General features: G+C 43.5%; 1 protein-coding gene across 2 annotated transcripts; it reads left to right on the forward strand.

The window, feature by feature from the left end:
* Positions 1-9,948: 9,948 nt before the first annotated feature.
* On the forward strand, positions 9,949-103,018 carry KCNS3 (potassium voltage-gated channel modifier subfamily S member 3). 2 transcript variants are annotated; one of them, XM_055400449.2, is made up of 4 exons: positions 9,949-10,110; positions 36,458-36,558; positions 46,768-46,957; positions 60,988-63,495. In XM_055400449.2, exon 4 carries the CDS (start codon positions 61,047-61,049, stop codon positions 62,520-62,522), a length of 1,476 nt encoding a protein of 491 aa, XP_055256424.2. In that variant the 5' UTR covers positions 9,949-10,110; positions 36,458-36,558; positions 46,768-46,957; positions 60,988-61,046; the 3' UTR covers positions 62,523-63,495. The 2 variants fall into 2 exon arrangements, 1 of the variants encoding a protein (XP_055256424.2); XR_008682501.2 differs by lacking the exon at positions 60,988-63,495 and adding an exon at positions 101,884-103,018 and having other exon boundaries at positions 9,952-10,110.
* Positions 103,019-144,179: the final 41,161 nt, after the last annotated feature.

The raw sequence follows: 144,179 nt of genomic DNA on the forward strand, positions 1-144,179 counted from the left end.
AGAATGTTACCTGTGTGTGGCTGTTGAGTGTGTGTGATGCATGTAAGCAATTTCCTGAGAATATGCGTGTGCCCATGCAGGCATGTACCTGTGAGCATATAGGCATGTGGATGACAGTGCCTGTGGCCCCAAGTCCTGAACAGCAGATTTATGGTCCCAGAAATCTACTCCTAATTCAGTAGACAGAATTTTCCAGATTTTTCAGTCTTAAAATGACCTGAACCCAAACCTTGATCTGGCTCTCCTGGTTGTGAAAATACTTGCAATACAATGCTATGCCACTATGAAACTTAACATTTCAGGAGCTAAAATAAATTCTTGAATCTTTGAAGAGTCTCATGTTTTAAAAAAAATCTCATAAGTTCTTTAGGAACTGAATAAAATAGTAACTATGTATAATATTTATTAATACTAAATATTTGTCTCAATTGAGATTAGAATTGGTTGCATTAATACAGACACACACATAGACATACAAATAAATTATTTATTTTTCTCTCAGGTAAAAGAAGTGCAGCCATTGATATTGATATAATAGCTCTGTGAAGTGATGAGGGCCCCAGGTTTTATTTAGGTAAAGGGGTTTTTGTTTGTTTTGGTTGCTGTATGGAAGAATAATGGCTGGGGACCGTTAAATTAACTATATGTATATCCAGGGGTGACATTCAAAATACTTATCAATTGCTAGAGAGACTGTAAGTTCTCACTGGCCCAGGCATTAACTCTTTAGTTGGCAGATGGTGGAAATTTCTAAAGGCTCCTGGAGTAACAAGAAAGATATTCAGGGATCCTGGGGGCAGAGCTACTTATCAACTGGCATAGAGGTATTTCAGTATTTCTGTATCTGTCCTCTCTGTACTCTACAACCAGAAACCCTGGTAATATATTACCATGCTTAATTTTTCCCAGGTCCATAAGGTTGACATGAGAGATGTTGTTCATCCCAGTGATGTTTATGGTGATGGGGAATTTCTGCTATTCTGGGTGCCCATCGTTGGAGAGTGGATAATGTACACAGTAATGAAATGGAGATACACACAGACCGATGGGGATGGAGGTAAAAACCACAGCACCATATGGAACGAAACACATGAAAAGATTGAGATAAAGGCCAAATGACTATTTGCATAAATTTTAAATGTATGCATTCAAAACAGCCATACATATTTTGCAAGGATACATGGAAACGAAGGCGATCGATAAGCTCATTAGAATGGCAGCCTACGGAGAGCAGGTGGCAGTGTCAGTGTGGAAGCGGGGATAAAGGCAAAATAAACAATTAGAACTGGAGAGAGGCCTTGCGTGCTAATGATGATAATATGATGTAACTGAGGAGTATGAGTAATTTAGCTTTCTGTAACCAAGGGAAGAAAAGAAAGAGGAAAGAAAGATGACTAGTCAGTCAACACTCATAGGTGACTGCTGCTGCTGCTGCTGAGTCACTTCAGTCGTGTCCGACTCTGTGTGACCCCACAGACAGAAGCCCCCCAGGCTCCCCCGTCCTTGGGATTCTCCAGGCAAGAACACTGGAGTGGGTTGCCATTTCCTTCTCCAATAGGTGACTGCAGTTGAATTTAAAGAGGAAGCATGGGTATATTTGAAAGATCCAGAAAGATCTTTTGGTTCCTTTCTACCACTATATCTTGTTATGGTAGGACTGCCTTATTATTATGATAAAAGCTGTGATTTTTTTTTTCAAAATAAATTTTAATAGAAAACTTCTCCTGGCCCAGTGGCTGAATGTGGCTTCCCAAATGGCTCAGTGGGTAAAGAATCTGCCTGCAATGCAGGAGACACAAGAGACATGGGTTTGATCCCTGGGCCAGGAAGATCCGATGGAGAAGGAAATGACAATCCACTCCAGTATTCCTGCCTGGGAAATTTCATCGACAGAAGAGCTTGGTGGGACCTAGTCCACGGGGTTGCAAAGAGTCAGACACGACTGAGCAACTAAGCACAGCGACTGAACGGATCACTTCCGCTGACATCCCGCTGGAAAGACCTCGGTTGTATGCTCTCCCTTAGTGGCACGAGAGGCTTGGACACGTAGACTTTATCCCTGGCCAGCAGTGTAACTTGTAGGATGATCAGCTGTCCTGGTTTGTTTGGACCGGGGAGGTTCTGGGACACTGGGCTTTCAGTTTTAAAACTGGGACAATCCCAGGAAAACCAGGAAGAGTTGGTTACCTTATGACCCAGGTAACCATTGGGGATATTACTACTGAGGAAGCAGAAGAGAAAAGATCACGGGGTTGTTCCTAGCAATCTCCAACACAGAGAAAATCTTCCTTCTTCTGGTTGGAAATGAAGGCTAGACCCCTAAGTTCTATTGTACAAATGAAGGATTATTAAAACAGGTGCAGGATTCCCCCAGAGGAAAACCCACCAGGTTCACCCATCAGAGGTGGTCTTTGTTGCCTCTGAATTTGCTTTCCTGAACCCTCCCTGAAGCCTGAAAGTCTGTATTCCATCCTTGTATCCATCATCCATCCAACCATCTCATTCTTTTATTCTTAAAGCAGTCACAGAGCATCTGTAATGGTCCAGGCTTTGTGGTATTGAGCTGAATAATACCACATAATGTCAGCCTTCAAGGAGCTCGCAGTTTAACAGAGGAGACTCAATCCAAGGAGGCAATGGTAGTACAGGAGTATGACTGTACAAAGTAAAATGGGACCCAGTGGAAGGAACAACTAAATTTGATTTGTGGGTTAAAGGAAAGCTTCAGAGAATGGGTGATAATGATACTGGAGGTTGAATTGGCATTTGCCAGATAAAGAAGGGAGCATTATCAAAATAAAGAAGGTAGAGCAAAGGCTCAGAGAACACACGAAGAGCCCAGGGAAAGGATGGAGCTCACGTGTTAGGCTAAATTGCAAGAGTGAGAAGTATGTTGGAGTGGGGGAAGATGTATAGGAATGGGTAAGGCAGAGAAAGGAGTGTGACACCGACATTGGCTGAAAAGGTAGGCCTTGGCAAGATTATGAGAAATCTAGAAGTCCATCCCTTGCAGTATTCTTATGACCTGAACTTCTCAGACAGAGCCTTTACTGTACTAAACTGTACTGTGTGTATTGACAAGTGGGATGCAGTATGCCTTTGCCCAAAGCCTTTGACCAAGGCACAGATGTTCCATGGAACTCACCTTGGGGCTTCTCAGAGGAAATCTCCAAGTACCTAGGACAGCATTCCTTTGTGCCTAAAGATTTAAGTCACATTCTGTCACAGGGTTTTTTTCCTTTAATAAAGTATAAACCATGTCCCTTTATCTGTAGAAGTGTAAGCTTTTAGAACTCACAAGGACTTTGGACATCATCTAATCCAAGTCCAAAGAGAACTGAAAAGAAGATATCACTGTCTTGTTCAGGGGCAGAAGTGGATTAGAATTCAAGTCTGTGAACTTTAAGGCTATAAATATTTAAGGCATTTTCAAAGTGAATATAACAGAGGGCATTTAAAGTAAGCATACAAATGATTTTGTGAAAGAAGAGTGATTATTGTAGTAATAATCTGGAATAAAAGCATCCTAGCTAATTAACAAGATTTAGTCTTGAGCTTCCTGGCATCCAAGCAAAGACATCAATGTGAAAGTTTATCTGTTTCTTTTAACCTGATAAAAGGTAACAGAGAAAAAAAAGAATGTCAGTTCCCACTAGGAGCAGATTGAGTTGAGCAATCCTATGACAGAGCCACTGTAATTCATTTCACAAATATGCATACCCTAGAGAAGATTGTGGAAATTCAGTCTTCAAGGCCTTCATTGTCTGGTTGTGCATAAACAATTAAAACTTATCTTTGACAAAGGAGACAAGAATATACAATGCAGAAAAGACAATAACAAGTGGTGCTGGGAAAACTGGTCAACCACTTGTAAAAGAATGAAACTTGAACACATTCTAACACCATACACAAAAATAAACTCAAAATGGATTAAAGATCTAAATGTAAGACCAGAAACTATAAAACTCCTAGAGGAAAACATAGGCAAAACATCTTCTGATATAAATCATATAGCAGGATCCTCTATGACCCACCTCCAAGAGTAATAGAAATAAAAGCAAAAATAAACAAATGGGACCTAATTACACTTAAAACCTTTTGCACAATGAAGGAAACTATAAGCAAGGTGAAAAGACAGCCTTCAGAATGGGAGAAAATAATAGCAAACGAAGCAACTGACAAAGAATTAATCTCAAAAATATACAAGCAAGTCCTGCAGTTCAATCCCAGAAAAATAAACAACCCAATCAAAAAATGGGCCAAAGAACTAAACAGACATTTCTCCAAAGAAGACATACAGATGGCTAACAAACACATGAAAAGATGCTCAACATCACTCATTATCAGAGAAATGCAAATCAAAACCACAATGAGATACCATCTCACGCCAGTCAGAATGGCTGCTATCCAAAAGTCTACATGCAATAAATGCTGGAGAGGGTGTGGAGAGAAGGGAACCCTCTTACAGTGTTGGTGGGAATGCAAACTAGTACAGCCACTATGGAGAACAGTGTGGAGACTCCTCAAAAAACTGGAAATAGAACTGCCATACAACCTAGCAATCCCACTGCTGGGCATACACACCGAGGAAACCAGAATTGAAAGAGACACATGTACTCCAATGTTCATCACAGCACTGTTTATAATAGCCAGGACATGGAAGCAACCTAGATGTCCATCTGCAGACGAATGGATAAGAAAGCTTTGGTACATATACACAATGGAGTATTACTCAGCTATTAAAAATAATGCATTTGAATCAGTTCTAATGAGGTGGATGAAACTGGAGCCGATTATACAGAGTGAAGTAAGTCAGAAAAAAAAACACCAATACAGTATATTAACGCATATATATGGCATTTAGAAAGATGGTAATGATGACCCTATATGCGAGACAGCAAAAGAGACACAGATAAAAAAACAGTCTTTTGGACGCTGTGGGAGAAGGCGAGGGTGGGATGATTTGAGAGAATAGCATCAAAGCATATATATTATCATATGTGAAACAGATCGCCAGTCCAGATGATGCATGAGACAGGGCGCTCAGGGCTGGTGCACTGGGATGACCCTGAGGGATGGGACGGGGAGGGAGTTGGGAAGGGGGTCCAGATGGGGAACACATGTACACCCATGACTGATTCGTGTCAATGTATGGCAAAAACGACTACAATATTGTAAAGTAATTAGCCTCCAATTAAAATTAATTAATTAAAAAATAATACAATAAATATAAAGTATGCTCACACACACAAACCTCAATATGGAGGAACTTCCCTTGTCTAGTGGCTAAGACTTGGCCTTCCAATGCAGGGGGTGTGGGTTCAGTTCCTGGTGGGGGAGCAAAGGTTCCATATTTCTTGTGGTCAAAAAACTGAAACATATTTGAGAGAATAGCATTGAAACATATACATTATCATATGTAAAATAGATAGCCAGTGGGAGTTTGATGTATGATGCAAGGAACCCAAAGTCAGTGGTGCTCTATGACAACCTGGGGTGGGGTGGGGAGGGAGGTGGGGGGGATTCAGGAGGGAGGGAACATACCTATGCCTATGGCCAATTCATGTTGTTGCATGGCAAAAACAATAAACAAACAAACAAGTTGCCAACATCCACCGGATCATAGAAAAAGCAAGGGAATTCCAGAAAAACATCTACTTCTGCTTTACTGACTATGCCAAAGCCTTTGACTGTGGATCTCAACAAACTGTGGAAAATTCTTAAAGAGATGGGAATACCAAACCACCTGACCTACCTCCTGAGAAATCTGTACACAGGTCAAGAAGCAACAGTTAGAATCGGACATGGAACAATGGACTGGTTCCAAATTGGAAAAGGAATATATCAAGGGTGTATACTGTCACCCTGCTTATTTAACTTCTATGCAGAGTACATCATGTGAAATGCTGGACTGGATGAAGCACAAGCTGGAATTAAGATTGCTGAGAGAAATATCAATAACCTCAGATATGCAGATGATATCACCCTTATGGCAGAAAGTGAAGAGGAACTAAAGAGCCTCTTGATGAAAGTGAAAGAGGAGAGTGAAAAAGTTGAGTTAAAACTCAACATTCAGAAAACTAAGATCATGGCATCTGGTCCTATCACTTCATGGCAAATACATGGGGAAACAATGGAAACAGTGACAGACTATTTTCTTGGGCTCCAAAATCACTGCAGATGGTGACTGCAGCCATCAGTCACCAGACTTCAATTCAGTCGCTCAATTGTGTCTGACTCTTTGCCACCCCATGGACTGCAGCACGCCAGGCTTGTCTGTCCATCACCAACTCCTAGAGCTTGTTCAAACTCATGTCCATCGACTTGGTGATGCCATCCAACCATCTCATCCTCTGTTGTCCCCTCCTCCTCCTGCCTTCCATTTCTCCCAGGATCAGGATCTTTGCCAATGTTGCATCAGGTGGCCAAAGTATTGGAGCTTCAGCTTCAACATCAGTCCTTCAAAGGAGTATTCAGGACTGATTTCCTTTAGGATTGACTGGTTTGATCTCCTTGCAGTCTGAGGGACTCTCCAGAGTCTTCTCCAACACCACAATTCAAATGCACCAGTTCTTCGGCACTCAACTTTCTTTATGGTTCAACTCTCACACCCACACATGACTATTGGAAAAACCATAGCTTGGACTAGATGGACCTTTGTTGGCAAAGCAATGTCTCTGCTTTTTAATATGCTATCTAGGTTGGTCATAGCTTTCCTTCCAAGGAACAAGCGTCTTTTAATTTCATGGCTGCAGTCACCATCTGCAGTGATTTTGGAGCCCAAGAAAACAAAGTCTGTCACTGTTTCCAAAGGGAGAGGAGATGTAGCATTTAGGACAGGAAAGGGGTGGTTTTCCTGAGGGTAGTGATTATCAGTTGAATGGTGTGCTAACAGAAGGGGAGTTTGTGGAGCAAAGAAGGATTTGGTTGAGGGTTTAAGGAGAGGAAGCACCACTGTGAAGGTGGGACAACATGAAAAAGGCTGGTGAGTTTAAGTAATTGTAAGTGTTTAATGTGCTCAGATTGGCTGGACTGACATTCAAACTGCTGGATAAAGACTAGCAAATAAGAGCCACCAAATGAGTCAATGTTGCCCGTCATTACTAATACCCTCTCACTCTCCACCTTGCTGCCAGAGATGAGAGCCTCTTCCTTCTCACCTGTAGACCTGTCCCCATTTAAAAATAAATGGGTACTGCTCTTGCCTCCAGGGATGCCGCCCAGCTGTTTTCTGTCCTTTGTACTTTCCTGAGAATGGAAGGTCAAGGACAGCTTTGGGCGGGGAAAGGGAACAGATCACATAGACGTGGGTAAGTGGGTGAGAGAAGGAGACCCTGAAAATGGGAGCTATCAAGAGTAAGGAGGATATGGAGCGCTGAAGACAGGCTGCATGAGGCCCACTTGTGTGAGACATCTCCACTAACTCTGGGAATCTTCTTTGAAACCATGGAGGGGTGAATACTAGTGTCAGCTGGTGATTAACCCCTTCCAGGCTGATGCATGGCTTGTCCAGGTGCTTCCCTGTGGGCAGGGTTAGTGAAAAGAAAATGGGGTGTCATATCATGGGGAAAAAAGACATTTTGGTGGCGTGGGAGGTGGGCGTGTGGGACGAAAGAAGGGGTCAGACAGATCAGAGCATGGACTTTAGTGATGAAGACTGTGGTCAGAGGAAGGGGCTCTAGATCTGGGGGGAGGGCGAGAGTGTGGCTGTGTGTGTGTGTGGCTGAGTGTGTGTGTGCATTCACCACTTGGCCCGGCTCAACCTTGGAGTAGGAAATAGACATGCTTTTTATGGTCCATGCAAAGCTTTCCTGTTATTTCATTGGCTTCACATGATTACCCTTTGAAGGAGAAACTTTTCTTATAGATGAATAAACCAGGGCTGAAAAGCCAAGTGACTTGCTCTCAGGGCTCCCCATAGGGTACAGCAGGATGAGAACTCAGCCTGGCTCTCAAATCTGTGCCTAACCTTTTAACCTAACCCCCCCACCCCCCTAAATAAGCCCAGAGTGGAGGCCTGTCCTTTCTGTCCCCAGGTCTCACAGATGCCAAGTGGGGGCTCGTTCTGAGCCCCATGTGTGTGCCTTCCCTCCAGTTCACATGTGCCAGCCAGACCCCACAGGAAGGCCCTCACTCAGACTCTTCTGCACTGCAAATGCCTTCTGCAGTGCTTAGAGATATGGAACATACTTTATTCTCAAGTAAACAATGCTGGACTTTTGGGATAAACTTGGGGATTTAAAAGTGATTAAACTGCTAACTGCTGGGAGACACCTGGCAGCATTCTTCTCAGGTGCTGATACAAAGTAAATATATTTTTAGAATATATTTGATGATAAGATGATGGATGATGCATGAAAATTTACCTTTCTAGCCCAGTTGCTAAGGCAGTGTAGATAAATACTTTGAATCCTCTTCCACAAGAGATGGGGCAGCCTAGAGGGTTCAGAGTGATGGGATCAGGGTCAGAGAGCTCGCCAAAAAACACCTGTTCTCCAGTCATCTGCATGCCCACCTCACCTTCTATGAATCTGGCATCCTTTTTTTGCCAAATGAAAATGCTGGAGGCTGAAGGCAGACGACTTTTCTCTTCTCCTCCGCCATTCCTGCTGGCCACCATCCTCTCCTCTAGCCAAACCGCCCTATAAGGTTCAGGTTTGACCTCCTTCACGGCAGGCCACTCCAGTACTCTTGCCTGGAGAATCCCAGGGACGGGGGAGCCTGGTGGGCTGCCGTCTATGGGGTCGCACAGAGTCGGACACGACTGAAGTGACTTAGCAGCAGCAGCAGAAGCCTACCAGACTATGTAAGTACTGCTCCCTTATCTGACTCCCACTGTGGGCTTTGATCAACCAGAAATGACGAGAAAAACCCCAAAGACACCATAGGGGTACTTCGGTGAGGTCAGATAAAGTGTCTTTCACTTTTTTTTCACACCCCTTTGCCCCCATTCCGTCCCGAGGGCCTGGCGCAGGGACTGGAACTTAACTATGTGTGTGTGGTCTTGCTAGGTGCTGGACTGGTACAAGTGATGGGAGAGAGGGTGCTGGGTTGGGGGCGGTTGGCAGACTGCGAGATATGGGGCGGGAATCCGAGGAACACTGGGCGCCTACAGCTCGGAGCAGCTGGCTCCGAGGAATTATTGCAAGTCTGCACAACTTAAAAATCTGCAGTTTGGGGGCGGGAGGGGGAGCGCGGGGGTGGGTCCCCTAGCGTCCCATTTCGCCTCCGGGCGGTTCGCTGAGCGTCCTAGCTCAGTGCGGAGGGGCGGGCGAGGCCTTCTGGGTTTGTTCCGAGGCATCTCCCTCCAAACCCCTCGTCCATCCTTCTGGAAGGGGACCGACTCGTCCTCCTTCCGCTCAGTGCACACGTCCGCCAGCTCTTCTGACTTGGTAAGTGGAGAAACGGAGCGTGTAAAACAATCTTGAGAACACTGCACGAGTCTTCAGGCAGCGGCGCTGGTGTAAACAGGCAGGACCTGGGGCTGCTTCCTTCGCACTTTGTTTTAAAACAAGTTGGGGGCCGCAGTCCTCGGGAAGAAAATTCCGGCAAATTCGCTGAGCTTTACTTGGGGGCGAAGAGGTGTTGCGGGAGCCGCGGGGCCCGTAGAGGAGGTCACCGGTCTCCCGCAGGGTCAAGGTGCACGCATCCTCGCAGGGCGCGCAGGTGGCAAGCGCGGGGCGCGCTCCTGCTGCTCCCGCCCGGACCGGGCGCGCCGCCCCGGGGGTGACTCTGCACTTGGGTCCGGGCGGGGGCGCGCGCCCCGCGGGGCCGCCTCTCGGTCCATCCAACAGTCCGGCGATCTCCCGCTGCACCGCGCTGTGCCCTCGGCCCTGAGCGCCGACTGCGAGCCTGAAGCCAGGCGGCAGGCGGAGCTGCGACCAATGGGGCGGCGGCCGAGCGGGGGGCCCCGCCCCGCCCCGCCCCGCCGGCGGCTCCGGGGCGCCGCGCTCCTTTCGGACTGGACGGACAGACCGACCGACGCGGGCCAGCAGGCTCTCCTCGCCGCTGGCGCGGCGGGCGCGGGGCCGCGCGGGGACGCCTGATCTCTGCAGCGCGGGCGGGCGGCCGCGCGGAGCAGAACCAGCAGAGGCGCCGGAACGCCTGCAGGTACATGCTCGTGTCCCCTCCTCCCCGTGCGCTCCGGAGACTTCTCCGTGCGACCCCGCAACTTTCGCCATCATCTGCTGCCCAGCCCTGCTGTGGTCCAGGTCACGAGTGCACGACCCCCGCAGACCTACACCTGCAGGGGACTTGGAGTCCTGCCGGGCGCGCCTGTCTCCGGCGCGCTCCATCCTCCGGTCCCCAGAGCCCGTCGTCGCAGGAGCCCTAAGGATCTGCCTGTTGCGCGAGCCGCCGGCAGTCGAGACAGTGTCTGGGTCCCTCGGAAAGCCGCAGGGAGGGTGTCTAGAATCCATTCTTGGGCGCCGGGCTGGGGACGGATGGAGGCGGGAGAATCGAGGAGCCGCGGAAAGGCGGCACTTCGCGGAGGGGCAGCCCTGGGGCGTTTCCTTAGCCGGGAAGCCGTTCCTTCTCTTCCTAGAGAAGAGGAGGAGGCGCTTTCCGGACAGCTGTAAGTGCTTCCCTGGCCGCCTGCTCCGCCTTCTTCCCTGTCATTCTTCCCTCCCCTTTGCCCCGCAGCGGTGCAGGGCGCCCCGCGACAGTTGCTGGGATGAGCGCACCCCGGGCGCAGGGCGCTGGCTCCGGTGCAGCGCTGCGCCCGGGGACTGCCGGCGCGCTTCGGCTGGGAGCCGCTTGGGGCTGGCAGGGCCCGTGTCAGGTCGCCTGCCGACCGTGCGTCTGGATCAGTGGTAGTGATGGGAGTGGGTACTTCGGGGTTGCAAACTTCCATTTCCCGCGCCCGGCTGGTTGGCTGCCCGACTTCTCGAGGTGAATTGGCTGGCGAGCGAGCCAGACCTGCTGGCAGGGGCCGCGGCGAGCCGGGCCGGGCGCCTTTCGCATTGCAGGGATCATTTTGAATCACCCCCCCTCCTCCCCCACGACATACGCACCCCCCCGCCCCCCACCGCGCGCTTCTCCTGCTCTGCCTCTTGTGGTCTCTTTTGGGAAAGGAGCACCCTTTGCACCATTGGTGTCTGAGCGTCTCGGCTAGGGACCCTGAGACGGTAGCCTAGCTCAGGCAACCCAGGACAGGGGTGGAGGGCAACAGAGAAGCACCTCTGCCCTCCAGAATGACCCTGGAAGCCCTGGTTTGAGGCTGGGGCTTGAAGGGGGTGTTTCTCATCGTCCTCTGACTTGATTTTTGTCTTTCATCTCACACGCCCCCAGAGTAGGGCAGATGAGAAAAACCAGGTCAGAAACCTTCCCATCCCTTTTCCTGTATTTGCTTAAGGAATTTGCATAAGCATTCGCTTGGAACTGGGTGAGTTACCCCTTTTTGCTCCCCTTTCTGGCTACTTGCAAATACCTGCCCAGGTAAACAGAATGCAAGCATTTTCCTGAGCACCTGCCCTCTAGTCCTTCTCTCTGCGCGTGTCTCAGGCTGAGAGAGGGTGGCACTGATTCTGTGTTTGAACTTGCTGTACTGGGTAGGTCTCACTCTTTCCCGGGGTAGTAAACTGCTTAAGGACATTGATTCACTCAGTATGTGTTTAGGACCAGGCCACGGGGGTTGGGCCAGGCCTTGGTCATATGCAGTAAGGTGAAGTTTCTGCTCCCAGTTTTTTTTTTTTTTCATTTCTCACCAGATTCCTTTCTTCTCCTGTTCTAATATTAAATTAGTCATTTCAGAACTAGGAATGATCAGTATTGGGGTAGGGAGAAGATGATCATGAAGTACTCAGAAACTTGGGATCCAGAGCATGCTGTGAATATTTTAAGGAGACTTGCAGAATCTGTTTTGCCTCTGTCTTGTGTCTGAGCCATCATTACCTGGAAAATCAGCCTGAACAAGAAAAGCCCTTAATGAATGCAGCAAAGCTAAGGTTTTGCTGGTCAAGTATGTGAGAGCAAATGGGGAGGTTGGAAGCAATCTTCGTTCTGTTCAGAAATATTAAAATATTAAAAAGCCAATGCTCTGACACTTGAGCTTGCCAGCAAAGCACTGGCTAAGTTTTTTATTCTTCCTTATTATTTTAAAGAAAGGGAGGGAAGAGTGGGCACTTCAGCCACCTCTTCTGTGTTCAGTGAATTTTGCCCGTCACTGTCATCCTTCAGAGACTGCCTCCCTGTTCTACCAGAGTTCTCCATCTGCCCTGTGTCTGGAATCTGGGGCTGGGATGTGTGTCAGCTCTAAGAGAGCAGGCATCAGAGGGTTTTCCTCCTCCTCTTTTTTTTTTTTTGGCCATGCCTCGAGGCATGCGGGATCTTCATTCTCCAGTTCCCCAGACAAGGGATGGAACCCAGGCCTGCTGCGGTGGAAGTGTGGAGTCTTAACCACTGGACTGCCAGAGAAGTCCTCTTCTTTATCCGCCTACAACGTGGGAGACCTGGGTTTGATCCCTGGGTTGGGAAGATCCCCTGGAAAAGGGAAAGGCTACCCACTCCAGTATTCTGGCCTGGAGAATTCCCTGGACTGTATAGTCCATGGGGTCGCAAAGAATTGGACACCATTGAGAGACTTTCACTTTTCATCACAATATCCATCTATCTAAACAATTGCATTTATTGGCTGGATACCATATGCCAGCCACTCTGCTTGGCACTTTTCCAGGCATTATCTCATTTAATCCTCAAAACACTCCCATTGGGAAGTGAGGCTTCCTTTCTTGGCCACAGTGTTTCTGTGGGAGCCAGCAATAGATGGAGCCCCAGCAGGGTACTCTGAGCCGATAGGAGACTGCAGGATGGGGCTGGACCCAAGGTCTCACTAGCAGGCAAGGACAGCAGGGGGGTTGGAGGTAGAGGGAAGGGTGGCCGTGCTTACTGTCCCTGCTGATCAGGTGTCAAGAAGGTAGATCTGCCCAAGTAGTACTTGTGTAAAAAACCTACTAAGACTGGGGACCTGGGTTCCAGCCTGATTACTACCTGCTCATGGCTCCTAGACTTACTTTGCTTCTCATTTAGCTGTGAGGATCTTGATGCTGGACGTTGTTTTATCCTGAATGAGGCACAATGTTGAAAGCTCTTGATGCATTAACTCATTTCATCCTGATGACAACCTTAGGGGATGGGCTGTTTTAATACCCCATTTATTATTTTATTGGCTTAAAACAACAGAAAAAAATATTCTCTACAGTTCTGGAGGCTAGCAGACCCAAATCAAGTTTGCCCACAGGCAACGGGAATCTGTTCTTGGCCTAGTCCAGTTTTGGGTGGCTCCAGGCATCCCTTGGCTTGTTGCTACATAACTCTAATCTCTGCCCCCATGAATCACCCTATTGTAGATGAGAAAAAAAGAGACAACTGAGTATCATGTGCAAAGTCACATAATGAGGATGATGGGAAGCTAGAATTCTGTCCCTGGCAATCTGGCTGTGGAGCCGGAGCCACTGCTTGATTCCTTTTTGTGTATCCCTGTAGCCCTGACCCTGTGCCCTGTGCTTAGTAGGACTCAGGCTGGGCTTGTTGGATGGTCACCTTGAGAGGTGGCTTGCTGTTACGAAGCAACTTTTTGGTTGCTTCTCCCCTTGAAACTTCCATCTCCCCATCCTCATTCTCCCCATCTCTCCTTGAAAAGAAACTTAAAAACTATGCTAGAAAAATTTTCTTTTTTCTTTGGCCAGTGTTATCCTCTCTCCAATGGAACTCTGCCCAGCTGGTTGGGAAAAAGGGAAACAGACCATAAGGTCATGGGGTAGGTAAACATTATGGCTATTTCCAGAAAGGATGTTTATTATCAGTGAGAAATGCAGGAAAATCACAGGACATTGCACTTTCTGTCAAATCCATTAAAAAAGCCAGCCAGTAACCAATTCACAAAAAATTATTGTGTGATTACCTGATGCTGGAAAAGCCTGAAGGCAAAAGGAGAAGCCAGCAGCAGAGGATGAGATGGTGAGATGGCATCACCGACTCAATGGATGTGAATTGATCAAACTATCTCTGTGAGATAGTGGAGGACGGAGGAGCATGGCGAGCTACAGTCCATTGGTTCACGAAGAATCACTAAGTACATGACTTGGTGATAAACAACAACAGCCACCACCATCTTGTGCCCTGTACTGCAGGCGCTAAGGCCAGGTAGAATCTAAGATATATTCTGCAAGCTTGAATTTACAGCGGACTTGGAGACTCAAGATTAGCACACATAAGACAGAGCCACACAAGATGCTAAATATGAGTCCTGATAAGAATCACACTGACTTTGTCATCTTTGTCTAGCCTATTGCAGTTTGCAGAAACCTCACAAGTTTATCTCAAGTTCTCGCAGTAATCGAGTGCAATAAGTGACAGGCTGAGGGAAGGTTAGGAAGTCCAAGTTGCAGACGAAAAAAATAAGGCAAAGTGAGTGAGACTTGGATTTGGCCATTTCTAGGAAATGGCATCCCAGTCCAGTATTCTTGCCCAGGAAATCTCATGGACAGAGGAGCCTGGCAGGCTACAGCTCATGGGGCTGCAAGGAATTGGACATGCCTGAGCTAGCAACACACACAGGAGTCTTCTGACTCCAGGTGCATAGTTTTTGTCTCTCAGAAGGAGGGCAGTGGATGGGGAGGGTCCTTGAAGGTGGTGGAGTTTGAATTTCATCCTGAAGCTGGATTTTGGCTGTTACTCTTGGCCAGCTAGAATGCTTAGTTGGGGCAGGGGAGAAGAAGAAAGCACCTTTTACTGTTGTTTTATTTTTGCATTCAGTGACCTGGTAGGTGAAACTTGAAGAGAAATCACAATTGTGATGAACACAACAGTATTTGGAGTGTGCTGTCAGCTGTCGGAAGCTGATTTAGAAAAAGTCTATCTTTGTCTTCCTTTATCATTTCTTAAGATCAGCCTTTGCAACTTTGTAACATATCTATCGGAGAAGGCAATGGCAAGCCACTCCAGTACTCTTGCCTAGAAAATCCCATGGATGGAGGAGCCTGGTAGGCTGCAGTCCGTGGGCTCGCTAAGGATCGGACAGGACCGAGCGACTTCACTTTCACTTTTCACTTACACACATTGGAGAAGGAAATGGCAACCCACTCCAGTGTTCTTGCCTGGAGAATCCCAGGGACGGGGGAGTCTGGTGGGCTTCCGTCTATGGGGTCACACAGAGTTGGACACGACTGAAGTGACTTAGCAGCTTAGCAGCAACATATCTATGGGCTATAAAAGTTAACTCCTCTTGCTAAGCTCTAAGTAGTTCCTAGATTAGTTTCTAGTATTTTTTTGTTTGCAGACAGGGGGTCTTGCTCTCTTTGGGATCCTGCAGGGCTTTGCATGATGTTTGTTTTTTTTTTTCAAAAGTTTTTCCAGCACATTTCTGCTTACATCCTATTGGCCAGAATTGTGTAAGAGGCAGAGAAAGAAAGCAGCCTTTTATTAAAAAGTTAAATATAATTATTAAGCTTTTTAATTGTTGTATAGTTGATTAACAATGTTGTGTTTCAGGTGTACAGCAAAGTGATTCAGTTATACATATATATGTATCTATTTTTTTAAAAATTCTTTTCCCATTTAGGTTGTTACATAATATTGAGCAAAATTCCTTCCTGCACCATGGTTTGTTTGGAGTAGATACCTTATAAAATTGTCTTTAATTGCGCAGGTGTTGGATGATAATGACCCAAGACCTCCTTTTAGCTAGTAACACTGTAGATAAGCAAGTCACTTCAGTATTCTTGCCTGGAGAATCTCATGGATAGAGCAGCCTGGCGGGCTACAGTCCGTGGGATCCCAAAGAGTTGGAAATGACTGAAGTGACTTAGCATTATAGATAAGCAGTTAGTGCTGATAGCAACTGGCTTCGGTCTGCTTGCTGAAGTCCCCAACAAATGAAGCATCCTGCTGATGTCCTGAGCAGATCACCTGAGCCAACTGAGCACCTAGCAGATGCTCACTCACGTTGACTTAATGATTAGCTTCTGTGGTTGTGTATATATCCTCTTTACATATACAAATTTGCACAAGCATTTATTCAACAGGTATTTGAGTATCTACCCTGTGTTATGTACTGGGCTGGGGCTGTTTGTTAAACAAATGAATGCAAACACTTAAGTAGTGTCAAGAGTTCTAAAGAACTGCATCTGGGAGAGTAGCAGGGATGCAGGTGCAGGCGTTAGTTTAGGTGGGAGAGCTAGGAAGACCTGGCTGAGGAAGAGACTTTTCTTTCTGAGAGGTGAAGAGGCGTTTATCATATTGAAAAGGCAGAGAGAGAGAGATTTCCAGGCTGCGGAGGGTGTGAAGATTCTAAGACAGGAATGCACCTGGACAGTTGGAGGAACTCTAGGAGAATTGGCCAAGGTGCTGGGAGGAGTTCAGAGAGGAAGGCAGGGGCCAGATCACGCTGTGCAGTTAGGGCCAAGTTCAGGATCTTAAGAGTTTATCACCAGGGCTCTGGGGAGGATTTCATGGATTTGTGGCAGGGGAGTGTCAGGAGCCAGTTTATGTTTCTAGAAGATCACCCGTGAAGGCTGTGAAAATGGCAGTAGAGACGAAGAGATTGGAGAGGTTCTGGCCTGGCCATTGGGAGGCTAGTTAGATGCATGTTGGAGAGCTGAGACCTCAAGCCAGCTGGGACTGAGAAAGAATAGGGCGTGAGGAAGTGGAGATCCTACTGGTGTAGGCCAGTTACGAAAGGGAGCTAACACAAGGTGAGGGCAGGGGAGGCTTGGCGTCTATGTCTGTCCGTGTGGAAGGCGACTGTGGCTGAGGTTAGGGAGCTGAAGCCAGCTCCTCAGTAATCCAACACGCACCCATCTCTATAGGGCGTTACACAATACTAGCACTTCTAGGAGATTAGACATTCCTCTGGCTTTGTCTCCAGTCGCTGAGCGAGTTTGAGTGTGTTACTTGTCCTTCCCTGCTTTTCTCCCCACAACCTGGAAATTTTATGATTAAAAAAAATAGATGATCTTTCTACAAATATTCTTCTTCCATAGAGTCATTTAGATGTGTTAATTTGGATCATTTTTATAAGTTGAATTAGGAGAACTATGAGTGGGTATGTGGGAACATTTGTGGTGAGATTCTAAGCATTTGGTCTTTGATGATCACCAGCAAGCTGCTTTCAAGCTGACTTAAATGGAAAGATATCCGTGATCAGCGTGCTGCCGGGAGATGCGGAGCATCTCCCAAGATGTATGGGGACGAGGCCTGATGGGGAGCGTCAGGCATGGCTAGAAGCCAACTTTCTGCATCTCAGTGGAATCCTTCTTTACCAGGTCTTCCTCATCACATGGGACTCTTCCTCTGTACCCACGGGAATCCCGTAAAAAGATGCAAGAGAGTGACATATGGTCTATCATCTGGGAACCCACGTGTAGCAGAATATGCTGGCCTGAAGATCAACAAGGAACATCACAGGGAGCCTGATGGAGTCTTGAAGAAATGATGAACTACCCAGTATCAATCACTGAAGGGAATGATCCATCAGTCATTCAATGAGTAATCAATCGTTGAAGGGAAATGACAGCATAAACAGGACCATGGAATTGAAAATTACTCCAAAGATCAGTGAAGAGGCATCTGCCTCTTGAAGGCTGCTTTCAGTAGTGATGATTTATATCCTGACAAATCATTAGTGTGTTCAGATTAAAGAATGCCAGCAGACTAACATTTTGGGCTTAAACATATTAGCATTTTTTTTTTGCTTTCATTCTTCTGTCATCTGGTTTGGCTTTCCTAAGTCCTGATCGGCCTGCCAAGGTGAACCTAAAATCATGTACTTGGGCTTCCCTAGGTAAAGTCATGCTCAAAATTCTCCAAGCCAGGCTTCAGCAGTATGTGAACCGTGAACTTCCAGATGTTCAAGCAGCTTTTAGAAAAGGCAGAGGCACCAGAGATCAAATTGCCAGCATTCACTGGATCATGGAGAAAGCAAGAGAGTTCAGAAAAACATCTATTTCTGCTTCATTGACTACGCCAAAGCCTTTGACCATGTGGATCACAATAAACTGTGGAACATTCTGAAAGAGATGGGAATCCCAGACCACCTGACCTGCCTCTTGAGAAACCTGTATGCAGGTCAGGAAGCAACAGTTAGAACTGGACATGGAACAACAGACTGGTTCCAAATAGGAAAAGGAGTTCGTCAAGGCTGTATATTGTCACCCTGCTTATTTAACTTATATGCAGAGTACATCATGAGGAACGCTGGGCTGGAAGAAGCACAAGCTGGAATCAAGATTGCCGGGAGAAATATCAATAACCTGATATGCAGATGACACCACCCTTATGGCAGAAAGTGAAGAGGAACTCAAAAGCCTCTTGATGAAAGTGAAAGAGGAGAGTGAAAAGGTTGGCTTGAAGCTCAACATTCAGAAAACGAAGATCATGGCATCTGGTCCCATCACTTCATGGGAAATAGACGGGGAAACAGTGGAAACAGTGTCAGACTTTATTTTTGGGGGCTCCCAAATCACTGCAGATGCTGATTGGAGCCAGGAAATTAAAAGACGTTTACTCCTTCTACTCCTTGGAAGAAAAGTTATGACCAACCTAGATAGCATATTAAAAAGCAGAGACATTACTTTTCCAGCAAAGGTCTGTCTAGTCAAGGCTGTGATTTTTCCTGTGGTCATGTATGGATGTGAGAGTTGGACTGTGAAGAAAGCTGATCGCCGAAGAATTGATGCTTTTGAACTGTGGTGCTGGAGAAGACTCTTGAGAGTCCCTTGGACTGCAAGGAGATCCAACCAGTCCATTCTAAAGGAGATCAATCTTGGGTGTTCATTGGAAGGACTGATGCTAAAGCTGAAACTCCAATACTTTGGCCACCTCATGCGATGAGTTGACTCACTGGAAAAGAGTCTGATGCTAGGAAGGATTGGGGGTGGGAGGAGACGGGGACGACAGAGAATGAGATGGCTGGATGGCATCACCGACTCGATGGACATGAGTTTGAGTGAACTCCGGGAGTTGGTGATAGACAGGGAGGCCTGGTGTGCTGTGATTCATGGGGTCGCAAAGAGTCGGACACGACTGAGCGACTGAACTGAACTGAACTGAGTGGCTCAGTTGGTAAAGAATCTGCCTGCAATGCAGGAGACCCCAGTTTGATTCCTGGGTTGGGAAGATCCTCTGGAGAAGGGAGGGGCTACCCACTCCAGTTTTCTCCCATGGACAGAGGAACCTGGTGGACTACAGTCCATGGGGTCGCAAAGAGTTGGACACAACTGAGTGACTAACAGTTAACACTTACGGTTTACTTAAGGTAACAAATTTATTGGCTAAAGAGATGGGAGAACTCCAGGGTTAAAGACTATAGTTTGCATATTTGGATTGAGAAGAGATGCCTGGATTCTGGCAAGGGTACTTCAGCGTTTTGGTCTTTGAAGTCAATAAATCATACCTTCTGGATAGTGTTTTTCTTGTGGGTTCTTAAGATCCCAGTTTTCTAAGTGTGGTACCTTCATGAGGGAGTGTCATGAGAATCCACCTGCCAATGCAGGAGATGTGGGGTCGATCCCTGGGTCAGGAAGATTCCATGGAGAAGGAAATGGCACCCCATTCCAGTATTCTTGCCTGGAGAATTCCATGGACACAGGAGCCTGGTGGGCAACAGAGAGTAGGACACAACTGAGCGACTAAACAACAGCACCACCTCATGAGGACCCTGCCCACCTGCCTCCTCTTGGTGATTAGCTCTTGCCTGGCTAAGATTTAGCCCCTTGGCTGTTTCAGGGTTGAATCTTCTTGGTGAAGCTTGTCTCCTTATCCCTAAATGTGTAAATAAAAAGTGTCATCATATAACAGTGTTTATCTATCTTTCTATCTTTGAGGAAGTATAAAAAGGTATCAATGTCCTCATCCCTTCTCATCACCTCCTTAAATCACACATCCTATGGTGTAGGAGATCCGGATATGCAAAAATAGGAATCTCATGAAAGTTCATATGGTGCCTGAGAGCTTTACCTTTAAGCTGTTTCCCCATGCTTCTGGATCTAATTAGAAATCAAATGTCAGCGTGGGGCCTCTTTTTGGTGATGAGCCCTGAATTCCCTTCCTCCGGCTCCTCCAGACTTAAAATGTGGAAGCTTCAGCACACTTTGCCTTCTCATCTCATGTCTTTTATTGGGGGCTTTGAAGTAGAGAGTATCCAGTAGGAGGTACAGTTATGTAACGTGACCCTCACAGCTCCTGAGTTAGCTTTTAGTTGCTTTTTTACCAGTTGCTTCTCTCACCCACATCAGCAGATAAGAGCACACCAGCAAACCCTTCATTTGTAAGTTAGTATCAGCAGTTTGGAAATAATCCCCACTTAAATGCTATTTCTGTTGCAGGGCGGGGCTGTGTTCCCTCCTTGTTATTTGACCTGAGGTCAAACTATGGTGGAGGTAACGACGATAATGGCCATCTCCTTCAAAATGTCCCAGGCATGCACTGCTACTCTCAGTACCCCCCGACCCTGCACCAGGCCACCGCTGACCCACTCCTCTGCCTGAGACTCCTGGACACTCACGGGCAAGTCTGGGTCAGTCTCTTGTGGGGTCACTGCTCCTTTCTCCTGGGTCCTGATGCCCCCAAGTTTCTATTTGTGCCCTCCAAGAGTCTGTTTCCCCAGTCCTGTGTAAGTTCTGGTGGCTGTATGATGGGTTAATGGCGACCTCCTCCAAGAGGGCTTATGCCATACCCAGGTCTACTGCACCCAAAGCCCCTGACCCTGCAGCAGTCCACTGCTGACCTGTACCTCCTCAGGAGACACCCAAACAAACGAACAAAAAAACCAGTTCTGTCTCAGTCTCTGTGGGAGCTGGAATCAAGATTGCCAGGAGAAATATCAATAACCTCGCAGATAACACTACCCTTATGGCGGAAAGTGGAGAAGAACTAAAGAGCCTCTTGTGCTCAGTCCCTTCAGTCATGTCTGACTCTTGTGATCCCATGGACTCTAGCCCACTAGGCTCCTCTGTCCATGGGATTCTCCAGGCAGGAATACTGGGATGGGTTACCATGCCCAGCTCCAGGGAATCTTCCCGACTCAGGGATCGAACCCAGATCTCTTAAGGCTCCTGCATCACAGGCAGATTTTTTACTGCTGAGCCACCCGGGAAGCCCGTAGAGCCTCTTGATGAAAGTGAAAGAGGATGAGAGTGAAAAAGTTGGCTTAAAACTCAACATTCAAAGAACTAAGGTCATGGCATCTGGTCCCATCACTTCATGGCACATAGATGGGGAAACAATGAAAACAGTGACAGACATTTTTTTTTTTTTTGGTCTCCAAAATCACTGCAGATGGTGGCTGCAGCCATGAAATTAAAAGATGCTTGCTCCTTGGAAGAAAAGACAGCTTATTAAAAAGCAGAGACATTACTTTGTCAACAAAGGTCCGTCTAGTCAAAGCTATGATTTTTCCAGTAGTCATGTATGTATGTGAGATTTGGACTATAAAGAAAGCTGAGCACCGAAGAATTGATGCTTTTGAACTGTGGTGTTGGAGAAGACTCTTGAGAGTCCCTTGGACTGCAAGGAGATCCAACCAGTCCTTTCTAAAGGAGGTCAGTCCTGGGTGTTCATTGGAAGGACTGATGCTAAAGCTGAAACTCCTAAATACTTTGGCCACCTGATGTGAAGAACTGACTCGTTTGAAAAGACCCTGATCCTGGGAAAGATTGAAGGTGGGAGGAGAAGGGGACGACAGAGGATGAGATTGTTGGATGGCATCACCAACTCAATGGACACGAGTTTGAGTAAACTCCAGGAGTTGGTGATGGACAGGGAGGCCTGGAGTGCTGTAGTCCATGGGGTCCCAAAGAGTCGGACACGACTGATGACTGAACTGAACTGAACTGAACTGAAATGCTATTAGATGTTGGAGTACAGTTTCAGAATGCCCCATGAAGGCAGAATTAAATCATAAGGAGTGGAACTGAAGGTGGTTTTGAGCAGTGGACATCTGGGACTGTGTGGTGTAGATAGGAGGGTATGGAGCTGTCTCTCCTGGGTATAGAGTCCTGCCTCACACACGCATCTACACAGACACACACCCTACACACCGTAGAGGAGGAAGGGTCCCATTAGTGTGGGCTGATTAGCTATTTGGACAAAGTATACAGATCGGGTAGAGAGTTCCAGTTTTAAGCATGAAAAGAGTTCTAGAGTTTCAATGGTGTTTGTGTGTTATTATGAATGCTTTTAATACCATTGAGCTCTATACTTTAGAATGGTTGAAAGGGTAAATTTTAGGTCATGTATTCAGTTCAGTTCAGTCGCTCAGTCGTGTCCGACTCTTTGTGACCCCATGAATCACAGCACACCAGGCCTCCCTGTCCATCACCAGCTCCTGGAGTTCACTCAAACTCATGGCCATTGAGTCGGTGATGCCATCCAGCCATCTCATTCTCTGTCGTCCCCTTCTCCTCCTGCCCCCAATCCCTCCTAGCATCAGGGTCTTTTCCAGTGAGTCAACTCGTTGTATGAGGTGGCCAAAGTATTGGAGTTTCAGTTTTAGCATCAGTCCTTCCAATGAACACCCAGGAGTGATCTCCTTTAGAATGGACTGGTTGGATCTCCTTGCAGTACAAGGGACTCTCAAGAGTCTTCTCCAGCACCACAGTTAGAAAGCATCAATTCTTCGGCGATCAGCTTTCTTCACAGTCCAACTCTCACATCCATACATGACCACTGGAAAAACCATAGCCTTGACTAGACGGACCTTTGTTGGCAAAGTAATGTCTCTGCTTTTTAATATACTATCTAGGTTGGTCATAACTTTCCTTCCAAGGAGTAAGTGTCTTTTAATTTCCTGGCTGCAATCAGCATCCGCAGTGATTTTGGAGCCCAAAAAATAAAGTCTGACACTGTTTCCACTGTTTCCCCATCTATTCCCCATGAAGTGATGGGACCAGATGCCATGATCTTTGTTTTCTGAATGTCGAGCTTCAAGCCAACCTTTTCACTCTCCTCTTTCACTTTGATCAAGAGGCTTTTGAGTTCCTCTTCACTTTCTGCCATAAGAGTGGTGTCATCTGCATATCTGAGGTTACTGATATTTCTCCCGGAAATCTTGATTCCAGCTTGTGCTTCTTCCAGCCCAGAGTTCCTCATGATGTACTCTGCATATAAGTTAAATAAGCAGGGTGACAATATACAGCCTTGACGTACTCCTTTTCCTATTTGGAACCAGTCTGTTGTTCCATGTCCAGTTCTGACTATTGCTTCCTGACCTGCATACAGGTTTCTCAAGAGGCAGGTCAGGTGGTCTGGTATTCCCATCTTTTTCAGAATGTTCCACAGTTTATTGTGATCCACACAGTCAAAGGCTTTGGCATATTCAATGAAGCAGAAATAGATGTTTTTCTGGAACTCTCTTGCTTTCTCCATGATCCAGCAGATGTTGGCAATTTGATCTCTGGTTCTTCTGCCTTTTCTAAAACCTGCTTTAACATCTGGAAGTTCATGGTTCACATATTGCTGAAGCCTGGCTTGGAGAATTTTGAGCATGACTTTACTCGCATGTGAGCTGAGTGCAATTGTGCGGTAGTTTGAGCATTCTTTGGCATTGCCTTTCTTTGGGATTGGAATGAAGACTGACCTTTTCCAGTCCTGTGGCCACTGCTGAGTTTTTCAAATTTGCTGGCATATTGAGTGCAGCACTTTCACAGCATCATCTTTCAGGATTTGAAGTAGTTCAACTGGAATTCCATCACCTTCACCAGCTTTGTTTGTAGTGATGCTTTCTAAGGCCCACTTGACTTCACATTCCAAGATGTCTGGCTCTAGGTCAGTGATCACACCATCGTGATTATCTTGGTCGTGAAGATCTTTTTTGTACAGTTTTTCTGTGTATTCTTGCCATCTCTTCTTAATGTCTTCTGCTTCTACAACCTAGATGTCCAACTGCAGATGAATGGATAAGAAAGCTTTGGTACATATACACAATGGAATATTACTCAGCCATTAAAAAGAATGCATTAGAATCAGCTCTAATGAGGTGGATGAAACTAGAGCCTATTATACAGAGTGAAGTAAGCCAGAAAGAAAAACACCAATACAATATACTAACACGTACATATGGAATTTAGAAAGATGCAAATGATAACCCTGTATACGAGACAGCAAAAGAGACACAGATGTATAAAACAGTCTTTGGGACTCTGTGGGAGAGGGTGAGGTTAGGATGGTTTGGGAGAATGGCATTGAAACATGTGTATTATCATATGTGAAATGAATCGCCAGTTCAGGGTCTATGTACGTTACAGGATGCTCGGAGCTGGTATGCGGGGATGACCCAGAGGGAGGATAAGGGGAGGAGGGAGGTGGGAGGGGGGTTCGGGAGGGAGAACTCATGTACACCCGGGGCGGATTCATGTCAATGTATGGCAAAACCAACCAATATAATATTGTAAAATAATTATCCTCCAGTAAAAATAAAAATTAAAAAAAAAAATCTTCTGCTTCTGTTAGTTCCATGCCATTTCTGTCCTTTATCAAGCCCATCTTTGCATGAAATGTTACCTTGGTATCTCTAATTTTCTTGAAGAGATCTCTTGTTTTTCCTATTCTGTTGTTTTCATCTATTTCTTTGCATTGATCGCAGAGGAAGGCTTTCTTATCTCTCCTTGCTATTCTTTGAAACTCTGCATTCAGATGCTTATATCTTTCCTTTTTTCCTTTGCTTTTCGCTTCTCTTCTTTTCATAGCTATTTGTAAGGCCTCTTCAGAGAGCCATTTTGCTTTTTTGCATTTCTTTTCCATGGGGATGGTCTTGGTCCCTGTCTCCTGTACAATGTCACGAACCTCCATCCATAGTTCATCAGGCACTCTATCTATCAAATCTAGTCCCTTAAATCTATTTCTCACTTCCACTGTATAATCATAGGGGATTTTATTTAGGTCATATCTGAATGGTCTAGTGTATATTTTACTGCAATAAAAAAATCAGAAAAAAAAGAAATTGAGATTGCATTGCTGTGAAATTGCATTTTCAAATGTTTTGGTCTCAGGACCTGTATATGCTTAAAAGTTTTTTTTTAAAGCTTTTGTTAATGTGAAAGTCACTCAGTCATGTCGAACTCTTTGCAACCCCATGGACTATAGTCCATGGAATTCTTCAGGCTAGAATACTGGGGTGGGTAACTGTTCCCTTCTCCAGGGCAGCTTTCCAACCCAGGGATCCAACCCAGGTCTCCCTCATTGCAGGCGGATTCTTTCCAAGCTGAGCCACCAGGGAAGCCCAAGAATACTGGAGTGGGTAGCTTATCCCTTTTCCAGGGGATTTTCCCAACCCGGGAGTTGAACCCGGGTCTCCTGCATTGCAGGTGGATTCTTTACCAACTGAGTTACCAGGTTATGTTTATACTGGAAATGAAAATAGATACATTTCAAATTAATCATTAATTCATTTAAACTAATGATAATAATCTCATACCGTGTTAACAAAAATGGCATATTTTTTTAGCTATCTTTTTTAAACAAAAAAAGTATAAGTGACATTGTTTTCAGTTCAGTTCAGTTCAGTTCAATCGCTCAGTCATGTCCGACTCTTTGCGACCCCACGAATCACAGCACGCCAGGCCTCCCGACATTGTTTTACACTTTTACAAATTTATTTGTCTCGGTTAATAGAACACAATGGCATGCTTTGATTTGCTTCTCTACTAAGTCTGTTGTGTTCTCAAACATCCTGTATCCTCTGGAAAACTCCATAGGACACTTGTGAGAGAATGAGAAGGAAACAGGAAGATAACATCTTAGTTTACTGTAAAAATTGTTTTGACCTCATGAACCCTTTAAAGAATCTTAGGAACCCCAGAGGTCCCTGACGACACTTTGAGAACTACTTGGCTGGCTTGCATGCATGCTCAGTCATGTCCGACTCTTTGCAACCCCATGGACTGTATAGCCCACCAGGCTCCTCTGTCCATGGGATTTCCCAGGCAAGAAGAATGGAGTGTGTTGCCATTTCCTCCTCCAAGGATCTTCCTGACCTAGGGATTGAACTCATATCTCCTGCGTTGGCAGGTGGATTCTTTACCACTGAGCCATTGGGGAATTACTTGAGAACTACTGCTATAGAATAAATCCACAGCCAAATTAACTTTTGGTTATGTTATATGTTTTTGTTTCTTTTCATGTCATACTGTCTGATTTTGGACCTTCACAATTCTCTATATTGTTTATCTATGATTTCAAGTGAAAAAACTAGGCGGCTCCTGAAAAAGAGAAGTATCATATCATTCATTGTTTTCAAGTGTGGATTCCTATTTACTGTGGAGTGAGGACTTCTGCTCAGAAGATCAGGAAGAAAGTCTGCACTGGTCCAGAGATGGTGCCAAAAGCCATCTCTGGGGCTCTGTCCATGTCACTGCTGTGCTTGCCAGAGGGCTTGGGGTCTCTCCTTTTTTTCATTCCTGTTCTACCCCACCTTGTTCTTCCTTGTATGGAGAACTTTGAAACTCAGAGAGAAGTGAGCACCCTTAGGCTATAGACTGGAGAAAGAAGAGGTGTGTAAATTAATTTTAATAAGTCAAATTGAAAACTCTTTTTTAACTCACTTTTTAATGAAACATTAACAGTAACAATTGATGAAAGCAACCATAGGATTGGAGACAATATTTGTTCTACCCATATCTGACAAAAGAAATTCTAGGGCATTTTAGGAATTTTTAATTTCTATGCTAGTCTACAGTGTGAGTTTGTGACAGGTATATATGATCATAGGGCTTCCCTGGTGACTCAGACAGTAAAGAATCTGCTTGAAATGTAGGAGACCCAGTTTCAATCCCTGGGTTGGGAAGATCCCTTGGAGAAGGGAATGGCAACCCACTCCAGGATTCTTGCCTGTAGAATTCCAAACTGGGGCTTCCCAGGTGGCGCTAGTGATAAAGAACCCACGTGCCAATGCAGATGTAAGAGACACAGATTTGATCAGTGCGTCGGGACAATCCCCTGGAGTAGGAATGGCAACTATAGTATTCTTGCCTGGCAAATCCCATGGACAGATGAGTCTGGCAGGCTATAGTCCATAGGGTCACACAGAGTTGGACATGACTGAAGTGACTTAGCATACACACATACGATCAAAGGGAAGAGATTATAATCAAATATGGGGATCTCTATGTTATTGGCATTTTTGTTATTTGAGTGCTAAGTATTTACTCAAGGGTTGGCAAATTTTTTCTATGAAGGGCAAGATAGTAGTATTTTAGAATTTGAGGACTGTGCCTTTTTGGTTATATCTACAAGTGGTCCTGACATGATATTTTGACTTACTGTTTTTCAACTTTATAATGGTGTGAAAGCAATACACACTCAATAGAAACTATACTTTGAATTTTGTCTTTTTTCTGGGCTTGGGATATGCCATTAGATTCTTTCTCATGATGTTGGGCAGTGGCAGCCAGCTGCAGCTCCCACTCAGTCACGTGATTCTCACTTGCATCCCCTGGGGATCTCATTATTTTATAATTTTTTTATATTGATAAAGTTTGGAGTGAGTCATAGTGGATAGTTCTGGGTAAAGCGTTAAAAAAAAAAGTCCTCCCAGCTTGGTTTCCAGGAGCTGGATGTGGATATTTGTGAAGCATAAAAACATTTTTTCTCCCTTCCAAATAATGGATTAGATGTTACATAAACCATCATATTTAAAATGTTAAGTGAAACTTCTTTTTTCACTCCATGAAATAAATAGTCTCTGTGACAACTTACTACAGCAACAGACATTTGGCTGTCTCAGAGTTTTGTTGTAAATATGTTGAGGATTTATGATTTAGCAAAATCTGTGACTCCTAGCAGCAATAGATGCTTTTCTACAATCCTTTGGAAAGATCTTGATGTATCAGGGGCACAGACTAGGTAGAAATGATAGCTTGGTCAGACATTCTCATCCCATATCCTGGAGCCTCCAGGGAAGACTGTATGGTGTGAAGGAACCCTCCGAGCAGGCTTCTCCACTCTTGAGCAGAAAAATCCTTGTTTTTTTTTTTTTAACTGTTAGGTGGAACGTTCATTTACTCAGGATCCCACCAGACATCTCCCACTTGCCTGCTGTGTATCGGGTGCTGATATCACTGTCTGTCGGTGATATTGCTTAGAAGTGCAGATCTGTAAGCACCGAGTATCGTGCCTCCGTAGCTAGAGATGTGTGCACGGATGTGTGTGCATGTGAACATGTGGGCAGTGCCTCAAAAGAGAGTGTCCTGGAAGAGATGACACTGGAGCTCGATTCTTGAAGACCAAATGGGAATTAACTGAAAAAGGAGGGAACCAAGGGGGCAGCTTCAGTGAGATTTGGGAAAGAGAGTGTACCCTATGGCTGGGGATGGGAAGGAATATGTCGCAGCCCAGGAAGAGGGGTTGGAAGTAGATGGGCGGAGACCGTGGTCAGAGATACAGGTGGAGATGTTCTGGCTTTGACATCTGTGGAAAGAAGTTTGAACTCTGTCCCAAACACGCTGGGGAGCTACTGTAAATTTATGGAAAGCGTAGACGCATTCTGACATGTGGTTTAGAAAAGTCTCTGGCTGCTTGTGGAGAGGGAAGGGGTGTTCGTGAGAAGTAGGGGTGAGATGATGTCGCTGACTTGACTACGAGTGGGATTTGGGGCATTAGGGACCTCAGTCACCCACAGAGGTAATTTGACCTGTCCCTTGAGACCTGAAATTCCTTAGACTTCTACAGTATTCATGTTGTTTAGACGCTCAGTCCTGTCCCACGCTTTGTGACCGCATGGACTGTGGCCCACCAGGCTCCTCTGTCCATGGGATTTCCCAGGCAAGAATACTGGAGTGGGTTGTCATTTCCTCCTCCAGGGGATCTTCCTGCCTCAGGGATTGAACCTGAGTCTCCTGCATTGGCAGGTGGCTTCTTTAACACTGAGACACCAGGAAAGCCTGTTCGTTATTCATACTCATATTTATATTTATAGTTCTAAAGTCGAGAATAGAGAACTCCGTGGGAAAGTTAAATGGAATTTTCAGCCACACGTCAGTTTCCTCTTCCTGCAGCCCTCTAATTTCCTTTGGGTGATTATTCCTCTTCCTCCCTGTTTGGTTGTTGTCTTGGTGGGATGATGGTTGTTAAGGATGCCCCTGAGAGTCCTTCTGCCCCAGTGCAGCCATGGGTTGGACACACAGTTCGCCCAGCCTATCAGGCGTCTGTCAGTGGAGGGACGGAAGGATGGAGGAGTCCGCTGGTGTATTCCTTGCTCTCCCTGACCAGACCTCTTCTTCTGTCAGTTGTTTCTGTCTCCATGTCCTTCAGAAGTGCCCCGGCTCCTATCTGTGGCAACGTGTGGATCTTCAGGCTTCTCTTTGGCCCACAGAGCTTCAGAGAGCCTCCTGACTGTGACACAGATTGGATTTGTTAGTGAGCCACCCCAGTTGTTGTTATTTGGATCCAAAGAGCCCTTGATGTTGTGAGAAGTGTCCAGAGGCCTCACTTCATACCCGAGCACGAAGATGAACCTCACAGCATTTCCTACTGGTTTTGAAAGGGGAACAGGGCAAATGCAAGAAGGGTGTTTACTGGAAGCAAGTGAGGGGTGTACTGAAAGAGACAGGAGACCAAAGCTCTGCTGGCCTCTCATTGTTGCTGTGGGTGAACTTGATGCAGGTGTGTCTGCCTGGGGGCCTGGGGTGGGGGTCAAAGTAGCATCAAAGAGAGAGGTCAATCTCTGTGTACTTAGAATTCCAGGTCTTACTCAGATGACACTCAGGGCTCTGGCAATGCTTAATGATGACATAGAATAATAAGTATTTATATAGTGCTGTTCTTAGGTGGTGCAATGGTAAAGAATACACCTGTCAATGCAGGAGATGTGGGTTGGATCCCTGGGTGGGGAAGATCCCCTGGAGGAGGAATGGCAACCCACTCCAGTATTCTGGCCTGAAAAATCCCATGGATGGAGGTGCCTGGTGGGCTGCAGCCCATAGGGTCACGAAAGAGTTGGACATGACTGAGCACACGTGGCCTTGGTCTTAGATTAAGTTTTGGGCAGATTCAGACTCAAGCAGTGTGGATCCAGAGTTTATCCTGAAGGCCAAGGGAGCCATCAAAGCATGTTAAGGTTGTGCATTTTATTTATCTATTTTTTTCCTTTTTTTTTTTTTTTATAAAAAACAAAACTTAATTGGAGGATAATTGCTTCACGATGTTGTGCTGGTTTCTGCTATTTGACAATGTGAATCAGCCGTAAGTGAACATATGTCCTGTCCCTCTTGATCCCACTCCCTCCCATATCCCACCCCCTCTAGGTTGTCACAGAGCACCAGTTTGAGTTCCCTGTGTTATACAAGGCTGTGCCTTTCAGAAGGTAGCTTTAGCTTGGATGGAAGAATGAATTTGAGAGTAGAGAATGTGGACAGGCCTGGGGTGGGGAGGACAGTCTTCTGTCTGTTGAGTAAACTGTGGAAAACATTGTGTGTCTGAATTGAAGCGGAGGCAGGAGAGAGAGGGGAAGGAAAGGGACTCGAGAGATGTTTGGGAACAGAGGATGAAGGGAAAGTGTGCACGTGTTTTATTTCAAGGTCCCATTAGGACATTCGAATGGATACATCCAGTAGGCAGTTCCGTGTAGGAGGGGGCTCTGGGCTGGAGATTCACACCTGGGCTCTTGAGTCGAGTGAAATTTTCAGGGAGAAGAACAGCAAGATGAGAAACCCATGGGATGGGGGAAATGACACAATTTGAGGTCCATAAGCTGTATCCAGGCTACAGATCTGTTGATTTGGCTTACAGTATTAAAACATTAACCACAAAATTGATGACATTGAAAAAGTTGGGAAAGTTCCCGTAAAAATAAGATGAATGGATGCCCTTGACAGTGTGGGGTCATCTGGCCACCTGATGCTCACAGATGAGGGGCAGTGATCCTTTTCTGGCAGGACTGGTGCTCTCCAGGTGTCACAGTGGCCAGGTGACCTCCTTTCTCATCTTACCTAGTCCCTGCAGGTTTTTTATTTTGTGAACTCGGATTTAAGGTTCGGGAAGAGGAAGCAGAGTCTCATAGGAAACCAAGAATAAGCAGCTGGAGAAGTGGCATCAGTGAACTGCAAGTGCTGGGAGGTGGGAGTGACAAATGCCTTAAACAAGCAAGTCACGCAGAGATGGGACGTGAACTTTGGCTTTGGTCGTTTGGAGGTGCCTTTAGCAAAACACTTCAGTTCAGTTCAGTTCAGTTCATTTCAGTCGCTCATTTGTGACCGACTCTTTGCGACACCATGCACACCAGGCCTCCCTGTCCATCACCAACTCCCGGAGTTCACTCAAACTCATGTCCATCGAGTCGGTGATGCCATCCAGCCATCTCATTCTCTGTCGTCCCAGTCTCCTCCCACCCCAAGTCCTTCCCAGCATCAGACTCTTTTCCAGTAAGTCAACTTGTCGCATGAGGTGGCCAAAGTATTGGAGTTTCAGCTTTAGCATCAGTCCTTCCAATGAACACCCAGGAGTGATCTCCTTTAGAATGGACTGGTTGGATCTCCTTGCAGTACAAGGGACTCTCAAGAGTCTTCTCCAGCACCACAGTTCAAAAGCATTAATTCTTCGGCGATCAGCTTTCTTCACAGTCCAACTCTCACATCCATACATGACCACTGGAAAAACCATAGCCTTGACTCGACGGACCTTTGTTGGCAAAGTAATGTCTCTGCTTTTTAATATGCTATCTAGGTTGGTCATAACTTTCCTTCCAAGGAGTAAACGTCTTTTAATTTCATGGCTGCAATCAGCATCTGCAGTGATTTTGGAGCCCAAAAAAACAAAGTCTGACACTGTTTCCACTGTTTCCCCGTCTATTCCTCATGAAGTGATGGGACCAGATGCCACGATCTTTGTTTTCTGAATGTTGAGCTTCAAGTCAACCTTTTCACTCTCCTCTTTCACTTTGATCAAGAGGCTTTTGAGTTCCTCTTCACTTTCTGCCATAAGGGTGGTGTCATCTGCATATCTGAGGTTATTGATATTTCTCCCAGCAATCTTGATTTCAGCTTGTGCTTCCTCCAGCCCAGCGTTCCTCATGATGTACTCTGCATATAAGTTAAATAAACAGGGTGACAATATACAACCTTGACGTACTCCTTTTCTTATTTGGAACCAGTCTGTTGTTCCATGTCCAGTTCTAACTGTTGCTTCCTGACCTGCATACAGGTTTCTCAAGAGGCAGGTCAGGTGGTCTGGTATTCCCATCTCTTTCAGAATTTTCCACGGTTTATTGTGATCCACACAGTCAAAGGCTTTGGCACAGTCAGTGAAGCAGAAATAGATGTTTTTCTGGAACTCTCTTGCTTTCTCCATGATCCAGCAAAACACTTAGTACAGCATTAGGGCAAGTATTGTAGGAGAAGAAGGAAGGATGAGTGTGAAAACTGTTTTCAGAAAGCTGTGTTGCAAGGAGGAATTTGGAAGATGTTTTGTATTTTATTTATTTATTTATTTGACTGCTCCGGGTCTTAGTTATGACACGGGGGATCTAGTTCCTTGACCAGGGATTGAACCTGGGCCCCCTGCTTTGGGAGTGTAGAGTCTTACCCACTGGACCACCAGGGAAGTCCCTATTTTGTGTTATTTTTTAATATGTGAGTGACTTGAGCATGTCTGTATAAGGATGTATGTGATATAAAATGGTACTTCCTTTATTTGTGCTTGGCTTACCTTTTATAACCACAAGAAGTCCAGTCTTACGTTGCCTGGTTGGCAGATTACCCTACAAGAAGAAGGTTGTTCTTATTAAAACCACACGCTGCTGGGGTGCAGCATGGAGTGAGGGGTTTTACATGTCTATGAAGATGGCGCTGTGAGCTTCAGATTTTATCAACACTAAAGGCAGCTTTACTATTTTAATAGGTGAGCAGCAAAGCCTTCAAACGGGTAATTCTGCATTTTAAAAGCAGCAGGTTAAGTCAAGCAGTACCCATGTAGTGATTTCTTACGTGTATTTACTCATGCCTTTGTAAGCTGTCCATTTCCTTTTTTAAATTATTTGCCAGGTGAAATCTTTGTGATGATCATATCAACCAGCATCACTTCTACTACAGTCTGAGTGTGCTTTTATTGGTTGTATGCCATATGCCAATTTTTCTACTTACTTTTTTGTATTTGTTATGCTATGACTTGATCCATAACTTGTGTGTGTTAGAACTTATCTATTTTTGTCTTTGATGTAAAACTCTTTTTATTAAAGAAAAAAGTGTATCTCCCATCTGCAGTGGCTGATAAGCTCCTTTTTATCTGTGTGACCACAGTTTCAAAAGCATATTTTGTGTGATTTTTCTTTCCTCCCAGTGGGCAACAGAGACTTTCAAATTCGACATGGTGTGGAAGCAGCCAGTAGCCAAGATATGTGATAAATGTCAACCAACTAATTGATTCATCAATCAATTCAGTATGCAATTTTTGAGAACCTTGTATGTGTCATGTGAGGTTCAAGGTGCTGGGGATACAGTGAAGCATAAGATAAAAATTTCTGCCTTTATGGGGCTCATATCCAAATGGGGAAACAAACTATAAATAAAGAAACAAAGCATATGTCTCTATGTATTTTACGGATTAACAAATGCTAAGGAGAAAAAATACAGTAAGGAAGGGGGTTAGGAGTTTCATCGAGGGATATTTTAGATAGGGTAAACAAGGAAAGGCAATGGCAAGCCACTCCAGTACTCTTACCTAGAAAATCCCATGGATAGAGGAGCCTGGTAGGCTGCAGTCTGTGGGGTCGCTAAGGGTCGGACACGGCTGAGCGACTTCACTTTCACTTTCACACATTGGAGAAGGAAATGGCAACCCACTCCAGTGTTCTTGCCTGGAGAATCCCAGGGACGGGGGAGCCTGGTGGGCTTCTGTCTATGGGGTCACACGGAGTCGGACACGACTGAAGTGACTTAGCAGCAGCAGCAGCAAACAAGGAAAGCGTCATTGAGAAGCTGTCATTTGAATAAAGACCTGAAGGATGTGAGGAAGAAGGATATGGGATTCAATCACCTGGATGCAGAGCATTCGAGGCACAAAGATCAACCCGTGCAAAGGTCCTGAGGCAGAAATGTGCCTCACTTGGCAGGATTAAGGACTGTTACAGAGACCAGTCCCTGCATTGGGAAGATCCCTTGGAGAAGGAAATGTCAACCCACTTCAGTATCCTTGCCTGGAAAATTCCACTGACAGAGGAGCCTGGCGGGCTACAGTCCATGGGTCGCAGAGTTGGACACAGCTGAGCAACTGAGCACACAGACAGACCAGTATGCCAGACGGCAGTGAAAGAGAGCGAGAGGAGTAGGAGATGAGATCAGGTAAGGCAGGTCAGGGAAGGGAGATCTTACTCTGAGTAAGACGGAAGTTACTACCGGAGTAACATGAAGTGATTCACAATTTTACATTCTTAACTTTTTTTGTGCCATGGAATCCTTTGGCAGTCCTGGGACGTCTATGGACCACTTTTTAAAATAGCATTTTTAAATGCAAAAAAAAAAAAAAAAAGAAAGCCACAGAATATAAAAGAATCCAACTGCATGGAAATACAGTTACCAGAATATTAAAGCCAATTTATAACTTAGTAATATATGTTCCTCTCTATTAATTCATTAAAGACGATCTAGCCATTTTGGATCACTGCAGTTCACTGTTCTACCCAGTGGTAGCTTCTAATTTTTCAGATATTCTAGAACAGTGATAATGCCAAAGGGTTTTTTGTTTTAATTTCTCTGACCACAGTTTTGACTAGATGGACCTTTGTTGGCAAAGTAATGTCTCTGCTTTTTAATAAGCTGTCTAGGTTGGTCTTAACTTTATTTCCAAGGAGCAAGCATCTTTTAATTTCATGGCTGCAGTCACCATCTGCAGTGATTTTAGAGCCCCCCCAAAAATAAAGTCTGTCATTGTTTCCACTGTTCTCCCATCTATGTGCCTGAAGTGATGGGACCAGATGCCATGATCTTAGATTTCTGAATGCTGAGTTTTAAGCCAGCTTTTTCACTCTCCTCTTTCTCTTTCATCAAGAGGCTCTTTAGTTCTTCACTTTCTGCCATAAGGGTGGTTTCATCTGCATATCTGAGGTTATTGATATTTCTCCCAGCAATCTTGATCCAGCTTGTGCTTCATCCAGCCCAGCATTTCACGTGATGTACTCTGCATATAAGTTAAATAAGCAGGGTGACAATATACAGCCTTGATGTACTCCTTTCCTGATTTGGAACCAGTGTGTTTTTCCATGTCTGGTTCTAACTGTTGCTTCTTGACCTGCACACAGATTTCCTAGGTGGCAGGTAAGGTGGTCTGGTGTTCCCATCTCTTTAACAATTTTCCACAGCTTGTTGTGATCCACACAAAGGCTTTGGTGTAGTCAAAGCTATGGTTTTCCGGTAGTCACGTATGGATGTGAGAGTTGGACTATAAAGAAAGCTGAGCACTGAAGAATTGATGCTTTTGAACTGTGGTGTTGGAGAAGACTCTTGAGAGTCCCTTGGACTGCAAGGAGATCAAACCCGTCCATACTAAAGGACATCAGTCCTGAATATTCATTGAAAGGACTGAAGTTGAAGCTGAAACTCCAATACTTTGGCCACCTGATTCGAAGAATTGACTCGTTTGAAAAGACTCTGATGCTGGGAAAGATTGAAGGCGGGAGCAGAAGGGGACAACAGAGGATGGGATGGTTGGATGGCATTATTGACTCAATGAACTTGAGTTTGAGCAAGCTCCAGGAGTTGGTGATGGACAGGGAAGCCTGGCGTGCTGCAGTCCATGGGGTCACAAAGAGTCGGACATGACTAAGCGATTGAATTGAAAGCTGAATTTCTTTGACTATTATTCCTTGTGACTGAATAGTTCAGGACACCTGGGATGTGGTCTCATGTTTCAGCAGATTCTCTGTATGGTCACATGCAATCCATTTTGCTTCCATAGAGACATCTCTCACCTGGGTAACTCCCAGCTCACCAAGGTGTGGACAGTACAAGTTCTTCATATTCTGAGAAGAAAGAATCTTTTTAAATATGTCCAGGGACTTCCCTGGCAGTCCAGTGGTTAGGACTCTGAGCTTCCACTATTAGGGACTCCCTTGTTGGGGAACTAAGATCCCACAAGTCACAAGGCACAGCCAAAAAAAAGTAAAATCAATAAGTCTAGGTCATATGGCCACATCTTGGGCAAGTCCAGCCATTTTCTGCTCTCTACCTACTATAGGCGTTTTAGTCCCCACATATTACACGAGTTCTCTCCTCTACTTCTCCTTTACTTGTTCGTATTTGACCCAACTCTCTGGGCTCAGCTCTGATACACCTGGTCAGGTAGTGTCCCTGCTTCCCCATCCCAGGGGACCCTTTACCTCCTCTGAACTGCAGCACCTTCTCAGTATCTCCTTTTGTGTTGATATTCTGCCTTGGGTTGCAATTGTTTATTTACCTATTTGTGCTCCTCCAACATTTTCTAAGCTCCTTAAGCACAGAGGGCAAGAGCCATGTTGTGTTTTGTCTTCCGTTATTTCCAGGACAGGCCTGCCTTAAAGCAGACGGAATGAAAAGCAGAAGCTTATAATCCGACACATGACGCCAGAGCACGTCGGCGGAGGGCTCTGTCTCACCTGGACCTGTAAGTTGACTTAATGTCTACTCTTCTGTCTCTCCTCCCTTCCCAAATACTGACCAAGGCTGCTTATGACCTTTTATTTTCCCAAGTAGAAATAACTGTTTTCTTCGGTGTTTTTGTAATACTTTAAAGAAATTCACAGAATGCTGAGAAGTACAGAATAGAAGGCAAAAATCACCCCAAATTCCATCATTCAGAGAGAACGTGTTTTAACATTTTGGGTCATATTTGTATAGTATTTTTTTTTCAATTTCATAAAGGCAGACATAGTTTATAAAGATCAGATCATGACACTGTTGTATTATAATTATTTTCTTCTCTTACTTACCATTTTGTGACTTACTTTTCATGAACCTCTGGGCAGTGGAGTCCAGTGGATGAACAGGGCTTTAGAGCATTATTGTTTGAATTTACCCATCAAACCATCACTTCGGAGCTACTGACTCTGGAGAGTTAGTTAACTTCTCTGTTTGCCAGTTGCTCCCTCTGTAAAATGAACCCAGTGGAAATACTACTAGTCCAAGTGTTGTGAGGATTAAATGGGTTCAGGTATGAACACTTAGAGAGGAACCTGACTTGGTGTGCAGAGCTGTTGCAATCACGTCAGTGTTTTTAATGGCCATAGCGTATTCTTTGGCATGGCCCACTCCTAATCTTATTTCACCATTCCCCTATCGATGGACTTTTAGGTTGCCTTTTTACTCTTATGAATAATTAATGATGCAGTGACATCCTTGTATCTACATCCTTGGACATGTGTCTGATCCTCAGGATACATTCCAAAAGGTGAAATTGTAGGATTTTGTGATATACATTACTAGAGTCCTCCAGAAGATTTCCTTTAATCAGTTGACACCGCTACTATCATTGCATGATAGATTCCCCCCCACCCCGGTACCCACAGAACTGTTTGCTTTTAGTTGATCATTTTATCACTGTGTTAGTGTAGATGTTGGATGCATCAGTCATGTCATTGCAAACTTGGGGACAGGTAAGACTGAACTCAAAGTCTAAAGTCCCCAGGTGGGATGATTTTCCCGTTTCCTGGCTGCAGGCTGAAACCCTGCAGGAAGCTGCAAAGTGGAGGGAGCCAGGGCATTCCTCCCTGGGGCGAGTGGAATGGTGGAAGTCGTGGAGGAGGACCACACTAGGGTCAGTGGCAGTGTGGTTTTGCTTTTCCTTATGAGGTGCACAGCCTTCCACAGGACCCTCCTTACCTTCCTGTTTGTGGGTTGTGTTTGACGATGACTCAGCAGCGGCCTGCTGCCTTTTACTGCTCCCCAGGGGAGGTCGTCTAGGAACAGAACCCTGGGGGAGGACAGTGGTGTTCAGTTACCACGCTTGTAGCCCTTGGGATTTCTGGGGATGGTATTGCATTCACTCATTCTGGATGGCCAAGAGAAGTATAATTTGTATTAACCTTTCAGATATCATTTAGAGGTCTTGCTTTAGCAAGCACTTATTGGTTTTTCTCTCTGAATACCGGAATCCCTATCAATTTATTTTTAATTCCTGAATATTTTAGACCCTGGGAAGCTTTCATTTTCTTCTTGAGACAGAGCAAAAGGAAGGAAAAAAAAAAAAAAACTTTGTTAATTTAAGGATTTTTCCTGTTGACTTAAGGTATTTCTTTTTTAATGGCCTCTATATTTTATATTTTGGGCTTCCTTTGTGGCTCAGGTGGTAAAGAATCCACCTGCAGTGTGGAACACCTGGGTTGGAAATATCCCCTGGTGAAGGGAAAGGCTACCCACTCCAGTATTCTGGCCTGGAGAATTCCATGGACTGTATAGTCCGTGGGGTCACAAAGAGTCAGACACGACTGAGTGACTTTTACTATCACTTTCATATTTATTTATTATTTTATTATTGGAGTATAATTGCCTTATCATGGTGTATTAGTTTCTGCTGTACAACAAAGTAAATCATCTATATGTATACATGTATCCCTTCCCTCTTGGGCCTCCTTCTCACATCCCACCCCTCCAGGTCATTAGAGCACCAGCTGAGCTTCCTGTGCTGTTCAGCAGCTTCCCGCTCGCTGCTTTACACATGGCAGTGTATACATGTCAGTGCTAGTCTCCCAGTTTGCCCCACCCTCCCCTTCCCACTCTGTGCCCACGTGTTCATTCTCCACTGAAATTTCATAATTTGGAAAAAATAAGTCCTTTGGAGATAGATATACTTAGTAAACTACTTTCTGAATTAACTAGGCAGGGTTGTATTATTCTGATTGCTTTGGATTATAGGATTTAAATATGATTTTACTGGCACATTAAATTCTACCATGGTGGCCTGATTGCCTTATTTTAGCTTTATTTAAGCAAAACCCTTTACCACAGTTCTTACTAATGAAGCAAGGTAGAGGTAGGGTCAACTTTTTCCTTTTCTTTGTACTTGTATCGCATCATTACTCTTAGATTTTGTTGGAAGTTGGTCTGTAGGTGATGAATAGGGGCAAGACTACCAAACTGATATTTTGTGAAAGATCAGAGTTTCTACAAGATTGGCAGATTTGATTAGGAGTGGGTGTGGCCAGCAGGAGCACCCGGCCCACAGGAAGTAGGCCACATATTTGAAACTGTATGAATGTGCGGCCCTGGGTGTTATTCTAACACTGAAAATGCTAGCAAACAGACCGACTCACTGAGAAAATCACTAATCTTTACACTAGACTCAAGATTCAAGTTGTATGACGCATGCTTTGACTTTCAACAAAAGGTTAACCTTGCTTTTATCTTTCTTCATTTGCAAAATTTTACTTGTCTGACACCAGAAATGCCAGCGCTGAATTCTAAAAGAATAAGTATTTTGGGGAAATTTCCCCAGCCCCTGTCAGCAGATGAAGTATTAGTACAATCTGTCTTTCTGACCTTTCTGAACTTCCAGCTCCCATATAGGTGTCTGAGGTGTTTTTCACTCTGCTTGTTGATTTTGCTCTTGAGGGGACATTTGGCAGTATCTGGAGACATTTTGATTGTCACACCCTGGGGGGCAGGAAAGAGGTATACTGCTGGCGTCCAGTAGGTAGACTCCAGTGCATGTGTGCATACTCAGTCGCTCAGTCATGCCTGACTCCTGTGACCCCATTGTCTGTAGCCCACCAGGCTCCTTTGTCCATGGAATTTCCCAGGCAAGAATACTGGAGTGGGTTGCCATTCCCTCCTCCAGGAAGGATCTTGCTCCTCTAGGGCATCTTCCTGACCCAGGGATCACACCTGTGTCTCCTGCATTGGCAGGTGGACTCTTTATGACTGAGCCACCTGGGAAGCCTTTGGGTAGAGGCCAGAGATGCTGCTAAATGTCTTGTAGTGCATAGGACATCCCGCAGGAAAAAAGAATTATCTGGCCTCAAAATGTCAGTGTTGCTGAGGCTAAGAGTCCCTGCTATAGAAGTTTGCAAGGTCAGCATGTCTCAGGGAAGTTGGCGGGTTGCTAGGAGGGTGCTTCAAGGTGTCATTTACCTGGTAACCTTATCACGGATTGGAGTCAGCTCTGTCTCAGACTTGCGACTTCAGAAACTCAGGTGTCCCAGAGCTGAGTAAATAAACTTCTGTTTGCTTTACAAAGTTCCACTCTTTAAATAGAAGTGGTGGACAGAGTGGACACTTGTGTCAGCTGCATAGCTTATTTGCTGTGTGTTGGCAAGGATCCTGGGAACTGAAATCACCAGCAGGTGCCTCAAGGAGCTGAGAGTCAGAACCAGGGGAGATTTTGGGGTAGGGGTCCGTCGTTTTTCCCGTGGTCATGTGTGGATGTGAGAGTTGGACTGTGAAGAAGGCTGATCGCCGAAGAATTGATGCTTTCGAACTGTGGTGCTGGAGAAGACTCTTGAGAGTCCCTTGGACTGCAAGGAGATCCAACCAGTCCATTCTAGAGGAAATCAATCCTGGGTGTTCATTGGAGGGACTGATACTAAAGCTGAAACTGCAATACTTTGGCCACCTCATGAGACGAGTTGATTCACTGGAAAAGTCTCTGATGCTGGGAAAGGTTGGGGGCAGGAGAAGAAGGGGACGACGGAGAATGAGATGGCTGGATGGCATCACCGACTCTGTGGACATGAGTTTGGGTGAGCTCCGGGAGTTGGTGATGGACAGGGAGGCCTGGCGTGCTGTGATTCATGGGGTCGCAGAGAGTCGGACATGACTGAGCGACTGAAAAAACTGAACTGAACTGAATGATATCTGAGACTCTGAGCTCTGGAGACTTAAAACCCCACTCAAGATGTATCAGTGTTGGAGATGCTGTGTATTCAGGATAAAACTCTTCTCCTTTAGAAAGTTCTGGAATGGGTCTTGGCAATTAATTTTGATCTTTGACACTTTCTTCCTCTGCTTCCATTGCTGATCCTCTGCCTTTCATTATTCATATGGATTCTTTTAATTAATTTACTCTTTAATCTTATTGGCTTGGGGGAGAGGGATTGGCTAAAAACAAAAACAAAAACCTGTCAGGTGTCATTGTATAACAGAGACAATCAATTTGAAGATTGATATTAGGACACTGTCCCTAACTGCAGGCTTCTCAGTCTTGTGGGTGGCGCTGAAGTGACAACATTTCAGAAGAATGTGAGCAGGGCAGTGACAGGTGCTCTCAGCATTCTCTACAAACTCAGAGGACACAGACCTAGGCTGCAGTGCTACTTGAAGTGCTGCTTTAAGTTCTCAGGCACTGGTTTTAAAGTTTAATTTTGGGAGAGCAACATTATTCCTGTGATTCTCTGGGAGAATGATGCAGGGCATCATTATTAGTCTTGTGTACTGTCTGCTCGTCGGTTTCATTCTCCTCGCCATTTGATTCTCCTCGCCATGTTCCAAGATTGGATGTCAGGCCTCCGGGTGATGAAAGAGTCCGATCTGCCACTTAATCTTCACCTTTCCCCTCTCGTATTGGAGGCGATCATCATGTTCATTTTTGAAAGCTGTAGTCAACCCAGCAGGAAATACAGCCAGGCTGGACGGGAGCCCAAGGATGCCACCAAGGGTCTCCCTTTGTCCTGTGAAGAGAGGAATTCTGCGGAGACTGGAGATACTTGAATGAGCTTGATGTGCTTTGCCAGGATCCTGCTGAATCACTCAACAAAGTCAGAAACCAGCATAAGTGCAAAATCACGAATGCTCCAATCTTTTTTTTTTGAACAGTTGCACACAGATAGGGATGATAGGAACACAGAAACAGAACCATTTGGTGGGGTTGTTCAGCAGGAAGAGGGGAATGTGTCAGATGTACACATTTTGCTTCCCTCAAACCTGCTGGTTTGGGTCACGTCTGCCATCTCTCCCAACCCTTCCTTATTTTCCCCCAAGGGCTAGAAGAGGATCTTGATTTCCTATACTCATTGAAAGCAGGTAGACCTCCCTGAGTTTGAATCCCATCTCTGGTACTCACAGATGTGGGGCTTTGGGCAAACAGTGTCTTTGCGCCTCAGTGTCCCACCAGTAAAATGGGAAGGTTCCTGGTGTGTTGTAGGGACTCAGAAAATGCTAGTTATCATTTTACATGGAGAGGTGACACCTAGTTATGAATGCTGTAAGCAGGGGGTGAACTTACATAAATTCACTTCAGTTCAGTCAGTTCAGTCACTCAATCGTGTCTGACTCTTTGCGACCCCATAGACTGCAGCACTCCAGGCCTCCCTGTCTATCACCAATTCCCAGAGTTTACTCAAACTCATCTCCATTGAGTTGGTGATGCCATTCAACCATCTCAATCCTCTGTCATCCCCTTCTCCTCCTGCTTTCAATTTTTCCCAACATCAGGGTCTTTTCCAGTGAGTCAGTTCTTCACACCAGGTGACCAAAGTATTGGAGTTTCAGCTTCAACATCAGTCCTTCCAATGAACATTCAGGACTGATTTCCTTGAGGATGGACTGGTTGGATCTCCTTGCAGTCCAAGGGACTCTCAAGAGTCTTCACCAACACCACAGTTCAAAAGCATCAGTTCTTCGGTGCTCAGCATTCTTTATAGTCAAATTCTCACATCCATACATGACTACTGGAAAAACCATAGCCTTGACTAGACGGACCTTTGTTGGCAAAGTAATGTCTCTGCTTTTTAACATGCTGTCTAGGTTGGTCATAACTTTTCTTCCAAAGAGTAAGCGTCTTTTAATTTCATGTCTGCAGTCACCATCTGCAGTGATTTTGGAGCCCAAGAAAAAGTCTGCCACTGTTGCCACTGTTTCTCCGTCTATTTGCCATGAAGTGATGGGACCAGATGCCATGATCTTAGTTTTCTGAATGTTGAGTTTTAAGCCAACTTTTTCACTCTCCTCTTTCACTTTGATCAAGAGGCTCTTTAGTTCTTCTTCACTTTCTGCCATATGGGTGGTGTCATCTGTATATCTGAGGTTATTGATATTTCTCCCGGCAGTCTTGATTCCAGCTTGTGCTTCATCCAGCCCATTGTTTCTCATAATGTACTGTGCATATAAGTTAAATAAGCAGGGTGACAATATACAGCCTTGATGTACACCTTTTCCTATTTGGAACCAGTCTGTTGTTCCATGTCCAGTTCTAATTGTTGCTTCCAGACCTGCATACAGATTTCTCAAGAGGCAGGTCAGGTGGTCTGGTATTCCCATCTCTTTCAGAATGTTCCACAGTTTATTGTGATCCACACAGTCAAAGGCTTTGGCATAGTCAATGAAGCAGAACTAGATGTTTTTCTGGAACTCTCTTGCTTTCTCCATGATCCAGCGGATGTTGGCAATTTGATCTCTGGTGCCTCTGCCTTTTCTAAAACCAGCTTGAACATCTGGAAGTTCACGGTTCACGTATTGCTGAAGCCTGGCTTGGAGAATTTTGAGCATTACTTTGCTAGTGTGTGAGATCAGTGCAATTGTGTGGTAGTTTGAGCATTCTTTGGCATTGCCTTTCTTAGGGATTGGAATGAAAACTGACCTTTTCCAGTCCTGTGGCCACTGCTGAGTTTTCCAAATTTGCTGGCATATTGAGTGCAGCACTTTCACAGCATCATCTTTTAGACTTTGAAATAGCTCAACTGGAATTCCATCACCTCCACTAGCTTTGTTCGTAGTGATGTTTTCTAAGGCCCACTTGACTTCACGTTCCAGGTTGTCTGGCTCTAGGTGAGTAATCACACTATCGTGGTTATCTGGGTCGTGAAGATCTTTTTTGTACAGTTCTTCTGTGTATTCTTGCCACCTCTTCTTAATATCTTCTGCTTCTGTTATGTCCATACCATTTTGGTCCTTTATCGAGCCCATCTTTGCATGAAATGTTCCCTTGGTAGCTCTAATTTTCTTGAAGAGATCTCTAGTCTTTCCTATTCTGTTGTTTTCCTCTATTTCTTTGCACTGATCACTGAGGAAGGCTTTCTTATCTCCTTGCTATTCTTTGGAACTCTGCATTCAAATGAGGCTGAGACGGAACTATGTTTGAGTGTCTCCTGTGGAGGTCCGGGTTGGCAGTGGTCTGCAGCAGGGACTGAGGCTCTGTATATGGGTATGGCATAAGTCCTCTTGGAAGAGGTCGCCATTAACCCCACTATAGAGCTGCCAGAACTTACATAAATTCATATAGAGAAATATTGACTGATTTTACGTGTTTTCAAAAAATCCAGTCTTTTGGACAGAAATCATGGTAAGGGAAAATGAGGCAAGGCACAAGAATTCTAATTTTCAGGGGAAGAAGAGAGAAAAAGACAGCCTAGGATGTTGTTCATGCATCAGACATTGATGCCTACTGGCCACCAGTTTCTGTAAAAATGATGCATTTGGGTAAGGTCACAGTCTGTCCCTGGACCAGCCCCATCCTGAGAAGGTGATGAGCCAGTGCCCAGCAGTGCTGAGATTTCTCAGAAGTGCTGAATAGCCTAAGGACTTTGTTGATTTTTTTTTTCTTCAGTAATCAATGTAGTCATATCAAAGCTGTTTGTAGTTAGTTAATTATCTCCTAGCCGGATTAATCTTACCTTCCTTTAAAATGTGCTACTTTTGGAAAGGTGTCTGGTAGGGAAAGGAAGCCTATATTTGTGTGCTGTGCCCTTTAAAAAAGGCACGACATTTCTACATTTCAAGTGGAATACAAATATCTGAGGCTAACCCTTTGAGGTGCTGCTGGGAGACCGTGGAGGAGGAGGAAGAGGAAGACGAAGATGAGGAGGAGGAGGGGGAGGACGGTAAGGGGGAGGAGGGAGAGAATAAGGAAGAGGAGGAGGTGGAGATGGAGAGGTGGGTGAGGAGGAGGAGGAAGAGGAATTGAGATGGAGGAGGGGGAGGATGGTAAGGGGGAGGAGGGGGAGAAGAAGGAAGAGGAGGAAGTGGAGGGGGAGCAGGGAAGGAGGAGGAGTCGGAGGACAGTGAGGGGGAGGAGGGGGAGAAGAAGGAAGAGGAGGAGGTGGAGGGGGGAGGGGGGAAGGAGGGGGAGTTGGAGGACCGTGATGGGGAGGAGGGAGAATAAGGAGAAGGTGGAGGGGGAGATGGTGGGGAGGAGGGTAAGGGCGGAAGGAAAGGAGGAGGAGGCTAGCTCCTGAATTTTATGTATCCGTGTTGAAATTTCTCTACCTCTTTGCCAAGGGTCCCAATCACAGAAGTTCAGTGTGGGCAGAACTGCACTTCTTCCGTGTCCTTCCTCATTGTCATCTCTATTAGAGGTGGAAATGCACTGCAGGGTTGCTCTGGCCCGTGTTGGGACCGGCTTGTGGTTCCTGCTTTGCTTCCTGCCCCGTTGCCCCCTGGATGTTGGTAGAACACCTCCACGTGTTTGTTTTTTGGCTTCCGTACTGTGGGCCCCGAGATGGGGGAGAGGGCAGGCGCTGCATCTTGTTTGTAATCCCAATGCCCGGGTAATATCAGGCAGGGCTTCGGCTGTAATGAAAGTTTGCAGTGATTGACACAGCTGGAAGCGTGTCTTTCACGTCTTTCTGAAGCTCAGGGTCAATCCTTTCTTCTTTATCTTCCCCATTTCCCCTTTGAACTTAGCATTGATTGGAAAACATGACAATCGATAGGTAGATGCTTAGATACTACTGTGGGAAAGCACCACCATGAGGCAAGGCTTACCTTGTTGGTAAGTAAAGTGTTTTTTTTTTTTTTGCTTTCTTTATTCAGAGAGAAAAAATGAAATTTATCGTCTTATTTTCATATTAACTCTCCCTCATACATAAGACACACACAGACACATGCACGCACGCATTAACTAGAGAACTTTGATCTAGCATGTGTAGTCATTTCTGATCTGTGAAAGATGACAGTGACCAATGAAGCAACATTGAATTTGGCCAGCCTTTGAAACCTATTGATTTCAGATTAGAGCAGCAGTATTCATTCTATTAGTGCTGCTGCTGCTAAGTCGCGTCAATCGTGTCTGACTCTGTGCGACCCCAAAGATGGCAGCCCACGAGGCTCCCCCTTCCCTGGGATTCTCCAGGCAAGAACACTGGAGTGGGTTGCCATTTCCTTCTCCAGTGCATGAAAATGAAAAGTGAAAGTGAAGTCGCTCAGTCGTGTCTGACTCTTCCCGACCCCATGGATTGCAGCCCACCAGGCTCCTCCGTCCATGGGATTCTCCAGGCAAGAGTACTGGAGTGGGTCGCCAGTGCCTTCTCCTTCTGTTAGTGCAGTCACACTCAAAACTTGATCTCTAATATGGATTAAAGGTATTCAATTAGAAGTTTATAAATATGTTGTTGTTCAGTTGCTAAGTCATGTCTGACTCTTTGTGACACCATGAACTGCAACACGCCAGGCTTCCTTGTCCTTCACTATCTCCTGGAGTTTGCTCAAACTCATATCCACTGGGTTGGTGATGCCATCCAACCATCTTATCCCCTGTTGACCTCTTCTCCTGCCCTCAATCTTTCCCAACATCAGGGTCTTTTTATAAGTATATCCTTGATGAATTAGCTAGGAAAATGATGCTCCTGGAAGAAACAGTGTGGGAGGTGAGTGACTAACATCCTAATTCTAGGACCTCATGTTATGGAGGTTTTGTTAGCCTTGGGGTCAGTGGAGATGCCCCAGGTGTGCACTCTGGTCAAGATCTGAATTGTGGAGCCTGAAAATGGTTGTGAATCACTTCGTGATGTCTCCGTAGACAGATGACCAAGGGGAGTGATTGGGAGTTTGATTGGGTCTACGATATGAGTCTAATTATTAAAATGCCCAGAGCATTGAGTCTGAGATAAATCTTCTTGGATGTGTTTTCTCCTTGGAGTTACAACATGACCGATACTTTCTTCTGCAGGTGAGAGTGATTTCCCAGCGATTGCTTCGGCCGGTACAACCAGAGAACAGGATTCTTTTCTTTTTTGGCCGCTAAATGCCTCTGTACCCCACACTTTCCACTGAGGGGAGAAGGCCGGAGCTTCTTGGATGATGATGGATATTCCGCTGGGCAGGATGAGGGCAGAGTGTGTGACATCAGCACCACAAGGGTAAGAGCGCCTGTCTGGTGTTTTCTCTGCTGCCAGCATTTACCAAAGGAAGGGGAGAAAAACCTAGTGACAGAGATGAGGGTTAAACATCTGGGAGACTCTTCTGTTTGTGAAAATCCATGGGGCAGTTGGGGTAGATGACTGAGGAAGGGAGAGGGCTGGCCTGGAAGGACTGGGAGACACAGCAGGTCAACTTTGGAAGATCCTGTTGTCCAAGTGGCCCACCCTCTTTTGTGGTTGAGGAAGTGACACTCCTTACTGTGACAAGGTTCCATTTGTGTCCATTTGAGTTAGCCTGCCCTGAAATGAGTGCTGTGGTGCTGGAGCTGAGAAGAATCTCGCTCTGGTCCCAGATTGAGGACTTGTTGGCAGTACTGGGCCCGGAGACACATTTTTGCCTGAGCTATATAGGTGGCTCAGACAGTAAAGAATCTGCCTCCAATTAAGGAGACCCGAGTTTGATCCCTGCGTTGAGAGGATCCACTGGAGAAAGAAATGGCAACCCTCTCCAGTGTTCTTGACTGGGAAATCCCATGGACAGAGGATCTTGGTGGGCTACACTTTATGGAGTCCCTAAGAATTGGACACAACTGCACGACTGACACTTCCTATAGTGTTAAAAGCTTTTTGGATCAATTCTGATTAATGTTGAGATATCCCACGTAAAAATTAGGATTTCTGGGTTTTCCAGGAACCCTGTAAGATACACCCAGACTGGCCTTCTGTTCTCAAAAAGGACTCGTGCCGAATAGCCTTTGCCTCTGAGATAAGCCTGGGTGGTTCACCACAGTCCCAACCAGCCCACTTCATTTGTATAACTTACTTGTTTGGTTGTTTGGTCACTGGAGGCATGTCATTTCACCATGCCTGATCTATAGCCTTCTGCTAGCTCTTTCATAAAAACTGTGTTTTTTTTTTTAAGGAACAGTTTACAGAAAAATTGTGCAGAAATTGCTGAGTTCCCATGTACGCCGCCGCCGCCGCCGCTAAGTCACTTCAGTCGTGTCCGACTCTGTGTGACCCCATAGAAGGCAGCCCATCAGGCTCCCCCGTCCCTGGGATTCTCCAGGCAAGAACACTGGAGTGGGTTGCCATTTCCTTCTCCAATGTGTGAAAGTGAAAAGGGAAAGTGAAGTCGCTCAGTCATGTCTGACTCGTAGCGACCGCATGGACTGCAGCCTACCAGGCTCCTCCGTCCATGGGATTTTCTAGGCAAGAGTACTGGAGTGGCTTGCCGTTGCCTTCTCCGTTCCCATGTACACCCTCCCCTTATCCACACAGTTCATCCTACTTTTAACATCTTGCCTTGGTGCAGTGTTTATTACAATTGATAGCCAATACTGACATATTTTTATTTATTGAAATCCATAGTGCATATTAGGGTTCACTCTTGGTGTGGAAGTTTCTATGGGTTTTGACAAACATATAGTGGCATGTATGGACCATCACAGCATCATATAGGATAGTTTCACTGCCCCCAAATGCTCTATGCTCCATCTGTTCACAGTGGTAATTTGTATTGATTCTTCCAGATCAAAATGAATATCTTTCACTAGACCATGGACAGTACTTAGCATAAGGGGCTGGGGCTGTGGTGATGACAAGACATGGTCCCCTCCATGGAAAAGCTTGGAGTCTGGTGACAGTAATGGTCAGAGTTGTGGAGGATAAAGAGAACTATAAAGGCAATAAAGAGAAGGATAAAGAGGATAAAGATAACTATAAGGAGATAAAGATAACTAAGGGTAGAGAGAACAATAAAGGCACTGTAATCCCTTGGGCGGGGGGGGGGGGGGGGCGGTAGTGCAGATCAAAATGCACCTGAAAGGCTATGGGAGAACGTGAACAGAGCTGGGAAGTAAGGGCAGGGGGAATGATTCATGGGGCGCAGATGCATTCAGTGCTCCAGCACTCCACCTCTGGATCTCATCGCATCACCCTGACAGCTGTCTTTAGGGTCTTCTCCAGTGAGTTGGCTGTTCACATCAGGTGACCAACTGTCTGCCAATTGTCTCTATGTAATGTGACTCAGTTGGAGATGTGATGAGGTAGCTACTGGAGAGTTAAGTCTCCCCTCTTGTGGCAAAGTCCACATTTTTCCAATTTCTGGTTGAATATCTTTCATCTCTGGTTCTTTACTTTTTACAAATAGGACAGATTTCTGGCTTTTGGGTTCACTAAATTAGCCTTCTAAAGCAGCTCTCCTGCTTGGAGATGAGCTGGGTGAGTTAAAGGGATCCCTGAAGTTTGCAGAGGGAGTCACCCATTCTAAATGGAATCTGGAGGAAATGAGCACCTCTCTAGTATGACTGTCCAGATGGAGGTGGCAAGAGAGGGAAAGGAGTAGGTAGGGGCAGGAACAAGGAGGTAGGGGGACTCATCTTTTTTTTTTTTTTTCAGTTCTACCTATTTATTGCTACCAACCCATCTCCCTCCACCCCCCTCATGCATGTCTTGTGACCTCATGGACTACAGCCCTACCAGGCTCTTCTGTCCATGGAATTTTGCAGGCAAGGATACTGGGTTGGGTTGCCATTTCCTTCTCCAGGGGACTCTTCTCTTAATCTCTTATTTTTGAAATAAAGTTTACATGTATCTTATGCTTTGTGTTTTCAGAAGACTTTTGTGTTTGTTATCGTATCATCAAAGTGTGTACATCATCTTTTATTGATAAAGAACCTCCCATCCAAGGTCACAGAGCTGGGAAGTGGCACTTCAGGCATAAGTTTTCAGAGTCTTAACCTTGTCTTCTTTTCTTTAGGTGCTTCTGATAGTTCAACATGGATAAGGGGACCTGGTGGGTTCATTTCTTTCAGTGCAACATTTAAAAGTTGGGTTTGGGTTATGAATCTTCTGAATCAGGGTGACCGGGGACCTATGCCGGTGTGTTGTCAGCTGCATGTAATGCTGTTGGAACATGGATGTGGAAGAGACCAGGAGGGAATTTCCTTGCTCTGCTTGGCCAGTGGGACTCACTTTGCATCCAGACTTCCTCATGGGCTGGGAAGAGCCGTTTGGAAGGTTACTGGGGGGATTAGAAGCCTCAGGATACCCAGGAAATGCTGATCCCTGCAAACAAAGACTTAAATCTAGAAGGCTCTTTGAGGCTTTGTATGGCCTGCACACTGGCTCTGGGCATGTCCTCCTAGATGTCTCATAAAGAGCTATTTCTTTTTCAGGATTGTGTTGTAAAGACATCTGATCCACAAAGATTTGAATCAAGGTCCACTAGCATCTCCACTTCCAAATCCACAGTCAAGGTGGACCATGCAATGCCGCTGACATTTCATTATACTTTCTGCTCCTCTGTGACCCAATGCTGACTTCTGATTTTCTTTTCCTTCCATGCAACCCACCCCAGTGCATGGGGAGTTTGCTCTGGGAGAAGGTCATCACCAGGGAAGGTTCCTGGTGAGAGGATGCTCAATACTTGCGTGTGGATGGAATTTAGATTTTCACTTCTGTTTACATTTGTTTCGTTTTATTTGGAATATTCTCACACAGCATGGCTGGAAATTGAATTTAGCATGATGGTAAAGAATCCACCCACAGTGCAGGAGACCAGGGTTCGATCCCTGGGTTGGGAAGATCCCCTGGAGGAGGGCATGGCAAACCACTCCAGTATTCTTGCCTGGAGATCCCTTGGACAGAAGAGCCTGGTGGGCTAGAGTCCATGAGGTCACGCAGAGTCGGACGACTGATCGACTAAGCACAGCACAGCACCCTTTTAAAAAACATGTATGATTTTTCTTTGAAAGTTAATAGAATGAAATACAGCTTTTCCAGATGATTATTCCATAAAGACGGCAGTATTAATGCAGAAAAATGGCCCCCTCTTCTCTCTTGATGATGGGACTAATGTAGATTTTGGACAAGTGGGAGGACAAAAGAATCTAGGTTTTTGTTTTGTTTGTTTGTTTACTTTTATGGAATTGATTTTAAAAAGTGGTTCTGCCCAATAAAACAAGTAGAAGTGGCTTGTATTTGTTATGCCTTTCTTACTTTTTTGAGCGAATCAAGTGCGTTATCAAAGCCACCCATGCACACATGTGCATGGATATGTGTCAACCTTTAAAAGACACAGTTTTGAGAGCATTTATAAAGTGAGTTTGAGAGCGTGAAGCAAAGAGAGTGGTGAGAGTGGTAAGAGGTTAATGGCTTTGGAAAGGCTTTATGGATGCCACTTGGAGAGAAGTAGATCAACGTGGTGTTTAGTTTAAACTGCCAGAGAATATCTTGGATTTTTGACATCTTTTTTCTTTCTTTTCAATTTTACAAACACCAGGAGACACAAGGTGGCCAAGTATATGGTGTTCTCACCATGAGTAATTTGTGTTGATAGTAGGCAGGAGGATTGATGCAATGAAGTGAAGCTCTCGAGGAAGGGAATGAAAATAGCGCTTGAGTTTTCTACCCTGTGGCCAGATGCCTTTGGTACACATAGATGCGCCTGATCGGAGACCACATGTATCCTTGACATGCTAGTACCAAATCCCCTACCAGAGTATATAGCATTCTTTATTGAGGCTGACTAATAAAATATATAAAATTGAAGACCAACCAGTTAAAGACCTTCCTCCTTCCAGTTAAAAAAGTTAAATGTTTGAAGCGTAGTGGAAAAAGTTTGCCCTATAAATCTATATAATGTTGGCTAAATCCTGAGCCTCAGGTTTCTCTATTTGCAACACGGGGTTTAAGATCTACTGCTAGGACTGCGGGAGAATTAAATGAAGTCATTCATTCAATGGTAATTACTCATTGCTTATACTGAGGTCCTACGTGAGTTGCTGGGAATTAAAGGGTGCACAGTAATGTATAAGAAAACATGTATCACAGTGCATAGCCACACAGGGTGCTTAGTAGATTTTTCTCAAAACATTTTTAGATGGAGAATTTTAATATGTACAAAAAAAGAGAGAATAATTCATTAAATTCCTCTGTACCTGTCACTCAGCTAAAATAATTGTCGTAATTATTAATTCATAGCCATCTTGTATTATCAGTGACTCCTCCCTGTCCTCCCAACCCCACACCAATGAAGTATTTTGAAGTAAATTCTCAATGCAGTAAAATTTTATCCATAAAATCTTAGCATATATTTCCAAAAGATAAAGGTCTTTTTATAGCATAATTACAATACCATTAGCACATTGAAAAATTGAACAATTATAATTTTACGTTATCAAGTGTCTAGTGTTCAGATATTCCTGATTTTCATATATATATATTTGAAAGCATTTAGCTAGCTCAAATCAGTATTCACACAAAGCCACACACTGAATCTATTTGATGTGTCATTTATTTGATCCATCATTTGTCCTGTATAATTTCCCACAGTCTGGTTTTTGCTGATTGCATCCCTATAGTATCTTTGAACATCTTCCTCTGAAATATCCTATTTGATTTTAAGTTTTAGATCTAGAGCTAGATCAAATTTATGTCTTATTTTATTTTTTGGCTGGGATAGTTCAGAATTGTGTACGTGTTTCCATCAGGAGGCACATTCTATCTCGTCTCTTTTTGTTACACTGGCTTGAACAGTGAGTTCAGGTATTGTTTCTCTGAACTAACCATTGTGGAGTTCCCTATTTGTTTTTTAACTGGATTTTAGCAGCCGTTTATGAGCACACTCAGATCTGTTATTTTATTATGAGTTGGACAATGGTGGGCTTTTAATTCTATCATTCCTTCACTGTTTTCTAAATTGGTCACACCATTTTCCATTACTACTCATTATGCTTGGAGGTTCTGATTTCTCTGCATCGTCACAAACACTTGCTGTGTTATAAGACACACACACACACACACACACACAAATGTAGTTTCTGAAAAAAAAAAAAGACTTGTATTATCATTACTTTTTGATTATATACATCCCTGTTGTGTGAAATGGTATCTCATTGTGACTCTGACTTGTGTTTCCTAGTGACCAATGATGTTGAGCATCTTTACATGTATTTTTTGGCCATTTATAACTTTGAAGAAATGTCTATAAAATCCTTTTCCCATTTGTTTTTCTACTGTTGAGTTGTAAGAGTTTTTTATTGTTTAAATCTATTCTGGATTCTAGACTTCTATTAGATCTATCAAGTCAAGTGTTAGTCACTCAGTTGTGTCTGACTCATGGACCACCAGGCTCCTTTGTCCATGGAATTCTCCAGGCTAAGAATTCTGGAGTGGGTTGCCATTTCATTCTGCAGGGGATCTTCCTGAGTCAGGGATTGAACTCACGTCTGCCGCTTGGCAGGTGAATTTTTTACCCCTGAACCACCTGGGAAGCCAGTTAGATATGATACTGCTCCGTAATTTTAATGTGCATTTATCTTACAATGAGCAAGATAGAACATTGTTTTCCTGTTTTAAGACCGATTGACTTTTTTTTTTTTTTTGTAAACTGTCTATTCATATCTGGCTCATTTTTCTATATTGTTTTTCTCTTTTTCTTCTCTGTCTAAAGTCTTTTATATGCTAGGTATATTAGCCACTTGTCTGTGATATAAGTGGCAAATACTTTTTTTTTTTTTCAGTTAAAAGTATTTTTATTGAAAAAGCACAAATGCAAAGAAATGAACAGAGGAAAATTTATGCGTCGAACCTGGACTGGTGGCAAATACTTTTTTTAATGTTTGTATGGCATGGTTTTCCGTACCAAAATTTTACTTTTATATAATCAAAACTTTTTTGTATTTTTAATCAAAATTAAAGAGATTTGTCTCACTTATAGAGGAATTGGCCCAAATCTTCATTTAGTATGTGTATAATTCTCTCTCTAAATATGGTTCACACTGTATGTATATTATATACATTCCTTTATATGTACATTTACGTATAGCTTCATGTATAAAATATATATAAGATAACTATTATAAAATATATTATAAGTATATATTAAATATATATATATATAAATATGCCTTGACACATAGTATTTTCTGAATGGGGATGAACGATGCTGTTAAATGCTGGCCTGAATATAGCAGTCTTGCAAATAACGATGTTCATTATCTGCTTTTCTTACGTCTTTGAGTGGGTAAACCAGCACGCTGCAGAGCAGAGGGGCTGACATAAGGAGCCCTGGCTTGAGTTTTGCTCTAACCCTTAATAGCTGTGTGATGCCCATCTCTTCTAATCCTACTTCCAACCTACAAAATCTGAAGGTAATAGTGAGGAGCAGTTGATATAACGACTGATTGTAATTGGCCAGGGACTAGCTTCATGTAAGGGAGCCTTGCTACAGTTTATAAAGATGAGGTCTTCTTCTTCCCTGCTCTTGATAGGCTGCTGTGGGCCAGACGCAGCCAAGGAAACCAACAGTGTACTCTGGCAGCCATGACATGGAGAATCTCATCTTGTCCTCTGAGCTGAAACATTTGATCTGATATAGAGATGCTTTCTTTTTTCCCTCCTCTAAAAGTCCCATAATGAGAGAGCCCTGGTTTTATGATGAGTGTTGCTACTGTGATTAGGCTTTGTGGAATGAGGGCTTCCCTGGTGGCTCAGGTGGTAAAGAATCTGCCAGCTAAGCAGGAGACCCAGGTTTGATCCCTGGGTTGGGCAGAATCCCCTGGAGGAGGGAATGGCAACCCACTCCAGTATTCTGGCCTGGAGAATTCCATGGACAGAGGAGCCTGGCAGGCTATAGTCCATGGGGTCGAAAAGAGTTGGACGTAACTGAGCGACTAACACTTTTTGTGGAATGCGTGGACCTCAGAACAGTCTCCTTTTTACTGGCATAGGGTGAATACAAAGCAAGGAGGACAGAACAGGAAGACAGCTATTATGGTTGATAACAGTGTTGTTTGCAAAAGTGATTTTGGAACAGTTGGGAAATGGATGGCACACTCTCTGATTATGAGATTGACTTCAGCAGGCTGTATCATGAAGGGAGACAGTGGCTTTCAACCATTGTGGGTTTCTGGGAAAGCTAAGGAGACAAAAAATAATCCACCAGAAGAAAATGAATAAGCCAGCTTCTTAATGCTAGCTTAGCTAAAACTCGTTCCTTGGAACATTTTACTCTTGTACTTGCCATGAACATAAGCCTGCTTTCAGAGATCTGAGGTTCCATAAATATTTGGACCACGCCATGAGCTCTGATTTAGGCCCTTCAAAGAAGATCTCTACCTAAAAATAGAAAGCTGAGGCAGGAAAAAAATCATGTCTTTTGGAGAGGTCAGCACATCTGTGAAGTGTTTTGCTATGGCAGGCTGTGGTCTCTGGTTTCATGGGAACATTGTCAGTGCTGGTGCGTCCAGAGCAAATGGAGCAAATAGCCTTGTATTCTCTCTCACAGTGAGCTTCCTCCTAGGGTGGATGGCAGAGGGCTGTGTTCTCTGGAGTGTCCTTTTCAGAGGTGGAATCCCTTGTCTCACTGACAGCTTTGTCTCTTTGTAAGCATAAGGACAAGAGATTCCTACCTGATCTTTATGTTTCCTCTAATGATGTCATCTGGTTGTGCAGAGTAGAAAACACATCTTCCTTTTGACTTTCTTCTTCCTTATCTTTTCCTTCCAATCAGTGACCAAGTCCTCTTCAGTTCAGTTCAGTTCAGTCGCTCAGTCGTGTCCGACTCTCCGCGACCCCATGAATTACAGCACGCCAGGCCTCCCTGTCTATCACCAACTCCCGGAGTACACTCAAACTCATGTCCACAGAGTCGGCGATGCCATCCAGCCATCTCATTCTCCATCGTCCCCTTCTCCTCCCGCCCCCAACCTTTCCCAGCATCAGAGTCTTTTCCAGTGAGTCAACTCGTCGCATGAGGTGGCCAAAGTATTGCAGTTTCAGCTTTAGCATCAGTCCCTCCAATGAACATCCAGGATTGATCTCCATCGTCCCCTTCTCCTCCCGCCCCAAACCTTTCCCAGCATCAGAGTCTTTTCCAGTGAGTCAACTCGTCGCATGAGGTGGCCAAAGTATTGCAGTTTCAGCTTTAGCATCAGTCCCTCCAATGAACATCCAGGATTGATCTCCTTTAGAATGGACTGGTTGGATCTCCTTGCAGTATAAGGGACTCTCAAGAGTCTTCTCCAACACCACAGTTCAAAAGCATCGATTCTTCGGCGATCAGCTTTCTTCACAGTCCAACTCTCACATCCATACATGACCACGGGAAAAACCATTGCCTTGACTAGACGGACCTTGGTTGGCAAAGTAACGTCTCTGCTTTTTAATATACTATCAAGGTTGGTCATAACTTTCCTTCCAAGGAGCAAGCGTCTTTTAATTTCATGGCTGCAATCAGCATCTGCAGTGATTCTATAGCCCAAAAAGCTAAAGTCTGACACTGTTTCCACTGTTTTTCCATCTATTTCCCATGAAATGATGGGACCAGATGCCATGATCTTTGTTTTCTGAATGTTGAGCTTCAAGCCAACCTTTTCACTCTGCTCTTTCACTTTCATCAAGAGGCTTTTGAGTTCCTCTTCACTTTCTGCCATAAGGGCAGTGTCATCTGCATATCTGAGGTTATTGATATTTCTCCCAGCAATCTTGATTCCAGCTTGTGCTTCTTCCAGCCCATCGTTCCTCATGATGTACTCTGCATATAAGTTAAATAAGCAAGGTGACAATATACAGCCTTGACGTACACCTTTTCCTATTTGGAACCAGTCTGTTGTTCCATGTCCAGTTCTAACTGTTGCTTCCTGACCTGCATACAGGTTTCTCAAGAGGCAGGTCAGGTGGTCTGGGATTCCCATCTCTTTCAGAATGTTCCACAGTTTATTGTGATCCACACAGTCAAAGGCTTTGGCATATTCAATGAAGCAGAAATAGATGTTTTTCTGGAACTCTCTTGCTTTCTCCATGATCCAGTGGATGTTGGCAATTTGATCTCTGGTGCCTCTGCCTTTTCTAAAACCTGCTTGAACATCTGGGAGTTCACGGTTTACATACTGCTGAAGCCTGGCTTGGAGAATTTTGAGCATGACTTTACTAGTGTGTGAGATGAGTGCAATTGTGCGGTAGTTTGAGCATTCTTTGGCATTCCCTTTCTTTGGGATTGGAATGAAGACTGACCTCTTCCAGTCCTGTGGCCACTGCTGAGTTTTCCAAATCTGCTGGCATATTGAGTACAGCACTTTCACAGTATCATCTTTCAAGACTTGAAATAGCTCAACTGGAATTCCATCACCTCCACTAGCTTTGTTCGTAGTGATGCTTTCTAAGGCCCACTTGACTTCACATTCCAAGATCTCTGGCTCTAGGTCAGTGATCACGTTATCGTGACTATCTTGGTCGTGAAGATCTTTTTTGTACAGTTCTTCTGTGTATTCCTGCCACCTCTTCTTAATATCTTCTGCTTCTGTTAGGTCCATACCATTTCTGTCCTTTATCGAGCCCATCTTTGCATGAAATGTTCCCTTGGAATCTCTAATTTTCTTGATTCTACTTTATTTGTTGTTCAGTCTCTAAGTCATGTTCGACTCTTTGCAACCCCATGAACTTCAGCATGCCAGCCTCCCCTGTCCTTCACTTGAGGAGCTTGCTTAAACTCATATCCAATGAGTCAGTGATGCCATCCAACCACGTCATCCTCTGTCACCCCCTTCTCCTCCTGCCTTCAATCTTTCCTGTCATCAAGGTCTTTTCCAATGAGTCAGCCCTTCACATCAGATGGCCAAAGTATTGGAGCTTCAGCTTCAGCATCAGTCCTTCCAATGAACATTCAGGACTGATTTCCTTGAGGATTGACTGGTTTAATCTCCTTGCTGTCCAAGGGACTCTCAAATTTTCTTCAGCACCATAGTTCAAGAGCATCAATTCTTTGGCGATCAACTTTCTTTATGGTCCAACTCTCACATCCATACATGACTACTGGAAAAACCATAGCTTTGACTATATGGCACTTTGTTGGCAAAGTGATATCTCTGCTTCTTAATATCTTGTCTAGATTTATCATAACTTCTTGAAAGAAGCAAGTGTCTTCTAATTTTGTCGCTATGGTCACCATCTGCAGTGATTTTGGAGCCCAAGGAAATAAAATCTGTCACTGTTTCCACTTTTTACCCTTCTATTTGGCATGAAGTGATGGCACTGAATGCTTTGATCTTAGTTTTTTGAATGTTGAGTTTTAAGCCAGCTTTTTCACTCTCCTCTTTCACCTTCCTTAAGAGACTCTTTAGTTCTTCTTCATTTTCTGCCATTAAAGTAGTATCACCTGCATGTCTGAGGTTAATGATATTTCTCTTGGCAGTCTTGATTCCAGTTTGTGAGTCTTCCAGCCTAGCATTTCGTATGATGTACTCTGCATATAAGTTAAATAAGCAGAGTGACAATATACAGCATTGATATTCTCCTTTTCTAATTCTGAACTAGTCCATTGTTCCTTGTCCAGTTCTAACTGTTCCTTCTTGTCCTGCATACAGGTTTCGCAGGAGGGCAGGTAAGGTGATCTGGTATTCCTATCTCTTTAAGAATTTTCCACAGTTTGTTGTGATCCACACAGTCAAAGCCTTTAGCATAGCAAATGAAGCAGAAATAGATGTTTTTTGGGATTCCCTTGCTTTTTCTATGATCCAGTGGATGTTGGCAATTTGATCTCTGATTCTTCTTGCTTTTTCTAAATCCAGCTTGAACATCTGGCAGTTCTATGTTCACATACTGCTGAAACCTAGGTTGGAGAATTTTGAGCATTACCTTGCTAGCATGTGAAATGAGTACAATTTTATGGTAATTTGAACATTCGTTGGCATTGCCTTCCTTTGGGATTGGAATGAAGACTGACCTTTTTCCAGTTCTGTGGCCACTGCTGAGTTTTCCAAATTTGCTGGCATATTGAGTGGAACACTTTCACAGGTATAAAATTCTTGAATTTGTCACCTCCTCTTTATACACACCACTGCTGTATGAGTTTGCGTCCTCCCAGCTCTTCTGTTGTAACCCTACCTCCTTGGCCCCAGTCATTCCTGCCAACAGTCTTCTATGCTGCTGTCAGTGGGGTCTTTCTAAGTTACAGTCACAAATACAGCCATGTCCACTTATTGATTAAGGTGATTTAGCAGTCTTATCTATAGGATCAAGTCCAGACTCTTTATTTTTTTTAAACATATTATTTTTTTGATGTGGACCATTTTTAAAGTCTTAAGTGAATTTTGTTAGAGTATTGCTTCTCTTTTATGTTTTGTTTTTTCTTGCCACAAGGCATGTGGGATCTTAGCTCCTCAACCAGGGATCCAGCCTGTACAACCTGCATCAGATGGCAAAGTCTTAGCCACTGGACCACCAGGGAAGTCCCATGTCTAGACTCTTTAGACTGATTCACAATTCTCTTTACAGTGTGACTTGTCCCCACCTTTTGATGCCCAATGTTGGGAATGTCCTTTGCCCTCATTGCTCAGCTCTGCTTAAACCTTTAACATTTACCTAAATAGAACCTCTGCTCTGATGCTTCTCCAGACAGAGGTCATTGGTTGTTCCCCAGTAACCCCAAGGATGCTTGACTCACTTTGGTCATAATACTACTGCCTATATTGGGTTATTGGATTATAATAAGGAAAAAAACCAGAAAGGGGTGGGAGGGCTATGTGTGAAGTAGATATAACGTGGGCTTTGGAGTTTATCAACCTGGGTTTATTTATTTATTTATTTATTTTTTTTATATCTAAAAAAGAATTTTATTAAAAAAGCACAAATGCAAAGAAATGAACAGAGGAAAATTTATGCGTCGAACCTGGACTGGTCACTTATGTTAATATACATGCTACAATTCCATGACTTTACCATTTGCTTATCTTGTGATCTTGGACTTAACTTCTCTGAGTGTTTATTTTCCTATATGGCTACTGTGTAGTGTTGAAAGGATGAAATCACATGATATATGCAAAAATTTGTTAGTACTTGGTTGGAACTCAGTACATGACAATCGCCTACCTTTTATTTGCATCATCAGCTCTGAGGAATCAGCATTGTATTGGATGATAGTCAAACTTATTATTTTCTCTCTGAGAAACAGTTTTGGTACATCTTGGTTAGAGTCAATACTAAAATAGCCTGTATTCTGGGCCAGTATAGACTTGAGTATCAAAGATTGGGAGTGTGTAGGAGACTGTTTGTGAAGGGAGGAAAGAGATGGCAGAGGAGCTTAGTTGTGTCAGGAAACTGATACTGCAATTAACATAAAAAGTTTTCCCTAAGTCGCTTTCTTCCCTTGTGGATGTACCTGAAACCCCATCCCATGAAGTGTAACTGTGTCTTTAAGATATTTATGCGACAAGGAGGTAATGATATCCTCTTGATTGTCCACATCCAAACGTGGGGAATAGAGCCTTCTCTAAAAGGAGTGAAACACGGGAGCATAGGAGGAAACCTCCATCTTTTGTAAGAGCTGACCTGAGCCCCAGTGATGTGTGGCTTGTGTATGAGGTGCTGAGCAGAGAGCTGTTCCTGAGTGTGCTTGACCAAGCCCTAGGGAACAGGAGAGATGAGCTATAAGCCAGGCAGCAAATAGCCTGCCACATCTGAACTGAGCATTTACAAGTGAAGAAGCCTCATGGTTGAGGCTGGAGATGCTTGTATTGCGTAAGTGATCTCAAATGCATTGCTTTTGGGGTATGGCATGCTATTATGAATGCTTCAGAAATAGAGAAATAGGCATTGGAAATTTATAAAAATTATATGGCAGCCTTTTCCAAAAAATGGATATATAAACCCATTTTTAAAAAACCAAAAACCTATTTTATGTTGAATTTCTTATAATCAAAAGGGGATAGTGTATTCTTTTTTATTCTGTTTTCTGTTTTGCTTTCCTTTTTTTTAATGGTATGTAGTCTTTCTTTTTTAATAAGATGACTTTTGTTTCATGTATTTTTTCTGATTGAGTCATGTGGCACGTGGGATCTCAGTTCCCCAACCAGGGATTGAATCCACACCCTCTGCGTTGGAGGCATGGCATCCCAACCCCTGGACTGCCAGGAAAGTCCCTCTGTTTTTGCTTTTAACATAGCCCATCATCCTGGAAAGGGCAGATTAAAAATAAGCTTGGCACGGCTTCTCCGAACAGGGCTCACGCCGTCTTGTGTTCCTTCCAGGGCCAGCGTGAACTCCCTCATCTCCCTTCCCAGCCAGCTCTCCACCACCTGGATCCACCATGGTGTTTGGTGAGTTTTTCCATCGCCCTGGACCAGACGAGGAACTTGTCAACTTGAACGTGGGGGGCTTTAAGCAGACGGTCGACCAGAGCACCCTCCTGCGCTTCCCTCACACCAGACTCGGGAAACTGCTCAGCTGCCATTCGGAAGAGGCCATCCTGGAACTGTGCGATGACTACAGCGTGGCGGATAAAGAGTACTACTTTGATCGCAACCCCTCGCTGTTCAGATACGTCTTGAACTTCTATTACACCGGGAAGCTGCACGTCATGGAGGAGCTGTGCGTGTTCTCGTTCTGCCAGGAGATTGAATACTGGGGCATCAACGAGCTCTTCCTGGATTCCTGCTGCAGTAATCGCTACCAGGAGCGCAAGGAGGAGAACCATGAGAAGGACTGGGACCAGAAGAGCAACGACGTGAGTACCGACTCCTCCTTCGAAGAGTCCTCTCTGTTCGAGAAGGAGCTGGAGAAGTTTGACAAGCTGCGATTCGGCCAGCTCCGGAAGAAGATCTGGATCCGGATGGAGAACCCAGCCTACTGCCTGTCGGCCAAGCTCATCGCCATCTCCTCCCTGAGCGTGGTGCTGGCCTCCATCGTGGCCATGTGCATCCACAGCATGTCGGAGTTCCAGAACGAGGACGGGGAGGTCGACGACCCCGTGCTGGAAGGCGTGGAGATCGCATGCATCGCCTGGTTCACGGGCGAGCTGGCCATCCGGCTGGTTACCGCTCCCTGTCAAAAGAAGTTCTGGAAGAACCCTCTGAACATAATTGACTTTGTGTCCATCGTTCCCTTTTATGCCACGTTGGCTGTAGACACCAAGGACGAAGAGAGTGAGGACATCGAGAACATGGGCAGAGTGGTCCAGATCCTCAGGCTCATGCGGATTTTCCGAATTCTGAAGCTCGCCCGGCATTCGGTGGGACTTCGGTCTCTCGGTGCCACACTGAGGCATAGCTACCACGAGGTTGGCCTGCTGCTTCTCTTCCTGTCGGTGGGCATCTCCATCTTTTCTGTGCTTATCTACTCCGTGGAGAAAGACGACCACACCTCCAGCCTCACCAGCATCCCCGTCTGCTGGTGGTGGGCCACCATCAGCATGACGACCGTGGGCTATGGAGACACACACCCGGTCACCTTGGTGGGCAAGCTGATCGCCAGCACGTGCATCATCTGTGGCATCTTGGTGGTGGCCCTTCCCATCACCATTATCTTCAACAAGTTCTCCAAGTACTACCAGAAGCAAAAGGACATTGATGTGGACCAGTGTAGTGAGGACCCGCCAGAGAAGTGTCAGGAGCTCCCTTACTTTAACATTAGAGACATTTATGCCCAGCGGATGCACGCCTTCATCACCAGTCTCTCTTCGGTGGGAATCGTGGTGAGCGACCCCGACTCCACAGATGCTTCAAGCATTGAAGACAACGAGGATGTTTTTAACACAGCATCCTTGGAGAATTGTCCCCCAACGTGAGCAGGGACCTTTGTGCCTGGACCTCGTGTCCCTTCCCAATGTTAGGTTAACACAGCTTTATCAACCTCAATGGGTTCGTTAAAATCATTTACTTCTCAGGGTGTACTCTTCAGCCATAGTTGGACATTTCATCGCTCTGAAATGATAGAAACGTCTTTATTTTTCTCAGTGAGGCGAATGAAATGCCTTGCTCTGAAATTTATTTTTTACAAGAGAGTTGTGATATGATTTTGATTTTGCAAAAAAAAAAAAAATATGGTATGTGGTATTGGGTGGGATTTCTTGCTCCGGCTTCTGTATCATTCTGTGTTTATCATTTACTCACATTGAGCTAACTGACAAGTAGAATCAAAGGCCCAGATGGAGGCTACATGCATGTAAGATCCACAAAATGAGACAATGCATGTCAATCCATGTTCCCATTCTAGACATGGACAATAGGAGCCTAATAAATTGCCTAATTCAGTACAGAGAATGTCTTGGTGGTATGTTTTTATGTAAAGTAACTATATTTCAATACGTTCACAATCGACTTGGTGGGAAAATGCTCTTTTTAGCACACCAAGAGCCCTTTCTGTATGTTTTTGAATTTTGGATATACATCATTTCAGTGGGCTAGTTCTTCTGTTCAGTAGAGTTGGTGGAGGTTGGCAGGTGGAAGGGTCATGTTCATGATTAAATCACACTTTCCAGTGTAACCTGGTTACGCATGTACACGTTTAGGACATACTCAAATTGGGTACATGTGTCCCTACAGATCTGTTTCCAGTATTTATTTTCTGATTTCAACTGCTAGAATAAAACCTCATTACCTGAAAATTGTGGAGCAGAGTAAACCTACACTTTCACAGACAGAGATAACGTTCAGTGACTGAAAGGAAAGAGAAATGCTATACAAACCCACAGATGTGACTCACTGTGGCCAGAGGAGTGAGACTTATATCACTGAACACGGCTATGCCAGCAGCTGTGAAATGAGCCAACATTTAAAAATAGCCTGAGAGGCAGTCATGTCCACCTCTTATGTTTCTACCCTTCGTAACGGGAGAAGACATATTAATACATAGTCATTTCCAGAGCAGTGACAGCAGTTCTATCCAATGTGGAAAAAATGTAGCTAAAATCTTAATTTTGGAGATGCATGGCTTCCCTGGTGGCTCAGACAGTAAAGAATCTGCCTGCAATGAGGGAGACCTGGGTTCGATCCCTGTTGGGACGATTCCCTGGAGGAGAGCATGGCAGTCCACTCCAGTATCCTTGCCTAGAGAATCCCCGTGGACAGAGGCACCTGGGGGCTACAGTCCATGCACTTGCAGAGTCGGACACAACTGAGCAAGTAAGCACTACCAATGGTGACTCTAACTCATGCTGTCAGATTGGGTTCTTTCCGTGAGATCTTCTAAATGAAGGAGCTGCCTGATTTATAATCCAACTTTTTAAGTTTGCAGATGGATTTTGTTGAAAGAAGGTTGTTCTCTCTAGGTTATCTGATGAAGATAATTTTTTGACTCACCACTCCTGCTGTTTCCTTGACTTTTGAGATGGTTACAACTAACAGGGTTTATGTTCAGTTCAGTTCAGTTCAGTCGCTCAGTCGTGTCCGACTCTTTGCAACCCCATGAATCATAAAACGCCAGGCCTCCCTGTCCATCACCAACTCCTGGAGTTCACTCAAACTCATGTCCATCGAGTCAGTGATGCCATCCAGCCATCTCATTCTCTGTCGTCCCCGTCTCCTCCCACCCCCAATCCCTCCCAGCATCAGACTCTTTTCCAGTGAGTCAACTCGTTGCATGAGGTGGCCAAAGTATTGGAGTTTCTGCTTTAGCATCAGTCCTTCCAATGAACACCCAGGATTGATCTCCTTTAGAATGGACTGGTTGGATATCCTTGCAGTCCAAGGGACTCTCAAGAGTCTTCTCCAGCACCACAGTTCAAAAGCATCAATTCTTCGGCGATCAGCTTTCTTCACAGTCCAACTCTCACATCCATACATGACTACGGGAAAAACCATAGCCTTGACTAGACGGACCTTTGTTGGCAAAGTAATGTTCTGCTTTTTAATATGCTATCTAGGTTGGTCATAACTTTCCTTCCAAGGAGTAAGCATCTTTTAATTTCCTGGTTGCAGTCAGCATCTGCAGTGATTTTGGAGCCCACAAAATAAAGTCTGACACCGTTTCCACTGTTTCCCCATTTATTTCCCATGAAGTGATGGGACCAGATGCCATGACCTTCGTTTTCTGAATGTTGAGCTTCAAGCCAAACTTTTCACTCTCCTCTTTCACTTTCATCAAGAGGCCTTTGAGTTCCTCTTCACTTTCTGCCATAAGGGTGGTGTCATCTGCATATCTGAGGTTATTGATATTTCTCCCGGAAATCTTGATTCCAGCTTGTGCTTCTTCCAGCCCAGCATTCCTCATGATGTACTCTGCATATAAATTAAATAAGCAGGATAGTCACTTTTAAGTCTGAAGGCGTATTACATGTATCTGTGTCATCTCCTGAGACTTCCCTGGTGGCTTAGTTGGTAAAGAATACATCTTCAATGCAGAAGACCCGGGTTTGATCCCTGGGTTGGGAAGATCCCCTGGAGAAGGGAAAGGCTACTCACTCCAGTATTCTTGCCTGGAGAATTACATGGACAAAGGAATCTGGTGGGTCCATGGGGCCTGCCCATTTGAAGAAATGTTTCTTTTTCTCCAAATGGCTTTGATGTTGGCATAATTATGTTGACTTTGAGGCATGGCAATAGGATTTGGCACCCAGTTTTATTTAAGACTTCCCAAATAGTAATGAAGTAATTGAAGATTGCTTAAATAGTAATAGCAGTAAAAGTGAAGTCACTCAGTTGTGTCCGACTCTTTGCGACCCCATGGATTGCAGCCTAAGTGGCTCCTCTGTCCATGGGATTTTCCAGGCAAGAATACTGGAGTGGGTTGCTATTTCCTTCTCCAAATAATAGCAGTAGTCATAGTAATAGCAATAGTAGTGGTAATAAACAGCAACGGCAATAATAATAATAAGCTACTATGTAAAGGCTTTATCTATATAATCTCATTTATTCCTTACAACATCCCTAGCAGCGAGGTTTGATTAATGTAGGATCTGGGGGATGGGGGAGAGCAGGGAGGGGGTAGGGAGTGAGTGTTTTAATAGCGACAGAGTTTCAGTGTAGGAAAAGTTCAGGAGATGGGTGATGGTGAGAATTGCACAATCACGTGAATGTGTTTAGTGCTACTGTACAGTTAAATGTGGTTAAAATAGTATATTTTCTGTTATGTGACTTTTCAGTTCAGTTCAGTTCAGTCGCTCAGTCGTGTCCGACTCTTTGCGCCCCATGAATCACAGCCCACAATTAAAAAATGAGGACACAGGTCATAGGAAAATGGCTCGAGTTCTCATGGCAAGTAACAGACTTGGGCTCAGAACCCTGGGAGCCAGATTCTGGAGCCTGTTGCTTGAACCCTGCACTTCACTGCCTTCTGCTGCGCTGGGTTCAGGAGTGGATTTAAGAATGCGTCAGGGCCATGTTCATCTGAAGAGGCAAAAAGCAGCAAACTCTGTCAGATGTTGCTTTTTCAGTACGTGAACAGAAAGGGAAAATACTGGCACATGTACCTTCCTCCTCCCGACTCACAGAGTTGACACAGTTGTTGACAGAGCAGGGTTTTCTAGAAGCTGGAGCAGCCTCTGAGGGTCCTTCCCTGATCCTGCCTGGTGGACGCAGTGGGAAATTTATGGTTCTGTAAGAATCCACAGCATCTCCCAATTAGTCGGTCCTTAAGAAGAGCTTTCTTTTTCTTCTTCTTCTTTTTTTTTTTTACTCTTGAGTTCTTACAACCTGTAAAGGACTTGTGTTTCTGCCTGTTGTTGTTTGGTCACTTGGTCGTGTCTGACTCTGTGAGCCCATGGACTGCAGCTTGCCAGGCCTCCCTGTCCCTCACCGTCTCCTGGAGTTCGCCCAAGTTCATGTCCATTGAATCGGTGATGCTGTCCAGCCATCTCCACTGGTATCATGCGTTAATTCCTAGGGTGGCTGGCCAGAGCACGTGATGGCGTGTGCAGTGAGTGGTGGGCTTTGCCAGCTGGAACTCTCTTTCCCGGAGCCTCACCTCAATCTCTGCTGTGCTCTTCAGTTGAAATTTGTGCCACATCGTTAAGGCTCTACAACAGAGCTGCAGACTCTTCTTGGGTTTATGCCTCTCTCAGCTTTCCTGCAATGCATGCAGGTCACCTGTTGGTCATCCCCACGTGGTGAGATGGGGGTTCCTTCTTGAGGGAGGAGCTGAGTCAGTGGCTGAATGCCCACTGCATAGGGGTTCTGGAGGTGGAGTGGATGCTGAGGGCAGAGGAGGAAGCCAGGCAACCTGCCCTAACCGGCATGGCTTCTCTTGGAGTTGATCAGTCCCAGCCACTGGGGTTCATTTGTTCCAGGGGAACCAGACAACCTCGCAGAATTTTGTCTTCTTGGTCTTTCAAACTCCTGTCCTTACCCTGTGGCCACTTCCTCCATTTCCTTGGATTTGTTGTATCATTCTCAACAGCAGTTCCTGTGTTGCTTTGGAATGTCCTTGGAGCACCCAAGGACCTATCCCACCAGGTATGGTTTCCTCCCTGCCAGTCCTTCCCCTTTGGAAATAGTTTTAGTTTCTTGTATCTCCACTCAGCATGACCTGAGTGCTTACTGGGGTGTGTGCTCAGGGCAGGCACTGAAAATATAAGAATGAGACACAGTCATTGACCTCAGGAAGTCTTTAAAAGGCTGATGAGAGTTGGATAAATCCATGGACTTGCATGTGTGTGTGTATGTGAGAGAGAGAGAGAGAGAAGGAAGGCTTCCTGGAGGAGGTGACATCCTCTGTTGTGGATCATTGGTCTCAGATCGTGGTGAGTTCAGTTCAGTCTTAAGGATAAAAACTTCACTGATTGAGGACAGGTCCTGGTCACAGACATGGCTAATCTCTACCTTCAGGGCTTCTTTCCCCACCCCTGCTGACCACCCCTCTTTAGTTAAAGGATCTTCTGCCTTTAGTTGTAATGATCCCCCCTTTTTTTACTGTGGGTGTTTAGCAATGCCCATATAGGTGGACTTTGTGTCTTTGCTTGCTTGTCCTCTTTTTGTTTTGTTTGCTGTTACCAGCAATATTTGGTCACAGTTGCTTTTGTATGTGACCGAGCTCATCCTCCTGTGTTGATCTGATATTTAACTTAGAGTTTTGGGGTCACTTGGTATTGTCCCCATCTAGAGGATCAAGATGAGTCATTGCCTTGGGACTTCCTTGCTCTGAGACCCATTTTCTATTTTATAGAGATTGATTTATGTTATTGAAGAAGGTTTTCTAACGTCCAGAAAGGGATGATTCATGCTATTATTTTGACCTAGAATAATAGCAGTTTCAATATGGTTCAATTTAAGGTTAAAGGTTTGCCTTGTGTTAGCAAAAAGGAATTTCTCAAGTTCTTAGGCAAACTCTGTAGCTGGTCCCATCTGTATGTCTAGTTTAAGGAAGAAGTGGGCATCAGGAGGGGCTTCCCAGGCACTGTTAGTGATAAAGAACCTGCCTACCAATGCAGGAGACAAGGGTTTGATCCCTGGGTCAGGAAGATCCCCTGGAGAAGGGCATGAATACTCCAGTATTCTTGTCTGGAGAATCCCATGGACAGGGAAGCCTGGTGGGCTATAGTCCATGGGGTTGCAAAGAGTCGGACATGACTGATTGCATGCCCGGGTCACCTGGGAAGCCCATCATGTAGCTGTAGTAGTAGCAGTAGTTTAGTCGCTAAGTTGTGTCCGAATCTTGTGACCCCACGGACTGTAGCCTGCCAGGCTCCTCTGTCCATGGGGTTCTCCAGGCAAGAATGCTGGAGTGGTTTGCTATTACCTTCTCCAGGGGATCTTCCTGACCCAGGAATCGAACCCTGGTCTCCTGCATGGTGAGCCTGCTATTCAGCTTCTGCTATTATCGAAACATTTCCTCTTCCTCAACTCATTTCGTCTTCTCCCCAGGTTATTCTGAAGAAACTGTCAGTCATATCATTGAATCTATAAGTATTTTAATATATTTACAATAATAATTTTTTTTCTAAACCTAACTGCAGTGCCATTAGAAAAACTTGAAAATAATTTCTCAGTACTCTGAATGATACAGTCTTAGAAGATATTGCAGAGCCATTACTTTCCAGTTTCCTGGCATTTTTGAACACGTAGTTCAGGTAAGAATTTCTACAAATCATGGCTAAAAGAGTCACAGGAAAGCAAGGAACCTCAAGAAGTAATTGAAGTGACTTCTGCTTAGACCTGCAAATTATCTGAGACACACAACTCTTTCCTCCAGATTTAAAAATCTCCAGAGGCTCAGCGAACACACCTTACAGCTTACATTTATTTATTTTTCTAGTTTAACTCATTCTTTTATTTGAAGAATATTTAGCATGAGACACTTCTCTTACATTTAATGTTACAGCTTATAGGTAAATGTTGCCAACATGGTGGCTCAGATGGTAAAGAATCTGCCTGTAATGGAGGAGACCCGAACTTGACCCCCGGGTTAGGAAAATCCCCTAGAGAGGGGCATGGCTACGCACTCCAGTATTGTTGCCTGGGAAATCCCATGGACAGAGGAGCCTGGCGGGCTACAGTCCATGGGGTCGCAAAAGAGTGAGCAACTAACACTTTCAACACTTGCCAACAGCAGTTTCAAGTTCTTTCATCCTTGTTTCACTCTCCCTAAAGGTGCAACCAGCTACAGCGGCCCCTGCGTAAGGACTGTGTCTGAGCTATTCAGTTTCCATCCTGAGTTCTCTTCTTAAAAATCTCTAAACTCATCCTGAGTTCTCTAAAGAATCCCGGTTTTGAAAACTTAACTCAGTTTTTTTCCAGGAAGGTAAGAGAAGAAGATAAAACATTTATTAGGTGTTACTCAATTTGGACAACAGTCAAATGAAGAAAGGTATTTTAGTAGAGAGCTTAAACGACTTTCTCAAGAGTGATAGTTTCCTGAGGCTGCGGTGACAAATCGTCACCAACTGGGTGACTTAAAACAATAGAAATTGATTCTGTCCCAGTTCTGGAGGCCAGAAATTTGAACTGAGTCTAAAGGAGGCTAAAATTGAGGTGCTGGCAGAGCTGCTTCCTCTGGAGGCCCTGGGCTTGGGAAAGTGGGGATCAATACTGTGCCTCTTCCACAGATGGCCGCCTGCATCCCTCAGCTTGTGGGTGTACCACTCCAGCCTCTGCCGGTGTGATCACATTGCCTCCTCTTCTGTGTCACACTTCTCTCTGCCTCCCTTTTATAAGGACGCTTGTGATTACAGAGCTTCCCTTGTGGCTCAGCTGGTAAAGAATCTGCCTGCAGTGCGGGAGAACTGGGTTCGATCCCTGGTTTGGGAAGATTCCCTGGAGAAGGGAAAGGCTACCCACTCTGGTATTCTGGCCTGGAAAATTCCATATAGTCCATGGGATCACAAATAATCGGCCACAGTTGAGCGAGTTTCACTTTGTGATTGCTGTTAGAATCCACTCAGATAATTCAGGGTAATCTCCCCATGTCAAGATCTCCAGTTTAACCAAAGCTGGAAGTACCTTTCCCTGTAAAGGTAACAGTTCCAGCTGCCAGGAATGAGGCCCTGGATATCTTCCAGGGCCCATTTCAGCCTGCTATACCAAAGTTACACTGTTACTAAGAAGCTTTCATTTTATTTATTTATTTATGGCTGCGCTGGGTCTTTGTTTTTTTTTTTGCTCAGACTTTCTCAAGTGGTGGCCAGCAGAGGCTACTCTTCCTTGTGGTGCATGGGCTTCTCATTGTGGTGGCTTTTCTTGTTGTGGAGCACAGACGCTAGGCACAAGGACTTCAGTAGTTGCAGCTGGTGGGCTCTAGAGCACGAACTCAGTTATTATTATTTGCTCCACGGCATGTGTAATCTTCCCAGACCAGGAATTGAACCTATATCCCCTGTATTGGCAGGTGGACTTTGTTATCCACTGTGTCACCAGAGAAGTCCAAGAAGCCTTCATTTCAATCATGTGCTAATATCAATAATCTTATTGGTTTGGAGAAAGGAACATTGGGTAAGAACATGCGTTTTGGCATCTGATAAGCTTGAGCTCTAATCCTAGCCTGGTCTGTAATCATAGACAAGGTCTTTAACCTCTCTTGAGTCTCATCTTTTCATCTATGCTTGGGGTTGATACCGATCTTCTCAGAGAGATAGTATAAGGATTAAATTGGCTAGTCAATGTAAACTTTTTGGTGCAGTGCCTGGCATATAGGATACAATCTGTAAATGGTCTTCCATGTTATTTTAGTGCAAGACATCTTTTGATTTATCTCAAGTGGAACCCAGGCAGGACCTGGTATTTTCTGTCTGATGTACATTAATGAAACCAAACACATGAATGAAATCAAAACACCTGTAAGACATTTACAAGTGTCAGTAGAAAAATAATTTATGAAGTAGCATTGTGTGAAAAGACACTGAAGCTAATACAAAATCAGGAAATAGAAATCGAAAACAGAGGAATCACATTTAATGTTAGGTCAACTTTTAAGTAGATGGTAAGGGCTTTTGGAAAACAGAAAATGTCATTGAGATGTAACGAACTTGAACATGGAAAAAAGCACTGGACCTGGAGTCAGAGTACCCTTTGTTTACATCCAGATCTGCTGATTTCTTTCTGAATGGACTTGGAAAGCCACTTCACCTCTCTAAGCCTCTGTGTCTTAACATATGAAAAGGGAACAAGATCATGGTTGTGAGGATGTAAAATTCTTCATGCATGTTCCACAAACACTGCATAATAAGAAGCTATCATGAGGCTTTTTTTATAAGCAAGGCAGAGAAGCAACTACACATGGTGTCTATCTATGATGGACTTTACTGCCTCATTAAAAAAAAATAAATGAACATGGCTCCTGAAGCTTTGTGCAGCTTTATTTCAACACAGCTCTCTTTTCAAGTGAATCCTGCAAGCTACCAATGTGAGTATATTTATTGTGAAGTTACATGGTGCTTTAAGACCAGATGTATGAAGCACGCAGACAGCTCTTTTTCCAGTAGAAATTATCTGATGAAATTGCGCCTTGTCTGCAGCAGGCAAACCGGATCTATTCCCATTGGAGTAGGGAGCACGTGCTGTGGTATTTATAAACTGTAAAAGATGTTTGTCAGCATGCACAGCACATACTTTCATCCCTGAGTACTGGCAAGAAACAGCCTCATTGTTTCTGAAGAGCTAATGATGGATTCATAAATTCTGTCAACAGAGTTATTGCTGCATGGGATTCTCTCCATGGATGGAAATGATTCTAGGACACGCAGTTCTGATTGTGGACTGAATTAAGTACAAGGACCCAGATCAGACTCTTGGCCCACTCTTCCCTGGATCAATCCCAGCAGATTCCAGAAGCAAGGGAAGAGTCATAGTATAGAGTCCTTGGTGACATAGAGAAGATGGATCATGGAAGGTCAGTTCACTTACAGTCTTCATCTTCATCCCTGCCATTTCCCAGCAAGAGAAAGCTTTCAGAACCATCTCAGATATATTTTGCTGCCATGCTGGGGGGTGGGATCTGCAAAGACCAGGACATTTGAATGCTTTTCAGGTTGTCAAGGGGGTTGGCTCTGTTAGGATAGGGGCAAGAGTGGTTCACAGTTTCTATACTTTTTGTCTCCTGGCCAACCCAGCTGCCTAGCTCATGAAAGTGAATTACAAGTTCATAGCCATAGACCCAGACCCTCTTGTTCACAGCAGTAGACTCAGTCCCTTCCAGCTTCCAATGGATCTGGGTGTGATCTGGCTCCTGACTCTTAGGTTTGGCTTTTGTTTATCATCTTCCTATCAGTTCAGTTCAATCACTCAGTCATGTCAGACTCTTTCCAACCCCATGGACTGCAGCATGCCAGGCCTCCCTGTCCATCACCAAGTCCCAGTTTACTCAAACTCATGTCCATTGAGTCGGTGATGCCATCCAACCATCTCATCCTCTGTCGTCCCATTCTCTTCTCTTTCCCAGCATCAGGGTCTTTTCCAGTGAGTCAGTTCTTCGCATCAGGTGACCAAAGTATTGGAGTTTCAGCTTCAACATCAGTCCTTCCAATGAACATTCAGGACTGATGTCCTTTAAGATGGACAGGTTTGATCTCCTTGCAGTCCAAGGGACTCTCAAGAGTCTTCTCCAACACCACAGTTCAAAAGCATCAATTCTTCGGTACTTAGCTTTCTTTATAGTCCAACTCTCAAATCCATACATGACTACAGGAAAAACCATAGGCCTTTGTTGACAAAGAAATGTGGATCTTTGCAAATGATTTCTGTTTCCTCACATAATTTGCCCTCATACCCTCTGTATATTTGTCTCTTCATTTCAAACCATTTTTAATGTGAATTACCCCCAGCTGGCCTCTTAGGAAAACCCCAAACCCCAACCAACCAGGAATCACCCCAACCTCCTGAAAGTTCTGCAGGGAGAAATGACATTTTTGGCTGTTAGAATCCATGAGCTCAGTTGATTGGGACCAATTCGACTTCACTCCAGGTTTCATAGCAAGAGTTATCAGCTAACAGTGGGAGCCCAGGGTCAAACTGAAGAAAATGCATAATGGGTAGTAGGGTTTTGAATGGACCACCCTTCTCCTTGCATATTCTTGGGACCTCCAGTATAACTGGCAGTTATAACCAGCAGTCCCAGCTGCTCTTGGTGGTTAAGGGACTTTGTAGGGTTGGGTAGTTACTTGTGGTAGCTTCTTAGGTTGTTGTAAGAGGACCCTAGAGCTCTTAGGGCTTTTCAGGTAGCTCAGCTGTATAGACCCCACCTGCCAATGCCGGAGATGCAGAAACACAGATTTGATCCCTGGGTTGGGAAGTCCCCTGGAGAAGTGAATGACAACCCACTCCAGTATTCTTGTCTGGAAAATTCCATGGACAGAGGAGCCTGGTGAGCTCCATAGGGTCACAAAAGAGTTGGATGTGACTGAGTACTCACTTACTCACTAGAGTGCTTATTCTGTGTGATTGCTTTCAAGGATCCAGATTACTTATAATGATTTTGCCTGATTTACAATTTCATTTGTTCAATGTAAGTTTATTAGGGGCTCTATGTTAATATATATTTAATACATATGTCTATATATTCTGATATACATGTGAAAAGGACACAGATCCTGCTTCCAGGAAGCTCATGGTGTAATGCAATGGGCAACTGAGCTGAGGTGCCTGAGGGAGAGCAGGAACAGAGTACAAGCCTTGCCTCCAAGTGACTTCCCTGGTGGTCCTGTGGTTAAGACTCCGAGCTTCCACTGCTGGGAGCACAAGTTGGATCCCTGGTTGGGGAACTAAGATCCCACATGCCATGTGACACAGCCCAAAAAAAAAAAAAAAAAATTAAGAGAGCACAAGCCTTGGAGTGTGGACCTTACTGAGGGTCTGGCTTCATCACTTACTTCTCTGATTGTGGCCAGGCAATTGGAGCTCTCTGAAGACCTCTGTTTTCTCAACTAGTCAAAGGGGCTAATCCAGCCCATTTCACGAGGTTCAGATGATGCAGATGAAAGATGCACGAAAAGAAAGTGAAAGTGAAAGTCGCTCATCCGTGTCCGACTCTTTGCGACCCCAAGGACTACACAGTCCATGGAATTCTCAAGGCAAGAATACTAGAGTGGGTAGCCTTTCCCTTCTCCAGGAGATCTTCCCAATGCAGGGATCATACCCACGTCCTCCCCTTTGCAGGCAGATTCTTTACCAGCTGAGCCACAAGGGAAGCCCAAAGATGCATAGTGGGGGCTCAATAAACAGTATTTTCCTCTTCTTTCCATTAACCAATATTGAAGTCTTGGCTAAGCTTTCTAGCTAAGAAGAACTGAAGCCTTGACATGTATTTAGTGAGTATGAATAATGTGGACAGTAAGCCATATGATTCAGACTTACCAGCTTCTTGCTCGTCACCTCATCCTTTGCCTGATAAATTTGTGTTGGCTCCTCAGAATGATATTAAATGCCCTTAGTGCTCTGAGATCAAGAGCAACCTCTTCCACCCCTGACTGATTGTTGATACTGACCTTTTTATCCTCCCCTGATGATCATGTGCATTCTGAATCAGGAGATCCCTGAACCACGGGAACTTCCTTGAGCAGCTACGGATTTGCTGAGGTTTGTGAGTTCAGTGTTGCCTTGTCAAACAATGAGGGATTCTAAAAACAACATGGGCCCAAAATAACTGCCTCATGAACAGTATCTGAGTGATGATAGTCATCACCATGCCCCATAAAAATGTTGGCAAAGGTTTCCATCCTCCACTGAGTACCAGACGTTTACAATAGAGCCGCACAGCTTTGTCCTGGGACAAGCCTCCTTCATTTATGATGGTTAAATGCTTCAGTCCATCTCAGGAAGTCATCTGCAATCAGAAGATCTAATAAAGCTGGAGTTTTTAAAGTAATTTTGGTGCCTTTGGGATGTGCGGTTGCATTTGAAGTGGCAGCTGTACAGTAATAATATTACATGTGTCCTTGGCATTGGTTTGAGTGCTTTATATAAATACACTCATTTAATCCTTACAACAACCCCATGAAATAAGTTACTGCCTTTACCCTCATTTACCATTAAGAAAACTAAAGAACAGAGGAGTTATGAAACCTGCCCCAAGTCACCCAGCTGCTAATATGGAAGCTAGAATTTGAACCAAGGCAATTGGTTTGACCTCAGAATTCATGTTCTCAACCATTACAATATATTGAAAAGAAAGTGTTAGTCACTCAGTCATGTTCGATTCTTTTGCAACCCCATGCCCCCCAGGTTATCCTTTTCATGGGATTCTCCAGGCAAGAATACTGGAGTGGGTAGCTATTCCCTTCTCCAGGGAATCTTCCCATCCAGGGATCAAAGCTGAGTCTCTTGCATTACAGGCAGATTCTTTACCATCTGAGTCACCAGGGAAGCCCCACAATATACTGACTCAATACTAATTTAAATCACACAGTTAATGGTTATTCAGAAATTTGATTGATGAGATTCTGACTATCTCAAAAGGCTGAGTTTTTAACCTTTGGTGGAAGTGTGACTTCCAAATCTGAATGTTGAAAATCGGTTGCTCCTTTTCTTGTCAAGGCTGTTTTTATGGAGACCCTGCTCTGTGATGAGGATTTTCTTAATTTGGGGGGGGAGAAGACTGGAGGATCATTACATACAGTCTCGTAGAGGACTGTGTAGAATCTGAAATTTTACACTGCTTGCATGGTTTGAACTGTGGTGTTGGAGAAGACTCTTGAGAGTCCCTTGTACCGCAAGGAGATCCAACCAGTCCATTCTAAGGGAGATCGATCCTGGGTGTTCATTGGAAGGACTGATGCTAAAGCTGAAACTGCAATACTTTGGCCATCTCATGCGACGAGTTGACTCACTGGAAAAGAGTCTGATGCTGGGAAAGGTTGGGGGCGGGAGGAGAAGGGGACGACAGAGAATGAGATGGCTGGATGGCATCACCGACTCTGTGGACATGAGTTTGAGTGAACTCTGGGAGTTGGTGATGGACAGGGAGGCCTGGTGTGCTGTGATTCATGGGGTCGCGGAGAGTTGGACACGACTGAGCGACTGAACTGAACTGAACTGAACTGCATGGTCATGAGTATGTCTGCCATAGATTCACAGATGCTGGTGGAGAACACAGGATTCCGGGCTCAGAGACAATGGGCAGTTCATTAATCACAGCAATAACAGTCACCAGAGTGTCAGCGTTGACACTGTTTCCAAGCGCTTTCCTTAGGGTGCTGCAAAATGGGCCTGAAGAAGACGCTAGAGCTGAGATCTCAGATGTCTTATATTGGGAAGTAAGCATGTCCACCCTTTGCCCCAGAGGGTGGCATTAACTTTATTATACTGCACAGTTAGCAAAATTACCTTGTTTCCAGGCACCACCTGGAGACACTCTTTCCATTGTCTGAGGCTGTTTGTTCTACAAACAACCTTGAAAAAGTAGTTTAGAATGAAGGCAATTCATGGGTCTCTTGTGTTTCTTCTCATCTTGTGAGCATGAATTGTCTCCTAGCAGATCCCTAGACTCCTAAGAAGACTCTAGAATTTCATTGTGTGGGTGTGAACCACAGACATGAAACAATGTCTGAGTAATACAGAGGGATTGTATAGTTTGACCACAAATATAAAGGGCCTCTTGGAGGGGAAAGTCATTGTGAGCTGCGGGGAGTATCAAAATATGAAAGAGGAGAGATTACATGAAGCAGAAGAAATTGGAGAGTGAAAAAAGGGTGAATATTTTACGTAGCGTCACAGCTGAGGCTAGGTATTCAATCATACAGGGCTTTGCACTTGGGGTCAGACCTGAGCTCCAATCATGGCTCATTTGTTTCTTTGTTATGTGCCCTATGCAACCTCTATGAACCTTCTGGCTGTTGCTTATTGACTTTTTCTTTCCTTTTCTAAAGGGTATGAGTACTTATTACCTGCAGATGTAGAGGTCAGAATTTTGATCAAAATCATAGTGAAAAACGACAAGACCTTTGCTTAACTCCGCAATGCAGAGTTAAGAAAAAAGTTTCTTTGTATCGAGGAAAATGGTGATGTGGCCAGTTACTCAGATTGTTCGAATAATTGCTGATCCTTCCTCCCTTAACCAGTGAGACGGACGCAAGCCATCTCCCTTCTCCAGTGAGTTTTCTTTGACGACCCTAACTCAACCTAGCTTTCTCTTTCTGATCATGTCAGTGTTGCTCCCAGTGCCGCAGTTGTGCGCATTGTCTAAGGGTGAAGTTCTGACTCCACAGCTCATCTCAAGTGACCTCTGTGAACTGGCCCAGCTCTGCCACTTCTGCTCCATCTCCTCTTCTCTGCCCCTTAGACTTCACTAACCAGCTCGGCTGAAAATGTTATTGTTCGTACTCACACATACACACGCACACCTGGTTTTTCAGCTTTTCATGTTTTTGCTTACACTGCTCTGTCTCTCTGGAAAGCTTTCTTTCCTGCTCATTCCTGTTCATCCTTCATGAATCAACTCAAGAATTCCTTCTCCTTTTCCCTCAAAAATAAAACAACTAAACTTAATGTTCCTGGTTAATTTCTCACCTTCTCCCTCTGATCTCTCCATCCCTTCATCCATCTATCATCTATCTATATCTTGCTATATTTACCCCCATGGTAATAGAAAATGTGTATATAAGTGTCTCTCCATTAGACTGGGTTTTTAAAGGCAGATAATAGGCCTTCAGTGGATATTTGTCTAGTGAGTGAATGGAAACATTTAAATGATTCTGTGAATGAATGACTGCTTTGGGGCCAGCAAGCATACATCTGAGTCAAGACCCTCATGGCAAGTGCACAGCATGTCACAGATTCACAGCCTCTCCTGCCTGTGTGGATGCAAAGGAGGGTGAAGGCTAGGGCTGGCTCTGGGCACAGCCTGTCTTCTCCAACTCTTTCTTACCTTCTCACCCCTTATACTGCCCATCCCTGTCATTTATCCCTTTCTCATAGCAGATTAGTCAAAGCTAGAAGCTAGGATTAGAAGTTTGGGGGAGGCGGATAAATTTCCATGTACTCTCATCTCCCTTCCTTCTAAGAGCACTTTGGTTTTTAGAGAGGCCTCATGAAAATGCAGGGCTTCCCAGGTGGCACTAGTGGTAAAGAATCCGCCTGCCAATGCAGGAGACGAAAGACACGTGGGTTCCATCTCTGGATCAGGAAGATTCCCTGGAGAAAGGAATGGCAACCCACTCTAGTATTCTTGCCTGGAGAATCCCATGGGCAGAGAAGCCTGGTGGGCTACAGTCCATGGGGTTGCAAAGAGCTGGACACGACTGAGCATGTGCATATGCACACATGAAGATCCAAGAGCCCTTAGCCCTCCTACCCTGGGAGAATCCTGAACAGTGAATTCTAGGTCAGAGGGGAACACAGGCTCTTCAGAGCTCTGCTCCAGACCCTTCTATTCTGTCTACAGGAATGAAAGTGGACTCTGCTCTCTGTTATGCTCATCCAAGCTTTCAGGGTCATAGTGAGGTTGTAGTCCATCTCTGTAGGCCTGTAGACAACTTTGAGAAAACAAGCATTATCAGGGAAGGCGGTAGATAAGTTCGTTTTCTCAGGGCACCCCAGTGGCAAGCTGGCACCTAACTTCAATGAAGCTGAAGCCAGAGAAGTTTGGGGATATGACCACCACTTTTTTTCAGAGGCATCAAGTGTGTGTGAGGGCTCTACAGACGTTCATCGCTTGTGCCTTTGAATTCTCAAAGAGAGACGCGATTCAGTGAATTGGTGGATCTGAGTTGGAGATGACCTTGAGATGCACCACAAAGCCACAGAAAGCTGTTTTTGCTACGCTTGAGTTACGGGAGGGAGACTTTGACCTTGGGGACGTTGCTGGAGAAATCAGGATGATAGGTTGATTCAGTGGCACATTCTAGCCCTTCCCACTTATTTGGTGTTCTGTGGGTGTTTGTGTATACCAGTGCACACATTTTTATGTATGTGTGCATTTTAGAGGAAAAAGCCAGGATTCAGGTGTCTGGTACACTTGGATTCAGATCTCTAACTAGCTGAGTGATCTGTATAGCTTCTTCCATTTTCAGTTTCTCCATCAGTAAAGTGGGGAAACCACTCAATTTAGCTATCAGGAGGATTACATGAAATAAAATATGAAGAGTCCTTGGGCACAGCCCCCAGTGAATATCAGGTACTCAGTAAATGGTATCTATTTTTACTCTAGAAACAGGCTGCATTTATTTGTTTGGTTACTAATACTCTACATTACTCCAGAAAAAAACTGGGGTCACTTACAGAGAGTTAAAAGAAATTAGTTCCCCAAACGTGTTCTAACCCCAGCTACCACTTCAATCAGGACTCTGGAATAGAGATGCGAGAAACAAGAAGATAAGGATAATTACTTGAGGAAGAGGTGGTCACCTAAAATACATTGGTAAATATGCAGAGTTATACACTTCAAAAGTAAATATTTTAAAATTATTTGTACCTTGACTCATTTTAGGAGGGTTTTTTTAGATGGATCATTTTAAAAGTCTTTGTTGAATTTGTTACCCTATTGTTTCTGTTTTATGTTTTGGTTTTTTGTCCTCAAGGCTTACTGGGATCTTAGCTCTCCAACCAGGGATCGAACCCTCACCCTCTGCACTAAGAGAATGAAGTCTTAACCACTGGACCACCAGGGAAGTCCCTATTAGAAGGTTTTAATGTAGTTTACAAAGATATATTCATCTAACATGACAAAGTTAAAAGACCTGCAGTATATCCATTCATGCCCTGACTGCTGCCCCAAATGACTTTAACTTGTACATTCAGAACAAATGCCAGAAAATTAATATTAGTTAAAAAAAGAACGAAAAATGAATTCGCAGAAGAAAAGTTGAATTGAGCTGAGACGCAAAGTGTGTGGTTTCTATGAGCAGTAAGTTGCCTCTGGTGTCTGTCCAGACTCTTTATGATAGTGCATAAACAGTAACCAGGGCAAACTTGAGACCCTGAGAGATCATGGTTTTCTGCAATCAGCTGGCTTCCCCTGCCTTGCTTCCAGTCATCTCTTCTTCTGCCTCTGCCCTGACTCTTGACTTGGATTCCTTTCTGTCTTGCTCCTGCTCTCCAGTTTATCCACCAAACCCTGTCCTCATTTGACTTCAGCAAATCCCTTGGGAGTTTGGTTCAGGCCTCCCCCAGCACCCTGTTCCTGGCTGCCCCATCTTGGATTCATAAGATCTGAATCCCTATATGGACAGAGTTGTCTGGAAGGATGGGATGCACTGCTCAGTTAGCAGCCCCACATCCACTCTGATTGACCACCTTCTCTGGCTGTTTCATTTGCCTGACTGTCTGTTTCACTAACTCGTCGGCCTTTGCTGTGAAGCCTGGACTTGGGACCCTTCAGTTCTCTCGACTGTGTATCAGGCATTGGACTACTTTGTGCACTGTTGGTTTCTGTAAGTTGCTGGCTGGCTTGTCGATTTGCTGATGGGACACTGTGCAAGCATAATCAAGACAGCCACTTATAAACGGTTTTCAGGTTTCTGCTAATAAACTATTTAGACACAGGAGGGCTTGCTTCTTGGCTGCAAATCAACAACATCAACACAAACAACAACAGCATCCTCTTCAATTTTTGAGCGCTTCTGTTGCAGGTGCAGTGCTAGACACATTATACTTGTTCTCACAAAATCCCATGACTGAAGGATAATATTTAGCATTGTTCTGCAAGTAACAAACTCAGGTACAGAGAGGTTAGATTTACCCAAGGTCAAATGAGCAAAAGTTTTAAACAGGATTATAAACAATGTCTTCATGACTCTTGTCTCCAGCTTTCCCCATGTCATAGCATCATCTGAATTGTTTGGCTTCATCCATGGCAGCCAAGGGACCTGCCCGGAAAAATTCAGGGAGGAGGGACCTCACTTGGGGTCTCTGTGTGACAAGTGCCTCGACCTCTCAGCACACTCTTTCTCCAAATAGCTACTGAGGTAAATGTTCATTCAAAGTGAAATCTTTTACTCATGAGGATGGGAAAAAAATAGATGGGAAAAATAGATGGGAATTTGGGATGGACATTTACAGACTGCTATGTTTAAAATGAGTGACCAACAGGGACCTACTGTATCCCACAGGGAACCCTGCTCAATGTTATGTGACTTTGAGATGAACATGTACACACTGCTATGTTTAAAATGGATAACCAACAAGGTCCTACTGTACAGCACAGGGAACTCTGCTTAATGTTATGTGGCAGCCTGGATAGGAGGAGAGTTGGGGGAGAATGGGTTTATGTGTATGTATGGCTCAGTCCCTTCGCTGTTCACCTGAAACTATCACAACATTGTTAGCTAATCGGTTATACCCCAGTTTTTTAAAAGTGAACTATTTTGCTGCAATGCTAGTTATAATCCATAGCAATTTATTTATATCTGCTCCCATTCTGCCTTCTTTCCAGTCCATGAAAGTCTTTCTCAAAACCATTCTCTTCACCTCTGTCTTCCCATTTGTTTACTTGTTCATCATTCATTCATTCAGTACTTATCAGTCACCTACTGGGTGCCTGACACTGTGCCCAGCAGTGGGAATAACACTTGCTCATCTGTCAATGCCAGCCTTTCAGGGCTTCCACCCATCTGTCACCCCCTTTCTGTCACTGATGTCCCCTCTCTGTCTTGCTGGTTTGCTCCAACTCAGCTTATAAAAATGCTCCAGTCTTTTTCATCTTCTCCCTTTTGTCATCCTGCTTTTCCTCTTCTCCACCAAGCTTCTAAAGAATTGCCTACAGTTCCAGAAGTCCCTTCCTTTTTGCAAAATCCTCACAGTCTGGGTCCTACTCTCCTGGCACTGGCCTTGCCAAAATCACTCCTCTACACACTGTGAGTCCACACCATGCTGGGTCTCTCAGCTGCACTGGACGGCTTGGTTCCTCCCGCCTTCTGGAAACCACTCTTGTGTCTTTGACCCCTCTCTGGGTCTTGTAGACTCCTGGATGTTCTTTCTCTGTCTTCTTTAGGGCTTGCCCATGCTCTGCCAAGCACTTCAGGATGGGTCTGTGCAAGCTTCCTCTTGTTCAGTGCTCTCCTTTCCATGTGTGTCCTTCCTCTTGTGGCCCCATCCACTCACAAGGCAAAGGCTGTACATGAGAAATGGCTTAAGGGCTTAATCAGAGCAGGGACATGATCATTTTTATTTTGTCTCAAAGTGTGGAGAAAGAAGAAGAGAGGAGAGGGCACAAGAGGGGAGAGGCTGGTTAAGAGGCATGAGAGGATGGCACTTGTCAGTATCAACCCCCAGCCCCACCCCGCCCCCAGAGTGTAGGTCACTTTACACCAAGTCTGTCAATTTGGTTTGAAAGAACTCAGTTCTGGAGAGAGTAACCCTGATCGCTCAATTTCATGAGCCCTGTGTCTGCCTCAGATCAAGGGCTTTATGGGAAGATTTAACTCGAATCCTTCTGAGGAAGCTGATGTGCTGCCCATGAGGCTGTTTCCCAGCGATTCCTTCACAGCTGCTAAGCCCTCCCCCATCCCCTCCCCGGCAGTTCCCCATCAGTCAGACACAGCCAGGCTGAGGTCACCCTGTTAGTAGTGTCCTTAGATCTGTGTCCAGAAGGGGTCAGTAGCACCTATGCCCTGGTGGTCAAGGATGGCCCCCCCAGACAGTCCAGCACCTCGGGGTGTGGGAGTGGCCTCCCCTAACCCTGGCCTCGGTGGACCTCTGTGTGAGGCAGCTGCCCTCTCGAGCCAAGGCCTCGATGCCAGCAGCCCAGCTGGGGTCATGTGCAGCCTGGGTCACAGGAGGCCACTTTAAACTGCAAACTGGACTAAGGTTTTAAAATGAATTAATTTTTTTTTCATCATTAAACTTTAGAGCTGGATGTATGGGCTGGAGCCGGAATCTGAATGTGAAATGCACCTTGAATATTTTCTGAGGGACCCTTCCTTCCAGTTATATGGATATTTATTGAATGAAGGTGCAATGCCTCTGCCAAAATTTTAGGAAGCTTCATCTTGCAAGAACATCAGAGCAACAAGTCAGAATTTGGAGGGGGCCCCTGGAATGGGTGGGTGATGGAGGCTATCACACAGAAGGGAAGAGACTGGGGGGCACTTGGTAGTGAAGGTGCTGTGTGGACAGAAAGAGGAGTTACGCTGTGCTGTCACATCTGGGGAAAGAGGAATATGTTCAAAAAAGGTTTTTAAAGAAATTGTGCTGTGTGTTTTATGGGAGGCACAGTTCAATTCAGTTCAGTTCAGTCACTCAGTCGTGTCCAGCTGTTTGAGACCCCATGGACTGCAGCATGCCAGGCCTCCCTGTCCATCACCAACTCCCAGAGTCTACCCAAACTCATATCCATTGAGTTGGTAATGCCATCCAACCATCTTATCCTCTGTCGTCCCCTTCTCCTCCTGCCCTCAATCTTTCCCAGCATCAGGGTCTTTTCCAATGAGTCAGTTCTTTGCATCAGGTGGCCAAAGTATTGGAATTTCAGCCTCATCCTCAGTCCTTCCAATGAATATTCAGGACTGATTTTTCCTTTAGGATGGATGGGTTGATCTCCTTGCAGTCCAAGGGACTCTCAAGAGTCTTCTCCAACACCACAGTTCAAAATCATCAATTCTTGGGCGCTCAGCTTTCTTTATAGTCCAACTCTCACATCCATACATGACTTCTGGAAAAGAACTTGACTAGATGGACCTTTGTTGGCAAAGTAATGTCTCTGCTTTTTAATATGCTGTCTAGGTTGGTCATAGCTTTTCTTCCAAGGACCAAGCGTCTTTTAATTTCGTGGCTGTAGTCACCATCTGCAGTGATTTTGGAGCCAAAAAAATAAAGTCTGAGTTCCTTCAAAAACCTCCACTAAAGTTCGATGTTATTCTTCAAGGTCTTTGCTGTTCGATTTGTCTTATTTCACGTGTCAAGTAGCAGAGGCATGCCTCCAGGAAGCCCAGACATTCTGGTTTACAAATAAACAAAGGAGCGTGTCTGGGCTCCTTCACTGCACTGTTTCTGGCAGTATCCTGGGGTTGGCACTAAGCTGTGCCAGTGTCGCAGGTTCCTGGTAGAATGATCGGTACAAGGGACTTTAAACAAACATTTGTATTGGCTCATTCTGGACTCTCAAAAATTCCTAAGCTGTCAGAATTTACCATTGGAAAACTGTAAATCATTTAGCATTTTCCTGATGGGGACATTGAGGGTCACAGAATGATATCACAGGATATTATGTAACTTCTCAAGAACTGGAACATTCCTGGGAGGAGAGCTTGTTTCTTTCTTGTTTCCCAGTTCTCTCTCGTCCTTAGGCTCAGTAGCTGAAGTGGACCTAAATTAGAAACTCTTTTGGTTACAAAAACAGTTTCTAGATTACTTAAGCAAAAGGTGGGATTCATTTGAAAACAGGAGGGAGACTCACTGGCCCATAGGAAGAACAGAATATGACGCCATGGGAGGACACGACTGCAGCAGCTGCTGGGTCACCAAGGATGTCTCCCTGGGGACCTTGCCGACTGACTCCAGCTACTGGGGTTTTGGACTCAGAATAATCATGTGGTTCTTTAAAAACACTTTTTTTTTCTAGCTCTTTTACCATCTCAACTGAAAGCATTTGAAAAAATCAAAATTGCTCAACTGATTCTTGTTTGTTCAAAATAATCAGAACTTTTGTTGATGGCAAAGATAATTTTTGCCACCTTGTGTTCAAGTCTTTGGATAAATGCTTGGGCATGATAGGTATTAGAAAGTAGGGGGGCAGTTGGAGGAACCTAACTCAGCTTGGCTGTACAGGCTGCCGTTAGGCTAAACGCATGGATGAGTGATATTAGACCGGATGACTGGGCATTGATGAAGATGGGAGAGTGTTCGAGGCTGAGAAAACTTTGGTCAAAGGTAATCCTGGAGCAAAGGGAGTGTACTGGGTTGAGATGAGAATTGCAGGCAAATGCAGGGAGCAGAGCCAAGTCATGAAGAGCTTGGATCTGATCCCGTGCCCAGTGGGGAATCTGTGAGGCAGCATTAAGGAGGGAAAACGGGAAGTTTGTATTCTAGAAAGCTTTCTTTGGCAGCCATGTGGTGAATGGGCCGAATGAAAGTGAGGACAGGAAGAAAAGATGGAAAACAGGAAAGTGAGGGCTTAGAAATGGGATGTGCAACTACCTTACTCCACATTTTTGGAACAGGCAAGTGAAATTTAGGAGCAAAGAGAATTTGCTGACAGTTTTCAGCTGTACAGCAGAGTCTTATTCATATCAAGGTCCCATTTAGTAGACCGACTCACAGCCCAGACTTGCAGTGGTCTTAGAGTAAAGTTCCTGGGTATACCTGCCCTCAGGTAAGCAGCCCTCGGTTAGGTGCAGAGGTGAACATGGGGACTGGCATGGCTTTTTGTTTGGAATGGTTTTCTTTTCTTTTTTTTTTTTTACTCTTTTTCTTTGGAAACTGTCCGGCGGAAGGGCCTCTCTCTGGTCACGTGATTGGTTAGAGCTCAATCTCAAGAGAATTAAGGAGCCACAGCATGTGGTCCCTTGTCTGAGACTGGGTCACAGTCACATGCTGCCTGGCTCTCCAGGCAGGGTGATGGTTCACAGGTAGGGGCTGTATCGATGTTTTGCTGCTGCTCTGGGGTCAGCAGGGCCAGTATGTGTGACCCAGGGTTCAGACATACCAGCCCCTTGAGGAGCAGAGGCTTGTTCTCATGGCTGGGCAGGCATATGGGAAGGCAGCCCAGGGCTGAGCCCTCCCTCTGACACCTTGGGAACTGTTCCTTGGCTGCTACTCCCCTGCGCTTTTACAACAGCCTCATCCTGTCTGTCTACCTCCACCTTATGTGCAGCCACTACATATTCATCATACTGTCATCTTCTTTTGGGCTTCCCAGGTGGCGCTAGGGGTAAAGAACCCTCCTGTCAATGCAGGAGATGTAAAAGACGCAGGTTCGATCCCTGGGTTGGGAAGAGCCCTTGGAGGAGGGCATGGCAGCCCGCTTCAGTATTCTTGCCTGGAGAATCCCCATGGACAGAAGAGCCTGGTGGGCTACAGTCCATAGGGTTGCAAAGAGTCGGACATGACTGAAATCATTTAGCATGCAGCATGCATATTCTTTTGATTCCCCAATCCCAATTTAATTTTAAGGAAAGTTTTAAAAGTTGAATTATGGTAAAACACACACAACATCAAATTTACCATCTTACCATTTCTAAGTGCGCATCAGGAGTGTTCAGTAGTTTTCACATTGTGGTGCAACCCATCTCCAGAACTCTTTTCATCTTGCAAAATTGAAACTCTGTACCTCTTAGCCCAGGGGTCCCCAACTCCAGACTCTAATGCCTGATGATATGAGGTGGAGTTAGTGCAATAATAAGAGAAATAAAGTATGCAATAAATGTAGTGTGCTTGAATCATCCCCAACCCATCACCCCCAATCCTGGCCCAGTGAAAAACTGTCTTCCATAAAACTGGTCTCTGGGGCCAAAAAGCTGGGGCACCGCTGCCTTAGACAATACCTCTCTGTTGCCCCCTTCCCCAGATCATGGCAACCATCATTGTACTTTCTGTTTCCATGAATGTGATCACCCTGTGTACTTCATATAAGTGGAATTGTACAGAGTTTTTGTTTTTGTGATTGGCTTGTTTCATTTAACATATCTTCAGGGTTCATGTATATCATAGCATGTATCAGGATTTCTTTCCTTTTTAAGACTGAATAATATTTCACTATTATATATACCACGTTTTGTTTATTCTTTCATGTGTTGACGAACACTTGGATTGCTTCCATCTTTTGGCTATAAGAGTAATGCTGCTAAGAACACGAATGAACAAACCTTGGTCTTCTTTGTATAAAGTCCTGTTTCCTGAGCCCACCCTTGTTTTTTATCTGGAGAGCAATGACATGGCAGCTTTTTCCACTTTCTGCCCAGCCGTTCTGCATCCAGGTGGCCTAAAGGAGTGTCTGTTCTACAAAGACATTCTATATTGTTTCAGTTCAGTTCAGTTCAGTTCAGTCGCTCAGTCGTGTCCGACTCTCCGCGACCCCATGAATCATAGCACGCCAGGCCTCCCTGTCCATCACCAAATCCCGGAGTTCACTCAAACTCATGTCCACAGAGTCGGTGATGCCATCCAGCCATCTCACTCTCAGTCGTCCCCTTCTCCTCCCGCCCCCAACCTTTCCCAGCATCAGAGTCTTTTCCAGTGAGTCAACTTGTCGCATGAGGTGGCCTAAGTATTGCAGTTTCAGCTTTAGCATCAGTCCTTCCAATGAACACCCAGGATCGATCTCCCTTAGAATGGACTGGTTGGATCTCCTGGCGGTATAAGGGACTCTCAAGAGTCTTCTCCAACACCACAGTTCAAAAGCATCAATTCTTCGGCGATCAGCTTTCTTCACAGTCCAACTCTCACATCCATACATGACCACGGGAAAAACCATTGCCTTGACTAGACGGACCTTTGTTGGCAAAGTAATGTCTCTGCTTTTCAATATTGTTTCAGTTGGGCTATTTAATCCTTGTCCCCAACTATCACATATTTTTAAGAGTTTCTTTGTAAATTTTTTTTGCAAGTTTTGCTTCCTGATCTCTTTTCCATCATTTGCTTCTGGAGGGGATAGAACAGGAGCATCGCTGTGTGAGGGGAAGATGCTCCCTAGGGTATCGCCCAAGGAAAACAGTCCCAACAATAAGACAGTGTACTACAGGTGGCGGAGAGGCAGATTCTGCCCTTTATGGGATCGTTAGTTGCAAGGATGACTTTGCAAGGACTGAAAGTCCCGGTGTCCATCGGTGCCATCACGTGGGGAGAACTTGACCAATTGTTGGGAACTGCAGGCACAGGGAAAAGCATGGACCCATGCCAGGGTGACATGCCACTTGGCTGAGAAGGAAAAAGGGACAGGAGACAAGAGCCTGTAGGACCTGCATGCATGTGACAGGGGGAGAGGAATCAGTGCCTGAAGGTATTTCTGGGAGGCTATTTGGGAGCTGAGATGTGTAAACATCCCTGCTTTGGTGCCCCCTTTTTCAAACCTATATTTTTAAGTGCTCTTAAGATCCAATTTATGTTTCCTTTGCATGTGACACCGTCCAGAGGCTTGGTTGTAGAGGGCTCTCCAGGATTTATTAAAGGTAAATGTTGATATTAAAGCTGCCTGTCTTTGGTCTTTGGTCAATACTTCCTTAGTTTGAGTTTGGCTGTGCTTCCCCACCACTCTCTCCCCATTTTACTCTTAGATTTAGAGAGAAGGTAGTTTATAATTTCATATCTAACTTGTCATCTTCCTCTAGACCCAGGAAAAGTAAAATGGGATCTCTTGAAAAACACCAATAAGAAGGCAATTGTGTTCTTTATAGAGGAATTTAAGCTTTAAAATGGAAAAAATTTCCTTTCCTGAAGTCACTGGAAATGTGATTTCACCCAGTTTTTCCAATATTCAGTTCAGTCACTCAGTCACGTCCGACTCTGTGACCCCATGGACTGCAGCACACTAAGCTTCCCTGTCCATCACCAACTTCCGGAGCTTGCTCAAACTCATGTCCATTGAGTCGGTGACATCATCCAACCATCTCCAATATTTCCATTTCCAATATTACATTAATATTTTCCCTGCTGCTACTGCTGCTAAGTCACTTCAGTCGTGTCCGACTCTGTGTGACCCCATAGACGGCAGCCCATCAGGCTCCCCTGTCCCTGGGATTCTCCAGGCAAGAACACTGGAGTGGGTTGCCATTTCCTTCTCCAAATATTTTCCCTATATTACACTAATATACACTTGTGTACTTAATACACATGAGGACATTGAGGAACATTTCCTTACTCTTGGCCTGGTATTTGAGAGCACATATGTCAAACGCCATTAAAGGAAAAGGGTTCTAATTGGCAGAGATGCTGTGGAAGACTGGGCAGGATTTACGATGCAGATCAGGGATGAACCCGAGAGTCCCTGCATTTTGCTGCATTCGTACCTGCTGTCACTAGCAACACACTTCCTCTCTGTATGCGATGCTCCCATCAGAAGAGCCACAGGCACTTTTTTGCTCCTTTGAAAGAGATATCTGTGGATCACACTTTAGTATTCACGTATCTGGGTCCTACCATGAATTCCAATTAATATTTCCTTTGAGATCTAAGACAATCCTTTTACTAGCTTCCTGGCCTCTATTTCTAGCCATCATTTTAAACTGTTTAATTTCAGGGCTGACTGGTCACCAGAAATATTGTTTCCACTAAAGCAAGTAATTTCAAGCTTGTGAGATTTAATAATGATTGAATTCTTCCATTCAGAAAAATCTCTCTAGGAGTCAACTATGAGATTAGGAGAAGGCAACTTTAGAAAGCTGACATTACAAGCCTATGTGTCTATGGGAGTGAGGCCATCCTATGGAGGCATTTAGTCAGGAATGTGAATGCTTTCTCACCTGCTGTTTTAAATCTGACATCACCCGCTTCGTCTGTTTGACACTAATATGTTTTCAGCTTCTGTTAATGTCTTTGGTGGAACCCTGTGATCTGTTGTGTGCATGTGTGCTACATTGCTTCAGTCATGTCTGACTCTACAGACTGTAACCCACCAGGCTCCTCTGCCCATGGGATTCTCCAGGCAAGAATACTGGAGTGGGTTGCCATGTCTGTCTCCAGGGATCTTCCTGACCCAGGGATCAAATCTGCGTCTCCTGCAGCTCCAGCATTGCAGGCGAATTCTTTACTGCTGATCTACGGGGGAAGCCCTGAGATCTCTTGGTCCCTAATAATTTATGGCTTTTTTTCCCCATGTGGATTTCATCTCTAAATTAAGTAGATTGATAAATGCTAGTAAGGTTTCGTTTCATTATTCTTCCTTTCTTCATATTAGTACTAACTAGTTTCTTTAGTGGAGAAGGCAATGGCAAGCCACTCCAGTACTATTGCCTAGAAAATCCCATGGATGGAGGAGCCTGGTGGGCTGCAGTCCGTGGGGTCGCTAAGGGTCGGACACGACTGAGCGACTTCACTTTCACTTTTCACTTTCCACTTTCACACATTGGAGAAGGAAATGGCAACCCACTCCAGTGTTCTTGCCTGGAGAATCCCAGGGACGGGGGAGTCTGGTGGGCTTCCGTCTATGGGGTCACACAGAGTCGGACACGACCGAAGTGACTTAGCAGCAGCAGCAGCAGCAGTTTCTTTAGACTATTATAAGAAACTTGCAAATCACCTGTCATACCCCTGCATTGATTCCTCCAATAGGAGTCTCTTGTTATTGGAGATTTTCCTGATGAATGAGAATTGAGATATTTCCTGCCATATCAGTAAACGAAGGAAGTCACAGTGATCAGCAATAGCAGCCATCACTGAAGGTGAGCTGGTGAGCCCTGAGGAAACTCAGGATGTGAAAAATGCAGGATACTGGCCCCAGACAGCTGAGGTGGATATCAGAGGAATGATTTAAGTGAGCCCAGACTCTTGCATCTCTCCATAGATTAAAAAAACATTAAATTAACTTGGGTATCTGGTTTTCTTTAATCTACAATAGACTTTCCATATTCAGACTACCTGCCTTTGTTGCAAAACTTCTATGTAATCTGGCTTCTCTCCCTCACCTCCTCAAAGCAATTCTTTCAGGGTTGCTTGAGATGCTGCCTCTCAGGCTTGAAATTCTAAAAATTCCTGCTGTATGAAACATACCTCTCAACTTTTAGGTTGTGAATACTTTTTTAAAGCCTACATTAACAAACTTTTATTGAGCAATACAGTTTTTGCACCTTCCCTTCTCCCCAATTCCTTTGGTGGCAAAGATCATCTTTCTACTGCAGAAACCCATTCCTGTGTCCTCTGATGGTGCTAATGTTTCTTCTTTTCGGCCACAGGAGTGGGCAATGCCTCAGACCCTTCAGGTACAAATGGTCAAGAGGTGGAGTTTCTCCCTTTCGTAGAATCAATTTTTATGAGGATGATGTGAACTGAAGCTGTCATCCCCATCATTGCCACCACGTGGGGAAATTGCCTGAGAATGAAGTCAGAACAGAAATACAAAGCTAAGGGATGGAGGAAAAAGAGATGCCTTCACAACATCCTTGAACCTTTCTCTTGACACCCCTCAGTCAATTCTATCCCTTACACCTACCTGGGGCTACTGTCCATCTTTTGTGTACACCAGTTTAAGAGTTGGGCTTTTGTCATTTGCAATCATAGTATCCTAAGTGATACGACTGGCAGCAATTTCATCCACAGAAGTTTCTTTGTATTAGGTTTCATTGCCTGTTTCATTTACTTCTCTGTTATCCTTGTGCACCAACATATCTGGGGATCTGCACAGAGTGGATGATGGACGGACACCTATTTTTCATGAAGCACAGTAGGCAAGTGGCTTTCAGTGAGTTGGAAGATCTCCTACTAAGGTTGCCAGATATAATACAGGATGCCCAGTTAAATCTGAATTTCCGATAATGAATATTTCTTTTAGTATAAGTATATCCACGTAACACTTGAATTTCAGGCCAAATAATTTTAATATAAGTAGGTCTATGGGATAGACTCATGCCAAAAAATTTCGTTGTTTACCTGAAATTCAAGTTTGAGTATCCTGTATTTTACCTGGCAGTGCTAGTCTCACCAAATAATCATACTTTAGGAATATGCTTAAAATAATATCATGAGGTTTCTAAATTTAGGAAAGCATCCTACATAAATGTCCCACACACTTACAATGTAAAATTTAAATTTAACTGGGCATCCTGTATTTTTATTTGCTGAGTATGTTCTCTATTCACTTCAATTATCTTCTTGATTTGATGATACCGTTCCTAAATTCTAGTTGCTGCTGCTGCTGCTGTTGCTGCTAAGTTGCGTCAGTCATGTCCGACTCTTAGCGACCCCATGGACTACAGCCTACCAGGCTCCTCAGTCCATGGGAGTCTCCAGGCAAGAGTATTGGAGTGGGGTGCCATTGCCTTCTCCAAAATTCTAATTACTAGGAGCCAATTTGTTTTTCTGCTCCATGGTCAAAGAAATGATTTTTACCTTCAAGCCGCTTCGACTGGCTTTCATCTCTCTCCCTTGTCTCAAGGCAAAGGGTATTATTGCTTATTTAAAATTTATTTTATTGAAATATAGTTTATTTACAATGTCGTGTTAATTTCTGCTGTATAACAAAGTGATTCAGTTATACATATATGCATTCCTTTCCAAATTCTTTTCCATTATGACTTACCACAGGATATTGAATATATTGAATATATTACCCTGTGTAATACAGTAGGACCCTGTTGTTCATCTGTCCAATATATAAGAATTTGCATCTGGTAATCCCAAGCTCCCAGTCCATCCCTCTCCCATTTCTCCTTCCATTTAGCAACCACAAAGAGCCTAACTGTTAATGAAGCACGGTTCCATGGCCCGTGTGGGAGGGGAAGAGATGTCAGGATAATTAACATTTACCAAGGGTCGCTCACTTGTTAAACTTTGGGGAAAGTTTTATACCCTTTGATTCATTTACTCTTTGGGACCACTGTGTGAAATAAACTCCATCTATCCCTATTTTAAAAAATAAGGGAATTGAGATCCAGACAGGTGGAATAATTTGCCCCAAAACTCATAGCTTGAAAGTAGTACCAGGTTCAACTGACCCCAAAACCATACTCTTCATGTTGGTTCAGTTTCTTAGAGAGAGAACAACGCCTGGGCTAAGTTGCTTCAGTTGTGTCTGACTCTTTGCAATCCCCATGGACTGTAGCCTACCAGGCTCCTCTGCCCATGGGATTCTCCAGGCAAGAATACTGGATTGGGTTGCCATGTCCTTCTCCAGGGGATCTTCCTGACCCAGGGATCAAACCTGTGTCTCCTGCATTGCAGGCAGATTCTTTACTGCTGAGCCACTGGGGAAGCCCGGAACAACTCCTCGTGGTATCTTTTAGCAGAGTAGGACATCCCCAGGGCACTGGAATCAGAGTCAGCAGAGGGACAATGATTGCCAATGTCCAACTTTAGACCAGAAAATCTGAGACCTTTACCCTCTGTTCACACCCAGCTGGAATGGGTGGATAGTTTCACTCCTTTCCTTGATACAGCAACAACAGCAAAGCAGATGGACCTCAAACATTTGAAAAAAAAGTTCAAATATACTCATAAGTAGAGAAATAAAAGTTAAAATATCTCAAGATAGCATTTCTTACCTATCAGGTTTGCAGAGATTAAAAAGGTTAATCAACTGGTTGATGAATCTGTGGGGAGACAGTTACTATAATACATTGCTGGTGGGGATGCAAACTGGTACAGCTCATCTGGAGAGGAATTTGTCTACACTTGACAGAACTATAAATGTGCTTACCTTTTGACACAGCATTCTTGCTTCTAGGAATCTGCCCTGAAGACATATCTCAAAGATACGAAAATATGTATGCACCAGTTTCTTCATGGAAGCATTGTTTGCGATTGCAAAATATTGGTTTATAGTTAATAGCATTCAGTTCAGTTCAGTTCAGTTCAGTCGCTCAGTCATGTCCGACTCTTTGCGACCCCATGAATCACAGCACACCAGGTCTCCCAGTCCATCACCAACTCCCGGAGTTCACTCAAACTCATGACCATATTATACCGATGTTAATTTCCTAGGTTTATCCTTCTATAATTTTGCTCTGGTTATGTAAGATGTTAACATGAGGGCAAGCTGGGTGAAGGGCACTTTTCTGTACCATTTTTGCAAGTCTAAAATTACTTTATCAAAATAAAAAGTTAGAACTACAACAAGGAAGCAGATTTCTCATCACCTTATGTGGGGCATGACGTCAGGACTGGACCAGCAGTGAAGGGTCTGAGCTGCTCAAGTGCCTTGTCTTCAGGACCAATGCATCCTGGAGAAGTGGGTCGGGCTGACCTTGCGGGCAGGAGGTCATGAGAAAGAGAGTGAAGGGGTGGAGACAGCCATCAGCTATGTCCTTGCTGAGACTTTGGGGAGCAGCACACTCCAGTGGGAGAAAACCAAAGGACAGCATACCTGTCCAGACTGCTCCATCTAACATTCAGACTAAGTCTCTGAAGGATATCCTTGGAAACCATTCCATTATATGAAAGTGTCATCTCATTTATGTGAGAGATTTACTGTCCTTTACCAGTCACTGGTTATTTATATCATATGTTCACATACGTTGAACTATTAAGACAATACACATTCCTCTCTTTATGTGGCATTTTCAGTCCTACAAAGAGAAAAGCTATGAATTGCTTAAGAGGGAGAATCAGTTCTTTCTCCCAAATGACTTGCTCAAAAATGCTGTGCTCTTACTTCTAAAAGTTGACCACTGAATCGGAGTGTCCTTAAGATGACTTGGGGGCCTCCTAACATTTTTTATCATTTTTAATTTATGCTTCATAGTAAAATAGTCACTCAATCATGTCCAACTCTTTGCGGCCCCATAGATCGCAGCATGCCAGGCCTCCCTGTCCATCACCACCTCCCGGAGCTTGCTCAAACTCATGTCCATTATGTTGGTGATGCCATCCAACCATCTCATCCTCTGTTGTCTACTTCTCTTCCTGCCTTCAGGCTTTCCCAGCATCAGGGTTGTTTCCAATGAGTCAGTTCCTCGCATCCGGTGGCCAAAGTGCTGGAGCTTTAGCATTCACCATCCTAAAATAGAGATTAACTGATTTTTATTTGCTTTTCTAAATTTTTTGGCCAGAGCTATGCTTTGGGCTTCAGCAATACCTCACCATCATATGAAACCCTTAATCTTGTGGGGATGGGGTGGATTGATATGTGTATGGGGAATGTTTTTAACCATGCAGCATCCCTAAATTCATACTTAACTCTATTACCTGGGGTGAATGCTGAGATAGGGCAAGCCCAGCCTTGCTGGGAGTCCTTACATTCAATGTGGGGGTTCATGTCAATGGGGCCTGAAGTACCTGCATGAACCAGGAACCATGCTAAGACTGATACTACATTTAATCACTACAGTAACCCATCCTGTTAGGGCTCAGAGAGGGTAATCGCTTTCCTGAAGGTCACAAAGCTAATGAACTGTGGAGCTGAGGTTTGAATCTGTCTGATTCCAAGAGTTCTTTTTAATAAATACTCCTTCTACCCAGTGGGCCTTCCCTACTGGCTCATATGGTAAAGAGTCTGCTTGCAGTGCAGAAGACCTGGGTTCGATATCTGGGTCAGGGAGATACCCTGGAGAAGGAAATGGCAACCCACTCCAGTATCCTTGCCTGGAAAATTCCATGGACAGAGGAGCCTGGAAGGCTACAGTCCATGGGGTCTCAAAGAGTCAGACATAAGTGAGCAACTTCACTTCACTGTATCCGGTAGAGAGTGACCAGCTTAACCAATTCTGCCACCTTCCCGAGGCCTGTTTCTGCCTGTGCTTGTGGGGAAAAGCAACAGGGTCCCACTGTCAGTAGAGCCACCTCACCTCTGTTCTAAACATGGGAGCATTTGTCCTTTGTTCTCACTCAAGGTCCATAATATTTTCCCAGCATCAAAGTCGTTTCAAAAGAAACCTCACTTGTCAGTTAAGAGTGGCATATGCAGGAGATCTCAGAGCAAGCCCAGCCTCACCACCTTCTGACACCAGAGCCTCAGGACTCTCACCCCAGAGTGAAAGATGTCAAGGACACCTCTTCTTGCTTTTCAAGGAAAGGTTCCATTTGTGTTTTGAAAAGACCATAGGCCTGGAGTCACACCAGAGTATGGATACTGTCTCACTACTGTGTTTCCTTGGATAAATGAGTTCATTTCTCCAGATTTGACTTTTTTTCCATAAAGCAGTGACTGTAATACTTTTCACTGAATTACTGTCTGAATTTAAGAAATCACCTAGTCTGTGGTCGGCATTGAGTAAATGTTTGTTATTTTGACAAACACTACAAATTCTCAGTATAACACTTCTCCCATATATTCCTTCCACAGTGCTTGGTTTGTTTCCAGTGTAGAAGAATAAAGTTGCAAAGCATGCTGCCTCTCAGAATTACTTTTATTTCTAGAGGATGGAGACTCTGCCTAGGAGGAAAATGGGAGTTTTCCCGGCTTTTGTGCAGGTTTTATTTGTATGCACCAGCAAGCAAGCCTTCTTTGTTCTGAAGATGAATTTCATTCTAATGGTGCCAATGAATCTTTCAAAAATGTCATAATTGCCATTCCTAGCATGTTTCACACTGAAAGATAACAAAAGATTTAGGTGGCCAATTCAGATTGGACTTGGAGATGGATGTGCATTTGAAAACGCTTCAGCTGCTCCCCGAGTCATCTCAGTCCATGATGACGTGCAGCTGAGCTAGATGGTGGAGTCAGCAACATCGGCCCAGCCTGGGCCAGCCCGCCAGTGGTATTGAGGAAGGCTATCGTATGGGATATAAACTGGGATGTAAGAAGAGATGATCCAGAGGCTACAGCAGGATATGTTTGTGAGAGATGGAGTTTATGAGCATGTGCAAACAAAGATCTAGTAATGTTTTGGCAGTTATTCAAACAGAGAAAAATGGTGGGAGAATTTAGTTACCATGTCACACTGGGTAGTAAATTTGTCCTTTGGCCTTCAGGGCATAAATGTTCTAGAATTACCCAAGAAAGTATGACTGATGATGGAGGTGAAATGAGCAACCTAAAATTACCTGTTTTTGTTATCTATAGTGATAGAATAATCTGCTCCACTTTCTCCTGGCTAACTCCTATTCATCCTTCAAAACCCAGCTCAAGTGTCAACAACTGCAGGAAAATTTTCCTAACCATCCTTTGTCTCCCGAAATGTATAAGGTTTCCCTTCTCTATGTCCCTATTTCACTCCACAAGACTTCTGTCATGGCCTGATCTCTCTATCTGATGATTGAGGATTCCTCACGTCATCTAAACTCTTGCATCACTTCTCTACTGTGTATTTGGGAGTAATTTCTATTCCAGAGTTGATTCACACTCAGCTGCTTCTTTGTGGTCACTGTCTTCTAAGCTGCCTTCTGCTTCACTTCTTTTAAGTGATTTGTTTTCTCCCTTAATACCCTGTCATCACCAGCATGTGCATCTCAAAGGTAAGATGCTGTTCTCTTTATTGCCACATCCTTTTATTTCTCATACCATCAATATGAAGTTTATAATGTAGTAGACTTTGCTGAACATTTGAGATAATGAGAACATGATAGGAACTCTTAAAGCTTGACGTTAAATATCATTGCTTCCATCACATAAAGGGAAAGGTAAAAGGTTTAATTCTTTTGTAGAGAACCCCTCACGATGTTTCCCAGGATTTGCCTCACTTTTTCTGTTTTTTTCCCCCCTTTTGCAGAGGGAAAGCCCTGCTTCAGTGCTTTACTGTAAAATTTTCTTCCTGCTTGAAGCAAATCACCATCCCCTGCTCACCAAAGTTGGCTTGCTCCAAGCTTCTGTCCTATGTCCTCTTCTGGCTTAGTTCAGGCTGTTACAACAAAATGCCATGGACTAGGTGGCTCAAACTTGAAACATCTATTTTTTATCATTCTGGAGGCTGAGAGGTCCAAGATTGAGTTGCTGGCAGATCCATTTCTGTTTAGAGCTTTCTTCCTTGTTTTTCTGTCTGCCATCTTTTTGTTGCCTCTTTACCTGGCAAAGAGCAAAATTCTAGACTCTTTTTACAGGGACACTAATCCTAACATGGGGTTCCACCCTTAGGAACTTACCTAAACTTCATTAGCTCCCAAACCCTCACCTCCTGATACCGTTGGGGTTTAGGGCTTCCCTGGTGGTTAGCACAGTAAAGCATCTGCCTGCAATGTGGGAGACCCGGCTTTAATCCCTGGGTCAGGAAGATCCTCTGAAGAAGGGAATGGCTATTCACTCCAGTATTTTTTGCCGGGAGAATCCCATGAGCCTGGCAGGCTACAGTCCATGGGGTCGCAAAGGGTCAGACACCACCTTTTCTCACTTCCACACTTAAGGCTTCAACATACAATTTTTTGAAGGCTGCAAACGTGCAGTTCATAACATTCTGTTACACAGGTTGCCCAACAGGGCAAAATGATTGGGAGCTGTTCATTTTCTGAATTTGAAAATGTGAGTGAGAGAGGGAAGGTCTTGGCAGGCCAGTTCTGCTTTGAGGTCCCTACTCGCGTGAGATGAAGCTGTGGGCTTGCTCTTCCTGTGGACCCCCAGTCACCTGAGGACAGCTCAGGGACACAAATCCATATTTGGGTGCACACTCACACCTCCCCCAAGGACACACGTAAATGCTTGTGGACAGTTCAAACTAATTACAGGTTTAAGATAAGAGCTATCTTCCTGAAGGCGATCTCATTGAAATCCTTCCCCTGACCCAAATGCAGGATGCTCTCTCCCTTTTTCTTCCCATCCTCTTGCTTTCAGGTTCATGTACAGGAAGCATTCTGCATAAGAAGCGGGCATCCATTGCAGGGTCTTCCTGAACCGCAGAATCATCTGTCTCTTATTCCACCTCTGGCTACAAAATAAACTTTCTGCCTCTGTGCTACTCCTTTGTCTCTGTTAATCCATTATTGATTGATGCCTGCAGGCTGAAGCTTCCTTAGAATCAAAGTATTTATTCTTTTCCCAGCTCTCCTTGCCCCTCAGAGGGGCACATATGTATGCCCTTTCTCCACCCCAGCATTTGCTTTTTTTGTGCAGTGAGCTTCTGAAGTCCTTGTTCGTTGGAGCCCAGATTTTATGCATCCTGGGTATCACCAGCTGAGCGATGAGGGGCCCACTACCAGTTGGGCGAGGCCATTGGCTACAGGGACAGGTTTCCCTGTGAGGATGTGTTGCGTTGAGATACAGTAACTTTGGTTCCAAATAGGCACGGAATGTGTCTGGCTGTTTAGGCAAAGAGGGTTTATTTTTGAATGATTAATGCTAAGAAAGGTCGGTGTGCATTGTGTGACCAGTTAATGGAAAAATGACACCCTGTTCTCAGTTGGCTGCTGCTTACCCCAGACAAACGATGATGCATTTGACGAACTTCTTGTGAGTTTTGTGTCCCGGCTCAGTTCTAAATATTTAAAGCAGTCTCTGTTCGGCATGCTCTGAAGTGAGCTTTTGAATGCAGCATGTTTTGTTCCCTATTGAAACTACCCAAGCTTTTTAAAGTGTTGAATAAAAGAATAGGCAATAGTAGATCCGGCTGCATCTAGCTGTTGCACCCCGTAGGCTTACTTATCTGTAAATCCTCTGAGGAGTAGCCAGTCAGAACATTGCTCATTTCTCTGTTTCTTCCAGGAATTCTTTTATAAAGTTTGAGCGAGGCTGCAAAGTCTCTCTTCCTATTACTGATAATGATAGTATTATTATTATTAATACTATTGCGACAGAGGCCAAAGCCATATTTAAAAGGATGACAGTGGATAAACCTTGTAAACCCAGTTTCCTGATCAGGGATCCTACTCTCTTTATGGAAGAGCGTCCGCTGAAAGCTCTCTAATGAATGCTTTTCTAGTGCGTGAATCAAGACTAGGTGAACTGACACCTTGGAAACTACACTGTACGTTCCAAAGCCACATTGCTTACAAGATGCCTTAAGCAGACCTAGGTTACTTTCCCAGTGCTGTCACTTTTCTAGTCCAGTGACCTTAACTCAGGACCTCGATTCTTGTGATGATTCTAGTTACCATCTGTGAGTCATAAATAAAATGATGCATGGTGAAATTTATATAAGTATATTTTTTATTTAGTCTTGCTACTGCTGCTAAGTCACTTCAGTCGTGTCCGACTCTGTGTGACCCCACAGATGGAAGCCCACCAGGCTCCCCCGTCTCTGGGATTCTCCAGGCAAGAACACTGGAGTGGGTTGCCATTTCCTTCGCCAATGTGTGAAAGTGAAAAGTGAAAGTGAAGTCGCTCAGTTGTTTCCGACCCTTAGCGACCCCACGGACTGCAGCCTACCAGGCTCTTCCATCCATGGGATTTTCTAGGCAAGAGTACTGGAGTGGGGTGCCATTGCCTTACTAAAATAATATTTTATTACATATTTTATACTATATAATATATAGTATATATAAATATATTATGCATGCACACATGCTTAGTCGCTCCGTAGTGTCCAGGTCTTTGTGATCCCATGGACTGTAATCCGCCAGGCTCCTCTGGTCATATATATAAATATATATATAATTATATATATAAACATATTATGCTTGCACTCATGCTTAGTCGCTCAGTAATGTCCAAGTCTTTGTGATCCCATGGGCTGTAATCCTCCAGGCTCCTCTGGTCATGGGATTCTCCAGGCAAGAATACTGGAGTGAACTGCCATTCCCTTTTCCAGAGGATCTTCCCGATGGAATCGAACCTACATCTCCTGCATTGCAGGTGGTTTCTTTACTGTCTAAGCTACAAGGAAGCTACAAGGAAAATGTTTATACTATTGTCCCGCGTAAGAACTAAGGAATTATTTGATGTTTGAGCAACACCAGCAGAAGTAAAGTGACTATATTCCGTGTATGTAATGTGAACACAAAGTGTTCCTAGCTGGCGGGAGTAGAGGTGGGGAGAAGAGCTTTGATTAAAGCATAAATAAGTATGTCTTAAGTGGTTTAAGTTACACTGATACATGCATTATCTTCTCTTCAGAATTCCTATAGTACTTGTTTTTGCTGCTTAGTGAGCGCTTAGTCAAGTCAGGACATGTGATTGAAGGACAATTATTAACTTGTGAGAGTTCACATTTTTCCCCTGCCAAAGAGAATGTGTAATTGGCAGCCAAATGCACCATTTATCTCCTCCTCTGTTCCTGAGACTATTCTTCACATTAAAACTCTACTGTGTCAAACAGAGGGGAGGCAGGAAGAGGAGCAAGAGTACAAGAGGAAGGAGAGGAGGGTTTTTCTAGGAGCTATTTGCATGTGAGAAGCTCTTGAGAGCGACGACTTAAAAAATGTTGTGGCGAAGATAAGGAAGTGTGGGATTTATAACAAAATAAAGAACAGAATTACTTCAAGAATCCTTTTTGCAGATTGACTGCCACCTGGCACTTCTTACAGACTGGCCCCTCTGGTTCACAGTTTTAATAGGGTTACAGATGAAAAGCATTCATGTGAAGATTTTTTCTCCATCCACCGAAATAGTCTCATCTTTTTTTGTTATCTCCCAATTTGGGCTTCCCTGGTGGCTCAGATGGTAAAGAATCTGCCTGCAGTGCAGGAGACCTGGGTTGGATCCCTGGGTTGGGAAGATCCCCCGGAGAAGGGAATGGGTATCCACTCCAGTATTCTTGCCAGGAGAATCTGCATGGACAGAGGAGCCTGGTGGATCCTTGGGGTTGAACACAGTTGAGTGACTAACACACATGATCAACTCTTGCTAGTTTATCCTTCACTATCATTCGTCAGAATAATTTTTGTGGGACACAAATGTTATTATATCAGTTCTTTGTTTCAAACCCTCCCTAATGGTATGGACAACCCATCCCTTGTAAGTCAAGTTGGACTTGCAGATACAAACACAAATCTGTGAGCCCTTTGCCCCATGACTGCTCCGGACAGCACTCCACCCTCTCTGCGTAGGTGGTCTAACACTGCTTCTCCCTTAGGAGGTTAAGAAGAAGATGCCTCAGCTGGAGATGAGAGCAGGGATGTCCTCCTGGATGCCCTGGTAATCTCTGCCCAAGCCCACGAGTGACACCAGCCAAAGCGACAAAGACACAACCACACTCCACGTGAAATCCAGCCTTCAGCTGAAAGCACCAGTGTCATACCAAGGAGTGGGGGTGTGATGGGACTGTCTGCCCTGTTCCAGAGCCCTGTTTCATCTTGGCCATTGTTTGAAATTTCCAGCATAGGATACCACTTGGCTTTATTATTGTTTTTAAAATTCTCTACTGCAAACCTCCCTCCTTTGCAGGCCGCTTCCCTGAGACAAACTGCCCCCTCTCCCCATTTCCTTGTTCCGCACAGGACCATGACATCCTCTCCTTTTTCTTTTGCTAGAGACTGAAGAGCAAGTGTATCACAGACTTGTGTTGACTGATGCGGAAGTGGTGGTGACCATTGGAGCAGCATCTCCCAGGATTGAGGAAACCGTAATTTGAAGGTCAGACACTTTAGGTCCACACAGAGTGAGACTAGAGGGGCAATTCCATGCCTTGGATTTTGGAGATGGGGTGGTGGCTCCAGAAAGGCAAGACATCGTGACAGAACAAGAAGCACTGTGACTGTATAGGTGGAGTTTGGTCATTAACTACGGCTGGCATATCTATATTCAATTTCTCAGCTTGGGATTGTTTTATAAGTACTTATAGATATTAAAGAGATCAAACCAATCAGTCCTAAAGGAAATCAATCCTAAATATTCATTGGAAGAACTGATGCTGAAGTTGAAGCTCCAATACTTTGGTCACCTGATGTGAAGAGCTGACTCATTGGAAAAGACCCTGATTCTGTGGAAGATTAAAGGTCAAAAGAGAAGAGGGCAGTAGAGGATGGTTAGATAGTATCACTAACTCAGTGGACATGAATTGGAACAAGTCCCAGGAGATAGTGAAGGACAGGGGAGCCTGAGGTGCTGCAGTCCATGGGGTTGCAAAGAGTTGGACGTGACTGAGAGAATGAACAACAAAAGCAGTAGACATTAAACAGGCTTCCCTGGTGGTTCAGCAGTAAAGAATCCACCTGCCAATGCAGGAGACACAGGAGATGCAGGTTTGATCCCTGGGTTGGGAAGATCCCCTGGAGAGGGAAATGGCAACCCAATCCAGTATTCTTGACTGATATATTCCATACACAGAGGAACCCGACAAGCTATAGTTTATGCAGTCCCAAAAGAGCCAGATGTGACTTAGCAGCAAACAACAACAGACATTGAATGCCATTCCTTTCAAGAGGGCTCTGTTGAATTGTTTAGGTCCTGAATTTGTTATACATTAAAAGTGCTTTATAAAGTTTGTGTGTGTGACTGTTTCACTTACTGTAAACCCTGATGAATTTTGATTTAAATTAAAAATTCTCAGCTTGCTTAAAAGCTTGCTTATTATTTGCTACTGATATATTTGTTTCCAGCAAAGCCTTAAAGAACAAACGTTGATTCATATGCTACAGAGAAAGGAACTGGTCAAATACTAAAACTAATGTTATCAGCAGCTGGGCAGAATTGAGAAAGGGAGGGCCTGGCTTGGAGAGGAGACCAGGGCTTTTGATAGAGATCCTTCCTGGGCCTCATAACAAACCTGCAAGATAAGCCTGTGCTCCTTAACGTAGCAGGTACAGACTTGGAGCCCAGCCTGCCTCCTCCACTCCATCTTCCTATGTTGTCCCTTGCATGTATCCTATCTCCATGCCCCAGGCAACAAAAACAGCCAGTCCCTGACTATGACGTACTCTTTCATGCCTCTGTGCCTTTATAGGTATTGTTTATCTTCCCTGAGAAGGCAAATTTTCTTCCTTCTCCATCGTCCCATACTCATCTTCCAGAATTAGCAATTTATCGCTCCCATGGACAGCTCTCTGATTCCATTCCCAGTCATATCCCAAGAAGAAGTAATTGTCCCCTCATCCGTGATGTTGTTCTGGAAGTGGAAATGCTGAGTCTGGCTCATGTCTTCTTCACTTAGTGCTGTGTGACCTTGGACATGTTGCTTAATCTCTCTGTGCTTCAAATACCTCAACTGTATCATGGGGATAATAAGAATAATAATACTATCCCTTATAAAATTAAAGTGAGGATAAGGCTTTTAGAAAGTTTCCTAGAATCACATAATAACTTAATGTGTTAATTGTTTTTATTATTATTTATTACTCCCAATACCATTATCATCATATATTTACCTCCATTGTGCTTTTATTCACATGATTATTATTATTGATGTCAGTTTATCTGAATCTCATTTATTATCTTTTTGGGCTCCAAAATCACTGCAGATGGTGACTGCAGCCATGAAATTAAACGATACTTGCTCCTTGGAAGAAAAGCTATGACAACATGTTAAAAAGCAGAGACATTACATTGCCAACAAAAGTTTGTCTAATCAAAGCTGTGGTTTTTCCAATAGTCATGTATGGATGTGAGAGTTGGAGAAGAATTGATGCTTTTGAACTGTGGTGTTGGAGAAGACTCTTGAGAGTCCCTTGAACTGCAAGGAGATCCAACCAGTCCATCCTAAAGGAAACCAGTCCTGATTATTCATTGAAAAGACTGATGCTGAAGCTGAAACTCCAATACTTTGGCCACCTGATGCAAAGAACTGACTCATTTGAAAAGACCCTGATGCTGGGAAAGATTGAAGTAGGGAGGAGAAGGGAACGACAGAGGATTGAGATGGTTGGATGGCATCACCAACTCGATGGACATGAGTTTGAGTAAGCTCCAGGAGTTGGTGATGGAAGGGAAGCCTGTGTGCTGTGGTCCATGGGGTCCCAAAGAGTCGGACATGACTGAGTGACTGAACTGGAACCGGATCTTTACTCCTCAGGGTTCAACACAGTACTTGGCATTAGCAGGTGTCCAGGAAATAGTTTTGAATTTTAATTCAAAAGGCACCTATGTCTTTTTTCTTACCATAAGCTTCATAAAGTGTCTTTTCTGCTTTGTAGCAGTCTTCTTGGATGCTAGTTCAGTACCCTGCACATAATCAGCCTCAAAATCTGCTGAAGAAACGTGTGTGCAAACGACTATTTAGATATTGGCTTCTGGCCAGCAGGCAGACCAGTGGAGTCATAGGATACTTACTCCCATCTTCTCATGTGAGATCAGCTGGTGAACTGAAAGCAGATTGTTTGGTTCACTTGCATTTTTGTCTCATAAACGTCTGCTGAGTTTAAAAGGCAGTCAAGATGTAGTTAAAGATGATGATCGGCCTTGTGAAGATGAAACCAGTGTATGAAAGTGGTAAGGGATGGATTAGGGATTTGTAGATGGATTAACTGAACTCAAATGTCCTTTGCAAATATGAGAGAAAACTTCTTTACCCCGTAGTTTAAAAATTCGTATTTCTACAAAATTGGGGTCTTGTAACCAAAATTTCTCTGCTTCTTCAAACTATCTAATGGAGGTTTTTTGATTGGATGTTCATTATGTTACATCATCAGGTTACAAATAGATTAAAGTCATAATTTTTTTCAACTAGGGACCAGACTAAATGGAACTCTTTGATCCAGCTTCTGAGGACAGGACGCAAGTATTCCTATGGGAGTGTTTCAAATGGGTTGTTTCTTACCCCAGGAGTGTTATGTGTTTTTGACCCATCTCACATTGTCTTCTATTAATAACATTCTGAACTTTGGATTGATTATTTAGTGTTGTTGTTGTTTAATTGTTAAGTCGTGTCTGACTCTTTTGTGACTCCATGGACTGTAGCCTGCCAGGTTTCTTTGTCCATGGGATTATCTCCGGCAAGAATACTGGAGTGGGTTGCCATTTCCTTCTCCAGGGAATCTTCCGGACTCAGGGATTGAAACTGTGTCTCCTGCATTGGCAGGTGGGTTCTTTATCCCTGAGCCACCAGGGAAGCCCCTAGCTCTTAACAGTAAATACTGTTCCTTTAAAGGGATATTTGTGAGTCTATTTGAGCCCTGAGTTTATGTTTTCTTTAAAAAGTGCCATTTAAGGTTAATATCAAGAGATTTTCTTTTTTTGGAGGGGTGGTGGTTTAAGTTAAAAAATGAGAAAGTTACTTGAGTCCGAATGTAACCTTTAAAGATTCTCCCAGGGAACTGAAACACACAGGGAAAAAAAACGTGATGACATTATGAATAGAATGTAAGACTCTTTACTTTTCTATGTAAGCTCCTAGAAATGAAAAATGTAAATAGAAAGATAACTGAGGAAAAGATTTTGAAAGTTCTTCATCAAGCAGTCAACTTGTTGCCTGAAATGGCAAGGGAGATAGAACAGATGCCTTTCGAAGAAACCTCAACCAGACCTGTCTGCCCAAGAACCCTGAACATAGCTTCCAGAAGCCCATCCCCAAGACAGCTCATTTGCCATCTCAGCTTTTATACCCACCACTGCCTCTAGCAGCTTCCATTCTCCCAAGCTGGAGGCAGGACCCTTTACTCGTTCAATCAATCACATTCCATCTTCCTTTCTATTGCTGTTATATTATGCAAAGAAGACTTGCCTAGTAATAGAAGTAAGACACAGCTTCCAGTCTTCATCTCAGAATCTGCTTTAAAAGCTCTTCCCTAAAATCCATCTAGGAATTTAGGGTTTTGAGTATGAGCCATACATTCTCCTTGCTTGACCCTACAGTAAAACCCTCTCTGTTCCAAAAAAAAAAAAAAGACTTGCCTAAGAGTGAGAAGACAGTCAGTCATTTACTTATGTCAGCCTGGTTCTTCTTGCTTGGCTCTTAGTTCAGTTCAGTTCAGTTGCTCAGTTGTGTCCGACTCTTTGTGACCCCATGAATCACAGCACGCCAGGCCTCCCTGTCCATCACCAACTCCCGGAGTCCACTCAAACTCATGTCCACAGAGTCGGTGATGCCATCCAGCCATCTCATTCTCTGTCGTCCCCTTCTCCTCCCGCCCCCAACCTTTCCTAGCATCAGAGTCTTTTCCACTGAGTCAACTCATCGCATGAGGTGGCCAAAGTATTGGAGTTTCAGCTTTAGCATCAGTCCTTCCAATGAACACCCAGGATTGATCTTAGAATGGACTGGTTGGATCTCCTTGCAGTCCAAGGGACTCTCAAGAGTCTTCTCCAGCACCACAGTTCAAAAGTATCAATTCTTTGGCGATCAGCTTTCTTCACAGTCCAACTCTGACATCCATACATGACCACGGGAAAAACCATAGCCTTGACTAGACGGACCTTTGTTGGCAAAGTAATGTCTCTACTTTTTAATATGCTATCTATGTTGGTCATAACTTTCCTTCCAAGGAGTAAGAGTCTTTTAATTTCCTGGCTACAATCAGCATCTGCAGTGATTTTGGAGCCCAAAAAATAAAGTCTGACACTGTTTCCACTGTTTCCCCATCTATTTCTCATGAAGTGATGGGACCAGATGCCATGATTTTTGTTTTCTGAATGTTGAGCTTCAAGCCAACCTTTTCACTCTCCTCTTTCACTTTCATCAAGAGGCCTTTGAGTTCCTCTTCACTTTCTGCCATAAGGGTGGTGTCATCTTGAAACTACAGAACAAGTACAACTTAAGCAGGCAAGATTTATTGGGCAAGCGGCAAGCAGTATGTTCTCCAGGGGTGAGGGCAGACAAACAGGCACAGGAGTTGCCCTGTTCCATTTTGGCTTCAATCTTTTATATTCCTTGTTCCCTCCCCTGAGTGGTTCCTCAGGGCATTATTCCTGAGACCAATCAGGGAAGGGGATCAAATACAGTGTATACTCAAGACTTATCAGGGAAAGGAGCATGTTGGCACGTTGTCCCACTGGAAGTCTTCATTCAGGTCAGTGCTTTTTATTTTACTTTTTTTTTTTTTTTACAGTTCATGGTGTCTGTGGTCATCTAGTTGTCACTTCCCCTACCCATCATTTCATACCCATTTCACCTTACTCTAACTGCCTAACACTTGCTAAGAAACTTTTTTTTTTTGAGAACCTATAATGTTATGCCTAGCACTGTAATAAATGCTGAAAGTTCAGGGATCGTGTGGTTTGGGCACATTGGGGTGGTCATAGAGCAGTTGCCTTTTCCTCCTGGGTCCACAGGTATTATTTAGTTCACTTGCCATCAAGAGAGACCACGTGACTAGATTGTGGCTAATGGATTTCAGGAGAAGTAATGGGAGCCACTTCCAGGCCTGGCTTCTAAAATATCTTTCATGATATTATTCTCTCTCCACCTTTTACCATCTTTAGCTGAATGAAGATGATCCAAGAAAGGACCCCAAGGAATCACCTCCTTGTTAGATCACAAAGCCTGGATGATTGAATCACCAGGCAGAGGAGAGCCACCTGGGATATCTGTCTGCCTAGAAATATCATGCATTGAACTTGAATGATTAAGAAATGAATGTTAATTTTGTTAAGCTACTGAAACTTCACGATTTAGTTAATATAGTATCATTAGTATAGTATAATAATTACATACTAGTATGCTGATTGCAGCCATGAAATTAAAAGACACTTACTCCTTGGAAGGAAACTTATGACCAACCTAGATAGTATATTAAAAAGCAGAGACATTACTTTGCCAACAAAGGTCCATCTAGTCAAGGCTATGGTTTTTCCCGTGGTCATGTATGGATGTCAGAGTTGGACTGTGAAGAAAGCTGATCGTCGAAGAATTGATGCTTTTGAACTGTGGTGCTGGAGAAGACTCTTGAGAGTCCCTTGGACTTCAAGGAGATCCAACCAGTTCATTCTAAAGGAGATCAATCCTGAGTGTTCATTGGAAGGACTGATGCTAAAGCTGAAACTCCAATACTTTGGCCACCTCATGCGTTGAGTTGACTCACTGGAAAATACTCTGATGCTGGGAAGGATTGGGGGCGGGAGGAGAAGGGGACGACAGAGAATGAGATGGCTGGATGGCATCACCGACTCTGTGGACATGAGTTTGAGTGAACTCCAGGAGTTGGTGATGGACAGGGAGGCCTGGCATGCTGTGATTCATGGGGTCGCAAAGAGATGGACACGACTGAGCGACTGACCTGAACTGAACTGATGATAGCTTATGGTGAATGGTGCCACTGGATTTATGGTCTCCAAAGGAGAAGATTTCACTCTGGGACCTAAGATGGGTCTCAATCACTCAGAGCTTTGTGCTGCAAAATTTTGTTTAAAGTGACAGGACAGAGAAAGCTTCTGATATAGACATCAGAAGGGGTTAAATAGTACCACCCTCACTAGCTTAAGCAAGGCCCTGTATACTTTTCAACCAGCTGCTGGGAACAGATAAAAAGAATACCTCACAGCTGTAAGAGTTCCATCAGAACTTCCCCAAGGCATACATATACTGAGATGACTTTGACACAAGATTAGCCAGGGAGAACAGGTTCCGGACACTGTCCCTGGGTGAGATGTACTCTTCCTGTGTAATCAGGGGGACAAGTCTTGAGGAATAAGCTTCCCAGGCAAGGCTTGTTACAATTATAATCATCAGCATAGAGCCTAATAAAAGCATTTTCATAAGCAAGACATTGTGCTGTGTGATCATGAGCTCCTAAAGAAGGGCCAGTTCTCAGGCAAGATACATTGTTTTACAAGACTTAAGGGAAACATGAGGGAGAATGTTCACCTCCTCCTAAAATGGGCCTGGACTGCCTAAGCTTTAACTCTCTCAAGTATAATACAATTACATAATACAGTGGCAAATAGTGGCATAATATAGTGGCAAATCATTTCATGGAAAAAGGGGAAACAATGGAAACAGTGAGAGGCTTTATTATTTTTTTGGGCTCCAAAATCACTGCAGACGGTGACTACAGCCATGACATTAAAAGACACTTGCTCCTTGGAAGAAAACCTATGACCAACCTAGATAGCATATTAAAAAGAAGAGACATTCCTTTGCTAACAAATGTCTGTCTAGTCAAAGCTATGGTTTTTCCAGTAGTCATGTATGGATGTGAGAGTTGGACTATAAAGAAAGCTGAGCACTGAAGAATTGATGCTTTTGAACTGTGGTGTTAGAGAAGACTCTTAAGAGTCTCTCGGACTGCAAGGAGATCCAACCAGTCCATCCTCAAGGAAATCAGTCCTGAATATTCATTGGAATGACTGATGCTGAAACTGAAACTCCAGTACTTTGGCCACCTGATGCGAAGAACTGACTCATTTGAAAAGACCCTGATGCTGGGAAAGATTGAAGGCAGGAGGAGAAGGGGACGACAGAGAATGAGATGGTTGGATGGCCTCACCAACTTGATGGATATGAGTTTGAGTAACCTCCAGGAGTTGGTGATGGACAGGGAAGCCTGTGTGCTGTGGTCCATGTGGTTGCAAAGAGTCAGACACGACTGAGTGACTGAACTGAACTGATAATACAGTGGCAACTCTAATATAGTCTCTGACTAATAGAGTGAAGTAAGATAACTTATCTTCAAGGAGTTAACATTTTGGTTGGGAGAAGTGTGTAAATTATAAAACAAGTGATCAGTCTAGCAAATGAGAGGTATAACATACAGTGGAAGTAGCATGAGGAGTAGGATGGGGATGATATTGTGATAGAAAGACTTTCTGAATGAAAACCACTGTGTATTTTTTCCCCACAATTGTAGACATGGTTGGGAGGGTGTTTGTAGGTTGAGAGAAGCAGAGAATGAGAGGCAGATCAATGTTGCAAGAGCAGAAAGGATGAGGTCAAGCATGGTGACACATGGGGCTGGTAAAGGAAGCAGATATTGAAACTTAGAGCATCTTCCATATGCCACTGGTCCCCTGGACTTTCTGAGATCAGTACCATTCAAAATGCTGATCTGCAGCGATGTAGGAAGTTTGAGGCAGTATCAACACTCTGCTTCTTTCACAGGGAATGTGTTGGTATTTGGGGAAAAAAAGTCGGCTGAACCAAATAGCAAGCTTAGCAATGTGGCTGGTTCACGTTCCAGGACAAACTTCTTGTTTTGTCATGTCCTGGAAACTGTTTCCTTTTCTGAGGACCACTCTTGGAGTGGGCCTGTTTTGGACAAATTATTCTGTTTTCTCTGGAAAATGGACAGGAAGGGTGTACAGGGAGATGACTTAAAAATTGTTAATCACCTCTGACTCTTTGGGATCCCATCCACTGTAGCCTGCCAGCCTCCTCTGTCCATGAAATTCTCCAGGTAGGAGTACTGGAGTGGGTTGCCATTCCCTTCTTCAGGGGATCTTCCTGACCCAGGGATTGAACCCTTGTCTCCTACATTGCAGGCAGATTGCTTACCATCTGAGACAACAGGGAAGCATAGGGAAATAATTCTGGAGGAAAATGATGAAGATCCTAAATTAGAGCAGTGGTGATATTGATGGACCAAAGAGAATGGGTTTCAGACATATTTAGTATAAGATCAGGGTACAGTGGAGACAGTGAGAGAAATAATTTAAAAAAAAACGGGTCCTAATTTTTTTAATCAAGTGTCTGGGTATAACCATCAACTGAAGAAAAGATAATCATGGACTTTGTGGGGAGTTTAATGAATTAACTTCCAGTGCTGTGGGCAGTGAAGTGGATGGGGAACACCAGGCAGATACGTTGAAAGACCAGCTGGAGACAACTGCCTGGGTCTTGGGGGAAGAGTTCTGGGGTGGAAGTTCACATTTGGGTGTCGCTGTCATAGGAGGTACAGAAAATGGGAGTGTAACTCTGCAAAGTGAGAAAGGCAGTGGTTCAGGATGAAGCCACGAAGGATATTAGAGTAAGAGACAAGGAAGATCTCCTGAGACAGACCTGACCTTCAGGAGAGTGAGAGAGGCTGGGAGCCCAGAGTGTTTTTAGATGTTCTGAGCCAACTAAAGCAGCAGGGAGGACCAGTTAAGTCTCAGTGAAGATGCTTCCGCTGGACCCGCTAATCAGGATGTCTTTGGTGAAATCCAGACCAGAGCACTGGTGGGGGACAGGGAAGACACTGTATCAGAACTGTAAGGAATTCTGAAACCATCAAGAGACGTACACAAGCTACTTTTCTCTAGAGTCTTGTTTCCTTCTTTGTTAGATGAGAAGTCAGACTAAGTGAGATACTTTCAGTTCTAACATTCTCTAATAATAGATCCCATTTTGAACAAGCAAAGAGACGGTGGTCACATGATGTTGATAAAAATGTTGCAAGACACTGGTTTGCCACCTTGCCTGAGGCTCAGAGAGCTTAAGGATCATCTGCAGTTCACATGTGCAATGAATTTCTGAACTGAGAATTAAATATTAGGTTTGTCTGACAACAAAACCTGTGTTCTTTTCACTGTCTTGCACCATACAGAGATTTTTAAGAGGAGATAAGATACCAGGCAGAATGTGAATTGAATTTGGGTAGTAGATGATTTATAGGAGCCATCCTTGCTATATTTTCATAGGCAATACTCTTTAATAAAAGGCAGAATGCTCCTTTTGAGGAACATAAACAAAATTCACTGCGAGGGCTTTGAGCTAAGCTGATGTTAGCTGTATAAAAAAGACCACGTTGATCAGCAAGTGACAGGGAAATGGGGAACTTTTATATACAGAGGGAAAAAAAATCAATACCAGCATAATAGTTTATAGAGGCAATGTATTTTGCAGTTAAAAATCTCTGAAGACAAGCTTAGCAGTGGATCGGTATAGAAACTCTTGAGGACATAATTCTCATTCAGCTCAGGTAAGCATTATCTGAAGCCAATTATCTGATATAATAAGAGAATAGCTCATGCCTTCTCAAGGTGTCTTTCTTTGAGTATGTTTTAGGAATGATTGTTTTTAAAGTTAGCTAGTGTACCAAGGGGAATCTCTCCATCTATCCAAGGAGGAAAATATTTTGAATATGGCACATTTAAAGATCCAGTGGTGTTCTTGGGATTTATAAAACTCGGCAAAGAGATATGGCCAACGTTTTCAGAAGTTTTCTGATTTAACTGTTCAGAATTTTCTATATATCCTTTCTTATGCAAAACTCTCTCCAGGAAGCTTGTAATTTCTTCTTATGCCCTCAATAGCCCTTCAGAGATAGTCTACATTATATTCGCGTGCATGCATGCTAAGTCTCCTCAGTCATGTCTGACTTTTTTGACCTTATGGACTGTAGCCTGCCAGACTCCACTGTCCATGGGGTTCTCCAGGCAAGAATACTGGAGTGGGTTGCCCTGCCCTCCTCCAGGGGATCTTTCCTACCCAGGGATTGAACCTGTTTCTTACCTCTCCTTCATTGGCAAGCGGGTTCTTTACCACTAGCCACACATGGGAAGCCCATAAAATATTGTCAGAACATCCCATTTTAAAATCAAAGAAAAGAAACACAGCTAGAGGAGGGATCTTGCCCACAGTTACAATTAGAGTAACGTTGTGACTACAGCACAGGGATCCTCGCCTGCGGCGTAGTGCAGTTTCTACTGCACGGGGTCTGGGAGGTAAGCTCAGTGCAAAATGGGACTCTGTCTTAACCACTGTTACATCCGCTATAGGACCTGGAACAGTGCCTAGTGCCCAGAGAGTGTAGGCTGTGTAATGATGGTAAAGGTCAAAGTGCTTATGTTTTAACTTCCTAGCAACACAGAAAAGCTTCTTCTGAAACTTGGTGTGATATGGGTTTCCCCATCTGTTCTAATTCTGCCAGACTATCTGTCCTAGAGACTAGTCAGCCCCATCCCTAGCTCCTACTTGTCTGAGGATCTGGGAGGAGCCAAGCCCTAAGGTGGTGGTAAGGTGAAGGACCGGAGGCTTGAGATCAGCTCTCACCTGGTGTGGATTGTTGCTGGGTTCGTGCTCTACCTTGATTCAGCAATTGAAGTTACTTTGTAAAAACCCAAGGTCTCAGTCTATGGCTTGATTTCTTGCTCATCATTTCTTAGACTAATCTAGGCTCTGGAGCAGTCACAAATAGGGACCCAAATCTTAGTGGTTTCATACATAAAGATTCATTTCTCACTCATGAATCTGACAGCTCTCTAGGACAATTCTTTTTAAAAAATATATTTTTTTGATGTGGACCATTTTTAAAGCTTTTATGGAATTTGTTACAATATTGTTTCTGTTTTATGTTTTAACTTTTTGACTGTGAGGAACATAGGATCTTAACTCCCTGACTAAGGATCGAACCCATATCCCCTGCACTAGAAGGCAGTCTTGACCATTGCACCCCCAGGGAGATCCTGACAATTCCTTTTTAAACAGTGACTCAAAGACCTCCGTTTCTTGTATCTTGCAGCTGCGCCACCTGAAAAACATGGCTTCCAGGTCAGCTGGCATAGGGAGAGTGAGCTAAAAGGCTGTTCATTCTCTCTTAAATGCTTTAGCGTGGAGATGACACGTCACTTCTGCTTGGTGCCAGTTGCCCAGAACTAGTTACATGTCCTTCTCCAACTGTAAGGGCGCTGGAAATGTCAGCAAGTATGCAGGCTTTGGGAAGTAACAAAGATCTCTGACAGAATGGAATTAGGCAAATGAGAGATCACTGAGGTTTTCATCTTTATTTTTTCTTCCTAAAAAAAAAAAAGAAAAAAATTACAATAAACTGACTTTCACAGTGGAATGTTCTTTGTGGCTTAACTAGGCATAAACAGTACCATTGGTGGGTCGAGGAAATATATGCAGTGGGGATTTAGGCTCTTGAGAACTCTGGCAGATCCAGTGACTGCTCTGAGGTTAGGTCCCATGAGTTGTCACACTGAGTAATAAAAGGTGGGGTGGAAGTGGCTGACCTGACCCCTAGTCGGCTGATTATTTGGTTCAGACAGAGCTAAAGAAAAACAGTTGCCCAGTGGCCTTTCAACTGTGCTCCTTTCCTGTTATTTCTTCAGCCATTTATAGTCTAGTGTCTGGATAGAGCTGGGCCAAAGTTTGGCAGGATTCTAGGGAGATAAATTATTTGTAGGCCAGCAAGGGCCTCACAGCTTTACTAGGAAAGGGAAAATTGGAAGCTTGGATCATGTTCAGTTGTTAAGTCGTGTCCGACTCTTTCTCCAGCATTACTCAACTCCACATCTCATCAATTATCAAATACTCATGATTGTGCCTTCTGATGATTCTGCTTCATACTCAACACATGATTGCCTTTGCCATAGGTTAAGCCTCCACTATGTCCATTCTAGAATAGCATTCTAACTGGTCTTGCTAATAAGACAGAGTCATGGGGTTGCGGAGAGTCGGACACGACTGGGCGACTGAACTGAACTGAACTGAACTGAATACATTAAAGCTCAAACATAACCATAAGACAAGTGTAAAATTTTCAGAGGCTTCTGATTATCTATGGCATACATTTCCATCCTGCCTGTTTTAGTGCATAATGCCTGTCATGATGTAGCTGCTGTTTTCCTCAACTGTCTATCATCTGTCTATACTCCCAACATGTGGGGCATAACTGGTAGGTGCCAGATTGTTTTAAATACATGTGTGCCTCTGCTTATTCCTGTATGTTGCTACCCAGAATGCTACTCACCTACTTTTCATCTTGCAAACTCTTGACTCTTTCAGGATTCAGCCCAGACTTCATCTCACCCAGGGAAAATTTCTAGACCCCCTCAGTTGACTGCGACACTCTATGTCTGGTTCTGCCAACATTTATTCTACTGAATTGTAATGTTTAACCTGCTCAAAATCTCCACATACATTCTGACCTCATTAAAGTCAGAAGCTATAACTTATTTAACTTTGTCTCCATTATATTTTTATACTCTTCATTATGTTGTATTGATCTTCTATATTTATGCCAATATCACACTATCTTACTAACTGCAGCTTTACAATAAGTCTTAAAATAAAGTAGCATAAGAACCATAACTTTATTCTTCTTCTCAAAGTTGACTTGGCCATGCATGCCCTTTATATTACTCTATATTTAGAACCAACTTATCAATTTCTGCAAATGAAACCTCCTCGATATTTTGATTTGAAGTGTTTAATTCATGGTTTAATTTGGGGAGAATTGACATCATTACAATATTGGGTTTTCTGATCCAGAAATGTGTTATATCTGTCCGTTCATTTAGGCCATTTTTCATTCTTTCAGTAATATTTTGTAGTTAACAGTATACAGGTCTTACACATCTTTTATCACTTAAATAAAAAACCTGACAAGCAAAAACTCAAATTTAGGAAGTATAAATTGGGAGGGGATTCTTTGTTTTCCAGATGGATTTAATGAAAGACTTCTTGAATACCCCCAAAATCTGTATTGGAAAAAATACATCACAGAATAGGTACTCAAAAACACTACTGATAATTGAATGTCTGCTGTAATTTAGAGAATTTGCCTTCATAAGCAAGCACAAAGACTCCAGGGAGTAAAAGACGCCTGTGTTTCATTCACTTTACGCATTAATGGTGTTTCCTTGGGTTTACTCCTGTGTTCCATTCAGCTTACTCATTGATGGTGTTTGCTTGGGTTTACCTGTAGATGAAAAAAAAAAAACAAACCCAAAACCTTGTATTCTTTAAATCCATGAGTCTGTGTCAGGCAGACTCAGCATCTGGGAGTGCAAGGATGGATTTGGTCACACTGACTAGGGCCTAGGCTTTTTGGTGTCCCTGAGTTCCCAACAGCCTGCAGGTTCTCAGAGAAGATTCACTCCTCCGACATACAGCCAAACTGTGTGCTCATGGGATGAGGACTGAATCCATGTGTCAGGTGTAAATTGTAGGCAGCTACGGAAAGCACAGAGGAGGGCACGGCAACCTATTCTAGTAGTGTTCTTGCCTGAAGAATCCCATGGATAAAGGAGCCTGGTGGGTTATGGTCCATAGGGTCACAGTGAGTCTGACACAACTGAAGCAATTCAGCACAGAAAGCTGAAAGTCTTAAGGCTCGACTAAAAATGCAGACATGGAAGCATCCTTCTTAGGGCAATGACAATACCTACCAGATTGTGGGAAGTTCACAGTCATGTTCCTATTTATCTTGCATCTGCTCAGAACTGAATCTTTGTAAAGTTCAGTTGATTTGCAAGGCGATCACGCCAGTCAATTCTAAAGGAAATCAACCCTGAAAATTCACTGACAGGACTGTTGCTAAAGCTGAAGCTCCAATACTTTAGCCACCTGATATGAAGAGTTGATTCATTGGAAAAGACCTTGGTACTGGGAAAGATTGAGGGTGTGAGGAGAAGGGGACAACAGAGGATGAGATGGTTGGATGGCATTACCAACTCAATGGACATGAGTTTGAGAAAACTCTAGGAGAGAGTGAAGGACAGGGAAGCCTGGTGTGCTGCAGTCCGTGGGGTCGCACAGACTTGGACAAAACTTGCCTGGACAACAACAATAGCAAAGTTCATTTATACCCAATGCCCATCTCAGCTCCAGAGACTCTAATGGCTCCTGCATACCCACTGAGCAGTTCAAACATTTACATCCGTTTATGCAGCCAGGAAATTAAAAGGTGCTGACTCCTCGGAAGGAAAGTTATGACCAACCTGGATAGTATATTAAAAAGCAGAGACATTACTTTGCCAACCAAGGTCCGTCTAGTCAAGGCTATGGTTTTCCCCATGGTCAGGTATGGATGTGAGGGTTGGACTGTGAAGAAAGCTGATCGCCGAAGAATTGATGCTTTTGAACTGTGGTGCTGGAGAAGACTCTTGAGAGTCCCTTGGACTGCAAGGAGATCCAACCAGTCCATTCTAAAGGAGATTAGTCCTGGCTGTTCATTGGAAGGACTGATGCTAAAGCTGAAACTCCAATACTTTGGCCACCTCATGCGACGAGTTGACTCACTGGAAAAGACTCTGATGCTGGGAGGGATTGCGGGCGGAAGGAGAAGGGGACGACAGAGAATGAGATGGTTGGATGGCATCACTGACTCGATGGACATGAGTCTGAGTGGACTCCGGGAGTTGGTGATGGACATGGAGGCCTGGCGTGCTATGATTCATGGGGTCGCAAAGAGTCGGGCACAACTGAGCGACTGAACTGAACTGAACTGATAATCAGCATCCAAATACCTAGCAAGCATTATATTCCATGTATTCTCTGCATTTTTTTTTGATTTCCAGTCATAAGGGAGAGTGTGCAGTTCTCTACAAATGGCAGACTTATTTTTCACTTTTACTGTTGCAGTTTCACTGCATGGTTGGGCCTCAGTCTCCTACTTTATGTATTATTTTACTTTGAGTGATTTCTGCAATTTCATCTCCCAATCGTTTTCTTGAAATTTTCATTTCCACTGTTCACCCTGTCCATTCAGCCCAGGTTGCTGGAATAATGTTCCCAAAATTACAGCTTTGCTCATGAGCCTGAGGAAAAAGTTCAGCGCCTTTCCATAGTCAAAAAATAAGACAGAATTTAATAGTTTTGTATCAAGACTCTTTAAAATCTAAACAACACTCCCCCTAACCACCTCCCCAATCCCCAAGCAAGCAAACACAAAAAGACTCTTTAAAATCCATTCTGCCCTGCCTTAACCTATCTTAGTTATTGGGCTTCTTACTCTGAGTGTGCAAGTTTGGGATTGATACACTTCTATATTTCTCTTGTACTTATCCATTGGTTGTTCTCATCTATGCATCAGATATTGTTGCTGATTATGTGTGTGTGTGTGGGTGTATGTGTGTGTGTGTGACTATGTCTATATTCCTATTAGACAGTGGGTTCTCTATGGCTTATCCTACAGCCCCTTTAGGATCAAATACCACTTCTTCCAACAGTAGATGCCCAATTAGTATTTGCTGGTGATGAAGAAGAAAGAAATGGAGCAGAGCAGAAAGTGCCCTTGGTGAGTGTTACATCAGAGAAATTCATAGATATATCTAGAAGTTCACAGCCTGAACCTGGTTGGCGGTGATAGGAATAAATGGATGCTCTTTTGCTTCCATTTAACAGATATATGTGGATCATCTCAAGGTCAGATACTAAAATATACCATTAAATACTAATCCCAGAGGAAGAAATGCAAATTCATGCTCCACTAATGTCTGCAAGTGAGATGTGAAGCTTGGGCTAGCTTTCCATGATTTATTGAGCTGTGACAGAGAACATCAGATTCTTCCACCTACTGCCCCAGGCTTGTGGTCACAACCATGAGACAGCTGGACTTCATCGGCAGTTCAAATGAAGACAAATGTGTGTCCATTAGCAGAGGGAAGATCATTGAAAGTCAGGAATAGAATAAAAGGGAAGAACACCACTTTGTGCCCATTGAAGAAATTTTCAGCTGATGGGCATCCCTGAGTGAAACTGTGTTCAAAGGGCTCTTATACACATCGGCTTTATGCCGTATGCCATGCAGAAGCCCTGGGGCACACAGATGAAACAGACACAGGGAGCTATAGGACACACGGACAGCCATTTAGAAAGGTCCTTCACATTCATGTGTAACTTTATACTTCTCCTTTAAATAAATGTTTCTACTGCTGTAAAGTTATATCATAAAAGGTATCCGGGGCAGATTCATGTCCATGTATGGCAAAACCAACCAATATAATATTGTAAAGTAATCAACCTCCAATAAAAAAAAAGAAAAGAAAGAAAGATACCTGTATTCCTACACACAAAGATAATTGTTCATAATGTGCTAAATTTTTCATTCCTTTATCTAAGCCTGAGTACTTTTCAGTAGTTGACAGCATACCATATATTCTCTTTTTCCATTACTTTGTAACACAAACATTTCACCATGTTAATACACAGTTGTTTTATAGTTAGTCTATTCCTGTGGTGAATACTGATTGATTTTTTAAAAAGTTAAGCCATGTTGAATACTTTGATTATGATATATTTTTCTTTCTACATATTTTTAGATTGGATTTTCTGGAAGTGTGTTGACGATATTTATGTCATGTCCATGAGAGATATTTTGTCTGTAATTTTATTCTTTGGTAATATCTTTGTCTGGTTTTGGTATCAAAACCAGATGTGTGAGTAAAATATGTTGGGTATTGTCCCCTTTAACACTTCTAGAAGAGAACATATAGAATTGGTAGAATTGGTATTGTGTAGATACAATTGTGAATAGAATTGGTATTATTTCTTCCTTAAATATTTAATAGAATTCATAAGTGAAACCACCTGGGCCAGGAGGTTTATTTTCCTTTCCTTTTTTAAAAAAATCATGAACTCAGTTTCTTTAAGAAGCATAGTACTGATTAGGTCTTATTGCTCTTTTTCCTTTTTGTGGGAGCTTTGGCAATTTTTGCCTTTCAAAGCATTTGTTCACAACATCAAAACTGTTGTGATTATGGGCAAAGACTATTTGTCCATATTATTCTCTTACTACGTTGTAATCACTAATGTTTGTAACATCTGTAATAATGTTTCCTCTTTCGTTTCTAAATGAAATTTTTGTCTTCTTTCTCTCCCACAGCCTTTTTATTGATTTCATCAAACTACTAACTATTGGTTTCATTGTTTTTGTGTACTTATATGTTCTCAATATCACTAATTGCTGCTCTTACTTCCTTCTTCTGTTTGCTTGGATATTTTTGCTTTCTTTTCTAGTTTCCTTAGATAAAATCTTAGATCTCTGATTTGAGACCTTTTTCCTTTTCTAACACATGCATTTATTGCCATACATTTCCCTGAAAGCACTGCATTTAGTATGCTTCCCAAATTTTGATGTGTGGTGTCTTCATTTTTACTCTCAAAATAGTCATCTGAGTGCCTCTAGCCAAACATTAGAATTGCCTGTGGAGCTCTGAAGAATGCTGATGTATATACCCCATGGCAATGGTTTTTCCTGTGGTCATGTATGGATGTGAGAGTTGGACTGTGAAGAAAGCTGATCGCCGAAGAATCGATGCTTTTGAACTGTGGTGCTGGAGAAGACTCTTGAAAGTCCCTTATACTGCAAGGAGATCCAACCAGTGCATTCTAAAGGAGATCAATCCTGGGTGTTCATTGGAAGGACTGATGCTAAAGCTGAAACTGCAATACTTTGGCCACCTCATGCGACAAGTTGACTCACTGGAAAAGACTCTGATGCTGGGAAAGGTTGGGGGCGGGAGGAGAAGGGGACGACGGAGAATGAGATGGCTGGATGGCATCACCGACTCTGTGGACATGAGTTTGAGTGTACTCCGGGAATTGGTGATGGACAGGGAGGCCTGGCGTGCTATGATTCATGGGGTCGCCAAGAGTTGGACACGACTGAGTGACTGAACTGAACTGAACTGATACCCCAAGACCGTATGAGTCAGGAAATCTGGGGATGAGTCCTGGGCATTGCTTTAATACCTCCCCAGGGTGATTTGAATGTTTACCTAAGATTGAGAATCCTTTCTCTAACTTATTGAAAGGGATTCCCAAACTCTTGTTGTAAATATTCATCGGGATGCTTGTTGAAAAATGCAGTTCTTGCACCCATTCCTAGAGATTTTGATTCAACCAGTAAACACAGTAGTCTGTAGATATGGGAATTTTTTTTTTAAATAACCCATGTGGATTCTGATGTTTGTGGGGTTTAGACTACACTTTGAAAAAGTCTGCATTAGAGAATCCATAAAAGAAGAAATAAGTCCCTGCTGTGGTGGCAGCTATAGGTATGCATATGTGTGTGTATGTACACTCAGTCATGTCTACTGCCATTTCCTACTCTAAGGATCTTCCTGACCCAGCTATAGGTATGCGTGTGTGTGTGTGTGTGTGTGTACTCAGTCATGTCTACTGCATTTCCTACTCTAAGGATCTTTCTGACCCAGGGATCAAATCTGCGACTTCCATGTCTCCTGCATTACAGGTGGATTCTTTACCACTGAGCCACCAGAGAAGCCCCTGCTGTATGTATTTCAAGAGGTAAAAAATAACCTGATTGCTGTTGGTATCTTGGCGAGAGTGCAGTCCCGCTAACAAGTCTATGATTGCAACAAAGTCTCCTTTGCTGGGAATACTTGGCTTCATTACTGAAATCGCTGACCTTATCATCACTTTCTGATAGCAAGTAGAATTATCTTCATAAATTGCAGGTCTCTGTTCATACAGTTTGCTGTGTATAAATGCCTCCCTTTTCAGGTAGCTGACTGCTGCTTATCCCTAGCACTCCATCTAGGAAGACTTTTCTGACCTCCCACACTAGAAGTCTCTGGACTCCACACTTGTCCAGTCTAGATCAGGTTCCTCTCCTTGGGTCCTCATAGCCTCTCTGCATATTAATCTCAAAGATTAAACATCTATTTCTATTCTGTTTCCTCCACCAAACCCTTGAGGAAAAGTTTAGCCTGAGGGGTTTAAGCCTGGAGTCTGGCCTTAACAGACCCTCAGGAATGTGTGTTGAGCTGATCTTATTGAACATGCTTCAACTAGTGGGCATCCCAGCATTCTGCCTTCCTATTGGTTTCAGCTTGGGATGTGATCAGGACAGTGACTTCCTACATCTTCTAGATGGACAGTTCCTCCAACTGGAACTGAATTAATGTGTGTGGGAGTGGAAGGGGTGGAGGAAGACTCAGCTATTTCTGTAAGCCTGTAGCCCAGGGTTTGGCAAATAATAACTGCTCTGAAATATTGTTTGATTGAAATAAGGGAACAAAGAAGTAAAAAGTCAACGATATCAGAAGGAGGACATAGAGGCCCTATAAAGTCATGAATCATGAAAGAAAAATCTCTTGCAATCTAGTGTTTGTTAGATTCTGGTTTTGAAGAGGCAGAGGAATCAGAGATCCAGTTGCCAACATTCATTGGATCTTGGAGAAAGCAAAGGAGTTTCAGAAAAACACCTACTTCTGCTTCAGTGACTATGCAAAACCCTTTGACTGTGTGGATCACAACAAACTGAAAATTCTTAAAGAGACGGGAATATCAGACCACCTTACCTGGCTCTTGGAAAACTGTATGTGGGTCAAGAAGCAACTGTTAGAACTTAACAGGGAACAACTGATTGGTTCAAAATTGGGAAAGGAGTACAACAAAGCTGTATATTGTCACCCTGCTCATTTAACTTCTATACAGAGTACATCATGAGAAATGCTGGACTAGATGAATCACAGGCTGGAATCAAGACTATGGGGAGAAATATCAAAAACCTCAGATATGCAGATGATACCATTCTAATGGCAAAAAGTGAAGAATAACTAAAGAGCCTCTTGATAAGGATGAAAGAGGAGAATGAAAAAGGGCCTGAAACTCAGTATTCAAAAAACTAAGATCATGGCATCGGGTCCCATCACTTCATGGCAAATAGAAGGGGAAAAAGTGGAAGCAGTGACAGATTTTATTTACGTGGGCTCCAAAATTGCTACGGATGGTGACTGCAGCCATGAAATTAAAAGATGCTTTCTCCTTGGAAGAAAAGCTATGCCAAACCTAGACTGTGTATTAAAAACCAAAGAAATCACTTTGCTGACAAAGATCTGTATAGTCAAAGCTATGGTTTTTCCAGTCGTCGTGTAGAGATATGAGAATTGGACCATAAAGAACTCATGAACACTGAAGAATAGATTCTTTGGAATTGTGGTGCTGGGAAGATTCTTAAGAGTCCCTTGGACTGCAAGGAAATCAAACCAGTCAATCATAATATAAATCAATCCTGAATATTCATTGGAAGGGCTAAAACTGCAGCTGAAGCTGTAATACTTTGGCCACTTGATGCAAAAATCTGATTCACTGGAAAAAGACTCTGATGCTAGGAAAGATTGAAGGCAAAAGGAGAAGAGGGCAGCAGAAGATGAGATGGTTAGATAGCATTATAGACTCAGTGGACATGAATTTGAGCAAACTGCATGAGATAGTGAAGGACAGGGAAACCTGGCATGCTGCAGTCCATGGGGTTGCAAAGAGTCAGACACAACTTAGTGACTGAACAACAAATCACTCTGAACTATCTCAACCCACTTCCAGGCTTTCTAAGTAGAAGAGATCTATGGTCAGAGAAGGACTTTGATTTCCCCAGAAAATACAATGAATGAGAGTATTTTTCTAAACATTCCAGTTAATGTGTTAATGTAATGAATGTTGATAGGTCAAATAATGCAGTTGCATGAAAAAGGGTTTAAACTGCTGCCAGCAAAGATTTTTAATCTCCCTGAAGGAAGCGTAGTGTTTAGGCCCTTTAGAAACATCTCTTTGCAAGTAATCAAGTTGGCAAACATAGTATTTCTCAGTGTACAAGCCCAATCCCAGGGCACTTGTTTATCACTGCATGTTTGCTATAGGCACTTGTAAATAATAAAGTTGCTTTCCTTTGAAAAATAATAGAAATCCTTGCCCATTCCCCATGGTTATTCAGAGTAGAGATAGTTTTCTTAATAAGAAAAAAGTGCATGTGTGAAAAAAAGTGCATTTTTAGGTCAAAGAATGGAATGATGCCCTTTTCAATGTGACATCAGTTAAAGAGCAGGCAATATGATTGTGTCTTTGTGAGCTGCAAGGAGGAAGGACCAGTCAAGCTCTGAAGACAACAGAAGGAGAAGAGTTGAGGATGGTTGAAGTAGTTTGCTATAGAGTGCTGAGGGGAACTAGTTGGTGAGGACTTTATTCATTCAATTGGGAAATATTTATTAAGTATCTACTGTATGTCAGCCACTGTTTTAGAAGCTGAATGAAGATATAAGATTTTGCAAAATAGCTTATGGTGAGATAGAAACGGCTCTGAACAAGAAAATCTGGTTATAGTTCTGTGAATGGCCTGGGTAGTTTCTTGTCCCCTCTGGGCTCTCATTTCTATGTATATGAAATGGGGAGATGAGGTCCCATACATCTCTGTCATTAAGATACCACCAGTCAACTGAAAAATGAAAAACGTGTCAGCAGTTTCAATGTGGAAGTTCAGTCCTCTAAGGTTGAATATGAGAATAGTTTGAGGAAACTGCTGATGTGGCTGGCACAATGGATAGAGAGAGTTCATAATTCTTTTTGATGAGGGTGTAGAAAATTGGGTGGAAGGTGTGCGGGAGGGGTCTGAGAAAATTACAGGTAAGGACTGGGCATATTTCTCCACATTGCTGTACCACCTCAGGAATGGGCTGCAGTCAAATGCACACAGACCAAAGCCAGGCTGAATGCCGGCTTTATGGTGTAAGAAAAAGCACTTTTGTGATAGTCCTGAAGTTCTGTTGCTTTTACATCTCACTCCGTTATCAGCTCATTGAGGTCTCCCTCTGTTATCTCCTATCTTTGTGACACTGGTCAGTTTCTAACAGTTTCCGATTGAGGTTAATGTGTTCATTATATGAGATAAAGCATACAAGATATTTAAAGTAAAACTTGACACTAAGTTCTAGAGTGTCAGTTTCTTTTCTTTCTAGTATAAGAGCACAATGATCTGGGATCTTTTATTATAGAGGCAAACTGTGAACATATATTCCTTTAAAGTTATTCTTTCATGAAGACAATGGTGACTTTTACATTCATCTCATTGGACTGAAGTATGTTTTCTCTCTCACAAGGATTTCCAATTATAGCCTTGCATTTTCTCTTTACACCCAATTACTCCTTTTGTCACTGCATCATCCACCTGCTGTCAGTTTTCTTTCTAAAGCACAATTTAGATCAAATCATGCCCTTGAGCAAAATTCTACAATGCCTCCCCATTGCTTGCAGAATAAAATACCCACCCCTGAGCTTGTGCTCTAAGCTCTCCATGATCCAGACCCAGCATGCCTTTCCATGTTCATCTCCTAGCATATCACTCCATGCACAGGACCTCTATCCCAGTGGTTATCAAACCTAAATGTGCTTCAGATTCACCTGGAGGATTTCTTAAAATGCATGTTTCTGGGCCTCATGCCCAGTGTTTCTGATTCGGTAAGTCTGGAGTAAGGTCTTGAAATTGTGCATTTCTAACAAATTTCCAGGTGATTCTGATGCTGCTTGTATGGAGACCACACTTTAAGAACCATTGTTTGACCACACAAAACACTGGTCCTTTTTGGTATATATCAGATAAGTACTTTTGAAATTGAGCAGGACTCTATGGGCCTTCCCCTGAGATCCATGTCTGCAGCCCACCTTTTGCCTGTAGAGAAACTTTAGCCAAAGAATAAGTTTCATCAGAGAAGTGAGAAAATGCAGAAGCAAAGGAAGACAATCAAATAGGACAAAGTAAGTCATTAAATAAAGCCAAGAACCTTTAGATCCTCCTTAAGGGCTATAAGATAGTATTCTGAGCCATATCCTTTGAGCTGTTTGGTAGATACTGAAACGTCCAGCAGGTGGAAAGAGTTAACTACATGGTGACCAGACTGTAGCCATGGCATAAGTTGCCAAAATCCCAAGAAATGACCTCAAAGAAATGGGAAGAAACCAGTCTTGGAACTGAAGATTAGCTGTACTTAAAATATTCAAGATGAAGCTGATGAGACCACCGATGACCAATTTCAAGATGACTGTCAGAGCTGACTGTGCTGTTTCTGGATGTAAACCCCTCCCTCTGCCTATAAAAGCTCTTGCCCACTGATTGTTAGTGGGGAGAATCGGCCTTTGAACATGAGTGTGTCTGTTCCCCCTCGGTTGCCAGCCTCTGGGATAAAGCAAACTTTCTTTTCCACTAGCCTTGCCTATCAAGTATTGGCTTTCAAGGGGTGAGTAGCCAGATCCCATTTTCAGTAACACTTTTGCATCATGGCACTCTTCCCTCAGGCTCCTGCTCTTGGTAGAGCTCCGCTCACTTTTCAAGTTAATTTCACTTTCTAAGGACGCTTGTCTTGTCACTCAGAATTAGGGAGGAAAGCATTCTTTCTCTAAGCACCCATTAGCTCTCCTGGGTACTTTTTCACATGCTACTTCTATTTTAGTGTTTTTTTCATTCTACATTGTACTAGAGCTAATTGTGTGTTTGCCTGCCCTTTCATTCAATTGTCAGTCCCTTGAGGGAAAGGAGCAGATTTCATTAATCTGAATCCTCAAAAGGCTTCCGTTTTATGATGCTGCCTAGGAGGAAGATCCACGAATTGTATTCAGTACATTCTTCCCTCCCCTTCTCTGCTTACTGCTGCCTTCCAGAAAGAGAGCAATCTCAAGGCGAGCCACCACTCCTCCTCCTGAGATTGGAGAATTTGTAGCATTTAAGTATCTGAAATATTCAATTCCATCAGCAAGATTAGAGAGAGATTCACCAAAGTTAGAAGGGAACCAACCCAAAATATTGGTCTAGGATAGATTTCAGGGCTACCTGTGTCATAAAGATGCTTAGGCCCATTGTAGCACTTCAAGCTGTTGTGGTGAACGCTATCTAAAGTCAACTCCAATCTAAAGAGGTGTTTGAATTTTTTTAAGAGGACAAGTGTCGGAAGCAATTTCATCTCTGAGGGTAGCCCTTTCCCATGCTGAATGTGAAAAATAAAATAACAGAGAGGGAAGAAAAAAAAAAAAAAGAAGGCAGAGTAAGTGCACAGTCTGGAATCGTTTTTCTCAAAGTAAATTTCAGGAAATGCAAAATAACCAATCTCTTTAATACCCTTTCGGTTTCCAAAGAGCACAGAGTAAATCCAGTTTTCCCAGCTGACTCCTTGCTAGCTGTTAGTGAGGAAGCTTCTTAGCCTCCTCTGCTCTTCCTTTTCCCCTGCACACCGGGACCTGTTCCTGTTTCTCTTGGTTTGTCTACCTCTTGCTCTCTTTGGGGGATTCCATCTGACTCCGCAACTCCTTCTGTCACCTTTAGGTGGTGACTACATCCAGCCTAGATCTTTCTCCTGAGCCACACACCCTTGGAGCCAACAGTTACTCTAAACTCCCCTTGACTTTTCCACAGGGATCTCAGATTCAATATGCCTCTAAATTAAATTAATTTATCATATTCCAGGTAAGTTGACCATTTCCAGGGTACTGATTGCAAAGAGAACAGGATTGGTTTAACCAATTTGGGAAATTGTTAAAAAATAAAGAAACTGAACAAATGCATAGTATATGAGCCAAAATTTCCTCCCCAGGTAGACTGCTCTCAGTAATGGTTACATATGTTCACCAAGAGACATATGTGTTAGTCACTCAGTCATGTCCGACTCTTTGTGACCCCATAGACTGTAGCTTACTAGGCTCCTCTGTCCATGGAGTTCTCTAGTCAAGAATAATGGAGTGGGTTGCCATTTCCTTCTCCAAAAAGATATATACAAGAATGTTTATAGGTGCACTCTGCAATAGCTCCAAACTGGAAATCATCCAAGTGGTCCACTGACTATAGAATAAATATGTCAATTTGATTTAATCATACGATGAAATACTATAAAACAATAACAGTGAAAAAAACTGTGGAATAAGTAATCTACAAAGAACACTATGGATATCTCATACAAACATTGTTGAATAGAAGCCAGAGGCAGAAGAATACATACCGAATGCTTCCATTTATTTTATTTAACTTTTTGCCATGCCATGCAGCATGTGGGATTCCCTGACCAAGGATCTAACTTGGGCCCTTGACAGTGAGGGCACAGAGTCCTAACCAATGGACCACCAGGGAATTCCCATCACTCCATTTATGTAAAGCTCAGAAGCAGGCCAAATTAATTTATTCTGTGAGAAGTCATGAGGGTGAATACCCTTGGGAAAATGAGATAAGAAGGAAACATGAGGAGGCTTTAGGTGTGCGGCAAAGTTCTTCTCCTTGATTTGGCTGCTTATTTACATAATGGGGTTCAGTTTGTGAAAATTCCTTGAGCAGTACACTTAGGAGCTGTGCACTTTTTTTTAGTGTATGCTATACTTGAATACGGAGAAGGCAATGGCAAGCCACTCCAGTACTCTTGCCTGGAAAATCTCATGGATGGAGGAGCCTGGTAGGCTGCAGTCCGTGGGGTCGCTAAGGGTCGGACACCACTGAGCGACTTCACTTTCACTTTTCACTTTCACACATTGGAGAAGGAAATGGCAACCCACTCCAGTGTTCTTGCCTGGAGAATCCCAGGGACGGGGGAGCCTGGTGGGCTTCCGTCTATGGGGTCACACAGAGTCGGACACGACTGAAGTGACTTAGCAGCAGCAGCAGCATACTTGAACAAGATGTTGAAAAAAGAAAAAGACAAGGGCTACTGTGCTCAGTCTCTTTCCTGCTGAGCTTTCAAGTCTCAGTTATGATTTCCGTCATATCCCTGTTCTGGTACTTTGCAGCTTATTTCCTCCTTGGTAGCCAAACATGGAGCAAATAACCTCAAAAAAATAAGAAAATATCCTATAAGAGGGCAGACTGTGTACAAGGTCCAGTCAAAGTGTTATTCTAAACATCTAGATGGTCTAAACATCTGTCCTGGCCTCCATGGTTGCCCCTTCTCATTGCATATATATGAGGGACAGACTAAAGGTGATTTTTTCTGTCTGTGCAAAACCAATGTGTGCAGCGCCATTTGTTGAAAAGCGTGGCCTTTCCTTGCTTAGTTGCCTCTGTCAAAATCAGGTGTCTATATATGTGTGGGTTCATTTCTATATTCTCTATTCTGTTCTACTGATCTATTTGTTTATTCTCAAGCCAACAACACATTGTTCTGATCATTATTAAACCTCGTTGAAGGACTGATTTGTAATCTCCAGCTGTAAAGAACTCTCCAGACTCCCACCTCTGTATTTTCTTCTCTAAGAAATAGTTTAGCTCCTCCAGAGATCACTCTCCTTCAGAACAATGGACATTTTCTCCAGATCTTAAAATGAGCAATTGTAGGGTTTTACCCAATATTCTTGCCTGGGAAATACCATGGGCAGAAGAGCCTGGCAAGCTACATCCCATGGGGTCACAAAAGAGTTAGACACGACTTAGCAACTAAACAACAACAACAATTCCTCTATCTCAAGGATCTCTCTCGCGCATTGCTGAAAATTTTTGTTTCTTATACTTTGTCCATTTAAATAGTTGCTTCAAATGGGAAGGGAAATCCTATCCCTTTACAGAAGCACAAGTCTGTATTGCTTTTTTTGGGTGCATATCTTTTTGTTCTTTCTCACTAGTTACTTTAGATATTACACCATCGAGTTTTAAGTTATCAAATTAATCCTCAAGCAAAATTATACTGCTTAATAAACATTAAAGAACCTTGTAACTAGGCTTTCCATTCACTCTTTACTCATTTACCCTTATTATATTATATATTTTCTCCATATAGGTATGCCACAGTATCTTGTTATTATATTCTAAACTGTGAATAGCCTATCAAACATTTCAAGATGCATTTGAGATGCTAATAAAAAAGACTTTTATATTTATTCAGTTATTTACCCTTTTCAGTGCTCTTTATTTTTTCCTATAAATCTGGAGTTTCATCTGCTTTAATTTTCCATCAATCTGAGGAAACTTTTTATCTTTTTGTTCAAGACTCATTATTTTTAACTTTGTATGAATAAAAACCTCTATTATTTTGTCATCATTACTGAGGAATATTTTCTTGGGCGTAAAATTCTAAATTGACAGCTTTTTTCCTTTCCAACACTTCAAAATTATTGCTTCTTTTTTTTTTTGGACTTCATTGTTTTTGCTGAGAAAAGCTGTTATTCATATCACTGTTCTTTTTTACTTTGGATCCATTTGAGGTTTTCTCTTTATCTTTGATTTCACATGTTTTCCTTATTTATATCTATGTGTAATTTTCTTTATCCTACTTGAGATTGGCTTTTTGAATCTGTGGGTTGATGTCTCACCAATTTTGAAAACTGTTGGCCATTTATTTTAAAATATTTTTTCTGCACTATTCTTTCTTCAGCTTCTGGGACTCCAATTACATGTGTTAGAAAATTTTATATAATCCTACAGATTTCCAGTAGTCTTTTTTTCCCTTGCTTTTTAGTCTTGTTTTGTTCACTTTATTTTGTTCTATCGTCAAGCTCATTTGTCCTGACCTCTGCTGAGTCCATTTTGATCTTAAGGGCTTATATTAAATATTTCATTACTCATATTGTAGTTCTTATTTTTAGTATTTACATTTGGGCTAAAAAATACTTTCTTTTCTTTATACTCAGCTTTTTAATATTGAAATATAGTCAATATACAATACTGTATTATCCATAATAATAGTAATATAATAGTAATAGTTTCAGTATAGTGATTTGACTTATATATATATCATGAAATGGTTATCACAATAATTTGAATGAACATCCATCATCTCATATAGATATGGAATCAAAGAAATAGATTTTCTTTGTGTGTGATGAGAACTCAAGATTTACTCTCCTAAAAACTTTTGTATTTAATATAGAGAGGTGTTAATTTTATATACTGTGTTGAAGAGAAAGTCCCAGGTCATCACATTTTTAATATGTACCTTATGACTGGAAATTTAAATACTGTTTGACCGTCTTCATTCATTTCCTCCTCCCTTTACTCCTTGTCTCTGGGAACCAGAAATTTGCTTCCTTTTTTTCTATTTTTTTTGAAGTGTAATTGGTCTGTAGTATGTTAGTTCCTGTTATACAACCTAGTGAGTTTTTTTTTTTTCTGTACGTTTTGAAATGATCACCACAAAAGGTCTAGTGTGCTCAAGGGAGGAGGTGAGATTAGTGTCTTCCTACTCCACTATCTTGGCCACACTTTTGTAATCATTCCACTCAGAAAGCATGTTGTGTACCTTTTCAGCTAGATCCTCTAGCATTTTTATCCTTGGAATTTTCTAGACTCAGTCTGACGTTTCATCATCTAGACTATCTCTGGTTCTGCTTTTATTGACTCTTTCCTTATTGTTCACAGGTTACATTTTCTTGATTCTTATGTTGTTGTTGTTGTTTTCATCATATGCAGACATTTGCTGTTAAAAACATACTAATGCAAACAATATTTACTTAAGTAAAGAACAAGATCCTCCTCTATCTGGCTTTTAGAGTGAGGACCTAAGTCATTCTGATCTGTCGCTGTTCGCACTAGGGCTGTGTAGTGGCTTTAGTTTGAATCAGTTGGCTCACTGCAAGCTTGAGTTGTTTTGAGGGTGACCTGGGACTTTCTCTTCAGTAAGATTTATGCCCTGCACCTGCCACAGTTCTGGAGATCTTTTTATGGATTACAACTGACTTAACCGCTTTCTGAACTTTGTGAAAACTCTCTTTACAGTCTGGCAGTAAGATTTATGGATTGCTAGGGGGTTCTTTTTGGTCTCTAGATTAATCCCTGTGGTTTTGTGGTTTAGAAAAACATTTTTTTTTTTTCTGCTAATTTGTTCAAGCCTCCTGAGGGCAGCCCTATTCCCCTCGATGAAGCTTTGGAATGCCATGTGTTTTTCTCAGATGTCTTGCATTTTGTCAAGCATCTGGTGCCTGAGAAACTGTAGTGCCTCCAGTGAATTTCCTTTAGTTGTCTGGTCCCAGTTCTTGCTTTTGGAGAGTGGCTCCTTTGTGCCTGTAGAAGGCACGGTGGGTGATCTTTCTCAGTGCTCCTGACCTGTTCTAAACCTTTGGCGTACTGCATCTGAGCGCTCAGTAAAGACCCATTAGAAAGATTTTGTGGGTGAATTTAGTCTCTGTGCCTGGGGTTTCTCAGAATATTAATCTGTCATGCCAGCCCACATACAGCCTTAAATTTTTGTTAAAATTTCAGCTGGTTCTCCTTATCCCCAACTACTTTTTCCTCATCACTCTGCCAGGAAAGCAAACAGCTGAGAATTTCATCTCTCTTTTAAAGAGCTTGTCCTTTCTTGGAATTTAGTTCAGTTAGGTTCTTTGTGTCTTCCACTAGTATGTTTGAAAAAAAGACGTCATAGCTTCTCTGGCTTGTTTTATTTGTTAGGGTGAGACCAACACTCTCATGTGATATTCTACATCATAAACAGAGACAGAATTTTTATGTGTAATATTTTTAAAGAATTTCCTGACATCTTCAGCATGTCCGGCAATTTTAGCAGTTACCACACTGTAGGAGAATTCTAAAGGGGATGGGCCCCAAATAACTTCTAAGTGATTCAGTAGAAGAGCTTTTCACTCCATAAGACCACTCCCCAACTCCATTTGTCTTTCTCTGGATCATAACTTTAATCAGCTCTTGGGACAGGTAGAATCTTTGTAGCACTGGTTGCTCTAGAAATCTTACTAATAACACCACACATATTTATGTGGTGCTTCTACAGGGATTCACTCTTATTTACTGCTACATCCCTAAGTCCAAGAACAGTATATACAGAGACCAAACATTTAATAAATATTTGTTGAATAACTATTTGATCTTTATTTCCGAAGATAAACAGAAAGAAATTCACAGTTGTTAAATATCTACTTTGTGTTAGAAACTGTTAAACTCACTTTGTATTCATTATTTCAGTTAATATTTAGACCAACATTATGATGAATTATTATTAATGTTTCAAATAATAAGAAACAGGGCTCCAGTGGAACTACTGGCTAACTCCACTGGAACCCAAGTCGACTCTTTGTTCTTGATCATTTCCACACTACAATTCTGTCTCTTATAAAATGATTTTCCCTGCATAAGAAAACTGAGGAACACAAGGTCTCTAGGAATCTTTCACCACTGATAATTGAGTTGTCTCTTCTCAATTATAACCAAAGTTCAAATGTCTGCATCCAGGGAGAAAAAAGACACATGTATGGATTTTTATATTTGATATCCAGGATTAAAATGAACTTTTTTCAGTAATAAATTCTGCCTAAGTAAAAACATTAAAGTACTTGAATAAATAAAAGGGCTATTAAAACACTAGTACTAATGCACATAAATATTGTTTTTCAGGTTATTTTCCATTACTGGCTATACAAGATTAGTTTCCTGTGCTAGATGGTAGGTCCTGGTTGTTTTTCTACTTTATATACAGTAGTATGTATTATGCTAATTCCAAACTCCTAGTTTATCCTTCCCATCACTGCTATCCCCTTTGGTAGTCATAGTTTGCTTTTTATGCTTGTGGATTTATGTCTCTTTTGTAAATAAGTTCCTTTATATCATTGTTTTAGATTCCACTTATAAGTGATACTGTATGATCTTTATCTTTGACTTGCTTCACTTAGTATGATAATCTCTAGGTCCATCCATGTTGCTGCAAATGGCATTATTTCATTCTATTCTTTGTGGCTGAGTAATATTTCTTTGTGTGTGTGTGTATATATCACATCTTCTTTATCCCTTCATCTGTCACTTATGCTACTTCCATGTCTTTGCTATCGTATTTAATAAACAGTGTTGCAATGAACATTGGGGTGCGTATATCATGTAAAACATTTTTTAACTCTTCCTGATTAATTATTTTTCTAACATTTAAACTCGATTAAATTGATCTTCATCATCAGTTCTGCCATGACAGAAATACACACACACACATTTAAACTCGATTAAATTGATCTTCATCATCAGTTCTGCCATGACAGAAATACAACCTATGATAGTAGATTTGCTCCAATCTTAATTTATTCATTTCATATTAATGCTATCAGGCATCTTTGTTGCAAGACATTTTCAACCTTTATAGAGAAAAATTGAGATTTAAGTTAATATAAAATGCTATAAGAAATATACGTCAAATAATAGTTTAGTATATTTGGAAAAGATTAGAAAGATAGAAGAAAATTGAATCTATTTATAGGGTAAGAGATGGAGAAGAAAATGACAACCCACTCCAGGATTCTTGCCTGGGAAACTCCATGGACAGAGGAGCCTGGAGGCTACAGTCCATATGATAGTATAAGAGATGGACACGACTTAGCAACTAAATAACAGCAGCAACAATAAATAGGGTGAAAGGATGGAGGAGATCATACAGAGGGGAGGCTAATGATTCATAAAAGAGAGCATAGTTGATGAAGGCAGACTCTGGGGGAAAGAAAAAAACAGAACATGGTCCTACTCAAAGCGGTGTGAATTGGGGCAAGTCAGTTAATTTTTTTTTGAGCTTCATGTTTGCTGCTGCTGCTGCTAAGTCACTTCAGTCGTGTCCGACTCTGTGTGACCCCATAGACGGCAGCCCATCAGGCTCCACCGTCCCTGGGATTCTCCAGGCAAGAACACTGGAGTGGGTTGCCATTTCCTTCTCCAATGTGTGAAAGTGAAAAGAGAAAGTGAAGTCGCTCAGTCATGTCTGACTCGTAGCGACCGCATGGACTGCAGCCTACCAGGCTCCTCCGTCCATGGGATTTTCTAGGCAAGAGTACTGGAGTGACTTGCCGTTGCCTTCTCCGGAGCTTCATGTTTATACTTCTGTAAAATGGGGCTAATAATACCTATTAGGGTTGTGGTAAGAATCAAAGAGATCTTTTAGGGGCAGTACTTAACAATCTGTAAAGTACTACTCACATGTAGCTTGCAAGTGTGTCTAGGGAGAGACAGTGGAAAGGTCAGCAGCCCTCTCGTTGCCCCGTTTAACCAGTGAACAGCCAGGGAAGTCCCTGAGTTTTATATCTATAATTTTTTCCTCTTTCAGTATCCCTAGAGGGAGTAGTCCATCTTTCCCCTGCCATCCTGCCCTATTCCCAAGTGCAGTTCTTGTTCAGCCACAGAGTTCATGCCCCAGAATCCCTGACTGAACTTCTCATGCTCACAGGAGTCAATGCATTGCTAGTCATCTGTCTTCCAAAGTCCCACCTGTCAAACCCCACTGATCCATCCTTGTGGAAGTGGGGGATGGGGAACCTTGGGTGAATGAGGCAGTCTGCTGCTGCTGCTGCTAAGTCACTTCAGTCGTGTCCGACTCTGTGTGACCCCATAGTCGGAAGCCCACCAGGCTCCCCCATCCCTGGGATTCTCCAGGCAAGAACGCTGGAGTGGGTTGCCATTTCCTTCTCCAATGTGTGAAAGTGAAAAGTGAAAGTGAAGTCGCTCAGTCGTGTCCAACCCTTAGTGACCCCATGGACTGCAGCCTTCCAGGCTCCTCCATCCATGAGATTTTCTAGGCAAGAGTACTGGAGTGGCTTGCCATTGCCTTCTCCGCTAGGATAATAGAAATCTGAATTATTGTCTATTTTGTGAAACAATTCAGTTTTATTTCTTTCAAATATGCCAGCTACCTAGAACAAGTTGAATAGCATTGTCCTGAGGGAACTTGCTTTGGAGAATAGCCACATAAGATGCATAATTAGCACATTAATTGTGGTAGGAACAATTAAATGGCTTAAATGCCTACTTCCCCTCTCTCACCTTGTTTACGTTATTAATTTACTCAATTGACATTTTCTTCAAAGAATATAAGGTGAACATTAAACCTCTAAGTTCAATTACATTCAGTGGTCACAGAGTAAATAGTAGCATATGCTTCTTTAGAGGTTACTTTACAGTAATCTCATTTTGTATTCCCAATAATACTAGGAGGTGAACCGGAAAGTTTTCTTATCTTTAGTTCACAGATGAGGAAATAGAATCTCTAAGACATCAGGTAACTTATCTATATAAGGCCATGAAGCTAGAGATCAGTCAGCTCATTCATACTTAATCTGATTCTTCAGAGATTTACTGTATTTCTGTTGCTGTGGCAGAGGAACCAAAGCAAAACAAATGCTGAGCATCTAAGGTAGGTGATTTTATTCATTTGTTCATTCACTACTTTTTATTCCCAGAGATGGCTCCTCTGCCTTGAACACAATACATGTCTCGGAAGGCCACTCACTGCGTGAATGGAAAGGAGGATAGATGGAAGAATTTACTGTTTATAGTAATAAATATAAAACCCGTGAGTAAGTATATCTCACTGTACCAAACGTGCATCCTCTCAAGTAGAACAAGCAAGGGAAACAACCTTACCAGATCAGTTCTTTCTTCAAGCACCCAGATGAGTGAGGAATTCCTGCCTTGTAAGTGACCAGAATAAGTGATCAGATGGCCATTCCTTTCTCCCCATCCTTATCCACCTCACCCTCTCCAAAAAATCCTCACCATCTGCCTCATCCTTCTAATGACTTCTGTTCTTCTATTAACCTCCTGGGATAGCTCTTCTCTCTGTTTCATAGCTTTTCTCTCTGTCTTTTTCTCTATGTGTGTCTCCTTCCAGGATTTTTCTCTTTTTCTTTTTTTCCGTTTCCTCCTCTACTTTCTCCTCCTACTCCTTTCCCATTCCCCCTCCCATTCCCTTTCATCATCATCATCATTATTAATTTTTGGTTCAGTGGGAACTTATTCAATCCTGAATGGTATATGGAGTGGGTAGCCTTTCCCTTCTCCAGGGTATCTTCCCAACCCAGGGATCGAACCCAGGTCTCCTGCATTGCAGGCAGTTTCTTTACCAGGTGAGCCACAAGGGAAGCCCGAATGGTATAGCTAAGACTAGCTATTCCACAAAATGATTCGCTCACTTGAGGATAAAGACACACCATGTGTACCATAGTCAACAATCCACTTTTCATGTGAAATAGTCATATTATTGTTAAAATATTTGGGAGTTTTCTAATGATTGACTTTATTCTGTACTTCATGCATTACTGAGAATTACTTATTGCATTCAGTTCAGTTCAGTTCAGTTCATTTCAGTCACTCAGTTGTGTCCGACTCTTTGCGACCCCATGAATCACAGCACGCCAGGCCTCCCTGTCCATCACCAACTCCTGGAGTTCACTCAAACTCATGTCCATCGAGTCGGTGATGCCATCCAGCCATCTCATTCTGTCGTCCCTTCTCCTGCCACCCCCAATCCCTCCCAGCATCAGAGTCTTTTCCAGTGAGTCAACTTGTTGCATGAGGTGGCCAAAGTATTGGAGTTTCAGCTTTAGCATCAGTCCTTCCAATGAACACCCAGACTGATCTCCTTTCGAATGGACTGGTTGGATCTCCTTGCAGTCCAAGGGACTCGCAAGAGTCTTCTCCAACACCACAGTTCAAAAGCATCAGTTCTTTGGTGCTCAGCTTTCTTCACAGTCCAACTCTCACATCCATACATGACCACGGGAAAAACCATTGCCTTGACTAGATGGACCTTTGTTGGCAAAGTAATGTCTCTGCTTTTTTAATATGCTATCTAGGTTGGTCATAACTTTCCTTCCAAGGAGTAAGTGTCTTTTAATTTCATGGCTGCAATCAGCATCCACAGTGATTTTGGAGCCCAAAAAAATAAAGTCTGACACTGTTTCCACTGTTTCCCCATCTATTTCCCATGAAGTGATGGGACCAGATGAAAGTTGGTCGGTCACATCCAACTCTTTGCGACTCCATGGATTATACTGTCCATGGAATTCTCCAGGCCAGAATACTGGAGTGGGTAGCCTTTCCCTTCTCCAGGGGATCTTCCCAACCCAAGGATAGAACCCGGGTCTCCCGCATTGCAGGCAGATTCTTTACCAGCTGAGCCACAAAGGAAGCCCAAGAATACTGGAGTGGGGTAGCCTATCCCTTCTCCAGTGGATCTTCCCAACCCAGGAACTGAACCAGGGTCTCCTGCATTGCAGGGATTGTTATTGCATTATTCTTCTGTAATAATGGCATTTCTAAGGAGTATTAAAAAGCAGAGACATTACTTTGCCAACAAAGGTCCGTCTAGTCAAGGCTATGGTTTTTCCCGTGGTCATGTATGGATGTGAGAGTTGGACTGTGAAGAAAGCTGATCGCCGAAGAACTGATGCTTTTGAACTGTGGTGCTGGAGAAGACTCTTGAGAGTCCCTTGGACTGCAAGGAGATCCAACCAGTCCCTTCTAAAGGAGATCAATCCTGGGTGTTCATTGGAAGGACTGATGCTAAAGCTGAAACTCCAATACTTTGGCCACCTCATGCGACGAGTTGACTCACTGGAAAAGAGTCTGATGCTGGGAAAGGTTGGGGGCGGGAGGAGAAGGGGACGACAGAGAATGAGATGGCTGGATGGCATCACCGACTCGATGGACATGAGTTTGAGTGAACTCCAGGAGTTGGTGATGGACAGGGAGGCCTGGCGTGCTGTGATTCATGGGGTTGCGGAGAGTCGGACACGACTGAGCGACTGAACTGAACTGAACTGAAGGAGAATCAGATAACCCAACAATACATCAGCTTTTCTTTTTTGCTGAAATTGAGTGATATTTCTGAGAAATACCTTAATTAAAGTGATTAAGTGGCAGGACTGGATATGAGATTCTGTAACAGTCTCCCTGCTTCTGCTGAGCATCAGGTCCAGCACCTTTCACAGACCCTTAACTGGTCTCCAAGCTTCTAATTCTTCAGGCACCGCCCCCTCTGCTTGCTGCCACAAACCCCAGCTTCAGGAGTGATTTTCCTAAAAAAAAAAAAAAAAATCAGATTTTGTGAGCCTTCTATTTAAAATGTCAATTGGTTCCTTGTCAGCAATGAGGGATTGTTAACACTACTTTTGATGCTGTGCAAGGTCCTTCATGATCTCTTATTTAAAAAAAAAGGAAAGACTTTTGACCTTTCAGTTTAATGTTGCGTTTTTTTAAAGTCTTTATTGAATTTGTTATTAATACAGTATTGCTTTTCTTTTGTGTTTTGGTTTTTTGGCAGTGAAGCATGTGAGATCTTAGCTCCACTGCCAGGAATCAAACTTACAACCCCTGCATTGGAAGGCTAAATCTTAACCATTGGGCCACCAGGAAAGCCCCTACTTGATCTCTTTAGACCTAATGAAACACTCCTCCGTTCCTCCCCATCCATCGTCCTGGAACATGGACGGTGCATCTTTTCATTTATTTATTTTCACATGGTGCCGCCGTTCCTTTTTTTAGAATGCTTCCTTCTCTCTTTATGCCCTTACTCTATTTCACCTTGTGATGGAAGAGAGAAGGGGATATATTTGAAATATATTTCCCAGGTTCCAAATTCATGTCCTCCATAAAGCCTTGGTATATTTTGTCATTCAAAGTGAATGTATCCATTTTCTTGGTGTGTTCTTGCATTATGGCCTGGCAAGTTCTGTCGTGTATTGCAATTATTATTATTATCGTTTGGTATGTGTTTCTCTCTCTCCTGGCCCAAGTTTATATCTTATTCACCACCTTTCAGGTATTACATTCAGTGTTGGGCACACACTCGCTGTTCAGGATTAGGCGGCCACTGAATTGCTGAACTGAATTCTCCTTCTGTACTTTGAGTTGGAATATTCTGTGAATAATAAGATCCCCCCAGTTCTCAGGAACTGTATCACAGGCTATGATTCCCATAAGAAATGAAAGCTTAACATTTATTATCTCATAAGTTAAAAGTTCTGACTGAGGCTTTATTTTGGAAACACATCACAGAAACACAGAAATCAAAGCATTTCTTTCACATCCATAGAAGATAATGACTCAGCTATGGCACTGCCTTCTGTTCTCATGGCCCCAGGCTCTCCAAGTGTATGTTCCTGTCTCAGATGGAGTCTCAAGGGTGGCTTTGCGAATTTCTATCGTCTTCCTGGTAAATGAATCATTTTGTGCTGTTTTCCTGTGAAGGGGAACATTCACCATCTCCTCCACTATGGGATGTCTAAATTGAGTTTAACTTTTCTACTCTTATAAATCATATTTCTGGATTTTGCTGCTAAAGTTTCATTTCACATCATATCCAAGGCTGATGACTAACATGGCAAAGTGATACAGTAAGGGTTTGAGTTGATGGACAGGGAGGCCTGGCGTGCTGTGATTCATGGGGTCGCGGAGAGTCGGACATGACTGAGCGACTGAACTGAACTGAACTGAAGGGTTTGAGATCTGGAGACTGATTCTGAATGCATGAGTTTGGGCAAGTCCTTCACTCTCTCCAAGGTTCAGTTTCACGCAGAGAATCAGCATAGTGATAGACCTACTTTATAGGACTGTTAGATGGATTCTACAAGGTGTTGCCTGTGAATGGACTTTTCAGCCTGGCAGGGAAGCTGTGGAGGAGGTCCTGCTCTAGAAATTGGGTTGGGAGGCTGGGGTAGTAGTTGAAAAGGGTTCTACCACCACTGCCATTTGGAGGAGCCACTGTTTTGATCCCATATTTTCTCCTTGTTTGTTAGTTGCTCAGTTGTGTCTGAGTCTTTTGTGACCCCATGGACTGTAGCCTTCCAGGCTCCTCTGTCCATGGAATACTAAAAGCAAGAATACTGGAGTGGATAACCATTCCCTTCTTCAGGGGATCTTCCAGACCCAGGGATCAAACCACGGTCTCCTGCATTATAGGCCATCTGAGCCACCAGAGAATCCTCTTTGGATCAAGATTAATTTTTATGTGTTTGGTGCATATGCATATGTGTTATCATATCTGGAACTCAAATGTTTTTTTGTGCCATGAATCTCTTAAGTATTGTTGGAGAAGATGGATCTTTTCAGAGATGTTTTTAAGCTCAAAAATATTAGACTGACTAAGAAAAATTATACCTAAATACAGTCCTAACTCTAGCTAGATCCTTTTGGGACTCATGCACTGCAGCTTAAAGGTTTTGAAATTGTCTTAAAAATGTAAAATCCAAAATGGGTCTTAAGAGTCACAGACACCGCTCCACTCTCAGTTTGTGTGTGCTCAGTTGCTTAGTCATGTCCAGCTCTTTGCGACCCCGTGAACTACAGCCCATCAGGCTCCTCTGTCCATGGAATTTTCCAGGCAAGAAAACTAAGTGGGTTACCATTTCCTCCTCCAACATGCTCACTTTACTGAAGGGAAAATGTGATCTCAAAGACAGGTCCCCAAAACCGGTCCAGAATCACACAGAGTTTTGTTCAGTGGACAATTTACAAGAATATCTATTTCTATTTACTCTGCTTCTAGCCACAAACAACCCTTGGAATTATTTGTGCCTTGGTTCTTGTTTCCAGATCATAACGCTGTAGACTTGCTGGGTTGAATGCTATTTGGAGTGATTTACTGGCTGATCATTTCAACTCAAAATGGAGATCACAGATGGAGAGTTCCTAAATGTTCAGTACACCCCCACCAAAGTGCATTTGCACAATCAAGGTTATCCTAATATTAATTATTCATGGGCAGAGACTGACAAATGAATTCTAATTGCAAATAAGTGCAATTGCTTTTGATTGCATAATTTATGATTCCATTTGTTAAACTAAGACAATAGGAATTGATGAAAGGCATTAAGTGGCCCCAAATTAAAGGTAATTTGGGTCCAAAAGCTTATATCTATGTGGGTATAACTTGAATTTTTCAGCTTGTCTGAGATTCCCCTCTCTTCACTGGTGATAAATATACCAGGTAATCTGTGTTCCATTGTACCCCATGTCTTGCTGGAGATGCATCAGTCTGGGCTTTCTGGAGAGAGACCTGTGGTCAAGCTCATGATGAGAGCATCTCTTGTCCATGGGAGGCTCAGTAGCCTCTGTCTTTCCCTATGGCTTGTGGTCTGTCCTCCGGGGCTTGGCTGCATGAGAGCTGGGCAGGACAGCTTTGTCTGGGCTACACTCTGACACTTTGCTGAAGAGAGTGTGAACAAGAGACCAAGATTGCCCATAGAGAGGTCCACTGGAAATTAATTTCTAGAAATTAAGTAAAATACTTTTCTTTCCATGGGACAGACAATCCCACAGACCAGCATCTCACAGAGGTTAAGTGCAACCCCTGAAAAATTGCTCAGTGTTTTTCCTATATGTAACATGAGACAAAGACTCTACTGAAGAAGGAATCTTTCACATAATAAATTTCAAGATAACTTTATTAAAGAAAAAAATGGATCTTAGATTCATGGTGTGTGCAATAAGGCATTTGGGGTTTAAAATATGCACTGTGAGTCCGTTCCTGGGTTTTGACTTCCCTTAATCTAAAGAAATAGAGCTATTACTGGGAAATATTTGAATTTTGAATCTCACGAATTTGTTCTCTAAAAGCAAAATTTCATCTAAGCACAAGGGAGAAATTTGGAAACAATATACTTTAATATAACTGTGTTTACTTTAGGCTCTGTTTAATTAATGAACAAGATAATGGTTTTATTGACTTTTGATTACATATCAGGGACTGAAAAAGAGAAACATCGGACCGGGCTGGAGACAGTGTTGCCACACCTCGTGGGACTGGCGGCTACACAGGAAGTCTGTTCCCTGCCAGGCCAGGGGCGGGGTGGTTGCTGAGCAGTTCTGTGACACTCAGGACAGGCCAGGCAGCATGAGTCCACCAGGAAGTTGGGGAGACACAAGAGAACCCAGCACAGGTAGAACTGAGGGACAGAGTGAGGGCAGACACTCAAAGGGGAGGCTGTTTGCAAATGGAGAACTGGAGGCCCGCCCTGACGGCGCTGTGTGCATTTATAGAGAAAGGTTACATATACCCTACTGCCTGGTTGTTTTTGCTGGGTGAGGATGGATTCAGGAGATGAAAGAAGAGATGCCTGAGAATGGATTTATGAGGGAGTGTAGCCTCTCATAAAGTTAGCCAGCCCAGTCATGGCTAACTGGGCTGTGCTGGGCTCTCTTCAGTGCCTATGGGGGTGATGCTAAGTTCACCATCCATGGCTGGTGCCTAGAGAGTTCTGTTCAGTTCTAGAGATTGCAATTTCATGCTAATCCCTGGGGAGATAAGATGATAGGCAGGGTCCTAAGGCTTGGGAAACAGCCTCATGAGTGATAGTTTCTATCTGCTGAGTTCCTGTGGTGCCAGACACTTTGCAGTGTTATCTGACTTAGTGTTCATAAGGCAGGCGCTGTTCATAGTCTTGACTGTTCCTTAAGTGGAGGGTTGGAATGGCTTTGCTCACAGCTTGTAAGGGTGAGGCTGGACACAGCTCTGTCTTCTGGTTTTGAAAAGTGAAAGAGGGGAGGGACCTGGAAGGTGGTGGAGCCTGAGCTGCCTATTAGTGAGGCTTTTACAACAGGGCAGGGAGGCGCTGTCTGCAAGTGTACGTGCTTGAGAGGGCTACAGGTGAAACCATATCTCAGCTCCACCACCCGCTAGCTCGATATAAATTTGGATACATCATCCATCTTCTTTGAGTTTCAGTTTCTCCCACTCTGAAAGGGACTGTGACAAATGCACCTTTGGGAGAGCTGTTGTGAAGACCAGGTAAGATAATTTAAAGTGCTGACATGGTGGGTGGTCAAATTGACACTCAGCAGATGTTGGTCCCTTTCCTTGTCCTTTTTTTTTTGGAATGTGGACCATTTTAAAAGTCTTTATTGAATTTGTTATAATATTGCTTTGTTTATTTTTATTTTTTTAATTTATTTTTTATTGAAGGATAATTGCTTTATAGAATTTTGCTGTTTTCTGTCACACCTCAACATGAATCAGCCATAGGTTACATATATCCCCTCCCTTTGGAACCTCCCTTCCTATCCCACCCTTCTAGGTTTTATGTTTTGTATCTTTTGGCCACGAGGCATGTGGGATCTTAGCTCCCCACCAAAGGATCAAACCCGCACCCCTTGCATTGAAAAATGAAGTCTTAACCACTGGACTACCAGGGAAGTCCCACATTCCTTGTCTTTAAAGAGTTCTTCCTCAGGCCCTTTCAGTAATATGTGTCATTTGGAAGGTGTATAAGAGAGGGATGCTAAAGAAGGCAGTGAGATTTGTATGCATGAGTTCAGAACTGGGAGTCAGAATACAGTCACGTGACCTCCATCAGGTGCCCCTAGCATCTCCTGTGATTTTGTCTGTACGGCTCACACTGAAGGTGAGGGACTCTGAGTGTGAACACTGTGAAAGACACTGTCCCTCTTCTGGCACTAGGCTTGTTTATCTCTGATGCCCACCTCGTCTCCTCTGTTTTCTCACCAGCACCTACTTTTCTTTTCTTCTCTTCCGCTTCATTTCTAAGGAGTCCAAAGCTTCATTGTCTCAGTCATTCATAATGAAAGTCACCATCAAGAGAGCATCTGAGGTTTATTGACAGAAAAGCCCAAGTTGTTCAGTAGACGGACTTCAGAGCTTTAACAAGAGGGCTCCAGTCTGGTGCCAAATATCAGAGCACAGGAGTCTCCTCTTGGCATTGGGTGGTTGGTGGGGGAGGAGAGCAAGCACTGGAACCATTTGCTCGATTCTAGACCCCTAACACTTGTACTATGAGAGGTCTTCACAAGCCATAGCTTGGCAGTCTTGTTTAAAACTATAATCTGGATGCAAAAGAGAGGTCTGG

Source organism: Moschus berezovskii, chromosome 11 (genome assembly GCF_049115385.1).
Source record: "Moschus berezovskii isolate FMDL1 chromosome 11, NW_MosBer_1.0, whole genome shotgun sequence".
NCBI lineage: Eukaryota > Metazoa > Chordata > Mammalia > Artiodactyla > Moschidae > Moschus > Moschus berezovskii.

Excerpts from the sequence above, each read along its gene's own strand:
- KCNS3 (XM_055400449.2), top strand. The coding sequence starts at position 61,047 with ATGGTGTTTGGTGAGTTTTTCCATCGCCCTGGACCAGACGAGGAACTT.